At 33.0% G+C, this 144,179-nt stretch overlaps 3 protein-coding genes across 9 annotated transcripts in view; 1 reads left to right on the top strand and 2 right to left on the bottom strand.

Annotated features, from left to right (window-relative positions):
* Nucleotides 1–7,820: 7,820 nt before the first annotated feature.
* On the bottom strand, nucleotides 7,821–79,353 carry LOC114333625 (leucine-rich repeat-containing protein 71-like). Its single transcript, XM_050654349.1, has 8 exons — nucleotides 79,171–79,353; nucleotides 78,116–78,309; nucleotides 58,709–58,893; nucleotides 47,961–48,232; nucleotides 45,555–45,645; nucleotides 43,627–43,818; nucleotides 36,391–36,602; nucleotides 7,821–7,984 (listed from the first exon to the last, which is right to left on the bottom strand). Exons 1-8 carry the CDS (start codon nucleotides 79,348–79,350, stop codon nucleotides 7,964–7,966), a joined length of 1,347 nt encoding a protein of 448 aa, XP_050510306.1. The 5' UTR covers nucleotides 79,351–79,353; the 3' UTR covers nucleotides 7,821–7,963.
* On the top strand, nucleotides 8,156–111,670 carry LOC126887039 (LHFPL tetraspan subfamily member 2 protein). Of its 2 annotated transcripts, none has more exons than XM_050654350.1 (5): nucleotides 8,156–8,509; nucleotides 84,772–85,111; nucleotides 89,570–89,680; nucleotides 96,114–96,374; nucleotides 104,035–111,670. In XM_050654350.1, exons 2-4 carry the CDS (start codon nucleotides 84,814–84,816, stop codon nucleotides 96,368–96,370), a joined length of 666 nt encoding a protein of 221 aa, XP_050510307.1. In that variant the 5' UTR covers nucleotides 8,156–8,509; nucleotides 84,772–84,813; the 3' UTR covers nucleotides 96,371–96,374; nucleotides 104,035–111,670. The 2 variants fall into 2 exon arrangements, with proteins under 2 accessions (XP_050510307.1, XP_050510308.1); XM_050654351.1 differs by lacking the exon at nucleotides 8,156–8,509 and adding an exon at nucleotides 65,556–65,706.
* Nucleotides 111,671–115,665: 3,995 nt separating this feature from the next.
* LOC114333628 (methyltransferase-like 26) overlaps nucleotides 115,666–144,179 on the bottom strand; it is a 32,539-nt gene continuing 4,025 nt past the window's right edge. For 3 of the 6 annotated variants that reach the window (XM_050654353.1, XM_028283554.2, XM_028283555.2), the window contains exons 2-3: nucleotides 118,916–118,962; nucleotides 115,666–116,333 (exon numbers count right to left, since the gene is read on the bottom strand). In XM_050654353.1, the coding sequence (XP_050510310.1) occupies nucleotides 115,718–116,333; nucleotides 118,916–118,962 (663 nt within the window). In that variant the 3' untranslated portion in view covers nucleotides 115,666–115,717. Of the gene's footprint in view, nucleotides 116,334–118,915; nucleotides 118,963–130,034; nucleotides 132,371–132,422; nucleotides 132,695–138,946; nucleotides 139,007–144,179 lie in introns of those variants that run through there. The other 3 variants (XM_028283556.2, XM_028283557.2, XM_050654352.1) reach the window with 2 other exon arrangements.

A 144,179-nucleotide genomic window follows, 5' to 3' on the forward strand; every position in this document is an offset into this window, starting at 1 on the left:
TGCACATCCCTGCCCGGAAGGAGTGTACATAGCTATGCATGTATAGTTGTATATTTTATACTCGTTAATAGTATGTACAGATTCAGATGAAATCTTGTGAAGTTCAGATGCATCCCCTGAAAATAATCCTGGGACGCCCATGCAAGTATCTTGCAGAGTTAAAATCGCCCTCAAATCGCCTGGTCTGTTTATTTTCTTTATATTTGAATATTTAAATTTACTTTAAAGTCACGTCAATGGTATTTTTTGTAATATCAATTTTTGCCCTTTTTTTAACTTTGGGGGGGATTTTTGGGGAAAATAACCGCTACCCTCCAGCCAGACCGGCATTTTTGTATTAGGCTATCATAGAAAAGTCACCTGAAAAATTTTCAGGTTGCCTAAAATACCTACTCAAAAATGTCTCACAGCTCTTATACTATATAAATAATAATTATATGAACTTAAAAATAGTTCTTAGGTAAGTTTTTTTATTATCTATACTGAAAGAATAAGGACATCAAAATATATAGTTACTATGTGCTCATAAAAACGAACGTAATAATAAAGTCTGTAAATACCCTTGGATCTGTGCGCATATCCGAATTCCAATCTCAAATTCACCGGCTACCAGTGAATAAAGATCAACACCAAATCTACCTGAATACGGTTCAGGTAAATTCAATCTCGTACCTAATACACTGGTAGCGCCATCTATTTTTAAAACCAGTGATGGCCAGTGATTTCTGAACCAGTATATTCATCAATCAACGCTTGTAGCTTGAAAAAAATTATATATTCAAATGAAAATACGATTAATTTTTTTCTAATTTCATCAGTTTCTATCAATTAATAATACAAAGGACCGCACACATCTTATGGAAAATATAATGTCACTCAAATGAAATAAAATTTACATGAATAGATGCGTCCTGAAATTTCAATAATTTGATACCATTGCGCCAACTCTGTATTTTGATTAACAAGAGCGAAAATTGATAAAAATAAATTTAAAATCAAATAGGAATGTACGTGTGTCAAAGAGAGAAAAAAGATCTTGTAATTCGCTTACTCCATAAGACTTTCTCGAGGAATTAAAGCAGAGGCTTACTCTTATCTTTTCCTACACATAGTTTCAAAAGTTATGCATCACCCCTTGTATTCACGATGTTTACGCTTTTATAAATCTGTATCTTTATCACATATTTAATGGGCCTTTTTTATAAAAAATATACCATTTTTGGTTTTGTATTTTATTTAATTACTGTAATTATTTAATTACATTTAATTGACCTGGTTTTGACAAGGTGTAAACATTTGAAAAATTTATTCTGGTGAAATTTTTGAAAACGTGATTAAAAATGAATTGTACTTTAATTTCTGAGTTGGACCGTATAAGAATTATCGATTTAGTTGAAGAAGGCCATTTACAGCGGTTCGTGGCGGAAAGAGTGGGTGTTTCTCAGAGTATGTCTCACGGATATGGAATAGGTTCCTGGAGACAAACTCGATACGAACCGAGTTACCAATAATAATGATCGACAGAATAGATATATCAGAATTTCCATCTGTAGAAATTCTTCTATGTCTGTACCAGCCCTCCAAAGAGAATTCAGGCATGCTACAAGAGTCAGAGTATCGTTGGCTACAATAAGAAGAAGAATTTTAGACTCAGGTTTGAGGAGTCGTCGACCAATAAGAGTTCCTCAGCTACAACCTAGACATGTTTCGGACCGCCTCCAGTGGGCTCAAGAACACATACAGCTCCCCCAACAATTTTGGAATTTTGCGCTTTTTTCAGACGAGACCAGAATCTGTTTAAATAGTGATAACCGGCGAATTCGTGTGTGGCTAGTTGTGCAGCTCTTGTTGGCTCTCGTCATACACAAATTCGCCGGTTATCACTAACAGATTCTGGTCACGTCTGAAAAAAGCACCAAATTCCAAAACAGTTGGGGGAGCTCTATGTGTTCTTGAGCCCACTGGAGGCGGTCCAAAACATGTCTAGGTTGTAGATGAGGAACTCTTATTGGTCGACGACTCCTCAAACCTAACTCTAAAATTCTTCTTCTTATTGTAGATAACGATAATCTGACTCCTGTAGCATGCCTGAATTCTCTTTGGAGGGCTGGTACAGACATAGAAGAATTTCTACGGATTGAAATTCTGATATATCTATTCTGTCGATCATTGGTAACTCGGGGTCAACCAGACCGAGCTCTATTTAGTATCAAGTTTGTCTCCATGAACCTATTTCATATCCATGAGACATCACTCTGAGAAACACCCACTCTTTCCGCCACGAACCGCTGTGAATGGCCTTCTTCAACTAAATCGATAATTCTTATACGGTCCAACTCAGAAATTAAAGTACGATTCATTTTTAAACACGTTTTCAAAAATTTCACCAGAATAAATTTTTCAAATGTTTACCCCTTGAAATAAAATAAAAAACCAAAAATGGTATATTTTTTATAAAAAAAGGCTCATTAAATATGTGATAAAGATACGGATTTATAAAAGCGTAAACATCGTGAATACGAGGGGTGATGCATAACTTTTGAAACTATGTGTATTAATATTGATAATAAAGTAGGTATAATTTGGTTAGTTGTACCGAATAGTGGTGAATAGACTGTATTCAATAGCCGCTAGACTAATATTATTTATGAATGCCAGTTTTATGGACTTCAAAATGCGATTTCGAAAAACTTTAATACAATTAAGGCACTAATTAAGCAAAATTCAGAGTTGGCGCAATGGTATCAAATTATTGAAATTTCAGGACGCATCTATTCATGTAAATTTTATTTCATTTGAGTGACATTATATTTTCCATAAGATGTGTGCGGTGTCCTTTCGAGAACAAGTATAATAATTTGCTAAAATTAATTATTTGCATAAATCAATGTTATAAAAAAATATTTGAAAAATACTTATAAGAGAATTTAATTTTTCTCTACATTTTTTATAAAAATATTGTGACCCCATTTTTAAGAAAAATGACCCCACCTAGCTGTCCGCCCTTTTGGATTTTGATTATACACATCTCAATGAATCATTGTGCAAGTTGCGGACATATTCTCGATGACGAGCATCACCCAAAAATTTTGCGTATTCACCCTTGTTCGTCCCTGAAGATTTTACTTAGTTACGTCACAGTATATGCCTCATATACTGTGGTTACGTCATGACCTACTTCTTCCCAAATTTTGGTACACTATATCGATCACGAGCGTCACAAAAACCCCTTATAATTTTTATATTTGCCCCTGCCCGCCGCCCCTTTGTCCTCCTTTGGAATAAAAATTTCAAAAGCGTTAAAAAATTTTAATTTTGCGCCAAAAATTTTGTAAAAAATAACTGTAGACAATAAAATAACCTACAAATTAAAAGAAAAAGACGTTTCTACGACAATTACCTAGAACCGAAGATATCGTTAAAAAATGAAAAAATGCGTTTCGATTTTTTTTGACTTTATGTTCAGGTCCAGAGGTCTAAAAAAATAAATAATTTTTCATTATTATCACTCTATAAAAATCTGAAAAAAAAATGGATGGTATCAAAATTCTAGATTTCTGCCAAGCAAATGAGCTACTAATAGGAAACACATTTACAAACCAAAACATGGAAGACAAATATACGTTCGTGGCGGAGGAGAGAAGAGTGAAAAGTTTGATAGATTACATAGTTTATACGAGAAACCTAGAAGATAAAATACATAACGTCTTAACTGAAAAAGATCCGGAACTAGCTACACAGCACATGATGGTTACTGCAAAATTCGAGGATGAAAAAATAAAGGAGGTGGAAAGCAAATATTACCAAAGAGTAAAAGTAAATAAGCTCAAATTAGAACAGGTGCGAGGACATTACAAAAAATAAACAAATATAAGATTAAGACAACTAGAAAACCAAAAAGAGGCATTGACACTAGAGGAAAGATGGAACGCCTTTAAAGTAGTCATAAAGTCTACAGCAATAGAAATATGTGGAATCAGAAAACACCATAAAAGGACGAGATGGTGGAACAATGAAGTTAAAAAAGCAGCGAAGAAAAAGAAAATAGCATGGAAAAAATACATTGAAACCGAGCTGGAAGAAGATAAAGAAGAATACAAAAGGCTGAGACGATTAGCGAAAAACACCATAAGACAAGCAAAAACAAAGACGTGGGAAGAGTTTGGACGAAAACTATGTAACAAATAATAGAAGCTTTTGGACAACAATCAGACATATGAAGAAAGGAAAACATAAATAAATAACAGCCGTAAGGGATACAACAAACCAAATCCAGACAAATCCAGAACAGATAGCTAAAGTATGGAAAGAATACTATGAAAACAAATTTAGAAATGAAACAATAGACGATAGAAATGAACAAGATAACGAGAACAAAGAATTAGAGCAAGTTAGTAGAGAAGAAGTAATACAGAAAGTATCAAACGTAAAAATATGTAAAGCTGGAGGGGATGATGACATAGACCCGGAAATGATCAAGTAAATGGGAGAAGAAGGGATAAACTGGTTGTTGAAAATATACAAATCCCAAAAGACTGGCAAAGTAACCTTATAGTGCCAAGATGTAAAAAGGGAGAACACGTCAACTGCGAAAATTATAGAGCAATATGTTTATCATCGGTATGTTTTAAAATTAATAATGTGTTTTTTAAGGGTGTTTCATTAATAATTGTCCATATAGTAACTGGAGAAACCTTAGCACAAAATACGAAGATTTAACCTAAAACACCTAAATAAAATGTGGTTCCTTACTGAGTTACAGGGTGTTTTATCTAAAAATTTAAAAACTATTTTTGCTCAGCATTTTAAAACTATTCGATGCATCCTTTTCATACTTGGCAAAAAGTGCGACTACTAGACACCCTACTAAATTACGATAAACAAACGTTTCTAGCTACTACCAGAGGCGTACGACAAGGGATGGTGAATGGTTGACCCTTCTCAAATTCTACTCCACTGGAGGAATTACTATTTTAGTGCCATTTTTAGATTCACCAATACTTTCTACGTAAATAATATAGTCTTCATTGGTAACGATAAAGTAATTAGTTTTCGAGATATTTGAAGTTAAATATGAAACGGCACGGTTATTTTGATTAATTTATGATATGATTCATATAATTAAAATTTAAAAATTATTTGTACCCAGTACTTTAAAACTATTTGGCGTATCCTTATCATACTTGGTAGAAAATGTAGGTACTGTAAAACCTACTAAATTAAGATAAATAAACTTTTCTAGCTACTACCAGAGGCGTACGACAGGGGATAGTGGCTGGTTGACCCTTCCCAAATTCTACGCCACTGACGAAATTGCTATTTTAGTGTACATTTTTGATTTTGCAATACTTTTTATGTAAATAATATACTCTTCATTCGTAACGATAAAATAATTAGTTTTCGAGATATTTGAAATTAAAAATGAAGCGACACAATACATTAATCAAAATAACCGTGTCGTTTCATTTTTAACTTCAAAGATCTCGAAAACTAATGACTTTATCGTTACGAATGAAGAGTATATTATTTTCATAGAAAGTATTGGAGAATCCAGAAATTGTACTAAAATGGCAATTTCGCCAGTGGCGTAGAATTTGAGAAGGGTCAACCATTCATTTTCCCCCGTCGTACGCCTCTGGTAATAGCCAGAAACGTTTGTTTAACATAATTTAGTAGTGTGTACAGTACCTATACTTCCTGCCAAGTATGAAAAAGATACGTCGAACAGTTTTAAAATGCTGAGCAAAAATAGTTTTTAAATTTTTAGATAAAACACCCTGTAACTCAGTAAGGAACCACATTTTATTTAGATGTTTTAGGTTAAATCTTCGTATTTTGTGCTAAGGTTTCTCCAGTTACTATATGGACAATTATTAATGAAACACCCTGTATACACGAAAATAGTAGAGAAGAGGCTAAGACAAGAGGTAAAAAAAAACTGGGAGAAGAACAAGCAGCGTTTAGACCAGAAAGACAGACAAATGATAACATTTACATCATTAGAAATATAATAGAAAGAAGTATTTACTCGGGGGGAAAGCTCATTCTGGCATTCATAGATCTAAGGGCAGCATTCGACTCTATAGAAAGAAAAATTATATGGAAATGCTTGCAGAACATGAAAGTACCAATCACACTGATAAAAATAATCGATAGTATGTACAGAGTAGTAAAAGGACGTGTACAGATAGCAGGAGAAAGATCTGAAGAATTCAATTGGGAAAGAGGTATCAAACAAGGAGACAGTCTTAGTCCGCTACTATTCATAATAGTCATGACAGAATTGACTAGAAATACTGGAGAAAGAACGAACCAAATACAGACAATAATAGGATACCAAAGATTACAGCCTATAAAACTAAAAGCCTTATATGCGGATAACATAGTCCTTACTTATAGCAGATTCCGTGACAAAAATGCAAAAACTTATAAACATATGGACAGACGATATAGAGAATTTAAAAATGGAAATAAATATCGAGAAAAGTAAAATAATGGTCATCGGCGAAAAGGAAGAAAATGAAATAAATATAAAATGCAAAAATACTCAACTGGAAATAGTTACTGCATATGATTATCTTGGAAGTATAATTACCAATGATGGGAAAATAGACCTCGAAATCGATAAAATCCTTTATAAAAGGTATATTTGTTAAAATCCCTAAAAAAGGGATTGTAATTTTTAGGGATTTTAACAAATATACATTTTATAAAGGATTTTATCGTTTTTGTAATATATGGTATACAGCCAACTACAGGAAAACTTTTTCCTCGGAGACCTCGAAATAACTAACAGAACTAAAAAATCAAACAAACTGTACTACGCACTAGCGCCAGTTCTGAGGAAAAAAGAATTGTCCCACGAAACAAAAATTAAAATATATAATATGATTGTGACACCGACGCGCGACGATACTTTATAGGTACGAGCGAAAATTGGACTTTACAGAAAAAGCATAATACCTAGTAGGATAAATGCAATTGAGATGAGACATCTACGAGCTACAGCCGGAAAGACCAAATGGGATAGAATAAGAAATGAGGCAATAAGAGGGATAACTAAACAGGAACCAATAATGAATAAAATAATACAGAGACAATTAAACTGGTATGGACATCTAATGAGAATGAAACCTAGTAGACTAACAAGTAAAATTCACGAAACAAGGAATATTACAAAAAAGAAAAAGGCAGACCGGGGAAAAATGGATACAGCAAATAGTAGATGCTGGAAAAATTAAACAGAAAACGCTTGAAGAAATGAAACTAATAGCACAAGATAGAAAATAATGGAAGAGATGGTTGAATATATGTAACTAAATTAACCCAAATCCGACACCTGAAAGGGTATAAGGAAGGGGAGAAAGAAAGAAGAATGTTTTCGGCATTTTGTTTGGCCTAGTTTTTGTAAACAAAGTTTAATAATTTCAAAAGCAAAAAAATTGAATTTCGCTCCAAAAATTTTGGAAAAAATACTAGATACACTGTAAGCAATAAAAATCCTACAAAATTAAAACAAAAAGGAAGTTTCTACGATGATTAGAAACGAATATCATAAAAAAAAAGAAAAAAGTTTTAATTTTTTGGGGGGTTATGGGTGGGGCTAGGGGCCTAAAATTTTTTCTGGTCGGATACCTACTATTTCATGTAGAACAACATGGTATTTTTATTTTTGGAATATCATTTTCAATATCTTCACTATCTTTACCTGCAAACTTGTGTACCTACTTAAGTATTATATTTACATAAATCTAAACAATGAAAATTAGTGGAGTAGGTAAATACTGACCTGGGCTTTTTAAAATAAATGGCACGTTATATTTTGTAGCTATAATTAACGGCAATTTTTCAACTGTCTTAGCATCACCAATGTATTTGTAATATCCCTCAGCATTTTTGGCAAACCAAGAATGATTGGGTTCATTTCTTTTTAAAGTTCCATATACAAACACTTTGTGCAAGTTCATCTCCTTCGTTGTAACACCTAAAATAACAGTTAAAGAAAACGTAACAAATAAACGGAAGTAATTATGAAACATTTTTATTAAAATTAGTTGCAGAGAAGTTGTTAACTTAGAATTAGAAATAATTGTAATCCGATCCTGTTGAAAATACCTCCCCCATTGTAAAAAAATTACCACCACTTACGATCTGAAGTTAGCCTTTCGAGCTTAATAACCAATAAAAATTTTTAGATTATAATTACTGGGTTACACATAGAATAAAAGAAATAAAAACGATAAACACATAACACTGAAGGTCAAGTGATTAATTTAAATAAACCGGATATTCTATTAAACGCAGTTAAATGCATTAAATTATTCCTGTGTTTGTATCTAACTTCAAGTCATTGAACTTAAAGGCACTCCTGGCACTTTGATGATGGGTCTCATCATGGTAATCAGCTGATGAGGTGTCAAGGGGTGTGGTTGTAGAGTGCCCTGTTGGTTTCATATTTTTTCTGTGTACCGAACTTTCAATAAAGAAAAAAATACATAGATACTTACAGGTAAGTTACTCTTTTGTAATTCAGCTAAAATAAAATTTGTTGCAATAGTTTCAACAGGTTGGCTACTTCTCTAAAAGCAAAGTTGTTTATATTATTATAATTTTTTTGAACAGTTACTGTTCTATATTATGCTATGCTATGTATTAAATACAATAATAATTCTATTAAAGCTCTGGTGAGCTCTTTAGTATTGTTAATTTGTTAATAAGTATTTATATCCCTGGTCATGTCTTTTTAAAATCTAATGTTTGCATTATTAAAAACAAATTAGCTTTTATTTATGTTATCTGTATCGAATGTACTTAAATGTATATAATGATAATTTTGTTAATAAATTAAATACAGCAATTGTGTTAAGTGTTAAACAATGGATAAGATGCATAAGACAAGATTACTATTCTGTTATGGGTACTTGAACTTGTCTCTGTTAACAGCGGGTCATCAGATAATTTTCTATCATGTTCACAACTGCAGGAGTATGATTGACTTGTTAAACCACACACCTCATTTTTAAATCATGAAATTCTTTCCACCACCTATACCTACTAAAATCACAATAAAGATGCACTAGAAATAAACAAACCAAGACACATTGTATGTTACGAGGAGTACTCCCGAATCATAATTTCATCATCATCAATGATGCTACAGCCCTATAAAAGAGACTCAACCTTTCCAAGGTCTATTGGGCTATTATGCGTCAGTTCTGTCCATTGCCAACTGTTGCCAGTTTGCTGTGCCTATTTTTCCACCATCCTCATCTACACCATTTTGCCATCTGAGTTTAGTCAGTTCTATCGATTGCCAACTGTTCCCAGTTTGCTGTGCCTATTTTTCTACCCTGCTTTTCTACACCATCCTTCCATCTGAGTTTTGGCCTAACCCTATTTCTACTTCCCACAGGTTGTGACGTAAGGATTCTTCTAGGAGGGTTGTTTTACTGTGATCTTGCTAGATGTCCTGCCCATCTTAGTCTTCCTATTTTTCTAAGAGATAATACGTCTTTACCACCAAATATAATATGTTTATATCTATGGTACCTATATCTCGTAGTTGTACCTCCTCCTTTAAACAACATTTTCACAGATGTCACAGAATATTCTTCTCAATCCTTCATTCAGATATAAGCAGAAGGTTTTCATCTACCTTGGAGATGATCCATGTCTCTGATCCATATGTCAACATTGGTTGTATAAGGGTTTTGTATACAGTGCATCCATAAAGTAATGCATAAATTCATTATTTCGTAAACCGGCGATTTTAAGAAAAAATCCCAAAACAGGTCGATTTTTATTTTTAATTTCCGACTTTTTGTCATATATACCATACTAGTGACGGCATCCATCTGGGCGTGATGACGTAATCAATTATTTTTTTAAATGAGAATAGGGGTCATGTGATAGCTCATTTGAAAGGGTATTCAATTCTCTATTCACTAATGTAAACGTTAACATAATTATTTATACAGGGTGTTCAAAAAATCATTTTTTTTAATTAAAATAATTGAGACAAAAAGAAGAATGTATGTAATTTATTTAATTCAAAATGCGTTTTACTACTGTCAGAAAACAGAAAAAAAAATTATTTGACAAATAAACATTGATTTTCGCTTGAACGAAATGTTCAAACTGGCAAGATGCAGGTGGGTGGCAGTTTTAACTTTGAATTTAAGCAAAAACAATATTTATTTGTCAAATAAACATTTTTTCCTGTTTTCTGACAACATTAAAACGTATTTTGAATTAGATCAATTACATACATTCTTCTTTTTGTCTCAATTATTTTAATAAAAAAAAATGTTTTTTTGAACACCTTGTATAAATAATTATGTTAATGTTTATGTTAGGGAATAGAGAATTGAATACCCTTCCAAATGAGCTATCAGATGACTCCTATTCTTATTTAAAAAAATCTTCGCTTACGTCATCAAGCCCAGATGGATGACGTCACTAGTATGATATATATGCTAAAAAATCGTAAATTAAAAATAAAAATCGACCTGTTTCGGGATTTTTCTTTAAAGTCGCCGGTTTACGAAATAAAGAATTTATGCGTTGCACTGTATGGTTAATGGTTATTTTTGTTTTTTGGCTTAAGGTACTAGTACACTTTAGAAGACCAGAAATAATCATTTTTTTCAAGAATTTTTTCTCATAACCTTTATTAAAAATGAACATAAAACTTTTTACATATTAATATATAACTCTTAGAAAGTACAAGAAATATATCTTTTTTTCATTTATGCACGTGCACTAATATTGTAAAGGGCGCAAAAGTCGATGCCTCGAAAAATGATGGCGGACAGTTAATCTCAGGATTGGGATATCTGAAACAAAAAAATCGTACTGCATTTGAAAAAGGAAGGTTTCTTACGTGACAATTTACCACAATTTGACCAAAAAATAAAAAATAAATATTCTTTAACCATGAAAAACTGAAGAAAACGGCCGATTTTTCACAACATTTTTTCAAATTTCCCTAAAATCTTTTTTTTGCGGAATTTTTCGCTAACGGTGGTAAATTGTCACGTAAGAGACCTTCCTTTTTCAAATGCCGTACTATTTTTTTTTTGTTTCAGAGATCCCAATCCTGAGATTAACTATCCGCCATCGGAAATACTTTTTTTCGAGGCCTAGACTTTGGCGTCCTCTACAATATAAGTGTACTTGCATAAATGAAAAAAGATATGTTTTTTGTATTCTCTAAGAGTTAATATTAATATGTATGTAAAAAGTTTTTTGTTAATTTTTAATAAGAGTTCTGAGAAAAAAATCTTGAAAAAATGCTTATTTTTGGTCTTTTAAAGTGTACTAGTACCTTAAGTTTCTGCTTCTCATGTTTACTCAGTGCAAAATAGCTTTTGTTTGCTAGTATTATCCCTCAAATCATGATTTACAATGTATAAACTTTGTAAATCATGATTTGGGATTTACAATGTATATACATTGTAAATAATGATTTGGGAGTGCCTCTTGTAACATTCAACATGTTTTGGTTTGTTTATTTCTATTACATCTTTATTGTAATTTTAGTGTAATAGTCCAGAGAAATAAGGTTTTTGTCGGGACACTTGAGCAGCCAGGTTGAAAATGGATTACAATAATTGTTAGTTGCAATATAATATAAATAGTTGCAAATGGATTAATACATTATAAATACAAAAATGCCCGTCACAGTTCGGACGAGAAACTTAGTTATTAACAAATAAGGGTCAAAAATGACAGTTTTTTCGTTTAAATCGCTAGAGGTAAAAATAGGGTAATTAAATATCTTATTTCTAATATTCTTCTTTTTGCAGATGAGTCAAGGTTTCAAATGGCACTTTTTGAATTTTGGTCCGATCCTTTTTTGTTTCGGAAAGTACAAAATAAGACTAAAATTTCAAAAATAAAAAATGTGCTATAAATTTTGCGAAAATGGCCTTAAGACTTTCATATTGCATGAAAAGTTGAGTCAAACATTCCATATTATGCACAAAAAATTTTAAGACGATTCGTCAATTAGTTTAAATTTTATTCAATTTGTTTATCGCAAATAGCTTTTTTTTTCGCAATGTTATTGTTCAGAAAATAATAATGACATAGCAATTCTGTGGAAACCGCATGCAAGAATAATAGTTATGTTTTTAAATTATTGAAAAAATCATTAAAGTCGTTTTTATCACTCCGAAAAAAGTTTAGTAAAATAGAGTCATTTTTGGCTTCTAAACAATTTGAATACCTTTGTTAATATTGACTATAGAATAAATCTACTTTAGGATTTCAAAAGCTGGTATTTTTATACAAATTTTCAGAAAAAAACTTTTTGCCTAGGTTAATTAGGTTCAAAGTTAGCCACTTTTATTATCTAATTCGCAGTTACTTCTATATACATCAAATTCGCCTGTAACAGTGTTAGTTACCATACTACTCCGAAACGACTTGGTCGATTTTTATAAAATGATACACCTTTATCCTGTAGGACGTTGAAGAGGTTTTAATCTATTTTTTATACCCATAAGTTATACCCCCTGACATTTTTTTTTATTTTTTTGGACAAAATTATCTACCTTAATTTTATATGATGTAGAATTAAAAAATACATACAACCCTTAATTTTCACTCTTCTATCACCAACCCCTATTTGTTAATAGCCATCTATATATTTACATCTATAAAATTCTCCTGTCATAGTGGTAGTTTCCATACTCCTCCGAGACCGCTTGACCGATTTTTATGAAATTATATATGTATATTCGGTAGGTCGTAGAATCGGCCGTAATCTATTTTTCATATCCCTGAGTGATAAGGGGAGTTCCCCCTAACATTTTGTAATGTTAGGTGGGGTTGTGTGTACATAACGTACTCTATAAGACTACGAGCACATAAAAATTCAAAAAATTATGATCAAAATCCATCAACAAGTTCCAGCGATATTAATCGCAGCATATGTTTGCAGAATCAGTTTCATTTTTTGAGTGCACGTATTTTATTAATTCCCCTCCACCGACCACGAATTAATTCCGTTCGAACGACATTTTTAAAGCTTTATTAACCACTCTGTTGAGGTTCAAAGTTTACTCAAACTTTTACACATAACCTATATATCTTCAACTTCAAAATGGCTCTAGTTAGGTTGCTTAATTGTTATAAACAAAGTAGCCGTCAATTAAATAAAAAAGTGGCTAACTTTGACCGTAATTAACCTAGACGAAAAGTTTTTCTTTGAAAATTCGTATAAAAATACCAGTTTTTCAAATTCCATTGTAGTTTTAGCCTAAAGTCAATATTAACAAAGTTATTCAAAATGTTTTTAAGCCAAAAATGACTCTATTTTAGTAAAATGTTTTCTGAGTGATAAAAATGACTTTTTAATGATTTTTTTTAAATGCGTTAAAAACATGACTATTCTTTTTTCATGTTGTTTTCACAGAATTGCTGTATCATTATTATTTTCTGAACAATAATATTGCGAAAAAAAAAGCTCTTTGGGATAAACAAATTGAATAAAATTTAAACTAATTGACACATCGTCTTAAAATTTTTTGTGCATTGTATGGACTATTTGACTCAACTTTTCGTGCAATATGAAAGTCCTAAATTCATTTTCGCAAAAGTTATAGCAAATTTTTTATTTTCGAAATTTTAGTTTTATTTTGCAATATCCGAAGCAACAAATAATCGGACCAAAATTCAAAAAACCCTATTTTAAACCTTGGCTCATCTACTAAAAGAAAAATATTATAAATAAGACATTTAATTACCCTATTTTTACCTGCAGCGATTTAAACGAAAAAACTCTCATTTTTGACCCTTATTTGTTAAAAACTAAATTTCTCGTGAAAACTGTGACGGGCATTTTTGTATTTATAATGTATTAGGTATATAGTACTCAAAAAACCCATTTGCAACCTGGCTGCCCAAGTGTCCCGAACATGGTATATTTTTGCCTTATTTCCCTGGTGTATAAGTACCTTTCCTTGTAATATTGAAGCAGAGCATATTCCTAATTCTTGTTAATTTTGATTCGTTTCTTGATGTATTCACAATATTTCAGAATGCTTCAATTATCTTGAAAATACCACTGCTGTGCTGTATGTCTTTATACTAATAAGACTTTAACATTCATAATATGGTATCTTAAATATCTACAGTTTGGTTTTTATTGTTGGATGTTATCAAATATTTCAGGCAAGACTCTTTGGTCTCCGGCAATTGATCATAAGGCCTCTGTCTCTGTACAATACCTTGTTTTTTCCTTAAACTCTAATGCTAATGAGTTATGTTGTCTCAACAAAGGTTAACAGTTTTCTTATACATAGGTAGCTTTAGGATCTCTTTTGGTTCAAACTGCAGTTGACCAGTGAATTCCTGACTCACATCATTTAGCACATTACAATGACATAGTATTTATATGGCAATCTCTTCTTCCACTTCGCACTTTCTGTACCATGTTTCATTCATCTTATCTAGTTTGTATAGGTGGTTTCTTAAATGTCAATGTCCAGACACCATTTCAGTGACCATTTGGATCTCTCATTTATTAAGGTTCATCAAATTGTTCGAGTTTTTTTTTATCAATATAAGCTTCACTTAGCTTCATTTCTTGGCCAATAATCCTGCCTTTTCTCTCGGAGCCTATCTTAGGCTGTACTACTAAAACATACCATAATATGAATGAAGACAATAGTTGTTACGTTGTGTATTTACTATCCACAAACAAACAAATATAAGGAATAGACGAAGCAACGAAGCACTAAAAGGCCCAAAACCTAGGAATTGTGTGCAGTAAGATGAATCGTCATGCAACTTTTTACATTCAATTCGAGAGCGTGTCAGGCAATTTTGTGAACTTAATTGATCTCCGGCAAAAAATTTTGTGCATGGGAAAATGCATTTTCTAAATGCATCTCGAAGAGATGGAAAATGAAAAATTTAGAACTCAGGAAATATTGTCGGACATGCGTTCAATTTTTATATTTGGGGGTTGTGGAGGTCAGTGAACACAAATTTCATGACGGCGATGATCTCCGAGGTACCAGGTGACCAAGGTGGAGCTCGCCGCCTGGGACGATCGAATAATTTGCGAAATGAAGATTGGATCGAAAAACTGAAAAATACGCGTTTAATATTTTTCAAAAATCTATCGAATGGCACTAACGATGACCCCCCACTCCATCCCCTGAGGTGGGGTAGGGGTAACTTTAATATCTTAAACGGAAACGCCCATTTGTTATTACAGATTTGGATTGCTTACTTAAAAATAAGCAACTTTTATTCGAGAAATTTTTTCGAATTGGGGATAGATGGCGCTATAATCGGAAAAAACGATTTATCGTGATACCATAGGTAAATTTTAGAAACAGTCTATCTCGAGAAATACACTTCCAAATAAAAGACCAAAAAATACGTATTTAAAATTTTTCAAGAAATTATCGAATAACATCAAACACGACTCTCCACTTCACCCCCTGGAGGTGGGGTGGGGGTTAACTTTAAAATCTTAAATGGGAATCCCCATGTTTTATTGCAGATTTGGATTCCTCATGAAAAAATAAGTAATATTTATTCGAAACATTTTTTAGAATTGTTAATAGATGGCGCTAATAAATAGTGTTTTTCCGATTATAGCGCCATCTATCCATAATTCGAAAAAATGTCTCGAATAAAAGTTACTTATTTTTAAGTAAGGAATCCAAATCTGCAATAAAAAATGTGGGCTCCTATTTAAGATTTTAGAGTTACACCCCACCCCACCTCTAAGGGGTGGAGTGGAGGGTCGTGTTTTATGTTAGTCGATAGGTTCTTAAAAAATATAAAAGACGTATTTTTTGGTTTTTTATTTGGAAGTGTATTTCTCGAGATATTAGACCGCTTCTATAATTTACCTATGTTATCACCAAAAATCGTTTTTTCCGATTATAGCGCCATCTATCCACAATTCTAAAAAATGTCTCGAATAAGAGTTGCTTACCTTTACGTAAGCAATTCAAATCTGCAATAACAAATGGGGTTTCTATGTAAGATTTTAAAGTTACTCCCACCCCACCTCCAGGGGGTGGAGTGGGGTGGTTTGATATGAACTTTATCACTTTTTGTATAAATTACTATTAACAAAGGTTGTAGAATATGTCCTAAAAACAATATAATAAGTACTCACCTTGTTAAAGGATTGACTAATTCAAAGATGAAACAGGCTATCATCAAATATATCCAATCATGTATTTGTGAACTTTTCGTGGTATTTAGTTTCTTATAATCAGGTGCAATAATAGAAAACAGTTTTACGAAAACGAAAAAGTTTTAAATACGAAAAAAATATTTTTTTTATTCGACCTACTTCTGGCTATAATTACACACCGTTTATCTGCCTAGCTTACGGCTATATAAATATTAGAAAGTCGTTTAGACGATTTTAGACTTAACACTTTATTATACTTTTTTATATACAGGGTATTTCGTTAACTTAGATAAGTAAACAATTGAACTGAACAATATTTAAGTAAAAATACGATAAAATGTGTCTTATTCCTTACGTACAGAGAGATTATAGATGCCTCGGTATATTCTTCAATTTTTTCAAACCTGATCGACCCAAAAATTGCAAAAACAATTTACAAGGTTAATTTAACATTAAATGTATTTAAAACCCCAGGTTTCCGCCCTGGGTATGGTACAAATGACCATCTAACTTGTCTAAAGGTCCTAATCGAAAAAACTGTGGAGTACCACCGGCCGCTAGTTCTAGTATTTGTTGACGCATCTTTGAGAGATTGTAGAATCGACTACCGATATTCCAACTGTGACATTATTTATAGGCCGCTCACAACCTGGCCTATTTCGTTCCGGAAGCTTCTGTCGTCAAACTGTCTGACCCTCTCTGCAGGCGAGACAAATAGAAACTTGTTTTTGTTACAATCGGCGCTTCTAGAAGGCCGTCGATAAACCTTTTTTTTTTTATTGTTCTTTAAATAATATTTACCTTTCGATTTTTCTGAAAATCAGTAGACTACTCGTACATAACTATATAAATAGACATTTTTGGAATTAGAAGTTTAGTTGTGAAATTGAAACCGTCGGTGTACTTTGATATGTAACAGGCGCGGTATATTTTTTGAATTTGTAATTAGATAAATTAGTAGATTTGATGTAATAAATAAATTAGATATCGTAGTTTGTAAAATACAGGATATAAATTAAGTGTTTTTCATTTGTTTAGAAGTAAGTTATTAAAAATAAATAAAGTCAACTAAAACTAAACATTAGTGCCTAAAACATCATAGAAAAGTCAGTTTTGTAACACAACATTATTCAACATATATATGCAAATACCACAACAGCAATAAACCTCCATACCCAAACTCAAAAAACAAAAGTAAAAAGGGGAGTTAGACAAGGTGACAACATGTCACCAAAACTATTCAATGCCGTAATGCAGCTTGGATTTCAGATGTTAGCATGGGTAAACAGAGGTTTGAATATCGATGGCGAAAGGCTGAACCACCTACGATTTTCAGATGACATAGTTCTAATAACCGACGACTTAAAGGAAGCCCACGAAATTCTGCAAGAACTACGAGTTTCCCAAAAAGCAGGGTTGTAAATAAAGTTCGGGAAAACTAAAATAATTACCAATTTAGTATATATCAGACAATTGAAACTAAAGAACTGCCATATCGAAACAGTTGACAAATACATCTATCTGGGCCACGAAATACAAATAAGTACAGGGTCAATTCAAGCCAAGTGGTCCAAAGGTGGTTGCTTAACTATTTTTAATATTTTTTATTTTTCTACCTTTTAAACTTCAGTCTATAGAGAGTACAAAAATGTATTCATTTTATTTTTAAAAAATTAATTTTGCCGATGACGGCCATTTTTGTTAAAGAGTATCGATCATTTTCACGGAAAACATGGCTTTGCTCTTTAGCCCATATTTTCACTGAGGTTTGTCCTAGAACAATAAATCAAAAACCAAACTTTTTAGAAAAGTATGCTCTAAAACAGCGGTTCTCAATCTTTTTGAGTCATGTACCACCAAATACTTTTTATTATTTTTGGTACCACCTAACTGAAATACCTATGTAGCTAGGTGATCTAATTAACTATAATAGTGGTGCTAATTTTGGCTGTTTCTGCGTTTTGTGTACCACCTCAAATAATGATATGTACCACCAGTGGTACATGTACCACAGATTGAGAACCGCTGCTCTAAAAAACGGCCTATAGCATTATTTAATTTCAAACTACCTTTAAAGCCTTAAATGAACCTCAAAGTTTGAAAAGGTAAACTGATAAAATGCCATTTTCAGCATTTTTTTAACATAAGGCAAGCCGATAATAGTTGGTAATTTTTTTCTGGAAAAGACATACGTACATTCTCTAAATAAAAAAGTTTGAGCTTTGAGACTTAAGTCAATTGTTTCAAAAAAATCTCAAAAATGTAATTTTTTGAAAAATCTCAAAGTTTGACCCTTATATCTCTGATGGGCACTCATGAAGTGCTCCTTGCAAGTAGAGTAAGGAGTAAAAATTTGGAGTTGTAGACTTCGTCATATAGGAGTTACATGCCTGAGAAAATGGTCAAATATCATTAATTTGAGAGTTTGCAGGCAGGGTCATTAAAATTCAAATAAACTGTCTAATGAAATAAAAATTAATGAATTTTCACCAGATTTCACAATGAATACAAATTTATACAGGGTGAGCCAAAGAAAAGAGTCCACCTCGATATTTGGAAATAGTTACCTATTAGATTTTAAGGAAATGCCGAAATAGGTCCATTTTTATATATTGCAATTTTTTGGCATATATTTCATACTACGCGACGTCATCTATCAGAGCGTGATGACGTAATCAATGTTTTTTTAATGGGAATTATTTATGCGTGTTTAATGCAAAAGCGTGTTTAATTCTCTATTCAGTAATATAAACATTATTATCTTTATTTATACAGGGTGGCCAAAAAAATATTTTTTGAATTAAATTAATTGGCGCAAAAAGAAGAATGTATGTAATTTATTTAACTCAAAATACATTGTACTGCTGTCAGAAAATAGAAAAACTGTTTATTTCACAAATAAACATTTCTTTTCGCTTAAATTGAATCACAAACAGCCTCCCACCTACCTCTTGACAGTTTGAACATTTAATTTAAGCGAAAAGCAATGTTTATTTGCCAAATAATATTCTTTTTCTATTTTATGACAGCAATAAAATGTATTTTGAGTTAAATAATTCTTTGAATTACATTCTTCTTTTTGTGTCAATTAATTTGATTCGAAAATAATTTTTTTGGCCACCCTGTATAAATAATGATATTATTGTTTATATTACTGAACAGAGAATTGAACACTATTTCAAATGATATAACGACATACGACCCCTTTTACCATTTAAAAAAATCATCGATTACGTCATCACGCCCAGATAGATGACGTCACTAGTATGAAATATATATAAAAAAATTGTAATTTAAAATAAAAATCGACCTATTTCGGCATTCCCTTAAAATCTAATAACTGCCAAATATCAAGCGTGAACTCTTTTATTTGGTCCACCCTGTATAAATTTGTATTCATTGTGAAATCTGGTGAAAAAGATTAATTTTTATTTCATTAGACAGTTTATTTGAATTTTAATTACCCTGCCCGCAGACGCTCAAATTTTGACCATTTTGAATTTTGACCATTTTTTCAGGCCTGTAACTCCTATACGACGTAAGTCTACAACTCCAAATTTTTACTTCTTGTTCTACTTGCTAGGGGCTAACATTTACCCAAAATTTCAAATTTTTTCATGCGTGCCCATCAGAGATATAAGGGGTCAAACTTTGAGATTTTTCAAAAAATTATATTTTTGAGATTTTTTTAAAAAATTTACTCAAGTCTCAAAGCTCAAACTTTTTTTATTCAAAGTATGTACGTATGTCTTTTCCAGGAAAAACTTACAAACCATTATCGGCTTGCTGTTAAAAAAATGCTAAAAATGGAATTTTATCAGTTTACCTTTTCAAACTTTGAGGTTCATTTAAGGCCTTAAGGGTAGTTTGAAATTAAATAATGCTATAGGCCGTTTTTTAGAGCATACTTTTCTAAAAAGTTTGGCTTTTGATTTATTGTTGTAGGACAAACCTCAGTGAAAATATTGGCTAAAGAGCGAAGCCATGTTTTCCGTGAAAAGGATCGATACGCTTTAACAAAAATGGCCGTCATCGGCAAAATAAATTTTTTAAAAATAAAATGAATACAATTTTGTACTCTCTATAGACTGAAGTTTAAAAGGTAGAAAAATAAAAAATATTAAAAATAGTCAAGCAACAACTTAATTTATATTGGACCACTTGGTATGGATTGCTACATAGAGACAACCAAACATGCGAATTATCTAGAAGAATAGCTTTAGCATGGGCAGCGTATGGCAAACTAAGAGATGTGTTCAAGGAAAACATCCCAATAAAGCTAAAAAGAAAATCATTCAACCAGTGCCTACTTCCGGTTCCGGTGCTCACTTATGGAGCTGAAACCCTGACATTGACTAAAGCATCAATAAGAAAATTACAAATAGCACAACGAAAAAAGGAAAGCTCCATGCCGGCGAAGAACTGGAGTGGAAGACATCATAAATCGCATTAAGAAGTTGAAGTGGAAATAGTCAGGACACGTTGCAAAACAGAGACAACAGATGGACAAAGAAGATTTTGGAGTGGCGGCCAAGGGCAGACCGGCGAAGTCGTGGAAGACCACCTACCAGATGGACCGACGCGCGACGATATTAAGAGAATAGCGACAAACTGGATTGCAGCTGCCCAGGACAGAGAAGGGTGGAGACATCTTGAGGAGGAGTATGTCCGACAGTGGACAAATTTGGCTGTGTGATGATGAATGATGATGTATTTAAAAAACGGCATATTCATAATGTACGCAAAGAGTACAAATTATAAAAAATTATACAAATTGTAAAAAGAATCGTCAAAATCCATCAACAAGAATCGGAGATATTTTATAGCTCGGGTTTGAAATTCATATTTAATTTTTTGTTATCGCCGAGTTAAATAAAGAGACGAACTTCGTTCGGAATAATCGTAGGATAACTTGCCTTATATAATCAAGCTAAGTGGATAAAAGCTAGCAAGATTATAAGAAATTTTTGATTTTTTACTCTTCTCGCTGAAATTACACCTAGACCAGGGTAGAAAAATAAATATGAGCGATTTCAGGGTAAAAATCAATACAGGTATTTGAAGGTGCTAAATGGTAGGATGGATATAGTTAATTAAAAATACATACAGAGGTACTCGTAAATCGACCTAATTTTTTTTATAAAGGAAGGCCAAAGTAAAAAATATGGTTTTTTGCCTATAGCAGTTTTAGTATCATATTTACAGCAAAAGTTGTTTTACAAAAGTTCTGTATCATAAAAAACGATTAATTTGAATTTTTATAAGTTAAAATCCATAAAAAATTAACCGAGATAATTGCAAAAAACCACGTTTTTTGCACTAATTTGTAACTGTTAATAACTTTTACCAAAAAGGCCGTAAGGAACTTATTGTACCTTGATCTCGAGGCAATTAAGTGCTTTATTAGTGTACAAAATTTTAAGAAGATCTATTTGTTAGTTTACGAGTTATGTTAAATGTTTATCCCAGACATCGAATGTTTAAACAATCATTGTTGCCCTAGGAGTATTTTCAGAGCTTTTTGGCAATATCCAATGGGTTCTTAAAGACTCAAAGTACTAAGAAAGTTAAAAAAGGGATATATTTGTTTTTTAAATGTTCTTTAACAAGTCTCTAAAAAATGGTGAGTTTTTTCCTTATAAACAATTAGAATATCTTCGTTATTTTTTTTTGATAAATAATTATAATTGACTGTATCAAAAAGCTGGTAAAAACACACATTAAAAAAGAAAAACTAACTTTCTAGGACCAATGATAGTCAAGTTATACTTTTTTTTTTTGAAAAATCACATCTCTATTGTTTATAAATATTAAGAGTTGAACTTTTTACAGAATGATAATAAATATCTATATTTTATATTTAAATTGATAAGTACGGAATATCTTCTATTTAAAATGAGTAATAACCGTTTAAAGTGAAGTTACACACGCTGACTGAGCTGGGACCGTGTGATGGGGAAGATTGTCGGAGTCGTTTCGCGCGTCGAGATTTTGCTATAGAAAGTTCAATTTGGAGCGCTTGAAAATTTTTACAATATCTCAGCTTCCAGAGAACGTAGAGCCTTCATTTTTTTTAATTGGAGTAACTCGACGAACGAATAGCAACTAGCTAATTTTCATTTACCGGAAAAATCGGAAAATTCTGGAAAATGCACTTTTTTATTCAACATGCATTTACAACGTTAACACATATAATTTCATAAATATTGTCATGAAATATTATAAATTTGTGAATAAATATTAAAATAAAATTATGGTATATACCTATTTATATACAGGGTGGTTCATTTTATTCGCCTCGGTGTCTGTACGGAAAACGACTTGATTTAAAAAAAATTTCTTCATAAAAAATATACCGGGGCATTAACACTGCAATCTAAAAATAATGTGAATTATACAGGGTGCTTCAAAAAAGAGTGGTATATCAAAGATATATTTTTTATGGAACACCCTACACCTGATGAAATTTTTAAATTGCCCTTAAAAAAGAAGCTAGACTATACCTAAGTACAGGGTGTTTTGATTTATTTCAATTTTTAGAAAAATGTAAAGATTTAGAAAAAAAAATAAATATTTACAAATCTAAGAATCAGTGACAATTTTTTCCTTGGATCTTCATAATGGGGCTTTTCATTCACAGTCATTTGTTTCGAGCTTATGTCATGTGTCACACAATATTAATATATCTACGTCATACGTTATTGGTATATTCCAATGATACAAACCAAAGACGTATGACGTAGATATATTAATTTTACGTGACACATGACAGAAGCTCGAAACAAATGACAATCGATGAAAAGCCCTATAGACTATTCAGCATATTTAAACAGATGTTTATTGTAACAAAATTTATAATTACTTAATCGTACATTTTTAGATTTAAAAATTAAGTAAAAACAAAAACGTTCTGAAATTAAAAAAACATTATGTATAGATTATAATTATTCATCTTCATTAATTCTACACAGTTTTTGTACAGGTTCATTAATTTTCCCGTTTTTTATTATTTTTTTTGTGACGCTCATGATCGATATAGTGCACCAAAATTTGGGAATAAATAGGTCATGACATAACTAAGTAAAATCTCCAGGAGAGGAACGCTGCGTGGCCGACAAAGTGGTGGGGCAGGGGTGAATATAAAAAAATGTAAGGGGTTTTTTGCGACGTGATTGAGATAGTGCACCAAAATTTGGGAATAAGTAGACCATGACATAACTAAGTAATATCCCCAGAGGTGGAAACCAAAGTGGCGGACGAGGGTAGTTATAAGGGGCAAAAATTGCGGTTTTTATTATTTTTTTTGTGGCGCTCATGATGGAGATAGTGCACCAAAATTTGGGAGTAAGTAGGTCATGAGGTAACTAAGTAAAATCTCCAGGGGCGGAACGCTCCTTGGGGTACAAAGGGGTGGTAGGCAGGGGTGACTATAAAAATATATGGGTTTTTTTTTGCCGTTCGTGATCGAGATCTGGTTTCCGACTCTGGGGATTTTACTTAGCTAAGTCGTGGTCTACTTATTCCCAAATTTTGGTGCCCTCAATCTAATACGTCGCAAAAAACCCCTTATATTTTTTATATTCACACCTACCCCCACCCCCTTATCGGCCACGCAGCGTTCCACCCCTGGAGATTGTACTTAGTTACCTCATGACCTACTTATTCCCAAATTTTGGTGCACTATCTCGATCATGAGCGTCACAAAAAAAATAATAAAAACGGCAACTTTGACCCCTTATAACTATCCTCGGCCCCCACTCTGGTTTCCGGCCGTTGGTGAAAGTCATGTACACAACTAATTCAACATATCCCCGTATAGTTTTTCCATATTACTTATCACGCACAAAATCCGCTTCTATCTCTCCGACTATAGTAGATTTACGAAGGAACGAATCTCTTTGTTTTTTTACAAGCTACAAAAATGTTTTATGTAGTTTTTTATTTAGATGCATAGTTTTTAAGGTATTCGCAAGAAACCGTCCGAAAAGGTGTCTTTTTTCAATGAAAACATCCAATTTTCAACCACGAATAACTGAAAAAGTATTGAGTTTTCAAAAAAAATATATACAACAGTTTTTGCTTATAATTAGGCTCTCTAGACACTTCCGTGGTTATTTTGACCAAAAAAATTTCCAAAATTTCCACCCCCGAGAAGGGTAGGGCCCACCCCCAAGATAAAAGCGCACATTGGCATAGGGTAGACTTTGAATTAGGAGATAAGTAGAGGCTCTTCCTAAAATTTAATTCAAGTCCATGCAGTAGGATGGAATTCGGAGCCAAATAACCTCATTGACCTATGTGTACTTATTTTGGATTTTTATTTTCTATGAACCGTTTTTCAAAACTAGAGGTGGTTTGCTGTTAAATTTTAAAACCCAGAACAGGGTTCATTGTGCTCTAGAAATAGAGCTTTCAGTAACCAAAATAGGTTCATACTTGATCTGAAGACTTGTGCAATTCCAGATATTTATATTAAAAACTAACTATTTAGTTATACACGAAATAAAAGGTAACTACGGTGCTCTGTTTTTAAATCTTTATTAGTTAAAGTATCCACAAAGTCTAAAAGTACAGTTTTTGTACAGTTTTTGTGTACACTCCGACCGGAATAGGAATAGACGTAAGCTTACTTTCTCTGCCTCCTTTATAGTCAAATTCTTCAACAAATATCTTACGTATTTTATGTTTAGTTGGCACTTGTTTTTCAGTTATATTTTAATGGATAAACAAGTGCCCACTATACATAAAATTCGTAAGAGATTTTTGTTGAAGAATATCGTCATATCCCGGCGAAAAGTCACTAACTGACATTTTGTGAAAAAACTCATTAACTTCGCCGATCGAATGAAATTCATTATATCTTTCTATTATAAAAGTCACTACTTGCTGAATGTGTTTCTAAATGACTATTTCTGTGTGTTTAAAAATCACTAACCCGTTAATACAGAAAATATTAAGCAGCCAAAAATACCTAAGGGACTTAGTAACTTTTTTACTTACGAATAAATTGTACAGATATGCGTTAAAACTCATTAATGGCACTTAGTGAATTTTTCCATAATAATAAACCACTGCTGTGTTTGATTCTACTTTTCTATTTCTCAGTTATTTATATGCAGTTAGTGAGTGAACACGTATTATTTTGCTAAAAAAATATTCCTTGGTGACGTTACTTGTTAGTATTGTTATAACAACTTATTGTTGAAGTTTAATAGTTAAAAATATATCATTCTGTTGGGAATAATGATGAGAATACACCTCTAAAGAAAGGTTTTTCTCGATGTAGAAAAGCTGATCACTCTAAATGGTCAAAAAATATTGAGAATAATAATAAGTTTAACTGTTTGCCCTATGAAACAACGAAAGGTATAAGGGTATAAAGGTCCACAACGAGTATACTGTCGATCCTGTAAATTTAAATGCTGTCAAAATTTTTCGGAAATGGATAGGATCATCATTTGTAAAAAGTACTGGTCTCTTTCTAATTATAAAAGACAGAAAGATTTCATTTTAAAAATGGTTCAAACAAAAGAACCGGCAAGACCTTTGGCAAATGTTTCAAATAATAAAAAGAGAAAGTGCAGCAGAGCATACTTTCTTATAAGCAATGAATATGGAGTCTGTCTGAATTTCTTTTTTCATTTTTCTTTTTACAATTTTCCATTTTTCGTGTCGAAAAAGGATCAAGGTACTCTCTGTAGTAAATTTAGGGAAGCAAAACGAATAGATTCTGTAACACCTGAAGTAGAACAAAAATACAATTACCACTTAGAAAGAAAAAGGCAGGCCACAATTGCTAAAGAAGAAGATGAGATCCGATCTGAAAATGACCTCTCATTTATGTCTGCAACGCTTGACGTCCAGAGTGTTCTTTAAGGCAAGCGTCCACAGACCCGCATTGTACGCATCGGACGCATCGTACGCAACGGATTTTAGTTTGCCTTGTACAGAAACTTATGTAACCGCGTCCACTGATCCGCATCGTATGGATCGCATTATCGGCAATCATTGTAATGGCAAACTAAAATCCGTTGCGTACGATGCGGGTCTGTGGACGCTTGGCTTTAAATACTCGTAAACTCTGTCTTTATAATTTCACTGTTTATGAGTCACGGTTTACAAATGAAGCATATTGCATGCTGTGGTCTGAGGTGAATGGTAGAAGAGGCAGGAATGAAATTGATACAGCTTTAATGCAGTGGATTAATGGACTTCCAAAGAATATTACAGAGCTTTCATTGTTTTCAGACACTTGTGGGGGTCAAAATCGCAATCAGCACATCTCTGCGCTTCTGCTGTATTTGACCCAAACTACTCATATTGAAATTATAGAGCAGAAATACCTAGAATCCGGCCATTCTTTCATGAAAGTTGACAGCATGCATAGTGCCATTGAAAGGGAAAAAAGGCATGTGTCTGTTAGTTCTGTTATGGAGTGGATGAACATAATAAAAAAGGGCCAGATCAAACAGAAACAAAAGCTCCAACAATCCCCACCATGTCAAACAGCTGCATTTTTCTGATATCTTGGATCTTAAAGATCTCTCAAAACGCACAATTAAAAATCGTCTGAAAGATGAGAATGGTAACATAGTCAGATGACTTGAAATTAAGTCTTTGTGATATGAAAATGCCAATCCAGACATAATAAAATTTCGCTACAGTCACACAGAGTCCTACATTGTACTAAATGTACACGAAAGAGGTCGGCAAAATTGTGTGAATGAAATTAAAGCTTACAATCAACTGCTGCCTATTAGTAACCACAAAAAGGTGAACTTAATGAAATTATATAAAAAAGAAATTATACCAGAGAAACTGCATGGATAGTATTCTTCTCTACCAACAGCCAATAATATACCAGATACAATAACTGAGCCAGCCGTTGAGGATGACGAAGAAAAGGAACTTTTTTGATATTTTTTTTATTATAACTTATTACGATGTTTTATGTAATAAATATAATAATATGTAATAATTATGTTATTATGTAATAAATAGTTATTACCAAAATTCATTATTGTTGTTTTTATGCAAAAAATCACTAACTGATATTATTGCACAAAATACATATCAGAGTAGCTTCAAAGTATTAGTAACTTCAGATTAGTAAATATAACAGCAGTAAATACACCTTAAACCAGTTTGTGATAGAAAATTTTAAAAACCTGATTTATAGTGAAGATTTTATATTTAACTTCAAATATCTCCATAACAATAAAATGTTAGTTAGTGACTTCTCGATCGGATATGACGATATGACTATAAGGCGGCGGTTACATTGGATGCCAGTTCGTACTAAACTCTATTCGTACTAATTCGTACTAATTTAAGTTGTAAGACAGATTGGTTACATTAGGCGGCGCGGCGGTTACATTGGATGTGAGTTCGTACGAAATTTTATTCGTACGAATTCGTACTAATTTAAGCCGTAAGACAGATTGGTTACGCAATCTGTCTTACGGCTGTAGATATATCAGAGTTTTCACATTGTGGTTTGTGGTTATTAACAATGAATAACGCTGCGAAGTATTACTTTTTTGAAACACCGTTTTTATTAAAGTAGCTTATTAGAAAACTCCAGAGTTTGGTTTGATGATTTTTTATTCACATCTCGGTTGTTGTATTGTTTACTTTTTTGGTCCCTTAAAGAGTGCCTTTCTTGAACTAGTATTATTAATTTTTCAACATCCATTTTGTAACTATAATCAGCCGAACACCACAAAACTATTAAATACAATCGACTTCGTACGAATAGTCGCAGAAAAAAGAAATTATTTTGGTCGCATTAGAAAATCGCATGAGTTCCTAGGAATTCGTGAGTTACATTGGATGCGAGTTCGTACGAAAAACCGATCGTACGAATTCGTAATGTTGTATGCGTACAAATGCGTACAATGTTATATGCACGGTTACATTACTTACAAATATTTCTCACGAATTCCTACGAACTCTTACGATTTTCTGATGCGACCAATATAATATCTTTTTTCTGCGACTAGTTTTCCGAAAAATTGATTAGTGGTGTTCGGCTGATTATAGTTACAAAGTGGATGTTGAAAAATTAATAATACTAGTCCAGGAAAGGCAATCTTTATAGGACCAAGAAAGGTAAACAATACAAAAGCCGAGATTTGTTGAACAAAAGACTGCGGAAATAAATAGGGGCGAAATGAATGTAGCAGGTAATTTTTTAACTCTGGAGTTTTCTAATAAAAGCAACTTCTTTTTATAACGGTGTTTCAACAAAGTAATACTTCGCTGCATCATTCATTGTTAATAACCACAAATCACAACGTGAAAACTCTCGATATATCTACTGCGTTTTTTCGTCTGATGTCACATCTAATGTAACCAATCTGTCTTGTCTTACGACTTAAATGAGTACGAACTCGTACGAATTCGTAAGAATACGTACGAAATCATCAGAACGAAACAAATCCGTACAATGTTATATGCACGGTTACATTACTTACAAATATTTCTCACGAATTCCTACGAACTCTTACGATTTTCTGATGCGGCCAACATATGTTTTTTCTGCGACTATTCGTACTAGTAGTCGATTGTATTTAATAGTTTTGTGGTGTTCTGAATAGTTACAAAATATGGATGTTGAAAATTAATAATACTAGTCCAAGAAAGGCAATCTTTATGGGACCAAAAAAGTAAACAATACAACAACCGAAATTTGAATAAAAAACTGGAAGGAAATAGGGGCGAGGATGAATGTAGCAGGTAATTTTGTTAATTTTATTATTATTAATTAGTACTGTTATGGAACGAACGGAGAGACGGCTATTGAAATACTTGGGAAAACGTCAGGAAAGAAGTTTGAGGATAAAGAGACTTGGTGGTGGTCAAATGAAGTACAAGGAAAAATAAAAGAGAAGGGAAAATTATATAAAAAGTTGCAAGAAACCAGATCGGATATAGATCTTCAAAACTATATGGTCGCGAAAAAGGAAGCGAAAGTAGCAGTAGCAAAAGCTAAAGCAGAAGCATATTCAAACCTATACGATCAACTTGATACCAGGGAAGGCGAAGCAAAGATATATAAAATAGCCAAACACAGAGCAAAGAAAGCAAGAGATTTTAATCAGATTAGATGTATCCGAGATAAAAATAATAAAATACTAATTCACGAAAAGGATGTCAAAAAGAGATGGAGAAAGTATTTTGACAGTTTATTAAATGAAGAATTTGACAGACAACCTGTCGAGTTAACGGAGACAGTAACAGCATTGGTTACCAGAATAACAAACGAGGAAGTGGCTCAAGCGCTTCAAAAAATAAAGAAAGGAAAAGCAGTAGGACCAGATGATATGACTGGGGAAGTATGGAGAGCATTGGGAGAGACAGGAATAAGTTGGCAGCAGGTCTATTTAACAGAATTATGGAAGTTGGACAAATGCCAGACGAATGGAGAAGCAGTATATTAGTACCTGTCTACAAAAACAAGGGAGACATACAACAATGCACAAACTACAGGGCTATAAAACTACTTAGCCACACCATGAAAATATGGGAGAGAGTAATTGATAGACGGATACGTGAAGAAACCGAAATATCCGATAATCAATTTGGCTTTATGCAGGGCAGATCAACAACAGATGCAATTTTCATTGTAAGACAACTGATGGAAAAATACAGGAATAAAGAGACCAACGCTCATATGGTATTCATTGATCTTGAGAAAGCATATGATAGAGTTCCTCGAGAGATTCTGTGGTGGGCTCTCAATAAGAAAGGAGTCCCTGGCGAATATATAAAGATTGTGAGAGATATGTATGAGGGAGTAACGACTAGTGTTAGGACAGGTGTGGGAAAGACTGATAAATTTCAGGTGAAAGTAGGATTGCACCAAGGCTCGGTGCTTAGTCCTTATTTATTTTCATTAGTTTTGGACCAGATAACAGCGAAACTACAGGGTAGTATTCCATGGTGCCTAATGTATGCTGATGATGTAGTGTTAATAGGAAATAGTGAAAGAGACTTAAAACAAAAACTGGAACAGTGGAGACAAGCTCTGGAGGAAAAAGGTTTAAAACTTAGTAGGACAAAAACAGAGTATTTGGAATGTTTATTTAAAGATGGAGTTACTACAAATAAAATGGTATCTTTGGATGGTGAAATGATTGTGAAAAGCAATAGTTTTAAGTACCTAGGATCGGTATTACAGAGTAATGGAGAAATAGATGGAGATGCATGCAGTAGAATTAGGGCTGGATGGACGAAGTGGAAAGAAGCGAGTGGTGTGTTGTGTGACAGAAAGATTCCAATGAAGCTGAAGGGAAAATTCTATAAAATAGCCATAAGACCGGCTATGATGCACGGAACTGAATGTTGGGCAGTGAAAAAGAAAGAGGAACAACGAATGCATGTGGCGGAAATTAGAATGCTTAGATAGATGAGTGGAGTGACAAAGAAGGATAAAATTAGAAATGAGTATATTAGGGGAAGTCTAGGTGTGGCACCAATTGATGCCAAAATGAGAGAGTATAGGTTAGGATGGTTTGGTCATGTTCAACGTCGCGACGTTAATCACCCAATACGAAGAATAGCTGAAGTGCAGATTCCTAGAAGGAGTAGGAGAGGAAGATCAAAGAAGACCTGGGGAGAGACGATAAGGCAGGACATGTTGGTAAAGGGGATTAACATTGATATGACCCAAGATAGAATTGTGTGGAGAAATGCAATTAAGGAAGCCGACCCCGCATAGGGATAAGGCAAAGAGAATGATTAGTACTGTTATGGAATGTGACCAACGAATGAGTAAATGCATAAATACAATGTGAAAACTCTGATATATCTACTGCGTTTTTTCGTCTGAGGTCACATCTAATTTAACCAATTTGTCTTACTTCTTAAATTAGTACGACTTCGTACGAATAAAGTTTCGTACGAACTCGCATACAATGTAACCGCCGCCTAAGGAGGCAAAGAAAGTATGCCGTCTTTTCCTATTCCGTTCGGAGTGTAGTACATCTTAAAATAGTGCGGATGAATACATTTTACCAGTTTTACTATGGCTTGTACTCTGAAATAAAAAATATAGTTAACATCAATTAATAACAAGGAGTATTGGTGACAGAAAAACATAACAAGAAATACAGTGATGAACTATTCTAAATAAATTAAACAAAAGTGTTTTTGCTTAGTAAAAAATTCTTCTACTAATTTAATTTAATCTGACTCATTTATATCGGCAATTAAGACATGTGTTATACATTTTAAAGTAGAAGACTTTAAAATGATATTGCCAATATTTATGAGTTGCGTTCCTGGGACGACTTTATTGAAAGGTAGTTCATTCGATTACATGAAATCAACTTTAACTCAAGAATATCCATCACAAAAACATCATAGAATGTGATCTGTCTTTAAAAAGACAACCACATGTAACGGTGACAGTAAAATTCCCGTGTTAGTGATTCCATAGTACTTAAATCACGATGAAAACCCAGGAAAAACCTCGTAATACTATCCCGACATTGTAAGTATTTGATCTTACATTTAGTTTACTCTCAAAACTAACACCAAATTCTGACTTTATATGTATGTTAAATTAAATTATAAATAATATTAATAATACATAGATATATAAATAATACTAAAATATAAAACCCTCGACACCGTAAGGTACAAGAGGACGGCTTCAGTAAGTAAGTAAAATATAAAATATGTACTGTCCTCGATATGTTATTGACTTAATAATCGTGGCATTTTCTTTCTATTGACTTCCTCTTTTAGTATGGGTAACCCAGTTCTACTGCAGGACAACGACGTCCGATGTGGAGATCGAAACGTTAATAAAATTATTTTTTCAAGTTAAATTGTGGCTTATTTCCCAATTAGAATATTTCATTACAAAAACGCCACAAAGAAATAGCTTCAGAACAATATGAATACAGTGATTAGCACGCTAATAACCGGCAAAATAACGCAAAAGATGGAAAACATAACACATAGTGAAATAAAAAGAAATAAAACTAGTAGATGTGGGAAATTTAGCGGTAGAAACTTATAAATTTACAGTATATTGATTGATTGATTTAACACTGCGACAGTGTCAGTTTTAGTTGTCATACTCCTCTGATATGTCTAAAGGTGGGAAACAATCAATATAATTTAAATTTAAAAGTTTCTATCGCTGAATTTCCCACCTCTACTAGTTTCATCTCTTGTTATCTCACAACTTAAGAGGCAACAGTAGCGATCAACAGGTAGCAACAAACGCGGTCCAAGATTGCGGCTGTAATTTTTGAATATTATGTCGAGATATTTGGCACACATATTCGTAATATAATAAAGAATGGCGGTACAGAGCCCAATTTCAGAAATATGTTAGTACGTGGAAATTACTCTATAACTAAATAAAATATTGCAAAATGGAACCTGTACCGCCATTAAGAAGAACAAAAAAATAAACTTTCTTCAAATAAACTAATTTGTACCATGCCTAGATTTTGTGTCGTATTGGACCTAGTAAAATTTTTTATCTCTAACAAGAAATCGAACATAAATTATAACTAAATATCTGATTAGTCAAGATAGAGAAAGTGTCACTGTCATTTTGACAAACGTGCGTCAGATTTCTGTTCTGTTATCTGCATAGGGATTACGAATACTCTACGGCGCTACGGTAAAACATGGCGAATACGATTCGTATCGAGTGTTCGTAATCCCCATGCAGATAACAGAACAGAAATCTGACGCAGGTTTGTCAAAATGACAGTGATACTTTCTCTATGTTGACTAATCAGTTATTTAGTTATAATATGTTCGATTTCTTGTTAGAGATAAAAATTTTTACTAGGTCCAATATGACACAAAATCTAGGCATGGGATAAAAAAGTTTATTTGAAGAAAGTTTATTTTTTTGTTCTTCTTAATGGCGGTACAGGCTTCTTTTTGCAATATTTTATTTAGTTATAGAGTAATTTCCACATACTAACATGATGAACTATTTAGATGGGAAATAAGTCACAATTAAATTGAAAAAATAATTTTATTAACGTTTCGACGCCCAAATGGGGTGTCGTTGTCAAAATACAAAATACTACTCACTAGTAATACGCAGTCAGCGTAATACCGATAGTTTTTATTATTATAATATAAATATGTTATGAGTCTTTTAAAGATATGAAAATTTGTGTGGAGAAAGAGGACCGAAATAAAAAGGTGATGGTTCGAAAATTACCATCTTATTATTCATATCTTCGCCGTACATGCCGGTTAACTTTGACCGGTTGTATCTCAGGAAAGACTTATCGCAATTAAAGGTTTTTTCTTTTAAAAGAAGCGACCTCCTGCGTTTTTTCCAATACCGTTTTCATAATTTAATATTTCCCGAGATATGCTATTTGTTTATAAGCCAAAAAATTGTTTATAATTTTAAAATATTCCTGAGGTCGCTTAAATAGTCCAATTTCAATTCTGTAAAGTACATTAGATAGGTATAGTGCCTTTTGATACAAAAATCATAGCTATTATTAAGCATCATAATTATTGTGGTTATTATAGCGACCCTAAATTTTTAATTACCAATTTACTTGTTGCTAAACTGTTAATTCAATTTCCATCGGCTTCTGGAAATATAATCTATACCAAAAGAGCTTTTATATCACCAGGTTATCTAATTATTGATAAATAATTACTAATCTAAAATTTGTGTTGAAAATTAAAGATTTTGTTGGAAAACCCTTTTCCGAGGAAAATTGGGGAAAAACATGTCTCTATGCAGAATTTAATTACGCTGAATTTTTATTTGGGTGTTTTTGGTGTAAAGTTAAAATTTTTGGAGTTATAGAGCAAAAATTGAAAAAAAAAAAAAACACGATTTTCGGGCGCCATTTTGTTTATAAAAAAAGTAGCACACTATCTGCGGACTTTGCATACTTATATTATTAATATATAGAATCATAAGATTCGATTCTGGTAAATAACTTTTTCTTGTATTTTGCTAATTAGCGCAGATTATTTCTTATAGATATTTACAGCGTGATTAACTTGTCAATTTATTAGAAGAGTAGTTATTTATTTGATAAACAAATAAAATAATTCTTATTTGACGTTAGTAAAATGGAGAAATGTCAGTTTATTGGTCGAATAACTTTATTCATAGAATAAACTAATATTAGACCTGGATCCCGCATACCTTATGTAATCCACAAGAAAATACCTATTTGTATAACAAGGGAGGAAAGTGCTACTTTTCCTCCCGAGAATGAAGTTTACTGCCCGATGCGTAGCGGAGGGCAGTAATCATTCAAGGGAGGAAAAGGCACTTTACTCCCATGTTATACATATGGTTTTTCCACCTTCCTCAAATAAAAAGTCATTTTTTAATTTTTACTTAATTTATTTATGTAACTAACAAACAAAACTTATTAGAACTAAAATTGACAAGTAGGTACAATATAACTGTCAACTGTCAAATATAAGTCAAATTATTAATGTAAACATTGTTAAATCAGAATAACAATTTACTGTTTTTTACCATTCTGCAAAATACAGAGTCTTTTTAAATAAACGTTAAAATGTATAAATACTTACGTAATAGAAAATAGATATTGTACAGGGCGTCAATAAGTTATATTTCATGATTGAAATACCATGACGTCACTTTTACTTTTCCTCCCTAGGGAGGAAAAATATTTTTCTCTCTAGGGAGGAAAAGTACAACTTTGCTCCCTACAGTCAGGTCCGGAAAAGTATACTTTCGGTAGAGGTAGGTGGAAAAATAATTTTCCACCTACCTCTACCGAAAGTATACTTTTCCGGACCTGATTGTAGGGAGCAAAGTTGTACTTTTCCTCCCTAGGGAGGAAAAGTAAAAGTGACGTCATGGTATTTCATTCATGAAATGTAACTTATTGACGCCCTGTACAATATCTATTTTCTATTATGTAAGTTTCTATACATTTTAACGTTTATTTATAAAACACTCTGTATTTTGCAAAATAGTAAAAAACAGTAAATTGTTATTTTGATTTAACAATGTTTACATTATTAATTTGACTTATATTTGACTGTTGACAGTTATATTGTACGTACTTGTTAGTTTTAGTTCTAATAAATTTTGTTGGTTAGTTATATAAATAAATTAAGTAAAAATGAAAAAATGACTTGTTATTTGAGGAAGGTGGAAAAACCATATGTATAACATGGGAGTAAAGTGCCTTTTCCTCCCTTGAATGATTACTGCCCTCCGCTACGCGTCGGGCAGTAAACTTCATTCTCGGGAGGAAAAGTAGCACTTTCCTCCCTTGTTATACAAATAGCTATTCCCTTATGGTCGGTTTCACCAACGATAAATATAGACCTGGATCCCGCGTACCAAAAAAAAGTTGTTTAATGGCAAGCTGAAAATTTGTTAATAGCTTAAGCCTGGATTTCCTCGAAAGCGGCACCGACAAACTGCGACCGTAACACTGCGATGAATGACGTCAGATTACGGTGAAAAATTCAAGGTTCTTCACTGCGGCAATGAAATGTGTAAACTCAGCAAACGGTGGCTTCCAACGCATCCTTGGAAACCACTGCTATTATTTTGCGTACTACAGTTTTTTATGACGTCATTCATCGCAGTGTTACGGTCGCAGTTTGTCGGTGCCGCTTTCGAGGAAACCAAGGCTTTAAGGGTGTCTAGTCGGACAAACTTTGATGTATGGGAATACTGGAACAGGGGAAGTTTTAATTGTGGAACAGGTTAAAAATCTGGAACGTCAGACTACGAAAACGTTCCATGTATTTTGTCGGACAGAACTTCCAATTGATTTGTTACCATTTCATTAAACTCTCATGCAAAAATCGGTCTGGTTTTTATCACCAACTGGGCATTTTAATGAGTGGAACACGAAGGACATGTCAAATGACAGGAATCATGTTGGTTAGTAATAGCAGTCTGATTTTTGCATGAGAGTTTAATGAAAGGGTAACAAATCAATTGGCTGTTCTGTCCGACAAAATACGTGGGACGTTTTCGTAATCTGACGTTCCAATTTTTTAAACTGTTCCACAATTAAAACTTCCCCTGTTCCAGTGTTCCTGTACATGAAAGCTTGTCCGACTAGACACCGTTAAGCTATTAACAAATTTTCAGCTTGCTATTAATCAACTTTTTTTTGGTACGCGGGATCCAGGTCTATATTTATCGTTGGTGAAACCGACCATAAGGGAAATTATTTTTTCTTGTGGATTACATAAGTTGGACTTACCGTCATGGTATCTATACTTCCAGTTGTAAGTTGGTACTTTCTCGATAACGCAGTTTCTACTTCAATAATGTCTGTTTCACTCAAACGATTCCCTTGAAGAGAAAGACGTGTAATACCTATGTGCGCAGGTTCAGGTTTGCCACTGTATAAGTCGTTCTGATAACTTATCATCTGAAGAATTAATGGTAGAGCTTCTTGTCTTATTTTGTTGTCTAAAATAAATAGTAATAAACTCTTCCTATGTATATACTTGTATAATAATAAAAGTATACAGGGTGCGCCAAACCTCTGGTTTTCTTTGATTACGGCTAAACTATGGGATATACAAAAAAAGTTTTATAACAAAACTAATGTGTATCAGATACGTCTATAATTTAGAATTATTTTCGGGTGTTAATTAAGGTTAGTTGGTTAAAATACAGGGTGAATCGGAGCGACGGTTTGAACCAAAGTTGTGTTTTTTTTAATGGAACACCCTATATATTAAATCATTTTTGAATATATTTTTCAAAAATAGAATGGCTTTGTATAAGGTTTTATAGGTCTCTTTATAGGTTTTATAAGTCGAATTTTCGAAATATTTTATACTTTTATTGAGAAAAGTCGTAATATTTAAAGGGCTATGGATTAGATATCCAAGGTAATAAAAATTTAAATGATGTGTCAAAGTTTTTCTAATATAGTTTAATTTTTAAATAATTTGATATCTTTGACATATATGCATACGATATACAGTCGGAAAAATGAAAGAATACCCATGAACGAACATATAAAACACGCTGTATTTTCCTGTCACCGTGTCACAAAGAAAATTGCCCAGCGCAAGTACATGTAATAATTATTATTACATGTACTTGCGCTGGCCAATTTTTTGTGTGACACGGTAAAAGGAAAATACAGCGTGTTTTATATGTTCGTTCATGGGTATTCTTTCATTTTTCCGACTGTACAATGTGATCACTATTTGCAAATACAAAAATTTTCTCATTTTTTTAATGGAACACCCTGTATATTAGTATTGAATATTATAGTAAATATTACAAGCTTTCTTTTGGTATTCGGTTGTATGTACCTTTTAGCATGTTTCGTTTTGTAGATATTTAAGAAAAAACTATGGATTTTACGTTTTGCGGATTTTTTATTAAAAAATTGTTTTGCAACAATTTTTTAAAAACATCATTAAAATATCAAGGATAAAAACAAAAACGTAATTAAAGATTAAAATAAAACGTATGCAAGTACAATTTAATTGAAAAATATATTAAATATTAATATTAAATATATTAAAAATTAATAAAAAATATTTTACCATATTAATAAATCTAATTAATATACATAAACTCATCATTAAAAATCCACTCTAGTAATTATTTTTCTAGCAACTTTCTTGTACCAAATTAATTGTTAGTTAAATTGTATTTACGAGTAAGATAAGTTAATAACTTTTTAATCTACCTACATCTTAAGAACGTATAGTGTAGGTATATGAATGCCTTGAAACAAATGAACGTTAAATGTATGCCAAATTATTTATTAAAATAAATAATAATGTCTATGGTAGGGGAGCCCAAGCGGGGATTTTTGAAGGAACTCGAGCGCGTCAGATTATCACATGGGAGAAAAACCTTGTACCCTATAAATGTACCCCTACCATATTGGATCTTAATACAAAGGAGTTCGTTAAGGGAGGTTCGAAAAAAAATCTGTCCTTAGAAAAACTCTAAATCATCAGATTAAGATAAGGTAAGTTAAGTACATTGCAAACAGTGTATATTTCAAAAATCTGACGATTTGAGCGGGGCGCGTAAGGAAATGGGTGAGTCCCAAAGTTTCACAAGAAAAATGCGAATACTTCGCGAAATGAATGACAGATCGAAAAACTAAAAAATACGTGCTCAATATTTTTCAAAAATCTATCGAATGATACCAAACACGACTTCCCACGGAGAGGGGTGGGGGGTACATTTAATATTTTAAATACGAATCCCGCGATATTTCGCGAACTCATCAGATCGAAAAACTGAAATACAATTATTCAATATTTTTATACCACCCCACGGAAGTGGTGTGGGGGTTACTATAAAATCTTAAATGGGAGCCCCCATTTTTTATTGCAGATTTGGATTCCTTAGGTAAAAATAAGTAAGTTTATTCGAGACATTTTTTCGAATTATGGATAGATGGTGCTATAATCTAAAAAACGATTGTTGGAAATGGAAAATTAAATTAAAAATGGAAAGTCCCCACTAAAATGGAAAACTTTACTTAACTTTTTTTGGTTTTAGGAACTACTCTTCACAACCTAATAGGTCCCCATAACGCTCGAGTGACTACACATTTAGCATACTTTACTCCCCTACCACTACAGGGTGGGGCATTAGTGTGACAAAGTCCAATTACTTGTTTGTCGTAAGAGATACGAAAAAAAGTTATTTAGGTAAAAGTTGGGGCACACATAGTACCATGATCTAAAAATATTTTCAAATATACAGGGTCGTCCGTATTGACAGGGTGACATAAACTTATGTTTTTTTTAATGGAACACCATGTATATTTTTACATTTTTGGATTCTCCTCGATGTTTCCTTTCTTAAAATGTATAGTTTTGTAATATTATACGAGGTAGTTTAAAAGTTAATTACGTTTTTTTGTTAATTTCGTAGCAAAATCTACACCCTGTAGAATTTTAGTGATTTGACATCAAATTTTCTAGTTACGTTCAAACGATTTTTAATATAGTCTACTATTGTTAAACATTAACAGTATAGCGAAACGTTTAATTTTAGTATACAGGGTGGGTCGAAACTCGGAATGAGTATTTTTTGAGTTTTCTTAAATGGAACACCCTGTATTTAAGTGTTGTCATGAAATGATATTTTATGGTACTTCTTTATTTCTTGAGCATTCCATATACCTAAGTGCTTTAATTTGTAAGTTATTCGTGTTTCTTTAAGCCAAACATTAATTGTAAGAAAAATTACCTGAAATTTTATTAGGTGGCTGTATATTTAATCAAAAATAATTTTTGGAAAAGAAAATACATCATAATCTAGTCTGATCCTTAATTTATTACTATTGGATGAATCCAGATAAATTCGTAGTTAAGATTGTTAATGCGCAAAATAATAAAAACATACAATATTCTACCTAGTCGGCTATGATACCAAATTTCCTTAAAAATTTGACATTATACTATTTTAATAGATCCAGTTGCTTTGTTATCATTACTAATATGTATTTTTCTTATGAGAAACTGATTAATAAGATTTTGGTGCTAGTGTAATATAACAAAAATGTGGTACTAGCAATAAGAATTTTTCATCAGAAATTCCCTGATAGACGACAACTAACAAGAGAAACGTTTAAAAATATACTAGAACGGTTTCAACGGACTGATCACTTAGATTATGATAAATCTGCTCGAATAAAAACTATTGTAAGTGAAGAAAACAGCAATTAAATGTAATCCTTAGTGTCACTGAGGATCTGCATATTAGTACAATCATTCTTACAATCTAAGTATCTAGTCTGTTGAAACCGTTTTAGTATACTTTCAAAAGTTTCTCTTTTTGGTTGTCGTCTATCAGGGAATTGTTGATGATAAATTTTTATTGCAAGTAGATCATTTTTGTTATACTCTTCTAGCACAAAGCCATTTTAATCCGTTCCTCATTAGAAAAATTAATATTAGTAATGGTATCAAATCAACTGGAACTATATAAATAGTATAATGTCAAATGTTTAAGCAAATTTTGTGTCATAGCCAACTAGGCAGAATTTTGTATGTTTGATTAATATTTTAAGCACCAACAACCTTAACTACGAATGTATTTGGATATCTCATCCAATATTAATAAATTAAGCATCAAGCTAGATTATTATGTATTTTTTTTTTTCGAAAAATTACTTTTGATTGGATATTTTCACGGCTACCTAATGAAATTTTACGTAATTTTTGTTGCAATTAATGTTTGTTTAAAGAATGACGAATAACTTACAAATTAAAGCACTTAGGTATAGGGAATGCTGAAGAAATAAAAAAGTACCATAAAATATAATTTTATTACAATACTAAAATACAGGGTGTTCCATTTAAGAAAACTCAGAAAATACTCATTCCGAGTTTCGACCCACCCTGTATACTAAAATTAAACATTTCGCTATACTATTAATGATTAACAGTAGTAGACTATACTAAAAATCGTTTGAATGTAAATAGAAAATTTGATGTCAAATCACTACAATTCTACAGAGTGTAGATTTTGCTACGAAATTAACAAAAAAACGTAATTAACTTTTAAACTACCTCGTATAATATTACAAAAGCATATATTTTAAAAAAGGAAACATCGAGGAGAATCCAAATATGTAAAAATATACAGGGTGTTCCATTTAAAAAAACATAAGTTTGTGTCACCCTGTCAATACGGACGCCCCTGTATATTTGAATATATTTTTAAAATATGATACTATGTGTGCCTCAACTTTTACCTAAATAACTTTTTTTCGTATCTCTTACGACAAACGAGTAATTGGACTTTGTCACACTAATGCCCCACCCTGTATGTATGTACTCGTGTCACAAAAGCTAGTAATATTTTTGTATTATAAATTTTTCAACTGAGGAATTGGTGGATGACATTTATTTTGGGAGAAATCCTTAGAAATTATTACCAGATTTTGTGTCACGAGTAAGTACATAATACTATTTTTTTATTTTAATAAATAATTTAGCTGATACATTTAACGTTCATTTGTTTCAAAGCATACTATATAGGTTCTCAAGATTAAGATATTTTAAAAAGTTATTAATTACTGATGGAAAAATACAGGAATAAAGAAACAAACAGTCACATCGTATTCATTGATCTTGAGAAAGCATATAGAATTGTGACCATGACATGACTCACTGGACTAGATCCTTCTAACGCATGATAATCCAATAGTTCGTGAACTTGTTCAATTTTTATACCTGTTTGTATCAAAAATGGAATTATACTGTGTAGGGGAGAGTCGGCTATTGGTGCGCACCTAAGGCTAATTCAGGATATTTCACAAACTTAAAACATTTCAATTTCCAACTTTTTTGAAGATATACTTCAGCGGACTAGGATTGGTAGGGACCGTATTCAATGCAAGGTTAAACAGTATAATAGTGAGAGGCGAAATTTCCAATTAGTGTAACGTGCACAATTACCCGACCTATTCGGCTAATGGTGCGCATATGTCGGATAACTGTACGCAATAATAGAACTTAAAAATGACCTTCGAAAATGTAGTTTATTGAACATAAATAATAAAGGGACAAACAAATATACGGAAAAAGATAGGAAACCAAGTTACAGAAGTCACAAATATATCCTTCTGGATTATCCTCCCGTGTACACATGACATGAGGACATTGACAATATTTCCATCTGATACGAGATCGTCCAACTCATCATCATGGCGCAGTTCATTTTCTGAAATATCTTCGGAGCTGTTGTCTTAAAGAATCTTCCTTTTTGTACCTTTTTTCAGTTTCATGGATTTCTCTTTGCCCATTTGTCTATTTTGACGCTTGTTTACGTTTTATGACGTAGTCACAAAACGTAAAAAATGCCTTTATATACCTTGCAAGCAAATGGTGCGCAATGCGCACCATCAGACGACCTTACACTTTACCACATAACACAAAATTGGATAAAAACAAAAAAGAATCGAGCAAAACTAACCATACTAGTGTGTAAAATGGTAAATAAATAAAGTGTATATATGTTACCGGCCAAACCCGATTTCCGGACAAACTAGTTTGTCCTGAACGCGATAGGATAAACTAGTTTGGCCTAGTCCAAACGAGTTTATCCTAAATGCGATAGGATAAACTAGTTTAGCCTAGGCCAAACTAATTTATCCTGATATTAATACGGACACTGTAGGATAAACTAGTACGACCTAGGATAAACATTATATGTAGTAAGTCGAACCCGCTTATTAGAATACCGCTTATAGGAATATCCCCCTTTAAGGAATAGAAATTTGAGGTGCAGAAACGTTTCTATTGATCACCAATGATCGTTTATTAGAACATCCCTGTTATAGGAATACTTTGGCTTCCAGTAAGCGGGTTCGACTGTATACCTACAAAACGAACATAAATATGTAGATAAATTGAATAAAATACTATGTACCTAGTTGGAAAATAGTCATTTTTATTAAAACGATAATGGTTCGTTGTTCAAACTGATGGACAATTGGTAATACAAACAATCATATTATAAAAAATAATCCGTGTTTTTTTATAGAAACAATAAATATATCTCAATTAGAAAAATTATTTATTTTTCCATGGAGTGCTTTGGTTACACTTATAATCGCGGAGTATCATTACCTTCTTGCGCTTGCATTTTAAAGCATTACTTTTATACTATAATGTATCTAACGTTTTGGGATACTAAGGTCTCTAATACGTTTTTAATTTTTTTTCTAGATCAGAATTCGACATTTGCCATCAAACTTTTTTAGAGTTAGCAGATATAAGCTAGGCTTCAAAATGCAAGTGCAATAAGGTAATGATACTCAGCGATTCTAAGTGTCACCAATGCACTCCATGGGAAAATAAATAATAATAATTGTTATAATTGAGGTATATTTATTGGTTCTATAAAAAACACGGATTATTATTTATAATATGATTGTATTATTAATTGGCCATTAGTTTGAACAACGAATCATTATCGTTTTATTAAAAATGATTATTTTGCAAATACAGAGTATTTTATTCAAGTTTATCTATTTATTTTGGCTTTGTAGGTATAATATAATGTTTATCCTAGACTGTACTAGTTTATCCTGCAGTGTCCGTATTAATATCAGGATAAACTAGTTTGGCCTAGGCTAAACTAGTTTATCCTATCGCGTTCAGGACAAACTAGTTTGGCCTAGGAAAAACTAGTTTGTCCTGAAATCGCGTTTGGCCGGTACCATATATACTTTTTAAACTATATTTCTGCCAAGAAAAAAGTTATCTCTTATTTTCTGACACACAAACAATATCATAAGTGAAAACATGTAAACGATAACTGCAAACCGGTAATGTATCTCCTGACGTTCGTTTTTGTGGGATAGAACTGGCAGTTTCCAATAGATGGACCGACAAGATAGTGTTTGCAATTTTATTCAGTAGGCGAATAGAAACATTGATGCGCACAATTACCCGACGCGCACCATTAGCCGACTCTCCCCTAATCTACTTACATGATAGATTTAGATTGGTTAAAATGTTATTTCCATAGCAAAATATACTTGTCGATTCTTCTACACTGTCTTGTAAGGCTGGATGGTGCGGCAACTCAGGAATACTGGTTCTCGAAGTCAAGTTATTTTCTTGTTCATACGAAGGTACTGAAGGCCGATGTCCTACTTTGTGATGAATACGCCTCTCGAAAACTAATTCATATAATTCATATATTATATAGAGTTTTAAAAGAAAACTTTAAATGAAAATAATAATAACATTGATATGAACATTGATATCATATTATGTAAAACAGCAAGAGCAAAAATTGGCAACGAACTTACTGAAAATATGTTGATCAAAAGAGGTGTCCGGCAAGGGCGTATCTTATACCCACTCCTATTCAATATTTATTCCGAGGAAGTATTTAAAAAATGTATGGAAAATGCAAATGAGGGCATAAAAATAAACGGTGAGTTAACCAACAATATAAGATATGCCGATGACACGGTGATCCTTGCCAGTAGCATTGATGAATTACAACAGGTAATGGAAAGGGTTAATTTAATTAGTGATGAATACGGCCTGAGCCTCAACTCCACGTGGAAGACAAAATGGATGCTGATCAGCAAAAAGCAACAACCTGCTCGACAGTTACGGATTACATACTAATGGATCATGCAGAATCTTATGTATACCTTGGCGCCAACGTAAATTCAAAATGGGAACAGGGCACAGAACTTAAGGCGAGAATAGAGCAAGCTAAGGGGGGATTACAACTACTGGAGGGTTTATGGGGGTATCGAATATAGAATACCACCAAATTAAGCTCAAAGTACATTCCAATGGGAGGAGGAGGTTGTAACCCCCAAACCCCCTGGTTATGCCACTGCGAAAAAAATACTTCTTTTTTTTGTATATTTTGTATGTTTTCCTATCAAAATGGTTCAATACCCACTTTTAGTGCATTAATTGAGCCTAAAAGTCGTTAAAAATGAGGAATTTGGACAATATTATGTGGGCTTAGAATCAAAATCGGCTAAATTTAAACTAAGAGAACAAATTTCTGAAGCTGTAAGCGGTATGCAGAATAATGGCTCTATACCAAATTAGTGTGCCATTTTATGACATTTATTGGTGCTCCTTTGATTGAGAAATGCCGGATACTTTTTGGAAAATTTACATTTTTAATGATTTTTTAGTCTCCTGAAAAATTTCAAAACATGGATCTAGCAGGTTTTGATTCTATATGCCTCAATTGACCAATTGAATTAAACGTGAAAAATGAGTAATATTTATGATTATTTCATTCATAGGAGATTCTGACCAATAGAAAGCTACAGAAATCTGAATTAAATCGATAATTTTTGATAATCTCCCGTCGTTAAGTATATTACCTCAGGTGCCCTGCGTTGCTACGAAAAAATACATTCAGTGACATTAATGACAATTAATGTTTTAAAAATTATAAAAGTGATGACTTTCAATCGTCAAATATTTATAAAAACTGTGTGTTTAATGGTACTTACATAAATAAATTACAATAAAATTTTGGTTTTGAACAGTTTTATTCATGAAATAATCGCAACAAATTGCACTCGACCTCTGAAATTAATATAGAATTTTTGCTCTCGTGACACTGACATAATTTCACTCGCCTTCGGCTCGTGAAATTAAAACTGTCAAAGTGTCACTCGGGAAAAATTCAATAATTTCAGAGCTCTTGTGCAATTACTACTGATAATATTGTAATTCCCATATTAAACTTGCTATCATGCCCATTGATTTTTTTCTGAACATAATTATGTCAGTAAAATAAAAGTTAAAGCTGAGTTTACTTGTTTGTTTACTTACAAAAAGTTATAGATTAAAAATAATTAGCCGGGGAGCTCGACGTGTTTAAACTTTGGTTTTTTCGGAACACCCTATTGATTGCATTTATACTTACATTTATTTCTACGTCTTGATCTTATTTTTCTTGCCGAACAAGTAATGGATAGATCTGATTGGTCTGATTTGGTGGCACAATAGACGTCAATCTGAAACAGTTGAGAGATAGCAAATATTAACTGATCTGTATCATAAAAATAAAATAAAGCCACGTTAGACAAGAAGTGAGGCTCAATGTGTGTGTAGCGTATTAAACTACAACCCCAGTATATACAGTACGTAAATTGTTCGACTGGAAATGGGAAGTATACATTGAGACAATTATGGCAACTGCGCTCTATCGATGGCAATACGGTTGTTAGCATTAAGGGGCATTAACCTCAAAATTCTTCTTCTTCTTCTGCCTTTATTGGGTTATATCTAACCTCAAAATTGACAATTCATTTCGGGTGACACAAATGAACGTCAAAACATGACAATGTAGTACGTAATATTTTTGACCTAGGGGCATGGAAAAACTGTGTATGTTTAATTTTGAAATTATTTTTTAAATAAAAAATATGTTAAAAATCAAAGTAAAATTATTAACTCATCAATTATAACCTTTGTTTTTTATTTATTTATGGAAAGCGTTGCTTCCAAACTCACTCATTAGGTATATTTGTTCTTGTTCTACAGTTCTATTGCACCAAAACTCGTACTCGAACAGAAGCTTCAACTAACACAGGTTAGCGCAGTTGCCACAATTATCTCAATGTGTATTATCTATGTCTAGCTGTACGATTTACGTACTGTATAACAAACAGTAATGACACTCTGCGACCTTAATGATGTCACGCATTTTTTCCGCGCAGTCATATTGCGGCGGAAAGTCGTACTCACTGCGCTTTTGCATACTTTCAGTCCTGAAGGTTTGACTAGCAACTCGGGTGCGTAGTAGCACAGTTGCTGCTGGTTTAACTGTATACATTCATTTTAATATGTCTCTTGAATCGTTTGGAACTGCTGAGATCATTCAAAGATTTGATAATTTATTTGACCTATTTAATTCGTTTAATATTTCTAACCCTAAGTCCTCAAATAGGGCTTTTAGTAATTCTGATTACCAGAAAGATTTTTCATTGAGCTAGTCCGGTCGTAACTTTTTGCCTCAGATGACAGATAACATGATGACCGCGTCTACAAAACGAGACTTCAAAAGCTTAAAAGGTGCCGACGAGAGTGCCATTACAGTCAAACCTGCCATATCCGGATCAGTGTGGCGACAGATCGATCCGGATATGAAAAAATCCGGATATCAAGACCACTACTTCTTTTATAGTCTCTGAAATGTTTTTTCCTTCATACATTCCATTAATCAACGCCGTCAATAACTTTCGTCGATAGACACGTTTTATAGATTCTATAATACATTATTTCGCCATCTTTTAGTTCTTCTTTTAGTGCGTTGTCCAACAGCAGGACTGCCTTTCTCGGTAGATTTCGGTAGATCCAGACGGCGCAGAACCGTCCGGATATGACTGGTTGTACTGTACTGTTTGTTTTTAATACTGTGCTACAACTTTTGAATTTTATCCTAATGACAGGTGGTTGGGAGTTTCCAAGTATAAACTGCTTTAATGTATTTCATATGATGGAAGAAGAAAAGCTGTTATTGCTTCCCTTTGCTCGTTTCGGAAAAATACTTGGAAAGCGAGGTCCAGGAAGAAGAAGAACATCCTGGTTAAAGAACCTGGTTTAACACAACATCTGTACAACCATCCAAGTCCTTACAGGGTGCTGCCAGGCATTTACTGCAACTAAATACAAGGAACGGCATGATTCGATAGGAAAGATTTTTTATCAAGAGATAGCTATCAAGCTGAGACTTCTCCAAACTGACCATTTCCCATATTATCAATACGTCCCTGAGAAGCTGAGTGCTTGAGAATGACGACTGCAAGCTATAGTAGGACCGCACTTTACTCACAGATCAAACAGTGGCACGTAATAGACCAGGTCTCGTACTAGTTAATAAATTAACAAGACAAACAACACTAATTGAATTGGCGATACCTAACAACAGTAATAATCTACTTACTAAAACTGAAAAGATCGCCAAGTACAGAAATCTGGAAATTCAAATACGAAGACAATGAAGGATGTAAAGTACACAGACGATACCTATTATTATGTCTACTACTGGGGTCATTCCGAAGAGCTTCCTCGAAATCATAAAAAGCTGGGTCTAAATGAACATCTTTATATAAGATCATGCAGAAAGGGGTACTACTCTCGACGGCCAGATGTGGACGAAAATTTTTGGGAGATACTTCAGCATACCAAGTCACTTAGGGCTCGATAACACGGAAAAAGTCCCACCAGAGCTCAATCCTTTTGATACCATAGGTCGTATAGGTATCTGGGATGAGTCAATTTCTCAGAGGGAGTATGGCTAAATATGGATATGTTAGTAAAAATTTACCATTTTTTTGTGATACTCAAATCTAATTTTTCTTCGTTCTATTAGCTCATCTTCATTAAGTTCAAATTTCTGTAATGGTTCTAATAATAATCGAATACCCCTTTCAGTGATTTTATTGTCAGCCAAATTCAGCGATTTTAATTTTCTATTCATTCTTAGTATTCTCGCCACGTAATATAAACTTTCATCATAGAGGGCGTTGGTAGCCAAGTTTAAATGCAGTAGGGGATTTACATATGGTTTATATAATTCCTCTGAAATCTGTTTCATTCCTAAAAACAGGTCAATAGATATATTATGTTCAGAATGTAAATAAACTTTTTTTGTTATAGGTTTTTACAGTTGTAAAATAATGACAATAGAAGGACTTATAATATAGCATGTTTACAACTAGATATATAATTGATATAGAGCAGGTTTTTAGGCCTTTAAAGCTGGGTATTCACTTAAGGAATAATTGAACTGGCTAAGTCTGTTAAAAAAATACTGATGAAATATGTTCTGTAACTAAATAAGTTCTATAAATGAATCACCCTATGCATGGAAACGCAGAGTTATAGCTAGTCTTTCCTCAGGTGGAATCGCTTGTCTAAAACTGATATCCTTAATCCTTGTTTACTTATTATACTTCTTATAACATCCAAAATAAAATAAAAATCTTCTTGGGACATTCTCATGAAGTTATTAAACCTGCCAGTTTCTTTATCAGCAAATGAGTCGTTTAACAAATACGAACTATTAATACAGTCACCGGCACAAAATTCCGCCACCCAAAATCTTTCATTAAGTTTGCCATTTTAGAACTTTATTATTTGTACTCCGATTTTCAAGATTCTTGCATCAGTTTTTGGGTACATGTTTTGGTGTTGTTTCGGTAACAAAAAATGTTTGCTTAGATGGCATTATACGGGGGTGAATGGAAACAGACCTCTGCTGTTTACGTCTTTTACTTTTTAATAATTTATTAATAATTCTAAAATTAAACTAAGGCTACAACAAGCCACAGATAGTTGTTCGATCGACATGTAGCTGCATCAGGACGAATAAATAGATCGCTGATGCAGCAAGCCTCATGCGGTATAACATTTTTCTCGACTTGAGGCATTCAGTGCGGCCTCGGCATGCCTCATGCGTATTCGTTCTCAAGTGAGTAGAGTTCGGGATAGACCACAAAAATATATTAATCACAAAAAGTATCGCATAATTTTTGAAACAGAAAAAAGTTAAAAATAATTTTTAATTTTTAGCAGAATGTTATAATACTCCTCTCTCCTCTTCTTTATGTGTCTACAAACCCTTAACATTTCAAGTTGAAGCGTATTTTTGCAGAAAAAAAAACAGTAAATAAAACGTTGCTAAAAGAGAATATTTATTTTGGACATTTGTGTTCGGGAATTTGATCTGTGCGTTATGTCTGCTTGAGTTTTCAATGAAAATGTGCGTTCATACAAAAAATGAGTAATATAACGTCAGAACAAGCAGCCCAAATGTAGCTTTAATTGAAGATGGACAATCGCAGTAATATGTTGCTGATGTTATGGGAATCCTTCAATCCAGCGCTTTAAGTGTTTTAAGAAGGAATAGAGAAGAAGACCAGTTCCAGGACTTCCCAGGTGCACGAACCCCGTAGATGAACGTTATTTACATCTACAGACTTTGCGTACACATCATGTTACAGCTAGTTCATCATGTTACAGCTAGACAACTGCGAAATGATGTTTCCACAGCCCGTGACCCGTAATGTTCGGTTCGAAAAGTGCCAATTCGGTTACAAACAGATTAAGGGAATTTGGAATCAGAGCCAGAATGCCTGCTACTGCTCCATTGTGATCGAGTGCACACCGTATAGCACGTTTAAGTTTTGCACCAGAACATGTCGATTGGAATATTGTAGCACGACAAATTTAAACATAAAAATATACTTAAGACATTATTGTTAGGTCATAGGCTTGATAAACTTTGTGCTACATAACTTTTCGTAATACCCCGGTAAGCTACAGTCTCAGAGAATTAAGGGAGTGAGTTTTTGAAATAATTTTAATATTAAGAAAAAAGTATTAATTATTGAGCGCCATCAACAAATCAAAATATACTGCCATATGCCTATACAAAAATTACAAAAAAAACTACTTGCAATGGCATTCCATTGAATAGAAATCGATACTTACTATTGCGGTCTGAGGTAGTCTGTATGTTCTCCGACAATATGGATCAGAGATAGATTGTGCAAAATAAAAAGACATATTAGTTTAAAACATATTCATTGTTTATTTATAGAAAAAAAAAGGTTAAAAAGCAAAACTGAATTGGCAAGAAGTGAATAAACATATTAAGTCCTTCCCGTTTTCAAAAGTTCGAAGAAAAAGAATTAAAACAGTTCGTTACAAATACCTGATGATCTGCGTTTGTACTGTTGGCTGGAGCTGGCCTTGTGTAGCTCGGCTGGAACTCTGGTAGAGCGACACTTCACTAACACTTTACAGTTTCTGATCGAAAGTACTATTACACAAATTGTTTTTATACGAAAGATAAAATTCCATAGTCTTGTTTTATTTTTAAAAAAGTTACTGCTTAATTTGATTATTAATGAATTATTTCATCATTTTAATGATTAAAAAAAAATTGTTTAAACAATTGATCTGTAGTTAAAAGGTCGGGAACCACATCCCGCGAAGCTTGAATTAAGTTATTCTTGAAAAAGGCATACTCTACGCCACTACTAGATACACTGTTCCATTTATTTGACCGGAACAACAATACAAGAATACACCGGTATGGTATTTACGACAAACACATCGCTCTTGCTACTTTCACTGCAGAATCTACTCAAGATTCCATCTGAGCCTAACTTTGGCACAGACCAAAAAACTGGACTCCACTGCATGTCTGATCAAACTTAACTGCCTTTCCTCAGAACTTTGACTTTCTGTCCTAAACTCTAGTCCCTCTCCTTTCTATCACCTAATTCTCTTTTTTGACCAATAAAAAAATATCTAAGCTTCCTACACTTATTATTAACCAATAGGGAAAATCAAAACACATTCTAAATCCAACCTCTTTGGTAGGGAATTATACTCTTTAACCAATGGGGTCATTTAGCCATGTCAGCGAACCTCACATAGTTCTAAAATTTTCAAGAAAGGTATTATTTCTGAGTCCACAATTAACACCAGCGCTCTCTGATACCCAAAACAGCACGTATTGTGTATATAACTGCCTAAATTCGTGACGCCAAAGACCATTATAATACAATGTAACTCTTTTTTACATTACAAACTGAACGGGCGAGAAATTAAACACAGGAAATCGAATGTAGATACCTATGACTGTAAAATATAAATGTCTTTTTTAACAAGACGGATAAACTACAATTGAATTATTCTCACGTTTTTCGGGACAGAAATAAATTCCTTGAATTTATTCTTATGTCTACAGGGTGAGACAAAAATATGTAACAATGACATTTACGATTTTTGGTTTCTGGATAAGGCAAAATGATTGCGTTCTTTCACACCCTTTCAATATTAACGACTGGACTAATATTCTTCTTACTGATGAGTCAAGATTTGCACTTTGTGGATCCGACAGACACTTACATAAAAAAGAATATTAGCCCAGTCGTTAATATCCTAATCGACATGTTCTGGTGCAAAACTTAAACGTGCCATAGTAGCAGTAATTCTGGCTCTGATTTCAAATTCCCTTAATCTGTTTCTAACCGAATTTGCACTTATTCGAACATTACGGAAACACGGAAAGATCATTTCGCAGTTGTCTAGCTGTAACATGATATGTCCGCAAAGTCTGCAGATGTAAATAAAGTTCATCTGCGTGGTTCGTGCACCTGGGACGTCCTGAAACTGGTCTTCTTGCGTATCCTTCATTTCTCTAAACCTTCTTAAAGCACTTGAAACGCTGGATTGGTAGATTCCCATAACATCAGCAAGGTATTGCTGCAATCGTCCATCTCCAATTAAACCTACTAATTAGGCTGCTTGTTCTGACGTTATATTACTCATTTTTTGTAAGAACGCGCCTCCTCATTGAAAACTCAAGCATACATAGTGCACAGATCAAATTCTCGAACACAAAAATGTCCAGAATAAAAATATTCTCAAAATGTCGAAACCCAAAAGACTCCATTTTCAAACAAATAAATGTTTAAAAATAATAAAATCTTTGGATTTCTTAATTCGGAAACAGATTTTCTCTTATACCTATTCCCATCCTTCTAAAAATTGCAAGGAATAAAGGGTGATGAATTTATAGACATGGGGAGTCTACATAGTTGCACTCCACAACATATCAATTCACAGAGGCAAAGATCAACAAACCTGCTTCCTAGTACTCGATACGTGAGTAAAAACGGTGGGTAGATAAAAGGCATTATATTTAATTTCGATTCAGAGATCATTACCATCTTTCTATGGACCATTTCGAACTCTTTTGTTCTCATCAGGAAAGCAACTGTATTAATGCTCTATTTCTATTATCATTACAGTTGCTTTCCTGATGAGAACAAAAGAGTTCGAAATGGTCCATAGAAATGGTAATGATCTCTGAATCGAAATTAAATATAATGCCTTTTTTTTGAGTGAATTTGATGGCCTTGGCCGAGCCAATTAGCCAGAGATTTTGTTATTTTAAAAACAAACAAATTTGATTAATTTTTTCTGTATTTCTAACTCTAAATACATAATAAACATATAATGCCTTTTATCTACCAAAAATATTCTCCTTTAACAACTTTTTGTTTACTGTTTTTTTTTTCGACAAAAACACGCCTCAACTTGAAATGTTATGGGTTTGTAGACACCTAAAGGAGACGATAAACGAGTATTATAGTGTAGGCGCCAGACGGGTCACCGTGTCCTTTTCAATTCTGATGGGCAAACTAAACGGTTTCTTATGAATTTTTGACTGCTGATTACGAATTTCGAGGGTGGATTTCGATCCGAGTGGTCAAAAAATTGTAATAAACAATTTAATTGCTTTTAAGGCTCTGGCTCATGAACTAAAAAAAATGTTTCAAATAAAATTTGTTCCTTATAGTCCTGTCGCCAGGGGGGGTACAACGGCCTCCTTAATTCAGATGGACTTACCCAAGTTTTTTTATGTATTTTGACCCGTAGAACACGAATTTTTTGGGTAACAGTTGATCCGAATGTCGATAAGATTGTTATAAACAAAGAACTTGAGGAATTACATAAGAGCGATTTCTCGCAAAACAAAACATTTTTTTGTATTTTTTGGGCCATTCTAAGCAAATAATGTTCTTACAAGTTTTTTCGTAGGATGCATAGTTTTCGAGATAAACGCGGTTGAATTTTCAAAAAATCAAAAAATTGCAATTTTTGAACCCAAATAACTTTTGATTAAAAAATAAAATAGACATTCTGCTTATCGCATTTGAAAGTTCAAGTCAAATTATATCGGTTTTGATTATTTGCTTTGCTAAAAATTTATTTTTTTATTGTTAAACAAAGCTGTAAACACATAGTGCTTGAGTGATGTTTTCAATGATCTCCCATTTAAAATCGAACGACTAGGTAGAGTAGGTACAGTGTAAGCGAGGCTATTTCTACGTAGCATGCATTAAAACGCATGTATTTCACTATGTGTTTATAGCTTTGTTTAACAATAAAAAATACATTTTTAGCAATGCAAATAATCAAAACCGATAGAATTTGACTTGAACTTTCAAATGCGGTAAACAGAATTGCTATTTTATTTTTTAATCAAAAATTATTCGGGTTCAAAAATTGCAATTTTGAAAGTTTAACCGCGTTTATGTCGAAAACTATGCATCCTACGAAAAAACTTGTAAAAACATTTTTTTGGTTAAAATGACCCCAAAAATACAAAAAAAAAGTTTTGTTTTGCGAAAAATCGCTGTTATGTGATTCCTCAAGTTCTTTGTTTATAACAGTCTTATAGACATCCGGATCAACTGTTACCCAAAAAATTCGTGTTCTATGGGTCAAAATACATAAAAAAAAACTTGGGTAAGTCCATCTGAATTAAGGAGGCCGTTGTACCCCCCCCTGACGACAGGACTATTAATAAAAAATGAAGAAAAAAACGTTTACTAAATTTAAATCCAACAATTAGAACTCAAGATATTGTAAAATTAGTGCGCAATGCAAATTGCAAAATTAGTATTTTTCGAAGCTTTATCGATCGTAACTCGGCTTCTACGTACGCAAACGAGCCTTAGAAGATTTCATTTTAAAGCTTAATTAATAGGCTTCCAAACGAAGTTTGTTAAATTACTTTATCTTCATTTGTTTTAAAGTTATACCCGTTTGAAGTTATAATTTTCTTAAAAAAATTGTACATTAATTTGTTTATAAGGGTTTCAAGCAAATTTGAGCTATAAACATTTATACTTTAATTAACAATAATGATAGAAGAACTCAAAAGAAACAATTTGAGCTTGTAAAAATGTTCCTAAGTTTATTTGTAGCCAAGATATCGATATTTTAATGCCGTCAAGATCAGATTTAGTACCACCATGTATCTGTAAAAATTGCTCTAAAGCCGGGTCCAGATTACATAACAAAACATGTTAATAACAAAGTTATACAACAAATTTATTGTACAACTTTGTTATGTAACTTTGTTATAATATAGCAAAGCATCCAGACTCTATAACATAAAACAAAACAAAAAAATGCACATAACTTTACTGTCCACCAGGAACTGTTGATTCAGAGGACTGGCTCACGGGAGAACTAATACCTGGTACATGGAGAGTCGAAGGTGAGCCAAATGGTACTTGGCTAAGACTGAAAAGGATTCCTAGGAAACCTACTGTGCTGGGCAAACAAATATGAGAGGAATTTTCTTTGTTCTTCACCAGTGAAGATGGGAAAGTGCCGTGGCAGAATAATTTTTAATTTCAAATTTAATAAATAAATAAATAAATAATGCTTTTATTTCATAAGACCATAACAAAAAAGGGCATGGAAAACGTCAAAAGCAAAGAGAAAGAGGGGGAAAAGAAATATTTGCAATAAGGCACTAAAAACATAAAACAAAAAAATAAAAATTGGTAAAACTGCTATCTGGGCTGTTTAATATTTACAAAATGTAAATTGGTTAGTAATTTAAAGTGTGCTTACCTCAGCCGCATTGATATTCCTAGAGTCCTGCGGCTCAGTATCTTGCTTGGGAGAGAGACCTCCTTCAGTAGAATGACGTGCCTCATTTTTATCTTTTAAAAATAAAAGCATATTAAAAAAAATCCACTTTGTTTTATAATGAGCATCGGCTTCATCGCCACTTTTCCCTTTCTTCCATTCTCGCTGAAATTGCCTAATCAGTATACGCATTTTTTTTTCAACTTCACTTGTATTTGTTTTCTCTTCTGCGGCTATTTCAGTTCATGCGTCGTGTTTTTTATTTCGATTTTTAAAGTCCATAAATGTAGGGTCCCATAATACTCGTTGCTCACGAACTAGCTCAATTAAATGAGTAGTCAGTTCTCTCGACCATTCCATCGCGTAAAGAACCCCACGTGAATAGAGCAATGGAAAATTTAGAAAAATCACTCAAGAACGAACAAGGCGATATGACTCCAATGGTTGCTGCTCGTGTACTATGCCATCCAGAGAAGAGAGAAATGTTTCAATAACATGTTTTAAAATGTTTTATAACTTTCTTTGAAGTTTACCGACAAGTGTTGGATAACATAAAACATGCTATATAACCAGAAAAATGTTATACAACACTATGTTTTAAAACATTTTTATTTAAAATTCTGTAACAAGTTATGAAACTTTGTTATTTAACATGTTTTGTTACATAGTATGGACCCCGCTTAAGAACTTATGCAGATGAAAAAGCTGAGATTCCCTGTATATCTCGATGCAGATGCATGAAATAAATGTTTGTAAAAATAGTATTAATAAATAATATCAACTTACTTTTTAGTTATATTTCTAAAATATTAGTTTTTAATGTTTTTTTTCTCATTTAGTACAAAAAAATAGAAAAAAAAACTAAATAGAATGAAAGGTGATACGGGGTACAATATGATAATTTAATTATATGATAAAATTTTATTAGGATCTTCAAAAATGAAAAATGAAGATAACGTATATATATTATATACATAAAAATTATAATTTGCATCGAGAAGTTAGCCCGTGAACCTTTACGCTGTGAGCCGATCTTGCGCCTCAGAATGCGCTATTAAAATATCGATATCTTGGCCAAAAATAAACTTACGAACATTTTTACAATCTCAAATTGTTTCTTTTGAGTTCTTCTATCATTATTGTTAAATATATATAGCTCAAATTTGCTTGAAACCCTTATAAACAAATAAATGTAGGTACAATTTTTTTAAGAATATTATATCTTCAAACGGGTATAACTTTAAAACAAATGATAATAAAGTAATTTAACTCACTTTGTGTGGAAGCCTATTAATTAAGCTTTAAAATGAAATCTTCTAAGGCTCATTTGCGTGCGTAGAAGCCGAGTTACGATCGATAAAGCTTCGAAAAATACTTATTTTGCAATTTCCATTTTGCACTAATTTTACAATATCTTGAGTTTTAATTGTTGGATTTAAGTTTAGCAAACGTTTTTTTCTTCGTTTTCATTAAGGAACAAATTTTATTTGAAACATTTTTTTATCTCTTTTAGTTTATGAGCCAGAGCCTTATAAACAATTTAATTGTTTATAACAATTTTTTGACCGCTCGGATCGAAATCCACCCTCGAAATTCGTAATCAGCAGCCAAAAATCCATAAGAAACCGTTGAGTTTGTCCATCAGAATTGAAAAGGACACGGTGACCTCTATTTGGCGCCTAGACTATTATAACATTCTGCTAAAAATTAAAAATTATGCGATACTTTTTGTGATTAGTATATTTGGGCAAGACCTTCGGCTTGTTTTTTTTGATAATCAATTTCGAGAGACATTCCAGAATACGGATCAAAATGTGTCTTGTTATAAAACTGACTTGACTTTTCTGATTTAGTTTATGTTCTTTTAGCACTAAGTTTAATTTAAATAAAGGAAGACTTACTTTATATTAGTTTATATTACATCACTTATTTAATTTATTTAAATAGTTACAAATAACTCATACTAACACAGCTAATTTATTTACAAACTCGATTCGAACACAATAATATTGTCCGTCAATCACTGACTGGCCTGCTGATGGAATTTCTCCTCTTATAATATACTTCGGTAGCGTTCGTCCCGAAAGACGTGGTAAGGACTCGTATTCTCTCGTAATGACTAGAAACTTCGATCAGAAATAGGCCAGGTTGTGAGCGGCATATTATAAATAATGTCACAGTCTCATGCAAAAAGTGGTCATAATTTGTTTAAAACAAACTTTTTAGGTATAACATTCTTCTTCTTGATGTGCCTATCCATGACGAATATTTGCGATCATCATGGCAATCTTCACTTTATCTGCAGCAACGCGGAAAAGCTGCACAGATGTTGTGTTGAACCAGGTTCTGAGTTTCTTTAACCAGAATGTTCTTCTTCTTCCTGGACCTCGCTTTCCAAATATTTTTCCTTGCAGGATGGCTTGTAGGAGGGCATATCTGGATTCATTTCGCATAATGTGTCCAAAGTATTCCATCTTTCGAGATTTGATGGTGGTTAGTACTTCTCGGTTCTTCCTCATTCTTCTAAGGACCTCCTCATTCGTGACCGGATCAGTTCATGGGATTTTAAGAATTCTTCGATACAGCCACATCTCAAATAGTTCCAGTTTTTGGCACATATCCTCGTTCAAGGTCCATGATTCAACACCATAAAAAAGAACAGAGAAGACGTAGCATCTCAGCATTCTTACTTTTATACCAAGAGAAAGGTTGTGGCTCTTAAAAAAGGCCCACATACGGTTGAAGATTGATCTAGCTTTTCCGATGCGCGCTCTTATCTCTTGGTTGTTGGTCCATTCTTCATTTATTATGGTGCCGAGGTAGTTGTAGTGCCTCACTCTTTCTACAGAGGTTTGGTTCATGTAGAGTTGACCTTCTGTTATCTTGTTCTTGTTTACGATCATAAGCTTTGTCTTATTTACGTTTATATTGAGTCCATATTGTTGACTGTAATACGTGATTTTGTTCATGAGGACTTGTAGGTCTTCAAGGTTGTCCGCAAATACTATGGTGTCATCTGCATACCTGATGTTATTTAGCCGGTATCCGTTTAGTAGAATATCTTTTTCAGTTTCGTGCAAAACTTCGATAAATATTCTTTCAGAGTAAAGATTGAAAATTAGCGGGGACAAAATGCAGCCTTGCCTCACTCCACGCATGATTTTCACATATTCGGTGTGCTCACCGTCAACTCTGAGGTTTGCAGTCTGCTTCCAGTAAAGATTTCTAATTATTTTCAGATCTTGGTTGTTAATTCCTGCTTCTTTTAGTATTTGCATCATCTTGGCGTGTTGTACTCTATCAAACGCTTTCTCGTAATCAACCATAAGGTATAACATTACAGATTAAATGAATTATTAGAAGAAATTTTGACTAAGCAACAACATTTTTGTTTAATTTTGTAATATTTTGTATTTTCACAACGGCATCCGATTTGGACGTCAAAACGTTAATAAAATCATTTTTTTAGTTAAATTGTGGCTTATAGAATAGTTGATTATAACATTTCAAAATCGGGCTTTGAAACAAGGTAGTGAGAAGAAGTTCATAGCTTAACTATACGCATTATATTAATTTTAAATGCATTTTTCAGTAATAAGTACATACCGTCGATATTTATACTGCAATATTTCAGAGATAAGGAGGTCAGTTCCTGCTTCAATAGTAAATAAAAATTTTGTTCGGGAATCGGATTTCCGTTGACACTTACTTCCTTCACATTAATAAAAAATACTGTCAGTAGCTCTGCAATTTGTTCTATATGTTTCGCTTGCAAATTGCAAAATTCAAATCTACAAAATATATTTAAAACATGTATAGTATTTATAAAAAAGTTCAATATAATAAAATCAACTTTTATACATGGTGCGGCATTAGTGCGAGAAAGTGCAATTACTCTTTTCTCGTAAGAGATACGAAAAAAAATTATTTAATTAAAAATCAGGGCATAGATAGGGCCTTAATTTAAAAATATTGTCAGATATACACGCCCACCAGCATTGACAGGGTGACACAAACTTATCTTTTTCTTAATGGAACACACTATATATTTTACATTTTTGGATTATTCTCGATTTTTTCTTTCTGAAAATATAAGGTGTTTTTTCAAATTTCGTTGCAACGCGAAACCACAGCCGCATCATTATTCCAGTTCAATCAGAGAGTGCACCAAGCACCTCTACCGGTTTCGAAACTTATTAGACTCTCATCAGGAGGCACATATGCTGCTCTCTCTGACCCAACTAGGACAAACCCCGGCGTGCAGTCACGGATTGCAACGAACGAAATGGCAGGGATGCCATAGCGGCAACTGCTAGCAAAAGACTAAGTTTTCAATCTAATAGCACATAAAACAACACCAAAAAAATGTTGTTCCACATCCTACCAGACTGAAAACTTATCTTATTGTGTTCATGTATTAATGAAATTAACGCGACAATTCGACGAAACAAAATTATTTTGACATAATATCCGAAAGTCAAATCATTAGACAATAACAGTAGATTTGAATCGTCGTCATGGCAACCAAGATCGTCGTCATGCTAACCAATTATATTGAAAGTTTGGTTTTGACAACTTTGTCAAAGAATTAATTTGTGTATTTTCATATTAATTCAATTAATTGATTAAAACTTGGTCATTTTTTAAACGCTCGTAGAAAAATATTGTTCCTAACTCTTGCGGAAAGTCTCTTTTCCGCACTCGACTGCTTGCCGAACTCCGCTTCTTGTCGTTCGGCAAACAGCAATCGCGTACGGAGATGTATGACTTTCCGCACTTGTTAGGAAAATTACTAATAACTGAGATTTACTTTTTTGTACTGTTTTTTGGCACACTTTCATATAATCAGATATCCTTAACTTTCGCGTTGTCATGGTGGTGACATGTGAGCAATAAATTACAACAAAAGTTTTGACAGTTTTGTGGTTTGAAAAAAGTTTGAATTTTTAAATGTCAAAGTTCTAAAAATTGTAGAATAGAAATGTATTCCAGTGATGAAGAGTTGTAGTTTTTTTATTTGTTTATCGTAGATAAAATATTGTACGAATCTGTGCGTGAAATACTTTTTGCGCACTTACGCGATGTATAGCACTCGTGCCGCTCGTTCTCTAAAAATCGCGTGCGTGCGCAAAAAAGCGTACTTCACGAACTGTTTCATAAATAACTATTCTTTCCCATTCTTTCACTTGTCACTTAGTCAGAAGATACAAAACATATCAGTCTGTTCAATTTTCAAATAAAGTATTTCTCATTGTCTACTTGTGACCTGACTGCCCTACATGGGCACACTATAGAAATTCCATATCTTAATTGTGCAACGACCTATGCTCCCTTATTTGTTAACCGACTCATAATAATTATAATTCGTTGTTAAACGATTTGCAAATATTTTTATGTTGACGCATTTACAGTATTTACAGTGGAGTAATAAAAAGTAACTTGTTGCTAACATAGTTTCAAAAGTTATGCATCAGCATCACCTAAAACTATGCTCATTTTCACAGTTGATTTTTTCGTGAACAGATTAACGGCTTCCGCTATTTTTTTTATTATTTTAGATTTTTCTTTACCTATACCGGGTGAAAGAAAAGAAATGTTTTCTGATGTTAAGTTTGAGACACGCTGTAGGGAGGATAAGGTACAAGTGTGAGTATACATCGAAATCGTATTGTAGTCTTATGTTTTGTGAACATTTTGTTTTTTGAATGTCCGTGATATCTTTAGAAGCAAAGAAAATAAACGGTTTTATTCCTTGTGTTTTAAGGGGATCGGTACACAGTTTCGGCTCCAATGCTATTTAAATGGGATTCATTTTTTTCGAATCCTGAGAAAACTAATAAATATTTTTGAAAAATTTAAACGCAGAATGAAATATTACATTATTACCGAGGGCCGAAAGTCCCTGAAAACTTCTATGATGTTTATTTTAATAAGTTACAGGGGTGACAAAAAAAAAAGAGAAAATTTAGTGTGATTTTTAATTTAAAATATCTGATTCAAAAGAAACTTTTTATTTATTCTAAGGGACTTTCGGCCCTCGATAATAATTTAGTCTTTCATTCTGCGTTTAAATTTTTTAAAAATATTTATTAGTTTTTTCAGGATTCGAAAAAAATGGACACCATGTCCGTGGTGATATTTTTCAAATCGAATATTTGCTATCTTTGTCATACAACGCTCTGATTTGAATAGAATATGGTGACAAGACAGTGACAATTTTAAATATTTGACATGGCATCGAGAATATTTTGAGTTGTTGATTAAATAATATTGATAGTGAATTTGATAAACAATTGATTTAAGACGTGAACTTAATAAAAAGTAATTTATTGTTCATTATTTATGGAAGATCCATGCAGAGAATACACCAGGATATTCTGTGATCCAAGTATTTTGTTGTAACCAGGCTTTAATGGAACGACTGCCAAAATTATAACTGGATTGAAGCAGGGTTGTTGTATTTCGCTTACCCTTTTCAAAATTTATCTGGAACAGGCACTTAAGCTGGGAAAAGGAAATGTAATGGCATAGGAATCCCTCCCAATGACGAGACAACACTATACACTTTATGTTTTGCTGATGACCAAATTCTGATTGCTCAGGATCATGACGACTTGAGTTACATGACGAGGAAGCTAATAGAAGAATATAACAAATGGGGTCTCGAAGCAGGGTTGGACAAAAATTGGTTTAAAAAAAAACAAAAAACATGTTTTTTTTTTTGTTTAAAAACAATGTTTTTTGTTTTAAAACAGTTTTTTTTTCATCTAAAAAAAAACACGGTTTTAAAACAAAAAAACACTGTTTTAAAACAAAAAAAAAGTTTTAAAATAATTACGTACTGCACTGGATTTCTAACGGGGATTCCCATAAACCTCAACTGGCACACCTATGGGATTCCTGCGAAGACGCGACCTGCGCGCACATGCAACGAGTGTTTAACTGTTTCGTTTCCTTATACCACGTGATATTATGTAAATCACATTCGCTATTCAGTTTTTCAGGATAAGTCGGAAGCTTTAAGTTCTGCTTTATTATAATATAATTGATATTGGCTTCGGTTCTATTTTAATTTCTAGTGGATAGTTACAGTGTATACAGTGTAAATTATATTAAGTTTATAAATATGTCAAGTCAAGGAAGGCGGAGAGATCCAATTTGGATAACTTTTAATTTTATTAAAGTGAATATAAATTTTGAGGATGGGAGAGAAAGTAACAGAGGCGGCTTTACCTATTGTGCAGGGTGTGCGGTGCACACGGGCGCCTGGATGTTGGGGGCGCCGATCGCCAAAGAGCGGGCCCTTTACTTGGTTTTACATTAAAATAACGGATCTTTTGATCCGTTTGAAGACATACCGACAATGTTTCCGAAATCAGTTGTGGAACCTATAAAGGTCAAATTGCTTGGGACTTGTCGGGCATTTTCAAAGGCGTTTGTACAGGTGTCGCGGGATAATTTTGCGAAATAAGCTTTGACGGAATGGATTAAGTATTTTATTTAAGTTAACATGTAAATATAAAGTAAAGCGGCATTTCATTTGATTAAAATTATTTAAAAGGAAGATTTTCTTTTATTACTCCCGCAATTTACCGAAAATGCCAAGAACAAATTGCGCCCAATCAGTTTGGATTTGTGAACGCTGTTGGCACGAGGGAGGCTTTATTTAGCGTGTAGGTGTTGTTTCAGAAATGTAGAGATGTCAGCTGTGATGTTTTTGCATGCCTGATTGATGGACTACAAGAAGGCTTCCGATAGAGTCAGGCATAAACAAATAATGATGGAAGTGCTGAAGAGGAGAGAGATTGGCGGAAGAGACCTGAAAATAATAGCTAACCTGTATTGATCTAACCTGAATCAATCAGCAGTGCTCCAAATAGATGGAGAATATACAGATCAGGTTAAAATCTTAAGGGGAGTGAGACAGGGATTCATAATTTTACCGCTGATGTTCAATCTGTACTCAAAGCACATTTTTGAGGAGGCTCTAAACTCTAAAAGATATTGATGAAGGCATCTCAATAAAAATAAAATCAAGCTCAGTAATCTGCGGTATGCAGATGATACAATAGTGTTTTCCAATACCATAGAAGGGCTGCAAAACTCAATGAACAAAATAACGGAAACAAGTAGAAGATATGGATTAGATATAAACACCAGGAAATCCAAGCTAATGATCATCAGCAAGCAAAATATACCTAACTGGAGCAAATATGTATGTGAACCAAATGAGAATTGAACGTGTCTCACAATACAACTACTTGGGAACTATAATCAATGAGTCATGGGACAATACTCAAGAGATTAGATGTCGCAATGGAAAGGAAAAAGTGCATTCTTGACTATGAGCTCTGTGTTCAAGAGCCATGAGCTCACCCTCAAAACAAAAATAAGGCTCCTTAAGTGTTACGTGTACTCAGTGCGTCTATACAGAATAGAAACGTGGACATTGAACATTGAAATCAGAAACTATATCGAAACTTCAGGCTTGCAAGCTATGGTTGTACAGAAGCATCCTGAAGATACCATGGACAGACAAAGTCACCAATAAAGAAGTACTACGGAGGATGAACACAACCGCAGCTTTAGTCAACATCGTGAAGGCCCGTAAGCTGCAGCACTTGGGGCATATAATGAGAAATCAAGGCAGATACGAGCTACTCCAATGCATTTTATAAGATAAAATTAAAGGAAAAAGGGCCCCAGGACGAAAAAGAATATCCTGGCTTGCTAACCTGAGAGCATGGTATAGAAAGACCTCAACACAACTATTCCGTATAGCAACCAACAAAGTCATCATAGCCAGAATGATCGCCAACGTTCGGAACGGACAGGCACCCTAAGAAGAAGACTACCACAATTATTGAGACTTTCAGCGGAGTGAGAGCACCTCAAAAATTATCCATATTAACAATTTGTTGTTGATTTTTTAAGTAATACTGAAAATACGTAGTATGTAGTTCATCATTTTATCAACCTCAACCAATTTTCAACCTTACCTCATAGATAAAAAGTTCGTTTTTAATTAAATATTTTTGACAGATTTGGGTAGGTTGTTCTGACGCAGTGAATATTTATTGGCTCCCAACATCATTTAATATTGCACTATTTGCATCTGGATTTTTGTTTACATTATAAGAGTACCTAATACCCGAGGTACAAGAAGTATACTTGGTAGGTACCTATTCAACTATTCCATTTTGACTGCGCGCCTACCAAAGGGTGCCAGGGCATCGACTGCACACGGGCACTACATGGGCTAGAGCCGCCTCTGAGTAAAAAACAGTGTCTAAAGCTGAGTGTAAAAAATGCAAGAAGCAATTGTCCATATTAGTTACAAGAATGAAAAAGCATCATGAAACATGTGTTTTAACTTTAACGAATGTTGATTTTGAGGAGCCAGAGGTAGCTAATAGTAGGACTGTTAAGAGATGCTGTTGTAATTCAATAATTATTTACTTAATTTTTTAATTTTCTTTTTCTTTCAACTTTATTAGGAGTATTGGTTTAGTTAAGGTTACTACAGCACTCAGCACTATCTACCAGTACTAGTATTCTTGCTACCTGAACATAAATAAAGTTTAGTCACTTACTTTTTTTCAGTTTTACTTTTTACTTCGCATTAATATTGTTATTGCATCTACTTACTCTATAATCTATGTTTGCAATTTTGCAAATTAGCAAACACAAATGTCTTATAACAATGTTGTTTAAATAAACAATAACGAAAAAAAACTATGTTTTAAAACAGTGTTTTAAAACACATCTGTTTTTTCCAGTGTTTTTAAACATGTTTTAAAACGTTGTTTTAAAAAGCTTGTTTTAAAACAGCACAACCCTGTCTCGAGGTCAACATTAAGAAAACCGAAGCCATGTATATTGGAGAGACAAAGCAGTCGATTACATTAGACGATGGGGTATAAATTAAACTCTTTGATGAATACAAGTACCTGAGCATGAAGATAACTCAAGATGGAACACTCGATGCTGCTATAAAAGACAGAAACATACAGAGTAGGAAAACCATATCCATGATGAACGGCATTCTATGGGACCAAACAATATCTAAAGCGTACAAACAGCTCATATACAATACCATACTTAAAAGTGTAATCACATATGGCAGTAAAGTTTGGCCACTGAAACAAAGAACAGAGAAAATGTTACTAGTAACAGAAATGAACTTCTGGAGAAGAGCAGCAGGCAATTCAAACGGATACCAAATAAGAGAATACGAGAAATGATGGGTATAACACATACAATAATTGATGAAATAAAAAAGAAAAATCTAAAATAATAAAAAAAATAGCGGAATCCGTTAACCTGTTCACGAAAAAATCAACTGAGTATGAAAATGAGCATAATTTTATGTGGTGCATAACTTTTGAAACTATGTGTAAAAAGGAACTTGTTGCTAAAATCGACTAGCCGATGAGAACCACAAGTAACTATAAGCATTTCCGTTACGTGTCGAGAATAATATGTAATACTCATTTCAGTTCAGTATGATAAGTGACTAGGTGTGGGCTATTTAGAAGCATTTCTTTATAAACGCCGTGAACCCTATTGACAGTGCTTACTTTTGGATTGTTTAACATTAACAGGTAATCTTAGTATGTTTAGTATCTTATAATAGCCAATCAAATAAAAATTATAATACATGTAAATCAAAATGTAATTCCATTAAGGTTGAAACAAATTTTATATCAAAGTTTAGATGATAACAAAAGATATTTTCAAGAAATTATGATTCATACGAGGGGATCATTGTCTAAACAATGAAAAATGGGTAATTTTTGCACTAAATTTACTTTTTTAACTGCTACCGTAATTATTGTTTTTATGAAGGTTTTACGATTTTTTTCTGCAAAGTTAAACAAACATTCTTTCTTGTAAGACTAACTAAATTAAATTTGATCCTTAAATTTATTTAAATAATTGTAAATCAAGATTGAAAAACATATTTGCAAAAAAATATTATTTGCATTATAAATAAGCACTATGAAAGATTTTATTTTTCTAGAGAAGTTACGTGTTACCAGTAAAAACTAAAAAAAAATTTGGTTGAAAAATATTCAATAGTTTATAGTCCATGTGGTGAGGCCGCTCCCGTCTGAAAAAAATTTCTGATACGGTTTCTTTGTGGATTCCTATTCAAAAATGTCCCCTTTAAACAAATCTGAAGGGTGCCAGGCGGAGTTTTTGGGCAGAAATTGTTTAAACAATTTTTTTAAACAAATAGAATACAGGTCATAAATTTAATCGCATATTCTGAGACCAAAAATAGTTCGATTGAACCTAACTTACCTTAGTATAAATATGCACATAAAGAAAGTTACACCCCTTTGAATTTACAAAATGAAAATCGATTTTTTCCAATATATCGAAAATTCCTAGAGATTTTTTATTGAAACTAGACATGTGGTACTTTTATGGCAGGAGCATCTTACAAAAAATTTATAGTAAAATTTTGACACCCCATAAAAATTTTATGGGGGTTTTGTTCCTTTAAACCCCCCAAACTTTTGTGTACGTTCCAATTAAATTATTATTGTGGTACCATTAGTTAAACACAATGTTTTTGAAACTTTTTTGCCTCTTAGTACTTTTTCGAAAAGTCAGTTTTTATTGAGATATTTTGAATATTAGTCAAATCCACCACATATTTTTAAATGGTTAAGTACGATTATGGAGACTTGGTAATCGTATGAAAATTTATTTATAATTTACATTTTTAGGCATATTTTGAAAGATATTAAAAAAGAAGCCACATCTTGATAAAAGGTGCCTTATCTAAAAAATACTAAGAGACAAAAAAGGTTTTAGAAACATTGTGTTTAACTAATGGTACCGCAGTAATAGTTTAATTGGAACGTACACAAACATTTGGGGGGTGTAAAGGAACAAAACCCCCATAAAATTTTTATGTAAACATATTAAAAAAGAAGCCGCAACTCGATAAAAACTACCTTATCGAAAAAATACTAAGAGGCAAAAAAGTTTTAGAAATAGTGAGTTTAACTAATGGTACCACAATAATAATTTACTTGGAACGTACACAAAAGTTTGGGGGGTTTAAGGGAACAAAACCCTCATAAAATTTTTATGGGGTGCACAAATTTCACTATAATTTTTCTTTAAGATGTTCTTGCAATAAGAATGCCACACGTCCATTTTCAATAAAAAATCTCGAATAGTTTTCGATATATTGGAAAAAATCGATTTTCATTTTATAACTTCAAAGGACTACAACTTTTTTTATGTGCACATTTGTATTAAGGTAAGTTAGGTCCAATCGATCTATTTTTGGTCCCAGAATATGTGATTTAATTTATGACCTGTATTTTTGTTACACCCTGTATATTTTAAGGTTTTTTGGGTCATTCTAAACAATAAAGGTATCTTGTAATTTTTCTCAAAAATTAATAGTTTTCGAGTTATAAGCGATTTAAAATCTGAAAAATGCGAAAATACGCATTTTCGAGGCTTAAAAACTCATATTTAAATTAGTATTTTTGAGGTTGCCAGATACTTAATTTGAAGGATAAACATTCAGTTTCAAAATTCTGAAGAGTGATCGCGTCTAACTTTAATTTTTACCGTTGTTTTTTAATTGTTAAATATGCATGTTTATCCGAATTTTTTGCCGGTGCGGCGCGCTCTATTTCATAAATCTCCTATTTTCCTCCGAAAAATATTTTTTCTAGATTCTTTGGGATATTCTAAATAAAATAAGTTTCTTGACATTTTTCTAAAAAGTTAATAATTTTATAGTTATAAGCGATTTAAAATCCTAGAAATTACAAAAAACGTATTTTCGGTTTTTAAATCGCTTATTACTTTAAAACTATTAACTTTGGAGAAAAATGTCAAGAACTTTTTTTTATTTAGAATGTCCCAAAGAATCTAAAAAAAATATTTTTCGGATGAAAATAGGAGATTTTTGGAATAGAGCGCACCGCACCGGCAAAAAAATCGGATGGACATGCATATTTAACAATTAAAAAACAACGATTTAAATTCAGGTAAGACGCGACCACTCATCAGAATCTTGAAGCTGAAGGTTTAATCTTTAATTTAAGTATATGGCAACCTCAAAAATACTAATTTAAATATGAGTTTTTAAGCCTCGAAAATGCGTATTTTCGCATTTTTCAGATTTTAAATCGCTTATAACTCGAAAACTATCAATTTTTGAGAAAATTTACAAGATACCTTTCTTATTTAGAATGACCCAAAAAACCTAAAAATATATATTTCAGAGCAAAAAAACGTGATCTTTTGTATTTGTTTAAAAAAATTGTTTAAACAATTTCTGCCCAAAAATTCCGCCCAGCACCCTTTATATTTGTTTAAAGGGGACATTTTTGAATAGGAAGCCATAAAGAAGCCGAATCAGAAATTTTTTCAGACGGGATCAGTCTCACCACATGGACTATTATGAGATATTTAATTTGTTTATTAAACATTACCATTTTTTTAATTGCAAAAACCCGGTTGTTGGCCATAGAGGATTCAGTTTTGTAAGTTTTCATTTTTTTTTTGCTTTTATGTATATCTTCTATAAATGCATTGAGAAATCAAAATTTAAAACTCTCCTCCAAAGTGGCCTTTGAAAATTGTTGTAATTTGTTTAAAACTTGTTTTTTTTTAAACTTGAGTCTTCTACAAAGCTTCAAAATAAGGATCTTTAATTGGTTCAGCTTGGAGTAGTGGAGTGAGGTATGTATTATAAAATTCGCGTACGTATCTCCGGTTCTTGTTAATGCATTTTGACGGTTTCTTTTTTAATTTGTATTAATGTATGTAATTATGGCATAAGAGAATAGGCGTTTGCTTGACTTTGCGAATGGACTGATCCTGAAAACGACGTTTTGCGTGTTGCTATTAATTTGCTGTCCCACATGCAGCGACAAGTTTAGACTTGCAAAAAGTACTCGGAAAATGTACTCGTATAATAAACGCGGGTACCGGGTATTTTGCCCGTACGCTACGACTACGAGTACCGAGTACTTTCTTGAAAATGTACTCGGGTACGGGGTACTGAGTACCCAAAATGTACTTAGAGTACAAAATCCGGGTACTTGTACCCGAGTATTGCCCAGCTCTGCCCACAGGTTACGTTTTACCCTATTGCTTTGGATTATAAACATATTTTTCTACTCTCATACTTTAATATATAAATTACAATTTCAATATTTATATCATAATGGGTTTCATTATTACACAGGTTTTTATTAGGATACACATTTTTAACCAATAGAATCGATAGAGGACGCTCTGTATCGAAGGTGGCATATGGGCAATGAGCAAACTGACAAATTTCAAGATTAAATCTTTTTAAGAAAACGTCTGAATACGCGAGGGATATTGAAAATTTAACGACAAATTCACTTCTTCTTAAAGCGCCGTCTCTTCAATGGAGGTTGGCTACTACAATTGCAAACTCTTCTCTGTCTTCAGCTGTTCTTATTAGCTGTTCAAAATTTAGCCCTGTCCATTGTCGGATATTTCTGAGCCACGATAGTCTTTTCCTTCCTAGTCCTCTCCTTCCCTCGATCTTTCCTTCACTATAAGTTGAGCATATTGGTACTTATTATTTCTCAGTAATATGTGGCCCAGGTATGATGTTTTTCTAACTTTCACTGCGTTGAAAAGTTCTCTTGCCTTGCCTATTCTATGCAGCACTTTTTCGTCTGAGGTATGCGATGTCCACGAAATTTTGAAAATTCTCCGGTAGATCCACAAGGGTCCATGTCTCAACTGCATAGAGAAGAGTCGACCAGACGTAGCATTTGGATAAACATAGTCGAATTTCGAGATTTATTCGAGAATCACAAAGCAGTTTTTTGATTTTTTCGAAAGATTTTCTGGCCTGTTCTATTCTCGATCTTATTTCTAGATCAGGATTTAGGCTGCTATCGATCCAACATCCCAAGTACTTAAATCTATTGACTTGTTCTAAAATGTGCCCATTGATTGTGCAAGGTTGAGGTACGTTTTGGTTTTTTCGGATTGACATCACTTTGGTTTTTTTAATGTTTATTTTCATACCAAACTGCTCACAGGTCGAGTTGGTCTTGTCGATGAGTCGCTGTAGACCCAAGTCGGAATCCGCAATCAACACCGTATCATCGGCGTATCTGATGCTGTTGATATTTACGCCATTCACCTTGACTCCATCCTTGGAGTCCTCCAGTGCCTCTTTAAATAGAAACTCGGAGTAAACAGTAAACAGCAGAGGCGACAGAACACATCCCGGTCTAACTCCTAATTTCTACTTCTGCGGATGTGGAACCCTCGATCCTAACTCTGGCGTTTTGGTTCCAGTACAAGTTCTTTAGTAAATTGATGTCTTTTCTCTAAATCTAAACCGACTTCTTGCAAACGTTCTAATAGTAGGTCGTGTCTTACTCTATCAAATGCTTGTTCGAAGTCTATAAAGCATATAAATATATCTTTCTGTTGGTCGTAGCATTTTTGCGCGAGAACTAGTAAATTGAAGATGGCTTCTCTCGTTCCCATGCCGGCTCTGAATCCAAACTGATCGTCTCCGATGATTGTTTCGCACTTTCTATAGATACGATTATGTACGACTTTTAACAAGACTTTTACTGCATGACTCATAAGGCTTATCAGACGGAACTCATTGCAGTGTTGTGCAAATTCACTTTAATAATTATTGTAATATTTAATATATAAATGTATCAACCAAATAATTAATTTACTCAACTCTTTCATTTGTTTGTGCTATAAAATAAATAAATTTGAATATAATGTGTTTTTTGTCAATGATCATAGAAAAAATCATGTATACTACTCGCATGTAATTGTCATTATAATGCTCGTATTCTACACGTCATTCGCCACTACGCGGCTCATGTCGTATCCCTCCTACTCGCATCGTAATGACCATCACGTTCGTTGCATAACAGGCTTTTCATCGATTGTCATTTGTATATTAATCCGTGTATATTAATATTATACACAGATTATACAACATATGACAGAAGCTCGAAACAAATGACTGTGAATGAAAAGCCCAATATTCGCGGTGTGCAAGTACTTGGAGAGGATACCAGAAACGATCGAGCGCAAATATCGGAGAAATCTTGATACTTTCTGAAATAATTCATATTGTCAATTGAAATTGTCAAATTGACGTATATTTCATACCTACTGTCATTGAAGAAGAAAAATTATATGTTGCTCCACAATCTTGATAGGATGTGCAAATTTTATATAAAATTTAATTTAATTAATTGTATTTTGCTTGCAGTACTGCATTAATAATTAATTTTATTTACTACATACAATTGTTTACCTTTTAATAACAAAACCTCAGTCTTCATTTTTCTTCTTATAACTTTTTTGGGCTGTGGCATTGACAATTATCCAGCAACCAGGACTAATGCAATTGGCCAATACAATTAAAAGTGCGAAAAAAAGTTGCTGAGCTATGAAACCAGGTGTCGCTTTTCCGAACTTGCACGGTCCCAGTCCTATTTTCTACTCTCATATTTTATTAATATTATATCAATTACAATTTCAATACACAAACAAACATACAAACAAGCATACATTTTTGAAATGTACCGATAGAAAGGGTTGATAAATACAAATAAATAGGAACCTGTATTTCAGAGAAAAATGATCAAACAACAGAACTAAGGACCAGGATAGAAATAGCAAGAAATGCGTTTGTAAAAGTGAAAACAATTATCTGCAACAAAGACGTTAGATTAGAACTGACAGTAAGAGCTTTGAGATGCTAGGTGTTTTCGATATTGCAATATGGACTTAAAAGCTGGACATTCAAGCAAAAACACTTAAATAAGCTACAGTCATTTGACATGTGGTGTTGCAGAAGGATGCTTAGAATAGCATGTACTCAAAAGAAAACGAACACGGAAGTATTACGAGAAATGGGTAAAGAATGCGAAATAATGGAGAGTCCGGTCCTGAACATGGTAACACAAACTGTGTTTACATTTCAGTCCCAAAAAATCATCTTCTTTCAAGTAGTTTATATCCAAATAAACTTCAAAATAAGCAAAAAGTAATAGTATATAGTGCAGTTACCTTACGGAATAAACCAGTGAGTTTTTATTATTTATTTATTCAAAACATTACAAAGCATACCGTTTGTAAGGTTAAGTGACGGCCGAAAGGCCAGTTCTCGGAACTAGTTCTGGTTCTGAAACTGGTTTATAATTACTAATGAGTATACCAAATGATACCAGATCCGACCTAACTAATTTGTCAACAATCATGACTGAAGATCATCAACAACCTCAAAACAAAACCTCATATTCAACTGTGCTTAACAATGCTTCTTCAATTCAATTTCCTTCAAAGCTGCAAGCAATTTTATTTAATTCGCTACCTGATACTAAAATAGAAGAGTACTTAATAGCACTTGGTGAAGTTGTTCATCCACGGAATATTTTATTTTCATCAAGGCTATCAAATAACAGAATATGTATTTATCTCTCCAGCGAATCCCTGGTGGAAAAATTTATGTCCGGTCCAGCAGAAATAACAATTAAAGGCGAAAATCTAAAAGCACGAAAATTGATAACTCCAAACGAAAGACTGTTACTATCGGGTGTTTGCCCTTCTATTCCACATATTCTAATAGAGAATGAGTTAACCAAATTTGGTCTTAAATTAATGTCACCTTTAACCTTCCTTAGAATCGGTAGTCAACTTCCAGAATTTCAACACGTCCTCAGTTTTAGAAGACAAACTTATATTCAACCACTTGTAGATATAGACCTTCCCTCTTCTTTCTTAATGACATATGATCAAACTTCGTATCGCATATATTTAAGTTTAGATAAACCTTCATGTTTTATCTGTAAGAACACAGGTCACGTTGCAGCAAATTGTTCAAATCATAATCAACAAAATGATTCCTCTCATATCCAACACCAACCGCAACAACCAATACAACAACAACCAATGCAACAACAACCAATGCAACAACAACCAATACAACAACAACCAATACAACAACAACCAATACAACCACAACCAATACAACAACAACCAATACAACAACAACCACAAGAATCCCCCAAGTCTATTCCATCACCCCTAGAAATGGAACCAAATCATCCAGTCAGTAATTCTAGTGCCGAACCTTCACTTAACCAACAAACAGATACTAATTTAATGCCCCCCGTATTAATTATGGAAACTAATTGTATATCTAAGGATCAGTCAACGACCAATAAGAGAACAATTTCGGAAATTAATACTACTCCATCTCCCACTGAAGAATTAAATAAAGAATTTAAAGTACCAACACAAACCAAAAAGAAACAAAAAAAGCAAACTGAATCTACCAGATCAATTCAGGAAATAATGATGCCAACAAAAACAGTATTTCACGATACGTCAAATAATTTTAACTTAACATATGAACAAACACTTGACTTTTTTGAAAATTATACTAGCTCGACTGATCCCATTAGTTTATTACAAACATACACAACGGATATACCCAACTTTATTTACATGTTAACAACAATTAAGCCATATTTTACAGAAAAAAGCATGAAAACTAAATGCACTAAATTAATAAACAAAATCGAAAAAATGCTAGACGATCCCGCTTATCAAGATAGTGATTGTTCGACAAATTCAGCTCCAGAAATAAACTAAAATCTTCGAACCGATACTACAATGGAATGTTAACGGGTTTTATCCGCGTTTAGAAATGCTTAAACATTTATGTTCAATAATCTCACCATCAATAATATGTTTACAAGAAACAAACTTTAAAGGATATCATAGTTATGACATGAAGAATTATTCTTGTTTCCATAAAAACCGAGACAACTCAAATATCGCTAGTGGAGGAGTTGTTACGTATGTTAACAAAAAATATGAATCATAAGCATTAGTAATCAATAGTAATTTAGAAGTAGTAGGAGTATCAGTGTCCTTTCCACAAAAAATGAATATCTGTAATATTTATATTCCACCTGACTTACCTATCACAGAAGCAGATATTTCAGATGTATTAGATCAGATTCCCACTCCCAGAATAATCGTTGGTGATTTTAACAGCCATAATCCAATATGGGGATCTCTTGGAATAAATTCCAAGGGCAAAATTTTAGAAAACATAATTACCTCAAAAAACCTAAACGTACTGAATGATGGACAATCAACAAGATATAATATTCATACAGGTACTTCATCAGCTATCGACCTGTCATTATGTGATCCTGTACTGTCAGCAAAGTTTTCATGGGATGTAATTCCGTTTTTATTTGGAAGTGATCATTATCCTATTAAAGTCTCTTTTAACAGTAATTATGAAGATACTAATACAACCCCAATTCCAAAATGGAATCTAAAGAAAGCCGATTGGTATTTATTCAAAAAGTATATTCAACAGAACTGCCATAGCTTAAAAGAAGTCACCGAAAATCATCATATAGATGAACTTTTGAATTCGTTTATATCATTAATCCATCTTGCCGGTGAAAATCATATAGGTAAAACACAAACTCTACATAAAAGAAATTCATTACCATGGTGGAACGCAGAGTGTACTGATATAATAAAGAAATATAAAAAATCCTTTAACAAATTGAAACGTCACAAAACACTTGAAAATACTATAGAATATAAGAAGTTACGGGCTCAAGCTAGATATATAACTAAAAAGAACAGAAAAAAATCTTGGCAAGAATTTATGTCCTCTATTAATTCCACTATGCCTATAAGCACCGTATGGGAAAAAGTTAGAAAAATATCTGGAAGTAATACCTATAAAAAGATTCCATTTCTATGCAATAACAAACAGATAGTAACATCTAATAACGAAATAGCAGATTTATTAGCAAAACAATTTGAAATGAACTCCAGCAATAACAACTTTTCTAAAGAATTTATCAATACCAAGATGATTTCGGAAAATAAATTAATAGATTTTAATTGCATTGAAGATAATCCTCTTAATATAACATTTACCATGGAAGAGCTTAATCACTCTTTAAGTACCAGCAAAAAATCGGCGCCAGGACCAGACGATATTCCTGTTAGTTTCTTACAAAATCTACCAGATAATGGAAAACAATATCTTCTTAACCTATACAACAGAATTTGGACTAATAATGAGTTTCCCACAAAATGGACGCAGGCGATAATAGTTCCATTACTAAAACCAAATAAACCACGAACTGATCCCGAATCCTATAGGCCAATTTCGCTTACCAACACAATGTGTAAAATCTTGGAAAAAATGGTGAATAATAGACTAAGGTGGTTTTTGGAAAATAATAAATTAATAATCAATGAACAAAGCGGCTTTCGCAGGAACAGATCCACTATAGATAATTTAATTGACCTAGAATCCGAGATAAATGAATCGTTTGCAATTGGACAGGAATGTCTTGCGGTTTTTTTCGATATAACAAAAGCGTTTGACATGGCTTGGAGATACGACATTCTTAACACACTAAGTCAGTGGGGCGTCAAAGGTAACATGCTATATTTCATTCAAAATTTTCTTAGTAAGAGACAATTTAAGGTTAAGATAAATGGTACACTATCCAGCACTAAAGACCAAACAAATGGAACACCTCAAGGATCTGTTATTAGTTCAACACTATTCTTAGTAGCAATAAACAAAATCTTAGAAAACTTTCCACAACTTGTTAAAGCGAGATTATACGCTGACGATTTAGTTATATATTCAAGAGGAAAAAATATTCTTTCTATACAGAAAAATTTACAATGTGCATTAAATCACCTTGAAAACTGGTCGAAAGCTGTAGGATTGCAATTCTCTACAACCAAAACTAAATGTATTTTATTTTCAAAAAACGGCAGTCTACAACTCCAGATCTTCAGTTATATGGAAACAACTTAACTTTTGTGGAACACTTAAAATTTCTAGGAATGATCTTTGATAAAAAACTATCTTGGAAGTACCACATTATGCACATTAAACAATCCTGTCAATCTGGTCTCAATTTAATGCGTACACTGTGCAATCGTAATTGGGGTTCAGATTGTAAAAGTTTGATTCTTATTTACAAATCTCTAGTACGATCCAAACTCGATTATGGATCAATTGTATACTCATCTGCAAAGAAGACACTTCTTGCTCAACTAGAAGTCATACAAAATACAGCATTAAGAATAGCCACAGGAGCATTCTGTACTAGCCCCATTAATAGTTTACAATGTTTAACCGGAGAACCACCTTTAAATTTCCGAAGAATGTACTTGTCATTAGCCTACGCATCATCCATATATGCAATAGAATCGCATCCCACTTTCCACCACACTATTGCAGAACGTTTCAAAGAAACTTATGTAAATAAAAAAAGAACTAACCCCCCCTTTTACGAGAGAATCAGAAAATATCTCTCTCTCAATAATATTCAATTCCCAAAATTTTTTAATCAGACAAATACAGTTACTCCTCCGCCCTGGACCTTTCCTCCTGCAATATGTGATCTAACTCTTTCTAAATACAATAAGCTTGATACCCCCCATGCAACAATTAATCAATCTTTTCTCAACATACTTGCTTCTTTCCCAGATCATTGTTATATTTATACAGATTCATCTAAGACTGCTGATGGTGTGGGATCGGCAGTTGTAGATTCAAACACTATATTACAATTTAAATTATCTTCCACTTGCAGTATTTACTCTGGAGAACTATATTCAATTCTGCAAGCCCTCATTCACATTTGTACTCAAAAAATTCCAAAATCTGTCATAATTACCGACTCACTCAGTGCATTACATACGATAGAACAGTTATATACAAGTAATCCTATAAGTATTTTAATAAAAGAACAATTACATTTACTGAAGAACATGATGCAGCAAGTAAGCTTTATATGGGTTCCATCACACATTGGACTTCAAGGAAACGAAAAAGCAGATTTCCATGCCAGAGAAGCAATACACAGTGCGTCTTCAGTGTTAGTGAACTTAGTGCCTGTTTCCGATTACAAACCATTCCTTAAAGAAAAAGTGTTAAACAAATGGGAAAACGAATGGAATCTTTCACAATCATCTCTACACACAATAAAGCCCTCAATTGAACCTTGGTGTGAGATAGACCTAAATCGCCAGCTGTTTGTGAAGCTAAATCGTTTACGCATAGGGCATAGCAGACTTACTCACAGCTACCTAATCTCTAAGTCAAATCGCCCTATTTGTGACCTGTGTAATTGCGACATCAATGTAACACATATATTAATAGAGTGTCCTAAATATCTTAATGAAAGACAAAAACACTCCATACCTCTCAATATAAAAGCAGTCTTAGGATCACACTGTAAGCTTACACATTTGTTTAATTATTTGAAAGACATTAATGTTTTAAGCAAACTATAACCACTGTTAACATTTTATAATTCTTAATTTGTAAATTATATTGTTACCTAAATGTGAACTTATGTAATAGTCAAAATGTTATTAGATTTAAGTAACCATGTATTAATGACAGTACAGCTAATAACCCAAAGTGGTTGATGCTGATAATAAAATAAAAAAAAAAAAATGCGAAATAATAAACATAATAAAAATAAGAAAGTTACAATATCTGGGACACGTAATGAGGGAACAGCGATATGAAATGCTAAGACTGATAATACTGGGAAAGATAAGAGGCGGAAGGAGTATAGGAAGAAGGAGAGTGTCATGGTTGAAGAATTTAAGGGACTGGTTTAAATGCAGTTCTATAGAACTCTTCAGAGCAGCGGTAGTAGAGTAAAGATAGTGATGATGATATCCAACCTCCGATTAAAGACGGTAATTAAAGAAGAAGAAGAATCAATTTTATACAGATTTTAACCAATAAAATCGCGGGATGACGTTCTGTAATTGTAGGTTTCACATGATCAATGAGCAATGTCAAGTCAAATGCTCTACTCGCATTTAATTGCCATTATGATGCTAGTATTCTATACGACATGAGCTGTTTAGCAGCATAATTTTTAAAAACAAGCTATTCTATTAATTATTTCTTACTTAATGACTGTGAGCAATGGATGTCCATCTTGTAAACAATCTTTTAATAAAAGCAGTAAATTACTTTCCAAAGAATCGTTTTTAAATACTATTGATATTAAATTTTCATCAACAACGGGAAGATCCTTACGTAGATTTTTAAATTCAAAATATACACTAGTTTCTGATTCACGTAGTTCACATTTTGGATAACTCTAAAAAAGAATAAGTTATAGTATGCAATTTATAGTTGCGAACACCAAGTTCGTGATTATCGTTAAGATGGGTTTCATAAAATACTTAAAAACTGTAAATTTTTTAATAATTTATCGTTATCAAAATGGAAGCTAATAAATAATCAAATTTTTTGCTCCAATTTTATTAACTACTTCTGGAGCTCATTTGATAAGTATTTCGTATTTCTGAGTACTTTGACAAGTGTTAGGTAACTATGTATATGAGTTATAAAATGCATCGTTTTCCAGTTATTTAAGCTTGAATGAGTTGAGTAGGTACCTGCCGAAAAAAAATATACATTCAATTACCTATAAAGCACTTTGAATTAATATTAAAAGGTTTATCGGGAAATAATTTATTCGATTTTTTATTAGGTTCAATTTTGCTCATTACAACTTTTTTGTAAAAACTTCTATAACATAACATAACATAACATGTGAAAAACTGCTATAACATGCATTTTTCACGAAAAGTTAAAATATTTTATCTTTAGTAACTCAAAAAGTATTGAATTGCTTAAAATTTGCTTGTAAATTTTGCTTAGAATTTGTCTATCAATCGATTTATGTGGTTATTTTTAATAAAATAATTTTCACCCCCGAGACGAGTGGCAACCACCCACATAGTAAAAGCGCAAGTTGGCACTATGTCATTTTTTTTCTTGTGGTGTCCTCTAACTACTCATTAATTTTCATGCAAATCGATGGAGGTTCAACGAAATCGGGGGTAATCGCTCATATCCACCTTCAGTGACTGCACTCTTAAGAAATCATATATGATATGAGATGAATGAAAAAATGCACATAATATACCTAATATCTGTATCCTTTTTTTCATACCTTTCCTTCAGCGTAAGCACAAGCTAGCGGTTTCTTTTTAAATTCGTATTTCGCTCTGTTTTTGTTAAGTTTTGTTATGATGGTTTCACCACCGTCTCCATAAATATTTTTTAAAGATGATCTGCTTTTCCCCCCTACATTTGATAACTTTCGGGCCAAATTCCCAGTGACAGCAGCCATTTTTCTTAAATTCAATTCTGTCAATTTAATCTTCTTTTTTCGTTTATATACACTTTAAGTGCCAGGGCAATCTTTGAAATCCAGCCCTACAGACCAGTTTGTAAAATTGGTTTTTGTTTTCTTGGTGTCGGTTTTGTGTAATCAAATATGGTCGCAAAGAATATTTCTGCTTCGAATGTTAAACAAAATATTTTCTTTTTCTGGTTAATTAATATGATACAGAATTCACTTATTTTACATTTTGCTGCTGTATTTGACATGTTGTATTCCACATTAGCGATCAACAGGTTGCCAAAACGCGTTCCAAGATTGCGGCTATAATTTTGAATATTTTTTCGAGATATTTGGTACACGTATTCGTAATATAATATAGAATGGCGGTACAAAGCCCAATTTGAAAAATATATTAATATGTGGAAATTACTCTGTAATTAAATACAATATTAAAAAAAGGAGCCTGTACCGCCATTAACAAGAACAAAAAAATACACTTTCTTCAAATAAACTTTTTTATCCGATGCCTAAATTTTGTGTCATTTTGAAACTACTAATGAAATAAAAAATTTTAGTAGTTCCAAAATGACACAAAATCTAGGCATCGGATAAAAAAGTTTATTTGAAGAAAGTGTATTTTTTGTTCTTCTTAATGGCGGTACAGGCTCGTTTTTTTAATATTGTATTTAATTACAGAGTAATTTCCAGATATTAATATATTTTTCAAATTGGGCTCTGTACCGCCATTCTTTATTATATTACGAATACGTGTGCCAAATATCTCGAAAAAATATTCAAAATTACAGCCGCAATCTTGGAACGCGTTTTTGCTACCTGTTGATCGCTACTGTTGCCTCTTAAGGTTTTAGGTTCTTAAATCATCTCATTTTTGAGTGTCCTATAAATATGTCACCAAATTTGGACCTATACAGGGTGTTTGATTAATAATTGTCCATATAATAACTGGAGAAACCGTGAGAAAATACGAAGATTTAACCTAAAACACAAAATAAAATGTGGTTCCTTACTGAGTTACAGGGTGTTTTATCTAAAAATTTAAAAACTATTTTTGCTCAGCATTTTAAAAATATTCGACGTATCCTTTTCATACTTGTCAGAAAGTGCGACTACTATACACCCTACTGAATTATGATAAACAAACGTTTCTAGCTACTATCGTAGGGGTGCGACAGGGGATAGTGAATGGTTGACCCTTCTCAAATTCTACGCCACTGGAGGAATTACTATTTTAGTGCCATTTTTAGATTCTTCAATACTCTCTACGTAAATAATATACTCTTTTTTGGTAACGATAAAGTCATTAGATTTCGAGATATTTGAAGTTAAATATGAAACAGCACAGTTATTTTGATTAATTTATGATAAATATGATTCATATGATTAAAATTTAAAAATTATTTGTACCCAGTACTTTAAAACTATTTGGCGTATCCTTATCATACTTGGTAGAAAATGTAAGTACTGTACACCCTACTAAATTAAGATAAATAAACGTTTCTATCTACTACCAGAGGCGTACGACAGGGGACAGTGTCTGGTTGACCCTTCTCAAAATCTACGCCACTGACGAAATTGCTATTTTAGGCTAATTTTTTGATTTTCCAATACTTTTTATGTAAATAATATACTCTTCATTCGTAACCATAAAATGATTAGTTTTCGAGAAATTAAAAATGAAGCGACACAATACATTAATCACAATAACCGTGTCGTTTCATTTTTAACTTCAAAGATCTCGAAAACTAATGACTTAATCGTTACGAATGAAGAGTATATTATTTTCATAGAAAGCATTGGAGGATCCAAAAATTGGGAGGGGTCAACCATTCACTTTCCCACGTCGTACGCCTCTGGTAATAACCTGAAACGTTTGTTTACCATAATTTAGTAGTTTGTACACTACCTATACTTCCTGCCAAGTATGAAAAGGATACGTCGAATAGTTTTAAAATACTGAGCAAAAATAGTTTTTAAATTTTTAGATAAAACACCCTGTAACTCAGTAAGGAACCACATTTTATTTAAGTGTTTTAGGTTAAATCTTCGTATTTTGTGCTAAGGTTTCTCCAGTTACTATATGGACAATTATTAATGAAACACCCTGTATAAAGAATTAGCTAAAACAAATATCCCTACCCCCATTGAAATTTGCCTACTTATGTCCAACCTTAATCCCCGTAGGATTAACCTGATCCTTAAATCCCTTAACTTAGCCAAACTTAACTTATACCAATTTCCAACTTTAAATTAACAAAATTAAATTTTCGACATAAATTTGAACATCCTAAAAAACTCCTGTTTATTACACCTTGGCGCTTTGATTATCCTCCGTAAGTACAGGTAGCATTTCTGAATGTGTTTAGCTTGACATGTGTTTAGCTTCTGAATGTGTTCTGAATATGTTTAGTTTGGAGGTAGCTGTCAAACGATAAAAGTTTTAACCCCTATGTTATAATATTGTCTTACCTGTAGGGACTGTCTGGCCATATAAGAAGATGTTCCTGTTAATAAATATTTAAAAAAATTGAGGTTTTAGCATATAGAGTTGGGATAAAGTATGGAACCAAGCAAATATCTTTGAAACAAACAACAATATTTATGAAACTTTGCATGCAAATACAGTGACGGAAAAAGCATCTGATGCCATATTTTTTGTTACTACTCCACTTCCGGTTTCACCGGAAATACCCTTAACTTATTTACTTTAAATGAGACACCCTGTATATTTTTCAGATTAAAAAACTAGTTATTTTTAATTCATGCATACCAAGTTTGGAAGAAAAAAACTATTAAAACAAGAAAAATACATCTCTTTACAGTTAAAAAATATGTTAATTTATTTACGTTAGACCAATGATAATAAAAATAAAAAAAAAATCATTTCAACTGTTGAAAATGTCCGCCGTTCACCTCCTGACAACGTGCAAGCCTATAAATTAATTCGTGAGTCACTATTTGCAAGATTTATCCAAGTATTAGTTCACATTCATCAATTATTCTTTGTCGCAAATCCTGCAAGCATGTTGGTCGCCTAACGTAAACACGTGATTTAGATAACCCCCAAGAAAAAATCTAACGGGTTGAGATCCGGAAAACGAGAAGGCCACTCTATGAATCATCTACTTCCAATCCATTGACTTGAAAAATTCACCTCCAAAAAATGAAAATTTACCATAACCGATTATCATCAATATTTCAATACGATATTTTGCACTTAAATGAACCATTTTAATACAACTTATTTCTGTCAATTAGTTCAGTAACACTTACCTACTATACTAAATTCAAAATAAGTCATGCAGTGCATGTAAACAACATAGACCTGGATCCCGCGTACCAAAGAAAAGTTGATTAATAGCAAGCTGAAAATTTTGTTAATAGCTTAAGGGTGTCTTATCGGACAAACTTTGATGTATGGGAACACTGGAACAGGGGAAGTTTTAATTGTGGAACAGTTTAAAAATTTGGAACGTCAGATTACAAAAACGTTCCATGTATTTTGTCGGACAGAACATCCAATTGATTTGTTACCCTTTCATTATACACTCATGCAAAAATCAGACTGCTATTACTAACCAACATGATTCTTGTCATTTGATATGATCTTCGTGTTCTACTCATTAAAATGCTCAGTTGGCGATAAACACCAGTCTAATTTTTGCACGAGAGTTTAATGAAATGGTAACAGATCAATTGGAAGTTCTGTCCGACAAAATACATGGAACGTTTTCGTAATCTGACGTTCCAAATTTTTAAACTGTTCCACAATTAAAACTTCCCCTGTTCCAGTGTTCCTGTACATTAAAGTTTGTCCGACTAGACACCGGTAAGCTATTATCAAATTTTCAGCTTGCTATTAATCAACTTTTTTTTTGGTACGCGGGATCCAGGTCTAACAACTTTAGTCTACAGTATAGATGGTAGTCGTTTATTTCTCACAACGTTGTATTAATACAAAAAACTATCTTCAGACACTTTTTAACAAATTTTGTTCTTCTAAATTTGGCATGTATAAATTAAAAATTACAAGTTCTTTTAAAATCCGCAAATATATACAGGGTGTCCCATTTAAAGTAAATAAGTTAAGGGTATTTCCGGTGAAACCGGAAGTGGAGTAGTAACAAAAAATATGGCGTTGTTCTGAAGCTATTTCCTTGTGGCATTTTTATAATCAATTATTTTCAATGGGAAATATTGGCGAAATTGAAATTCAACGCAACTCATAAATATTGGCGATATCATTTTAAAGTCTTCTACTTTAAAATGTATAATATACATCTGAATTGCCAATATAAATGAGTCAGATTAAATAAATTATTAGAAGAAATTTTTTACTTAGCAACAACAATTTTGTTTATTTTAGTAGTATTTTGTATTTTGACAACGAAACCCGATTTGGGCTTATAAAATCATTTTTTTGGTAAAATTGTGGCTTATTTCCCATTGAAAATAGTTGATTATAAAAAATATGGCTTCAGATGCCTTTTGCGTCACTGGACTTTCATGCAAAGTTTCAAAAATATTGTTCTTTTCGTTTCAAAGATAGTTGCTTGGTTCCATACTTTATCCCAACCCAGTATATTTGGAAATATTCGATTGCCCAGAGCAACACAAGAGTATTTCCGTGGTGTAAGCTGGGCGAATTATCCCGAGGGATATAACCCAATAAAGGAAGAAGAGGAAGAAAAGGTTTTAGGTTACATAAGACCCTTTATAACATGTGATATAGTTGTCAGTCAACGTCACTAATCCAACTTTAAGATCCTATAAGAACAGGCGTAAGACCTAATATAAGAAGAAGAATAAGGAGCAAAAGACAAGTTTTTAGAGACTGCTGATGGGCGTCTTTTGGATGAGAGATCGAGTCTTTACTTGAACTTCTTCTTCATTTTGGCTATAATTATTATTTTATTGACTGATGCTTCATATTGATTAGTTGATGTTGTGGAGAACTATTTCCTCAGATTTTTTATCCATGGTATTCTTTCTCTAATTTCTCGCTTTTCGAATACTTTTCATTGAAGAATTATTTTTAGTAATCTGTATTTAGTGTCTTATCACTTCTCTTTTTTCTCCATTCTTCGTAGTAAGGTCTGCGTTGATTCTCGTCCGTCCATGATATCCTTAGGATCGAGAATATATATCTACTCCATAGTATAGTAGAATGTATTTTAAACTTATATAAAACGCTAGAAAAAACAAATTAGAAAATTGTCCTGCAACCAGGATTGAAAATAGCCATATACTGCGACTCACGAGCGTGTTACAAATCGTATTTAAAACGCGCGCTCTTTATTAAGTCACGCGCACACACACACACAAACACGCGCGCATTTGACAATCCAACGACTTTCGATGACGTCAGTGATTGAAAAATGATTAACGATTTATCTTTATTTGTTTCAGATGATTTTCCAACACTTCTGACGCATCAAGACGTGAACTGCCATGTTATATATAATAGTAACGGCTCGCAGTTTGCTATGGATGCTCACGAGTCTTTTTTCAACACTGCTGATGTTAAGTGCCTTCCTCAGTCCATCCTGGCTTATTGCCGCACCTGAAACAGTTCAATTCGGAAACGAAACAGTAACTTATCGACCTAGCGTTGGAGTATATGCCAAATGTAGCAAACCGATTGGATTTGAATATCCAATTTGTACACTCTTGGCCTTGAGAGGTCTAGCAACTGAATCGCATATCTATCCGGTACCATGGAAAGCGGCAACTGTGTTCTTAGCTTTAGGTAAGTTTCTGATTTTAACTCTTTAATAATCTCTAGGAATTATAATACATATAACTTAATATACTAATACAAAGGTGCCTGGACCTCAATCAAGATATATAAGCGTGTTTTATTGACTATAATAAAGCATTCGACAAAGTACGACATCTGAAATCAAAGAAGATAAACTACAATGATCTCAGGATTATATCGAATTTATACAGCAAAAGTACGGGTTGACGGGCAGCTGTCAGATGAAATTGAAATCAGACGTGGGTGAGACAGGACTATTTTTTTTAAAACGTACTGGGAAGAGATCCTGGAAAAAGAGATTACACTCTTGCGGGTGAACCAGCTGCAATAAAGGTAAATGGAGTTTCCATTAAAATATTCGATATGCGGATGACAGTGTCATCTTAGCTGAAAATATTGAGGATCTTAAGGTACTAGTACACTTTAGAATTTAGAAGACCGAAAATAATCATTTTTTTTTTCAAGAATTGTTTTCTCAGAAACTTTATTAAAAATGAACATAAAACTTTTTACATATTAATATCTAACTCTTAGAGATTACAAAAAATATATCTTTTTTCATTTATGCACGTACACTAATATTGCAGAGGGTGCAAAAGTCGAGGCCTCGAAAAATGATGGCGGACAGTTAATCTCAGGATTGGGATATCTGAAACAAAAAAATCGTACTGGATTTGAAAAAGGAAGGTTTCTTACGTGACAATTTACCACAATTTGACCAAAAAATAAAAATATATATTTTTTATCCATGAAAAACTGAAGAAAATCCGGCGAATTTTTCACAAAAATTTTTCAAATTTCCGTAAAATCTTTTTTTTGTGAAATTATTCACTAACGGTGGTAAATTGTCACGTAAGAAAGAAACCTTCCTTTTTCAAATGCCGTACAATTTTTTTGTTTCAGAGATCCCAATCCTGAGATTAACTGTCCGCCATCATTTTTCGAGGCCTCGACTTTGGAGCCCTTTACAATATTATTGTACGTGCATAAATAAAAAAAGATATATTTTTGTATTCTCTTAGAGTTAGATATTAATATGTAAAACGTTTTTTGGTCATTTTTAATAAAGGTTCTGAGAAAATTTTTTTTGAAAAAATGCTTATTTTTGGCCTTCTAAAGTGTACTAGTACCTTAAGAGGCTGGTGACCAGTAGTGGAAGCACGCCAAATAGAATTCTGTTTTAGTGACGTCACGTTGCCTAGCAACCGTCGATTCTCCCATTATGAAATTCTATTTTGTGACGTCAGCAAAATAGAATGCTATTTGGCGTGCTTTGGGCCCTGAATAGCGAAGTTTATACGGTCTAACAATGAACACAGACGTATCCTAGACAACCTATCAATTCTGGAAGAGAAGGGCCCAGAGCACGCCAAATAGAATTCTATTTTGCTGACGTCACAAAATAGAATTTCATAATGGGAGAATCGACGGTTGCTACGCAACGTGACATCACTAAAATATAATTCTATTGGGCGTGCTCCCACTACTGGGCTTAGAGCACGCAAAATAGAATTCTATTTTTCTGACGTCACAAAATAGAATTTCATAATGAGAGAATCGACGGTTGCTAGGCAACGTGACGTCACTTAAATAGAATTCTATTTTGCGTGCTCCCACTGCTGGATATAAAAGACATGGCATTAAAAAATAAACTGAACATATAGTAACGTGTGATCCAAAATTATTGTCACCATAGGTGGCTCTGAACGACAGAGATAGCTATACAGTGCATATCTACTATTAATTCAGATATACTTTCCAGTTTACGTCAACTTTGACAAATACTTGTCAATGTACGTACGTCAACTTAAAAAACAATATAATTGCACATAAAAAGTAGCAGAGGAAGCAAAATTTTAACTTTGTACGAATTAAAAGGTCTTGAGATTAGGAATCTATTGAACGTGTTTTCAATCTTTATTCTTTGTTTGGAAAAGTGATCATAACAACATTGAATATAGCCGAAGTTGGTCGTGACGTCACACTTCGGCGGTCTTTCAGATTAAAACAAGACATACGTAACTTTTGGCACGGATAGCTTTGATCCCAATAATTGTGGATCGCTCGTTATTTTTACTACAAAAGCGATATTACGTAGGTCAAAATTTTTGACGTAAGAGAACTGTCAAAACATTAGAATGTGTTTTGACAGTTCTCTTACGTCAAAAATTTTGACCTACGTAATATCGCTTTTGTAGTAAAAATACTATACCTAAATTACTTCGACCATATAGCCAGAAGAGTGAGGACTATGAAACTATTGATAGTAGAAGGAAAAGTAGAAGGCCGAAGACCAAGAGGAAGATCTTTAACAATATGGGCAGATCAAATAAAGACTAGTATGAAAATACCTACATGAAGCCGTCAGTGGCACAGGATCGCAGCCAATTGAGAGAGCAAGTTAACAATATTTAACACCTGTTGAGCGGGCGGGGGGGGCTCACTTATTTTTCTTAAAGTTCCATCACCTAGCGGAGGTTGGATATCATAATGGCTATGGTCACTTTGTTGGCTGCTGCTCTGAACAGTTGTAATGAACTACAGTTAAACCATTCTCTAAGGTTCCTCAGCCAGGAGATGCGTCTTCTTCCTATGCTTCTTTTTCCTTGGATCCTTCCTTGCATAATAACTCTCAGCAGCTCATATTTCTCTCCTCTGGTAATGTGACCCAAATATTCCAGTTTTCTTGTTTTTATACTGTTCATAATTACTAACTCCTTATTTAAACGTCGTAGCACTTCAACATTGGTAATCCTTTGAACCCACTGCCCACTGAATTTTCAACATTCTTCTGTAACACCACATTTCGAACGCTTCTATTTTTCTTATGTGTTGCCTTTTCAATGTCCAAGCTTCCATTCCGTATAGTAATATAGAAAATATGTAGCATCTTAGAGCCCTCAATCTGAGAGGCAACTAAAGGTCTTTGTTTGTAAGCAGTGTCTTCATTTTTATAAATGCTTGCCTTGCAGTTTTAATTCGGACTTTAATTTCTTTGCTTTGGTCATTTTTGTCATCAACCCAGGTTCCCAGATATTTGTATGTCTTTACTTTTTCTATTTGGGTTTGCTCTAGTATTAACCTTTCATTTCCATGTTGTGTTTTTGAGACAATCATAAATTTAGTTTTTTTCTTGTTTATTTTGAGTCCATATCGAATGCAATAATCGTTAATTCTATTTAACAATTCTTGTAGCGACTCCAGGGTGTCTGCCATTATAACGGTGTCATCAGCGAATCTTATGTTATTTACTATTCTTCCGTTTATAGAGATTCCATCACTTAGTTCCGCTATCGCTTCCTGAAATATGGCTTCACTGTACACGTTAAACAGTAGCGGCGACAGTACACAACCCTGTCTTACCCCTCTCTTTATATCAATATTCTCGGACTCTTGTTCGTCTATCTTTATATTGGCCTTTTGATTCCAATACAGATTGATGATAATTCGTAAGTCTCGTCTGTCTATATCTCTGTTTTTCAATAATTCTATTAGTTTTTCATGTCGGACTCTGTCGAACGCTTTTTCGAAGTCGATGAAACAGGAATAAATATAGAGGTTCATATCTAAGCATCTTTGAGAGAGGACATTAAATGCAAACAATGTCTCTCTTGTTCCAAGTCCTTTGCGGAACCCAAATTGGGTATCATCCATATCATTTTCTAGCTTTCTGTATAATCTTCCATGAATCACCTTTAGAAATAGTTTGAGGGTTTAGCTTATTAGTGATATTGTCCTATAGGGGCTCACTTGCCCACTTGCAAAAATTAAAAAACAAATAGCGCTGATTTATGAGCTTTCATATTCCGCAAATCAAAAATTTTGAGCTCGTTACACTGGGCAGGAATTTAATATTTTAGTAAGAGGGGGGGCTGAGTCAGTAATCAATAAACATTGAAATGTTGAATCAATTAAAGGGTTGTTTGGGGGTGAAGGGGATGAGCTCAAAAATCGAAACTATATCACTTCGAAAGCTCATAAATAGCTCGTAATTCTGCCGTAAAAATCGATTCAATATCCCGATTTTTAAGTAGTGGGTGGGGGCTGACCCCACTAAAATATTATGGGCCATTCCACGAACATACGCCTGTTTTGGATTACTTCGACAACGAATATTTTACTGTGCAAAATAATAAGAAGGAAGTTCGTGGAATGGCCCATAAATTCCTGTCCAATGTGACGGGTTCAAATTTTTTAATTTACGGAATATGAAAGCTCATAACTAGCTCATACATCAGCGCTATTTGTTTTTTAATTTTTAGAAGTGGGGGGGGGCAGCTCAACAGGGGTCAATATTTAGAATGTTAGAAAGCCCTGACAATGGCTCAAAGGAAGAGGAAGAATGTCCGTGTCAATGACCCCAAATATAAGAGTCACGTGAATTGCAAATCAAGACAAAAATTAATGTTATTTGGCATATGATTTTTTTTTTATATTTGGTTTTAGGTTTAGCAATTATGACACTTACAGTATGTACGGGTCTATTAAGCTGTTGCTTTCAAAGCATCTTCAAGAAGAGCATATTTAATTTATCTGGTGTAGCTCAGGCTATTGCAGGTACGATTTATATTAATTCTTATAATATCGAAATCTTTATTCACTTACTTACTTGAATATTTTCTGTCAGTATTTTTATCGCCTATTATCTTTTTTTTATTTATCCTCATCAACCACTCGGGTTATTAGCGGTAGATTTATAATACAAAATAGAAAAAAAAATAGTTTAGAAAAGACAGTTTACAAAAAATGAATCATAATTTGTTATACAGTTTACAATTATTTATAAAAGACAGACCTTCGTTGAATTTTGTAACCAGTGCTTCTTTCAGGCTGTTGAGTATCTTGAATATCGCCTCCGCTGAAGTGTATTCTGGACATTCTATTATTATAATAATATGGTTAACTGTGAGAGGTGTTTGGCATCTTTGGCACATTGGTGGTGGTTTGCATTTGCGTGTACCATTTGCAATTCAGCGCTAAGTCCTTCTAGGTCATTTGTATAATCCTTTGCTACGTTTTCAGGCAATGTTGAGGCTATAGCATTTGTAATATAGTCACAAAGTTCTATGTATTTTAGTGGGTAAGGAGTACCTAGTAGATGACAATAAAAAGGCTTCTATAGGTTTCATTGAGGCTTCGATGTTCAGTACTTTTTTTTTCTTTTAGGTGCAGATTTCTTTGGAGCAGGAAGTATTATTTTTTGATTTTCTGACTCTATTATTTCAGGAGATGTTGAAATCTGTCTTTTGACAGAAGATAGTGACTTATTGGATAATTTTCTGTTTCAGAAATATTATCATTCATAGATTGAGATACCTGGTCAAGATTTTGTATATTAATTGATTCAGTAGTACAGTTTTCTTCTTTATGCCCTTAGGCCAGGGTAATAAGACAAAAATATACTACAGTATTTCTCATGATCATTTTTCAGTGCGTAACAAATGATAGGAAAAAGGGTAAGTCCGTGATAATACACATTTATGACATTTATTCTAACCTGACATTTTAGTTAAATCTGACAGTTGTCACATTTTATTTTCAATTTGGAATAAAAACAAATCAAAAGTGTTTCTTGCATTTATAAAATGATATTTTCTTTGATTTGTATAGTCTTATAAATTATACAGATTATATTTGTAATATTATTATCTAATTAAAAAAAAATTATTTTTTATTATGGCGCCATCTATTGACAACTAGAATAACTAGAATAAATGTTATAAAAATGTCACCGACGAAATGTAATCACCGACGTGCCTTTTTTTCTGTCGCATACAATTTAATGCGTTAGAAAGAAATCGAAAAACTGTGACGCACTGAAAGATGATCATGAGAAATACTGTATGTTCGTGACACTTCAGCGGCCAGGGTACCATAAGCGTAACCAGGATGATCCTAAGGGGGGGGGTTACAACTACCTGAAAGGGGGGGGTTACAACTACTGGAAGGTCTCTGAGGGCTATGGTGTTAAGCGTATAGAGCTCAAAGTACATCCCAATGGGGGGGGGGTTACAACCCCCAAAACCCCCCCTGGTTACGCCTATGCAGGGTACTGAAGCGTTTTTTCGACAAGCAATACCTATTCGCGGTGTGCAAGTACTTGGAAGGGAAACGAGAAACGACCGTGCGCGAGTCGCGGAGAAATATTGCAACTATCTTAAATAATTCATATTGTCAATTGAAATTGTAAAATTGACGTATATTTCATACCTTCTGTCATTGAAGCAGAAAAATTATATATTGCTCCACAATACTGATATGATATGCAATTATTATATAAAGGTAAATTTAATTAATTGTATTTTGCTTGCAGTACTGCATTTTAATAACTAATTTTATTTATAGTCTAAGAGCTGGGAGCGGATTTTGTGCGTGATAAGTAATATGGAAAAACTATACGGGGATATGTTGAATTAGTTGTGTACATGACTTTCACCAACGGCCGGAAACCAGAGTTGGGGCCGAGGGTAGTTATAAGGGGTCAAAGTCGCGGATTTTATTATTTTTTTTATGACGCTCATGATCGAGATAGTGCACAAAAATTTGGGAATAAGTAGGTCATGACGTACCTAAGTAAAATCTCTAGGGGCTCAACGCTGCGTGGCCGACAAAGGGGTGGGGGTAGGGGTGAATATAAAAAATATAAGGGGTTTTTTGCGACGTTCGCGATTGACATAGTGCACCAAAATTTGGGTATAAGTAGACCATGACATAAATAATTGAAATCCCCAGAGCCGGAAACCAGAGTGGGGAAGGAAGGTAGTTATAAGGGTCAAATTTCCGTTTTTTATTATTTTTTTTTTGTCACGCTCATGATCGAGATAGCGCGCCAAAATTTGGGAATAAGTAGGTCAGGACGTAACTAAGTAAAATCTCCAGGAGTGGAACGCTACGTGGTCGACAAAGGGGTGGGGCAGGGGTGAATATAAAAAAATGTATGGGATTTTTTGCGACGTTCGTGATTGAGATAGTGCACCAAAATTTGGGAATAAGTAGACCATGTCATAACTAAGTAATATCCCCAAAAGCGGAAACCAGAGTGGCGGACGAGGGTAGTTATAAGGGGTAAAATTCGCGGTTTTTATTATTTTTTTTTGTGGCGCTGATGATGGAGATAGTGCACCAAAATTTGGAAGTAAGTAGGTTATGACCTAGCTAAGTAAAATCTTCAGGGGCGGAACGCTGCTTGGGGTACAAAGGGGTGGTAGGCAGGGGTGAGTATAAAAATATATGGGGGTTTTTTGCCGTTCGTGATAGGGATAGCGCACCAAAATTTGGGAATAAGTAGATCATGACATTACTAAGTAAAATCTACAGGGGCGGAACGGTGCGTGGATGATAAATGTTGTACCGGGTCACAAAAAAATAATACACACTGCGACTTTGACCCCTTATAACTACCCTCATCCCCAACTCTGGTTTCCGGCTCTGGGGATTTTACTTAGCTAGGTCATGGTCTACTTATTCCCAAATTTTGGTGAACTATCTCAATCTAACACGTCGCAAAAAACACCTTATATTTTTTATATTCACACCTACCCCCACCTTTTTATCGGCCACGCAGCGTTCCACCCCTGGAGATTGTACTTAGTTACCTCATGACCTACTTATTCCCAAATTTTGGTGCACTATCTCGATCATGAGCGTCACAAAAAAAATAATAAAACGACGATTTTGACCCCTTATAACTACCCTCATGCCCAACTCTGGTTTCCGGCTCTGATGATTTTACTTAGTTATGTCATGGTCTACTTATTCCCAAATTTTGGTGCACTCTCTCAATCACGAACGTCGCAAAAAAACCCCTTATATTTTTTGTATTCAGCCCTGCCCCACCCCTTTGTCGGCCACGCAGCGAGCCACCACTGGAGATTTTACTTAGTTACGTCATGACCTACTTATTCCCAAATTTTGGTGCACCCTCTCGATCATGAGCGTCACAAAAAAAATAATAAAAACGGCGACTTTGACCCCTTATAACTACTCTCATCTCCAACTCTGGTTTCCGGCTCTGAGGATTTTACTTAGTTATGTCATGGTCTACTTATTCCCAAATTTTGGTTCCCTATCTCAATCACGAACAGCGCAAAAAACCCTTTATATTTTTTATATTCACCCCTACCCCCACCCCTTTATCGGCCACGCAGCGTTCCGCCCCTAGAGATTTTACTTAGTTACGTCATGACCTACTTATTCCCAAATTTTGGTGCACTATCTCGATCATAAGCGTCATAAAAAAAATAATCAAATCCGCGACTTTGACCCCTTATAACTACCCTCGGCCCCAACTCTGGTTTCCGGCCGTTGGTGAAAGTCATGTACACAACTAATTCAACGTATCCCCGTATAGTTTTTCCATATTACTTATCACGCACAAAATCCGCTTCTATCTCTCCGACTATTACTACATACAATTGTTTATGTTTGCATAACATAACCTGCATCTTATTTTTTCTTCTTATTATTTTTTTGGACTATGGCCTTGACAATTATCCAGCAACCAGGACTAATATAATTGGCCAATATAATTAAAAGTGCGAATAAAAGTACAGAGCGTAGAAATAGAGGTCGCTTTGCCGGACTTGCACGGTCCCAATAGAAACAAATTGTAACTATTTCCTGCGTAGGATCTGGCGGTCATTTTTATTTATAAACAATTAACTGTCAAAAAATGGCATTTTTTCCTTTTTTTTCAAATCAATGGAAAACAGTGAAACTTATGATTTTTTTAGTACAAATATCTTTGAGATTATGGAAAAAGCTTTTAAATGACATATTACAAAGTTTGATATACTCATTTATTGTTAATATAATTGCGAAAAAAGGTCGGAATTGCAAAAAAATTATTTTCGCAATAACTTTTGTAAAAATTAGTGTACAGGTTTCAAATTTTTGTCAAATGAGAGTTCTTTGGTGCTTAATAGTGATAAAAATTTCAAAGCGATTCATTGAATTGTTTAAATTTTATTCGAATTGTTTATCTCAGAGAGCATTTTTTTAACATAAGACAGAAAAAAATGACGTTAGAACCATTCCACAGGTGTCAAATAGAAGAGCATGAGCTATATTTTCAACTTCGTTTAAAAAAAAGCGAATATAAAATGTATTTATTAGTAATAAATAATTATGCAAAAGTATCATAAATCTTTCCTTATAAACTATTTGGATAACTTTTTCCAAAAAAATTAACTTTTTTACACTGTTTTAAGTGCACAACTACCAAGTAATGTTATTTATATCATAATTGATAAAAAATTGTAATAAATAGATATAATTTCTTATATAACAAAATAAAAAGTTTATAAGGAAAGATTTACGATACTTTTGCATAATTATTTATTACTAATAAATGCATTTTTTATTCGCTTTTTTTAAACCAAATTGAAAATATAGCTCATGCTCTTTCATTTGATATCTGTGGAATGGTTCTAACGTCATTTTTTTCTGACTTAATGTTATTGCAAAAAAATGCTCTCTGGGATAAACAATTTGAATAAAATTTAAACAATTGCTTTTAAATTTTTATCACATATTAAGCACCAAACAACCCTTATATGACAAAAATTTCAAAGCTGTACACTAATTTTTACAATAGATATTGCGAAATTAATTTTTTTTGCAATTCCGACCTTTTTTCGCAATTATATGAACAATAAATGAGTATATCAAACTTTGTAATATGTCATTTTAAAGGGTTTTCCATAATCTCAAAGATATTTGTACTAAAAAAACCATAAGTTTCACTGTTTTCCATTGATTTGAAAAAAGGGAAAAATGCCATTTTTTGACACTTAATTGTTTATAAATAAAAATGGCCGCCAGATCCTACGCAGGAAATAGTTACAATTTGCTCTTATAGGTATTACCTGTCGAAAAAACGCTTCAGTACCCTGGCTGCTCGAGTGTCATGGGAATAGCTATTTGTATAACAAGGGAGGAAAAGGTACTTTACTCCCATGTTATAAATATGGGTTTTCCACCTTCCTCAAATAAGTAATTTTTTCATTTTTACTTAATTTATTTATGTAACTAACCAACAAAATTTATTAGAACTAAAACTAACAAGTAGGTACAATATAACTGTCAACTGTCAAATATAAGTCAAATTATTAATGTAAACATTGTTAAATCAGAATAACAATTTACTGTTTTTTATCATTCTGCAAAATACAGTGTTTTTAAATAAACGTTAAAATGTATAGATACTTACGTAATAGAAAATATATATTGTACAGGGTGTCAATAAGTTATATTTCATGAATGAAATACCATGACGTCACTTTTACTTTTCCTCCCTAGGGAGGAAAAATATTTTCCTCCCTAGGAAGAAAAAGTACAACTTTGCTCCCTACAATCAGGTCCGGAAAAGTATACTTTCGGTAGAGGTAGGTGGAAAAAACCTTATTACCCTGGACCACCTGTGGTATTACATTTAGAGCAATTTAGACCATCTAATGAAAGATAGATTGTGTAAGGGGTATTGTCATGAGATATTAGAAGTTAATTTGGAATAAGATTATTAATTGCTGGAGCAACAAATACTTGACGCCTAAAGCTTAATATATGACTGTATTCAGAATCAGGCATGCCAACTGTTAAAATTGTTATTTTAGACACTGCAGGAAGCTCCAATTTTTTAAGCTCTTCTTTGATTATAGTATTTGGAATACTGGGACAGACATTTGATATCACTAGTCGCCTCGCAGGAGTAATTAATCTTCTGATCTCGATGTCGTTTCCTTATATTGAAACGGATTTGTGATTGTGTAGTAAATTTTCTACTATTGTGATGTTAAATACTAAGATAGATGCATACTCGGTTGTTTGAGATTTTTGACGCGAAGATGATATTAATTTTTCTTTTTAACTCAATCTTATCAACATTTACAGCTAAAACCGATAAATGCACGCTAACCAAAAACATTCTCATGCGTCATTCTTTTATAGGTCGGTAACTGAAAGTTTATTCAGTTAAACATACATGTTTTAGGTATCTCCTATATAATAGGCGTCATGTTACACCCAATGGCATGGGGTAGTCAAAGAGTTCAAAAACTGTGTGGAAGAGATGCATCTGCCTTTTATCCAAACGACTGCAGTCTAGCTATAGGACTTTGGTTAGCCATTACAGCGACACTACTTACTTTTGTATGTTCGTGTTTATCTATGTCTGCAGAAAAGTCAACCAGTAGCGATAAAGTTCAAGATAAAATTTATGAAGGACAGACACTTATTTGTTTAACTTAAAATAGTAAGTATACATTTTATAGACTAATAACCGGGATAGGTGAAATTTGCTTATCATTTTAGGCACCGTAAAAGTCTATAACTTATACAGGGTGAGGCAGATAAAGGGCCTATTAGAAATATCTCGAGAACTAAAGGCAACAGGATCATGAAAATTGGAATGAAGGGGTTTGGAAGAGTGATCTATTTAATAAAAATAGTTTCATCTATTTGCTACTTCCGGTTATACCGGAAGTTGCTTATAACTTCGTTTTTTAATGGGACACCCTGTATATTTTCATATTTTTTAATTCTCCTCGATTTTTTCTTTCCTAAAATATGAGGTTTTGTAATATTATACAGGGTAGTGTAAAAGATAATTACGTTTTCTTATTAATTTCGTAGCCAAATTCACACCCTGTAGAATTGTAGTAGTTTGACAACATAAACTCTATTTATGTTCAATTGCTTTTTAATATGGTATACTATTGTTAAGAATTATTGTTAAATATTTCATTTTAGTATACATGGTGGCCGAAACTCGAAATGAGTATTTTCTAAGTTTTCTTAAATAGAACACCCTGCATTTTAGTATTGTAATGAAATGCTATTTTATAGTACTTTTTAATTTCTTAAGCATACCCTATACCTAACTGCTTTAATTTGTGAGTAATTGGTGATTCAAGTCAAACATTAATTGCAGTGCACAATATGTGAAATTTTTTTTAGGTTGGCCGTGAAAATATTCAATCACAAATAATTTTTCGGAAATAAATACTAACCTAGACTGATACTTAAAATTACCAATAATAGTTGAGCTATCAAAATACCTACGTAGTTAAGATTGTTGGTGCAATTAACAATTAAGCACAAATTAGAGCAGTTAGGTATAGGGAATGCTTAAGAGATTAAAAAGTACCATAAAATATCATTTCATTACAATATATATACTAAAATATAAGTTGTTTCATTTAAGAAAACTCAGAAAATACTCATTCCGAGTTTCGACCAACCCTGGAACCCTGTATATTAAAATTATAAATTTAGCTATCCTAATAATTCTTAACAATAGTAGACTATACTAAAAATCATTTGAACATAAATAGAGTTTTTGATGTCAAACTACTACAATTCTACAGGGTGTGAAAGTTGCTACGAAATTAATAAAAAAAATAATTATCTTTTAAACTGCCCTGTATAATATTACAAAACCTCATATTTTAGGAAAGAATAAATCGAAGAGAATCCAAAAATATGAAAATATATAGGGTGTTCCATTAAAAAAAAACGAAGTTATAAGCAACTTCCGGTATAACCGGAAGATGAAAATATTTTCATTAAATAGACCAGTCTTCAAAACCCCTATATTCCAATTTTCATGATTCAGTTTTATTTCGTTCTCGAGATATTTCTAATAGGCCCTTTATCTGCCTCACCCTATATAGTAGAACGTAAAAGAAAACGTATGAGCACTTTCATGTGCCGACAGTGGCGCATCAAACTTTCCACTTATAACCGATGTAAATGAATTAAAGGGTACCTACCCCCTTACTCCCAGAATTCAATTTGTTTTTATTTTTTCAAGTTCTACATATGTTTATTTTAAAAAAATAAGAATCAGCGCAATCTGCACTGATATTTGCAATTTACGTTGTATCGTAATTTTCGATTCTTTAAGATGCAATCCATTGTGGCAAGCTGAAAATTTATCTAAAACTCAATGGTGCAGCGTATGTTTCGTAAGCTGAGCTACATCTTAAGCTTAAGATCTGTTGGTGCAACCAGGCATTAAAGATCCAAAATCACCTATTACCTACCTAATTTAATTATGGAATTTTCATTTCACTTAAGAAATTCACCCGCGCATCAAGTTATAACATAACTACGCACTACACACGTGGCGTACTTTATACGCCACAAGAAAATATACTTAAAAACAGCGGATTTGTTTTTTTTTTAACAAATACTCGTACACTTAGTTGTTTATTATAAACCTTATTCGGCATCAGCGAATACTTGGAGTTCCTTCTCAGTAAGCCAATTGGGATTTATAACTGGAATCTGATTCCATGATAAATAAAATTACCAATAAAAATGAGAAAAAGTATTGTTTATAAAGGAAAATATATTTTGTGCCATAATGACTAAAAAAATTAAAAGATGTAGGTACTTATATTACTATAATCGTGGCGTATATTGTCCAGCACCGGAAACAACAAATAATAAACTGTAAATTATGATCTTTCCAAAACGCCGATTGTAACGAAACTAAAGCCAATTGTAAAGCACATTCCAGTGATAATAATAATATCGTATGGCATTTTTGCCGGGGAGATCCTTTCGGACAGTTCGGGCGCCATTTACATCTTTAACCCTGTTTCAAGTAACTAGTGCCGATGTACACTAGCCCAGGGGAACCGACGGATTTACGTGCTCTCCGAATCACGGTGAGACGGCTCGTGTCATTATTGGAAATGAAAATGGTTTGTCTTTGGTAGGGCTCGAACCCACGTGCACTGGCGTATGAGGCCAGCGAATATGCCGTTACTCCACGGCCTCTCACATTCCAGTGATAGGTTAGATAGATAAACAATGTCAAAAATTAATTTTTTAAATATATTTGCAGTAGAATTCTTATATGTGGCGTACAAAATACGCCAGCGCGTGTAGTTGAAGGTTAAAAAACACTCCACAATTTTGTAATTTGAATTATTGTTTTTGGGGATATCTTTTCAATTAACCTTCTTATGCCTTTTTGCACCAACAGATCTTAAGCTTAAGACGTGCATTAAGTTCAACTTACGAAATTGAGTCTTAAATCAGTTTTCAGTTTTCCACAATGAATTGCCACGTGGAGTGCTTATACAGGGTGTCCAGAAACTCTCCCGACAAACGAAGACCGGAGATTCTTCAGATAATTTTAAGACAATTTAACCCAATTCACCTCGTCAGAAAATGCCTCCTGAGGGAGCTAGAGCTCTTTGAAGATGGCGTCTTGGAATTAGTTTTTCTTAAATATCTCCAGAACACTGTTATTTAAAAAAACGAAAACTGGTACGCTTATTTATCTTTTAGAGATAAATCGGTTCCATTAACCCTCCGTTAGGCGCGTGGTCTACAATCGTAGACCACTCTCCTGTAAGTGGTCGCCAATTGCATAAAACTGCACATACGCCCCCATCCCGCTTAGTAGCTGTCACTAATACTTCCAACTGACTCTTCAGTTTGCTAAACGCCGCCGATCTGTTTGCATTATTTTTTTACCATTATTCAAAGAGCACTGAGCGATTAAGCGCGTTCCAGTTTTTAGTTGTATATATAAAGCTAATATGTAGCCTGGTGTGTATATAAAGCTAATAACATAAATGAAAATGTTTCAAGAAGCGACTTCATTGAAAACTTAGCATGGTAACTAATCAAACAGCAAATTGAATATGGATCAACTATGCCTTCCCTGTTAAGAGAACTTAGACGACGAGCTCGCGTACTGCTCGGAGTTCAAGAAGTCGTACCCCCTTCCCCTAATATTCCAACAAATTACGTGGGACGATGTTGTATTTGTGCATGAATTTGCAATATGTCAACAAGAAGGGCATGCCAAAGATGTGACACATTTGCATTCAAGGATCATTTTGGGGATATTTGCACTGAATGTTTGACGGAATAAAATTGTGCCAATTTGACCATTTAATAGTTTTCTTCTTTTTTTACTTTTTAGTTCTATTCTTTATTATTTATCCCCATTTGTCATTCTATAAGTTCAAAGATAAAAAATATTTGTGTTTTTTACTAAATTGAGCTTATTTTTGTGACCATTTTCATTTACTTGCGAATAAAGACCCAAAAAATCATGACCTCGTTTTTAATTTTACCACTGTCAAAATGAGAAAAGCCAAGGAACAAAACATATCTAATATCAAAGTGCGAACATAAATAAACATGTTATTAACCACTAATTTGTTAATTTTGTCAAAATCCGGTATTATACGACAAAAAACTATTGGTCTACAATCGTAGACCACGCGCCTAAGCTTGTCAGCAATAGAGACGAGCCTAACGTAGGGTTAAGTACGAATTTCTAGTATCGGTCATAGGCGTCTGTTTTGGGTAGGGCAACCGGTATTTTATCGCATAACGTTTTTTTCTTTAACTTCTAAGAATTCTTGACAGTGAATGATTAAATTGTGAGGTGTTCTAGTACTAAAAGGTACTCTTGCTTTAAGGCGGTTGGATGCACCGTTTTCTAGAAAAATCGATTTGAAAATTTTTAAATTATTGAAATTGAAAAAAATTTAAAAATTTTTTTCAAAAAAATGCGGTGTATTTTACCGACTTAAAGCAAGAGTAACTTTTAGTACTTGAATACCTAATAATTTAATCATCAAGTGTCAAAAATGCTTAAAAATAGAATGTGTGTGTACTTTGTACGCACGTAAGAAGTTATACTTCTATTATATAATTTCAACGAAATAAATAATATACTTAACAGGTTATTTGTATTTTATTTAAATTTTAAACTAACTTTCTTACCTACCACTTTCAAAAAATTTTTATTAAAACAACCAAAAATTAAAAAAAATGAATCCTCCGGGATTGGAACCCGGGACCTCTCGATCCCTGGTCCAATGCTCTACTAACCAAGCTATCGAGCCCCTTTCAAGTGACAGCTCGGATATAATTACACAACACGGTGACAAATAGATCAAGTGAAGTATAAAAATGTTATACCTATAATAGATATTTTATTATCTTACTACCGAGGAAGACAAATCCAAAGACACAAAAATTATAATAAATAATACATTTACTAAAACACTAATATATTCTTTTAATGACTTATTTGCGCTGATATATACATACCTATCTTGAAAGATTTTCAAAGAACTACATACTGTCTGTGTGCGCATGCGCCAGGGAATTGTAAAATTTCACTCTCGATCGTAAAGAAGTATAACTTCAAAAATTAAAGACAAAAAAGTTATGTGATAAAATATCCGTTGTGACCTACCCAAAACGGACGCATATGACTGGAACTAGAATTTCGCAACTAAGTAAATCGATTTATCGCTGGAAGATTAATAAACGTACCAATTTTCATTTTCCTAAATATGTAGTTTTTTTTTTTAATTTTTTTTCAAATTCAACAAATCGATTTTTTTAGAAAACGGTGCATCCTGCCGACTTAAAGCAAGAGTACCTTTTAGTACTAGAATACCTTACAATTTAATAATCCAGTACAAAAAAATGCTTAGAAGTTAAAGATAAAAAAGTTATACGATAAAATAACCGTTGCCCTACCCAGAACGGGCGCAAGTGTACCAGTTTTCGTTTTTCTAAATAGAAGCGTTTTGGAGATATAATAATAGTCTCCCGGTATAATGTCTATTTAGTTGTTCTTGCCGGCGTTAAGATTTGAGCTCCGGCCTACCAGCACTCGAACCAAGCATACTACCGCCTGAGCTACGCCGGCCCTTTTAAATTTTGGAGATATTTAAGAAAAACTAATTCCAAGACGCCATCTTCAAAGAGCTCTGTCTCCCTTAGGAAGCATTTTCGGACTAGATGAATTGAGTTAAATTGTCTTAAAAGTATCTTAGTGGAGTCACTGAAGGTTTTCACCTCCGATTTCGTTGAACCTCCATCGATTTTCATGAAAATTGGTAAGTAATTAGAGGATACCTCAAGGAACAAAGGTGACATGATGCCAACTTGCGCTTTTACCCTGGGGGTGGATGCCACCCCTTCTCGGGGGTGAAAATTATTTTATTAAAAATAATACCATAAATAGATAGAGGGACAAATTATAAGCAAAATTTGCTATATCAAGTTATTAATATGTATCAACAATTTTTGAGTTATTAAAGGCCAAAGATTTTATTTTTTCGTAAAAGAATGCATGTTTTAAATCGGATTTTCACGTATAACTCAAATACTATAAGCTTTTACAAAAAAGTTAATATTACTGAAATTGATGGTAATAAAAACCTGAATATATTCCTCACTTAAAGAACTAAAATAATGTTAGTTCAAAGTGAGTTATTGGCAATTGAATGTGTATTTTTTTCGACGAGTACTCAAATCTAAGTATTCAAGCTTAAATAACGGGAAAACGATGCAATGTATAAAATATACCTGCTAATCATTTGTCAACGTACTTCGGAATACCTATTAAATGAGCTTCAGAACAAGTTAATGGCGTCAAAAGTAAGCAAGTTATGATGAAAATAAAAGAACCCTTTCGAATTTTTTAGGAAAAAGTGAAAAATAAAACATACGCTATTTCCACAAAAATTAAAATTTATAGTAATCCTTTCACTAACTTCTTTATATTAGCATAAGTAATGATTTCAATAATTTTGACCGGTTTAGAATGCATATTTTTGAAAAAAAATCATAATTTTTAAAATTATTGAAATTTTCATATTCTTTTGATAATAATTCCAAAAATACTCAATATACGTAAAAAATGATATATACCCAAATTTTAGTTTTTTCTGTGCAAAATATTTTACCTGTTTTACTATTTCCATGGGGTAAAAAATAACCGAGATAGAAACGTTTAAATCTTAAATTTTGCTATGAAAACCATGTAACCGGGGCCATTTAACCTTTTATTTTTAAAATAGTAAGGGGTCTAAAAGATTAAATTTAACATGGTTAAATAGCCCTTGAATGATCTTCCAACGGGTTTTTAGATAAACCTGATATCTTAAAAATAAACGGAGTAATTAAAAAAAAACAATAACATTTTTTGGAAAAATTAAAAAAAATAAATTTTGAAAAATTTTGGTGCATAAATTTTAATGCTATCAACATGTGGGGAGCTCATTTGATAGATATTTTTAAGTACTTTGACAAATGTTTTATAAGTTTATGTTATAAAATGCACCATTTTCCCGTTATTTCAGCATAAATACTTAGATTTTTTACTCGCCAAAAAAAATATATATTCAATTACCTATAACTCACTTTTAGTTAACATTAAAAGGTTTTTATAGTAAAGGGTTTATTTCGTTTTTTATTAGCTTTAATTTTGGTAATAACTTTTTTTGTAAAAACTTATAGTTTTTGAAAAAACGGTTAAAAACATGCATTTTTCTCAGAAAAATTAAAATCTTTGATCTTCAATAACTCAAATAGTTTTGATTTATTTTAATAACTATAGCTAACAAATTTTGCTTATAATTTGTCCCTCTATCGAATTATGGGGTTATTTTCAATAAAATAATTTTCACCCCCGAGAAGGGGTGGCATCCACCCCCAGGGCAAAAGCGCAAGTTGGCACCATGTCACCTTTGTTCCTTGAGATATCCTCTAACCATTCACCAATTTTCATGCAAATCTATGGAGGTTCAACGAAATCGGAGGTAATAGCTCATATCCACCTTCAGTGACTGCACTATCTGAAGAATCTCCAGTCTTCGTTTGTCGGGAAAGTTTCTGGACACCCTATATAAAAATCGAAAATTATGGTGCAACATAAGTGAGACTTAAAGCGGCCTTATGTATAAGCTGAGCTGGGCTAAACTGAAGCTTAAATTTATTGGTGCAACCAGGCATAAATCTTCAGTCAATTTCAACATATACATACTTAAGAGTTATGTAAATTAATTTAGGAATTAAATGCTTTACACTCTTTTAATGTATTTTTCTGTTCTATTCATTCATAATATTCATATTTTTAGATATCTGCTGATTAATAATTCCTTCATATTCCGTACCAGAAGAGATTATAATTAACTGCATAAAAAGTATATAATAGTAGTATCAAGGTTTTGACCTACTGACGGGTAAATATTTGACTGAATTCGTGCCTTCTCAGTAGTCATATCATAGACACACACCGTTTTGAGAAAAGTATTTTCAAGCAGCTGTAGTATGTATATTTGATTTATATAATTGGTTTATAATCTTTAATTAATACGGGCACAGTATAATGCTAACGAATCGTAGGGTTATTCTTTTTGTAAGGATTTGACAGTTCCAATTTTGCAATCCACTCCTGAGGCAAAATTTTGAATGTTCAACGATAACGACCAATCACGGCAAATGCGCGACGGTACAATGCAGTTACCATACATCTGCGCAAACGACTATGCGCCATCACCAAAATGGAACATAGAGAACAAAGGATTTTTTCTATGAATGCTATACAATGTGCAGCTTCTGTCACTACTTACATACACATTCGACACGAACAATTTCTCACAGTGAGAAAAGTCGGCCATTGCATTTTTTCTCACGGGTTCTCCATACATATAGTCCGTTCGCTAAACTCATGACACAACTGGCTAGTGATTTTAGTAAATAATTTTGCTAATTTTGGTAAAATTGTCAAAAAAATAATTACTAAATAGTTAGTAATTGTCAATTTTTGCAAAATTCGCAAAAAAACAAAAAAAAAATTACCGACTAAAAGTATTTGAAATTAGAAATGGAAGTCGATATTTGAACTCTTCGTGTAACTGCGTCGATACGCATACACATACGATTTTACCAGTTTTGAGTTATCTTTACTAAACTTTGGGTCATAATTGTTTAAACAGAATTGACTTCAAAACTAAAACTAAAGATTCAAACTCGACTTTTCAATGGGCTTCGATTGATGTGTTACATATATTTCTGCGACTATAATATGGCACTTCCGGTTACAACCTTTTAACCGAAAATGATATAAAATCCAAAATTTTACATTGGTTCTCATCTTGCTAAGTCCCGTTGAATGATATACTCACTCATATACTACTTCGGGCACTTTAAAACAGTACTTACGGCAATTCTAAAACCTGAAGTCCGTTGTCAAATTTGTTGTTTAAAGTATCAACACAGTGGATATCTTACTGGGAAATTAGAAAATAAGTAAAACGCCATGTGCTCTTGTAGAGTTCAGTAATTAACCATGCTTTATTGTTCATAACCTCACATAATTCATGATACATGGCGTATGACATAAGTCAACTTCATAGAACATTATTTTTGAACTAAATATTACCAACACCCCCACTAGTTCAAAATACAATATAACCTTAAGAAACCAAACAAACAATATTCAAACAATTCATAAATTTATAATGTTTAGCACTATGCAAAGCTTTAGTTAATAAGTCTGCTGGCATATCAGCTGTTTTTAAATATCTCAGTTCAATTTCTTTTCTGGATATCGTATCCCTAACAAATGATGCCATTGCCATGAAAATGGCAAAGTTGTTCAAATGTCATGATTTGTCGATACCCATAAAAGTCAGATTACTACGATGTTATATATTTCCTATACTGTTGTACGGAGTTGAGTCGTGGACTCTCACAGACGCCACCTGCAAGAAAATTGAGGCTTTTGAGATGTGGCTTTATCGTCGAATCCTGAAGATATCTTATACCGACCACATTACTAATGAGGGTGTTTTGCTGAGAATGAAAAAAGAAAAAGAGCTGTTAATCAAAATAAAAACAGCCAAAATCGAATACCTCGGTCACATCATGAGGAACAGTGAGAGATATGGACTGCTGCAACTGGTCTTGCAGGGAAAAGTAGAGGGAAAGCGAGGACCAGGAAGGCGAAGGATTTCCTGGCTGAAAAATCTACGAACGTGGTTCAATACAACCACTACAAATCTTTTCAGAGCAGCAGTGTGCAAAGTGCAGATTGCCATGATGGTCGCCAACATCCGAAACGGATAGGCACTACAAGAAGAAGAACAAATGATAACGCACGTCTATGTGCTTCGACCTTTTATGGAATACACTATTCAGAGAAAGCTTTTGAGCCCCTTGATTATCATTGTACAATATAACAGTAAAAGATTTACCCAAGAGTTCTATCAAAATATTTCTCAAATAAATAACCTCTTTTGAAGCTTCACTAATTGCCATATATTCCGATTCGGTACTAGAAAGTGCCACAGATCTCTGCTTCGTACTCTCCCAGGATATCATAGATCCAGCAAGTTTAAAACAAAAACCAGTGTAAGACTTTCTATCACTCACATTTTGTGCCCAGTCAGCATCAACAAAACCTTCCAAATTTTTGTCATTTTTAGTAAATTTCAGACAAAATGACTTGGTAGCTTTTAAATACTTTAAAACCCTTTTTGCTGCATGCCAATGAGATTCATTAAAACAATTGTTGAACTGACTTAGGTAACTTACGCAATAAGAAATATCAGGTCTAGTCATAACACAAAGATACATTAAACTTCCAATTAAATGTTGATATGGCACATCTAAATTACAATTGCCTTTTTCAAAAATTGGATGAACTTCCATTGGTGTGGTCACAGTTTTAGAACCTGTCATCTTAAACTTTGCCAATAAGTTGTCAATATATTTTTCTTGATCAAGTGTTATAATATTTTTATCTTTGTTAATATTAATTCTAACACCTAAACAGTTTTTAGCCTGTCCCAAATCTTTGATTTTAAATTTAAACTCAATTCCTTCTTAATAAACTCAGTTTCGTAAGCATTATTCGAAAAAAGGAAAAAATCGTCTACATGCAAAGCAATTATTGTCATAAGACCATTTTCTCGTTTAATAAAAACACAAGATTCATAATTTGACTTTTTATAACCTAATTCTGTCAAAACTACTTCAACCCTCTTATACCAAACCCGAGATGATTGCTTTAAAAACCATAAATGGCACGTTTGAGCTTTAAAACTTTATTTTCCTGACCCTGAATGATAAAACCTGGTTGCCGCATAAATACATTTTCTTCCATTCAAAAAAGCTGTGGCCACATCCAAATGAGTTATATCTAAGCCTAAATTAACCGATAGTGCTATCAATAACCTAAAAGTGGAATGCCTCACTACTGGAGAAAAAGTTTCCCGAAAATCAATACCATATTGTTGTGTAAAACCCTTGGCCACTAGTCTAGCTCTGTATCTAGTCTTTCTTACCTTCACTGTCAGTCTTTCTTTTGAAAACTCATTTACAGTCTACCACACTGCCTATTTCTGGAATGTCAGTCATTTCCCAAGCATCATTTTCATTGAAGGATTGCATCTCTTCTAACATTGCTTGCTTTCCAGAGCTTGTTGGACAGTAATCGGATCATTTTCTAGATTATTTTCTGTACATAGATATGTCACATAATCAGAAAAATTTTAGGTTCGGATACGCTGAGGTCTGTCTCTATCCTCCACTGGTATATTCTGCCCCTGCACATCTTCAGGTTCATATTCGCTAACATCACTCGATTCATTTACAGAAAAACTATCAGGTGTAGCAAAGGTTTCCACATCTTCTGCAGAATTTTCACTTATAGGATTACCAATTTTATCCTCAAATATAATTACATCTCTGCTAGTAGTGATTACGTTTGTTTCTGGGTCAAACAGCCTAAAACCCTTAACGTTTTCTGAGTACCCAATAAAAATCTGTTTCTTAGACTTCTTGTCCCATTTCAGTCGCTTTTCTTTAGCAACATGGACCATTGCATGACTTCCAAAAACTCTAAAATGGCTAATATCAGGTATTTTATTATATGGGCCATTCCACGAACATACGCCTGTTTTGGATTACTTCGACAACGAATATTGTACTGTGCAACATAAGAAGTACGAAAGTAAATGGCTCTAATAATTATTCCAATAAACAACAATGTAATTTGCAATTTACTTTCGTTCTTCTTATTTTGCACAGTAAAATATTCGTTGTCGAAGTAATCCAAAACAGGCGTATGTTCGTGGAATAGGGTATACCACATTTCATAAGGAGTTTTGCTGTCTAATCCTGAAACAGTAGAACGATTTCTAATGTATACAGCTGTATTAACGGCTTCTGCCCAAAATTTCTTTTCCAATTGAGCATCAAATATCATACACTTTGCCTTTTCTACAATAGAACGGTTTAATCGTTCAGGCATACCGTTTTGTTCTGGGGTATAAGGGTTTGTTTTCTGATGTACAATACCATGACTTTCTAAAAAACTGTCAAATTGTTTGTTCACAAACTCACCCCCGTTATCTGATCTAAATGTTTTAATCTTTAGGTTAAGTTGTGTTTCAACTAACACTTTGAATTTTTTAAACGCTTCGAAAACTTGATCTTTTGTTTTTCAAAAATAAACAAATGACATTCGTGTATAGTCATCAATTAAAATAAAAAAATACTTAGAGCCTCCAATTGATCTAGTTTCCATAGGTCCACATAAGTCTCCATGAATAACTTCAAGTGGCTTTTCTGCTCTTGTACCTGTGTTTTTAAAAGACATACGAGTCTGTTTACCTTCACAAGTAATGCAATTAGATTTACTTAGCTTTGTAACATCTGAGCAACTGAGTCCTAAAACAGAACCATTTTTCATTTTATCCATGTCCAAACTAATAATATAACCAAGTCTACGGTGCCATAATTCAGAAGAGACATTAAAATTACATTGTTCAGAATACTGTACATTAGCTACATTAAGTTTATACACACCATTACAAATTTCAGCAACAGCAATTAGACTATTATCAGCATTAAAAATTTTACACAACATAGGTTCAAATATTCCTTATTTCCATTTTTAAGCAACTGACTAACTGACAAAAGATTTGTCGACAATTGTGGTACACAGAGAACATTTTTTACAGTAACATCAAAAACATCTTTATTTACAATAGTTTTTAAAAGTACGTTACCTGTAGCTACTACTGGAACCATCGTTTTATTAGCTACCATAATTTCTTGACAAAAAGAGTCTGTACTTACCTTGTTTAACAAATTTCTATCAGCTACTAAATGCGAACTAGCTCCTGCATCTATATACCAATCTGTTTTCTGAAAGTTCGTACTCAAAAATACAACATTTAAATACAACAAATAAGCGTTTTCCTTTTTGTTTTGAGATTTTTCTTTTGCTAACAAAGGACATTTGTTTTTGAAATGGCCTAACTGTTTACATCCGAAGCACCTCACTTCACGAGTTCGTTCTTCTTTTTCAACTCGATCACTTTCACCAAAATTGTTGCGCACTGTCGAATTTGACTGATTCGATTTGGCTTATTTCTGTGACGGGTAAAAAATGCACCACTTTTATTACCACTATCACTTTCCATATCAAGGAGTTTTGTTTTAATACTATCAGTGGTAATTTTAAGAGAAGAATTTTCGATTGTATGTACCATGGGTGTAAATTTCTCAGATAAGCCTGCAAGCATTAAGGAACCCACCAGCTCATCATCGATCCCAAATCCGGTACCTCGTAACCTCTGGCTTGTTGCTACAATCTGATTAACATAAGAAACCATTGTATCACAATTTTCTAAACGAATAGAAATCAAATTGCGTAACAAACTTATGCGTCGTGTAATGCCAGAATCGTCAAACATTGACTTCAATTTATCCCATAACGATTTTGCAGTCTTCGCCTCCTTTATATGTATATAAAGAGATGGATCTATGGTTAAGATAAGTTTTGCTTTAGTTTTCTGATCTTCACTCTTCGTGGCTTCGTCAGTTCCTGGTTCACTTTCGACACGTTCAGCAAGTCCTTCTAAGATGAGAAAATTCTGAGCAGCGAATGCCCAATCGTCATAATTAATACGACCTTTTAACTTCGGCACGTTCATCAAATAATTAGACGCCATTATCTCTACAGCAAAATCTGCACTTACTTGTATTACGCCATGTGCTCTTGTAGAGTTCAGTAATTAACCATGCTTTATTGTTCATAACCTCACATAATTCATGATACATGGCATATGACATAAGTCATCTTCATAGAACATTATTTTTGAACTAAATATTACCAACAAAATTGTTGTCCGTCCTGTTGTCAAACCTGTCCGTCGAGGTTATATTCGGGGTCGGACGGACAGACAGTCTAGGTCAAATTCCTCACCTTTAGTACCATCCTTGGATTATAAGCTTTCATTAGATACCTCATTTGTCAATCTACCTGGTATAGTGACGGAGGAGTTATATTCTCAGTCGGACGGACGTACAGACAGCCTAGGTAAAATTCCTCACCTTTAGTACCATCCTTGGATTATAAGCTTTCATTTGACACCTCATTTGTCATTCTACCTGGTATAGTGACGGAGGAGTTATATTCGCAGACGAACGGACAGACAACCTATGTCAAATTTCTCACCTTTAGTACCATCCTTAGATCATAAGCTTTCATTTGACACCTCATTTGTCATTCTGCCTGGTATAATGACGGAGAAGTTGTGATCACAGACAGACAGACGGACGGACGTGGATAATTCAACATTTTCACATTTTTTCAAAATTGGTGAAAACAATATCTAGCCAGTTGTGTCTGAGTTTAGCGAACCGATTATATGATCGCCGTTTCCATGGTAACATGCACAATACAAACGCAATTATGTATTGTTGTTAAACAAAATGTGTTGAAGCAAAACTTACCAAGAATTTTAAATAAATAATGTATATAAATATTAAGAATATTAAATACCTATAGTATTTTTACTACAAAAGCGATATTACGTAGGTCAAAATTTTTGACGTAAGAGAACTGTCAAAACATTAGAATGTGAATTTTCATTATTGCCATGTTTATTACAAACATGGCAATAATGAAAAGTCACATTCTAATGTTTTGACAGTTCTCTTACGTCAAAAATTTGACCTACGTAATATCGCTTTTGTAGTAAAAATACTATAAATATGTGTATATGTATTTTATTTCAATTTAGGCAAATAATATAACTAAAGCACCTAAATTATTTAATTTTGAACTCTTGACAAAAACGCATCCATAGAAAAAGTACAGTGTACAACACGTGAGAAAATTACATATTTCTTCCTCGCTTGATTTGTGGCACTCGCCTCGTTCCTCGGCACGTGCCAACAAACTTCTGCGCTCGTGAGAAATATGTCTTTTTTCTCACTTGTTGTACAATATACTATTTCGCGGAGTGACCCTACTTATTCGTTAGCATTATACTGTGATATGGGTACAGACAAATGTTTTAACTAAAGTGAATGAATTTAAAATTATAGTAAACGTAAAAATCATCTAGTCCCGTTGGGCAGTGTTAGGTTTATAATTTTTTGATAACAAAAAAAAAACGCTAATTTTGTAAGAATTTCTAAATATAGGGATTTTCAATCGTGCCGTAATGGACAGATATACATATTTTATCGACATTTTCAAAAATAATTAAAAACTCATAAATGTTTCATAATTTTATTAAGCATTAATGAAAATACTTTTCATATATTTTATTATTTTTCCTTTGATGTGATATTTTCTAACTTTTAAAATGTAGCTTTTTGAAGACTTTTGTCAGGAATTATTGTTTTAAAAAAACACCTGAATGTTTTTTACTTTGTTTATTATATAATATATACACCAAATATTTGATATGTACTTATTTTATTATGATTAAAAAAGCTTTAAATACTATACATGTAGCTTTTATACCTTATTAAATATTTTATATTGTATCTCGAATTTTATATCTATAAATTTCAATAAAAAATAAGATACCAAAGTTTGTTTTTATTTTTTGATACAGAAGTATAAAATGGTAGATTTATTTGCAATGATTCACAAAAGCTTTTTAAAAATACCATCATCTAGCCTTCGGCGTCCAAAGTTGTAGATAGATCTAGGCCCTGATTCTAATTCAAATTTCGACTCAAGTCGCAATCAATAGGCGACGTTGAAATGCGACTGTGCGAGCCTTGTGGATTTTTGTTGAACTAACGAAATAATGTCATTAAATAGCGACTTATTGAAATTAATTTCGACTCCAAAAAAGTGGTTGATATTATAATTTCGAGTCGAAATTATTGTGACACGGGCATGAATGAATGGCCGAAAGCGAGGTTAGGTTTAGTTTAGGAGATGTGTTTTGTTTGTTTCTTGCAAGGAAAACTAAAGCAAAAAGTATTAATATGACTGGGTTTTATGGAAATTTACTGGTTTTGGAGGAATTAGATAGAATAGTATTAAATTAGAAATATAATAATTGAGAATGTTCACAACGTGAATAATTATCAACTCAATGAAAGATGTAAGGCAATAATCTGGGAAAACCAGTATAAAACAAGGAAAATTATGTACCAGCTATTTTATTGCTGGACATGCTGGAATCAAATCTTAAGATTTCATATATTATTAATATTCCGATGGGTGAGTTGCCGGAATTTAATTAAAAAATGAATATAATAAAACAAACGGTAATTTTATTGTTATAACGAAAATGTGTTTCGTTAGGTCTCTCGGAGAGGGTCGAGTCGGTGTGTGTGTGAACCATTCACGTGTTGTGTAGTGACTAAAGAAAACAACGACCAACGATGATGTTTGTGTTCCTTTCCCTTTGAACTGTCTGATAAAGTACTCAATTAATGAGGGTGCAGCCTGTTGCACCGCACAGACGAAAAACAGATGTGACAGGGCAAAGCCATGTCTCTTAACATTTTGTATTTGAATGACTAACGCTGTTTCGTTTTTGAGAAAAAATATTAAAATTAGCAAAAATAGTAATTAAAGCGTATCGCTATAGTAATATAGCTATGCAAAGTCCGCAGAAAGTTTGCTATTTGGTTTATAAACAAATTAGTGCTCCGAAATCTTTGTTTCAATTGTTGCTCTGTAATTCGGAAGATTTTAACGTTAAACCAAAAACACTCCATAAAAATTCAATGTAATTTAATTCTGCACATAGATATTTTTTTTTCGATTTCCTTCGGCGGAAATTTTGGGTTTTCCAAAAATCTTTAATTTTCAACTAAAATTTTAGGGAAGTAATTATTTATCAATAATTAAATAACTTGGTGACAAATCTTTTTTGTTATGAGTGTCTTGAAGAAATTTGACCGGTTATACCTGGAACCACTCAATTCGATTTTTTTTTCTTCGAAGAAGAAGCCGTGCTCTTTTCAACAGCGTTAACTTAATTTAATTTAATCTGATATTTTCTGAAGGGTTCCATTTGTTTATAAGCCAAAAAATTGTTTCTTTATAACATTCCTGAGACCGCTCAAATAGTCCAATTTCATTTCTGTAAAGTACGTTGAATAGGTATAGAGCTTTTTTATACGAAAATCATAGTTATTCTAGTGTATCATAATCTTTCTGGTTATTATTTCGACCGAAATTTTTTAATTAACCTTTTAATTATTGCTAAACTATTGGTTAGATTGTCGCCGGCCTCCTGATATAATAATCTACTAGGTATAAAAAATCTTTCATGTCACCAATTTATTTAATTTTTCCTAAAATTTTAATTGAAAATTGCAGATTTTTTTTGGAAAACTCGAATTTTCCGAGTAAAATTTTTGTTGAAGGAAATCGGAAAAAAATAATTTTGTGCAGAACTAAATTGCGGGGAATTTTTATTTGAGTGTTTTTGGTTTAAAGGAAAAATCCTAGGAGTTATAGAGCACTAATTGAAAAAAAAAAAAGATTTGGGAGTGCTAATTTGTTTATAAATAAAATAACACACTTTCTACGGACTTGTCATTGCCCCATATTACTAATATATGCAATCTAAGATTCGATTTTAGCAATAAAATAGCTGGTTTTTAGCAATAAAATAACTTTTCCCAAAATGACATTTTTTCGATAATTTGCCCAGACTATTAACAAACGTTGCGGTGGTTGCATAGCCAATAAATCTAATAAACAGGAGGACCAACCCAAATTCTGAGCAGTGTCAAAATGATAACGTTAATATCCCCAGTTGGAACTAATATCGAAATGAATAAGAATCGCTATAAATTGCATCTGTCATGGCGGTGTCGAAATTAAATTGCGACATCGAAATGAATTAGAATCAGGCCCCTGAACGTGTCTCAACTATGATTTCACTCATGGGACAAAATCTGTGAAATGAGCAATAGTAAGATCCACAGCATCTTACGACCAAGGTATACAATCAATGCGTACTCCCTGTTCTCACTTATGGTTCCCAAACGTGGACTTTTACAAAAGCAAACATGGACATAATCATAAAAACGCAAAGAGCAATGGAAAGACGAATATTGCACAGAAAGACTAATGGATAAAAAGAGAAACAAGTGAATGAGAAAACCAAAGTGAGGGATGTTAGACAAGAAGTTGCAAAATTGAAATGGAGATTTGCCGGACAAAATATAAGACAAGAAGACCGATGGAACAAAATTCATATAAATTGGAGAATATAGACGACGCAGAGGAAGGCTTCAAATGAGATGGGCAGATGATATCAAGAAGCACGTGGGCTCTATGTGGATGATTGTAGCGACAGACAGAGAAGAATGGAAAAGGATTGGGGAGGCCTATGTCCAAAGATGGACCGAAGAAGGCTAATTATAATAGATAGAGTGGTCCCCACATATACAGGGTGTCCCGGAAAATAGTGCGTTTCTTCAAGGTACGGGCTAAGTGTACCATTTAGAGCAAAAAGTCTGATAATTTTTTTTTGTAAAGTCAACCATTTTCAAAACAATAATTTATTAATTTTAATGCATTTGATTAATGTCCACAGAAACGCAAATACAGCCGGCAACTCTGCGTTCCTTCGTCTGTGTAAAAATAATTTTACTGTAACTCAACTATTATGAATCATCGACCATTAGGCATAATATGTATCGATAAAATACTGATAACAGTGATAGAAAAACAGCATATTTGTGTTTATTAAATATCTAATAAATAAGGTTTGTAAAGTTTGTTCACTTACATGAAAATTTTTTATTACAATCAAGCTACGTCTTCAGGAAGTACCTATCGGTATAACATGTTTTAATCTTCTGGGAAATTTGAATGGTTCAATCAGATAATTACTAATAATCCCAGCCCATAAATTCATACTTTTGGCAATTATGAGAGTTAAACACACCATTTCTCGTAAAACAAGCTTTATCTGCACACAACACTTTACACAGAAATTCGGGTTCTCTGAAGATTTTGTTTTGAAACCATCTACAAATCCTTAAACTTCGAGGTAAATCGCCTTGGTGTACCTAAATTTTGCACTAATTATACACTATAAGTACGTAATTAACATGATACTTGCGATCGAAATCATGACAATACCACAACAATACGATGTATTCTCGGGTTACAGGAAATAATGATATGAGTGTTAGTGTTTACAATTTTAGATAGCTTCGCCATGTCACAATAAATAAAACTGCCGGGTTGCCAAATATAAATTTTAGTAGAAGACATTATTTTATTTTTTTGAGGCAACAGAGACTCTATTTTATTTTTTTGAGGCAACAGATGACTATAGAAAAAAATATAAGAAAGTTTTCTTTTAAATGGTGCATTCTACCCACACCTTTAAGGAACGCACTATTTTCCGGGATACCCTGTATATATGACCCTAGTTCGGCTTACATAATATGACCAAAAATTAAAAATAGTCCTTTTTCTAATACTTTATTCTTTTTTTACAATTATACATTCTATAAAAATATTCATTCATTGTTTTTTTGCCAGATTAAACATTTATTATTGGCTGGCATTTCGATTATCTCCTTAAGTTTAATTCCATACGATTCTGACACTTTAACGATATCTTGAATATCCCTTACTCCACAATTTGGATCCCTCTGCCTTATACTCTTGTCAAACTGTCTATTAGACTCAGGTTCCAAAACGCCATTATTTGCATACGCTCCATAAGTGACAAGCAATCCTCCTGGCTTTAAAACTGAGCTGATATTCTTGAAAAGGCCTATCGTGCATGAAAACGGTGTAACGTGTATCATGTTTACATTTATTGCGTAATCAAAATCATTCGATACGTTCCATTTCGTCCAATCATCCACCACGTTTACCAGAAGTGGTTCTTTGACATTTTTTGTGGGTGTATCTGCGGCATAAGCTGAAATACTTTCTAATAAGGAGGGCTCGTTTTCTGTTGGTTGGAAAGTTAGTTTTGGAAAATGTGGAGCAAAATGTGCTGCATGCTGGCCAGTTCCAGATGAAATTTCTATAACTTTCCCTTCAATGGTGTTATCAAAATATTGTTTGAGCACTTCTAGGATAGGTTCTTTGTTTCTGTCTGCTGAAGGAAAGTTTACTTTTTTCCTGGAAACACAAAAGAAAACAATTAACAAATTAGTTTGGGGGTAAAAAGGTAAAGAGACGATTACTTAATTAAGATTTTCTCATTTAACAGAGTAATATTAAGTATTTTGAAAAATTTCAACGCAAAATAAAAGATTACATCACACCGAGGGTAGAAAGTCCTTTATAATTTGAAAATATCTATAACTTTTATTTTAATAAAATACAGAGGTGAAAAGAAGTGCAAATTGGGTGTGATTTTTAATTTAAAATATCTCACTCAGAAGAAACTTGTTGTTTATTCTAATCAAATGGACTTTATACCCTAGGTATTTAGCTTCTGCATTTAAATTTTTCAAAAATAATTATTACCTTTTTCCAGGATTCGAAAAAATGAACTAATAATCGTATTAGTCAACTGAATTAATAATTTAAGCGATTATACAAGTAACGGTTGTCCAAGAGCATACAACAACTGAACGAAATAGCCATCTCTATGTTAATGATGATAATGTCATTGGAAACTAATGTGTACATCTCCATGCCAATGAGAATTTTACTACGCGTAATTTGCTGTGCAAAGAAAAAAAAGTAGGGATAGCCATAAAATATTTGCACCTACGCTCTTAAGACATGAATGTAAAAAAATCTCCTCTCAATATTATAGTAATTATTTAAATAATATTGATAATGGGATTCTATCTAATCCTCAACATTTTTCAAAACATATAAATAATAAACAAAAATGATACAATCTGCCATCTAATAGTACTTATGTTATATGATGATAGTACAGGGATAAAGTATAATGCTCCAGGCATAGTTAATTTATTTGGTAATTTTTTCTCAGCCAAATACAGTGGAACCCCGATAAGTCGGCCTCCGATAATCCGGAAGTCCGGCTAACCCGGACCGATTTTCATCAGACAAACATTTCAACAATAAAAATGTATGTAATATAATATTTGAGAGATAATGTGTATTTGTGTAATTTGAACCATACGGTAGTAAAAATGACTCATGGCACACGGCGGCAGAGCGCGTTCATTGTCTCGGATTATCAGAAACAACAGGCACCTGTATTTCTTTATTTATTTCAAACTGTCTTAGCATTGTTCAAAAAAGACTAAAAGAGTATTTAAAAAAATTCTTTTTTAAACAATGGTCTCCATTGTTCTTAAATAACATAACATTGTTTCGATTGTGACCGTATTGTGTGTAGTACAGTCGTATTTTTCGCTTCCGTTCTGTAATTGTGCTTCAGTTAGGTTTGTGTTTGCGTGTTTTTTTGTCTACGCATGAGTTTTTTACCAAGAAATGAACAAATTCTCTATACAACTATACGTAATTTAGATGGGTACTGTGCATATATATTTCATGTTATTTCAATTATAATGGAGTTTATCTGTAAGTATACCGTATTTTATTAATTTTTACCATATTCTCCGGCTAACCCGGATTTTCGATAACCCGGATCGGTCGCGGTCCCGATTAATCCGAGTTATCGAGGTTCCACTGTACTCTAATTCTAAAACTAATCAGATGCCAATTTTTAACTACCAGCAGTCAATATGAATGATTAATATAGAATTCAGCTCTCTGACATAATCGATACTGTTTTGAAGATGCCTTGAAAATTATCACTTGGATCAGATTATTTGCCAGCTTTGTACTCAAGCATTGCATTTTTAATCTTGTAAAACCTATCCATTACTTATTTAATTCATTACTGAGTACTGGCATCTTTCCTAATTTCTGATTCCTGATTTCAAAACAATGTGTATGAATACCAAAAACTTAGTGATGTAATTTGGAGGAGTCAATCCATTTTGACTATTTTTTCAGGCGAGTTATGCCTCTTGTAACACGTTACTGGCAATATTTCGTGTGACTAACACAGTGCTGTCTGGAGAGAGAAGAAGTCAGATGGCGGGACTATTACTCTTTGAGTCACTGAGATTCTTCTATATTATGATCAAAAATACCAGATATAAAGTATTTTCCTAATCAAATCATATGCTTCGGTTGGTTGGTAGAAAGAAGACCAAAAGGAAAATCTCTAATACAATGGGCAGAAAAAATTAAAACGGGAATGTCACCATACCCTGGACATGGAATCAAGGAAAGAGGAGGGGGGAGGGGAGGTAAAAATTCTATTTCTCGGAACATTTAGGTGCATCTCTTTGAGAAGTAGCTCTATGTGGTCCTTGTCATAGTCTTTTGTTTATTCTAGTCTACCAAAAATATTGCAACACTGCAGATTGTTATCTGATGAACAATCAAAAACCAAGTTGGTTTTTTGCTAAGATGTAAACTTACGAAGGACTTGGATCTACCAAGTAATTATTTATATGTAAGGCAATGGTGTAGGGGTTGGTCTAACCTTCCTTTGTTGTATCCAAACAATGTCTGGGTCTAAACTCATTTTACATAATATTTTCAGGATATCTTGATGATTCGGCGAGTTTGACGATTTATGACATATTTTTCTTGTTCCAAGATATTTCATACCAAATATGCCATTGTACTTTCAACCTACCAATATAATAAATTAACGAGCTTTTCAAGAGTTGCAAAATTATTATTTTATAATAGTTTCATACCTTTGTTTACTCACTGTATCAGGAGCATATTGCTTTAAAAATTCCATCTGAAAAATAAAAATTATTTTACTTGGATTATACTGAATATCATAAAATAAACGGAGCTCAAAGTAAACACCAGGTTTAAAAGTTTATTGTTATACCAGGGGATACTAATTATGATTAAATATAAAATATAGTCAATTACACTTGAGTCCACGAGTCTTTACCCGTGCGTCATTAATACCTGGCGAGATAAAACACATATTTTTATCTAGCATCATTCTCTTCCACGCATGAAACTACAATGTAATGACAAACCAGCTACCGCCTGTTATTAAGTAAAAACACATGTTATTTTTATGAGCGATCTAGACTCAGTACATTGAAAAGAGATAGGTATAAAAAAGACGATTGGGGATGTTTTCACATATTTTAAGAACAATTTCTGACGTTTTGGTTTGTTTACTATTGTGGCTGTTTTGCCGTTATTTTGTCGAATTTTTGCATTTTGAAGTTTTTTATAGTATACAAATTTTATATTGGAGTTCGAAATTTTTTCGTAAGTTTATGTTATTTTACGATTAATTTTGACAACGTACAAAGCCACACAAAGCTAACCTCATTGACACAATTAAGAATGCTTGTGTATAATGTTCCGCCAAAGTGAATAAAATAACAAAAAGAAAATATGTTATTGAATTTTTTTATAAATTGTTTATTTATTTATTAATCAATGATAATAAAATAATTTATTAAGATACTTCAAATGTAGCTGTAATTATGCACCAAAATTTTAAAGCAAAACTTAAATTTGACATTCTATTTATTTGATAACGTCAAATTTTATACTATAACCCGTGATCGGAGTAATACCCACTTTCTGTCACTTGCCGTTGCGTTTAGTAAATTTCCGACTTATTTCGTATACTTTAATTAAATGATGACGCACGGTGACGTATACAGGGTGTCCCAAAAGTAGTGGGACGGTCGAATATCTCGCGAAATGTACATCGGATCAAAAAACTGAAAAATACGTTTTCAATATTTTTCAGAAATCTATCGAATGACACCAAATACCACACTCCCTCCACACCCTGGAGGTGGGGTGGGGGTAACTTTAAAACCTTAAATAGGAACCCACATTTTTTATTGCAGATTTGGATTGCTTACGGAAAAATAAGTAACTTTTATTCGAGACTCTTTTCGAATTGTGGCTAGATGGCGCTATAATCGAAAATAAACTATTTATAATGATACCCTAGCTAGGCCTAGGTAAATTAAAGAAACGGTCTAATATCTCGAGAAATACACTTCCAAATGAAAAATCAAAAAACACATGTTAAATATTTTTCAAAAACCTATCGAATATCACTAAATTCCCCACTCGATCCCATGGAGGTGGAGAGGGGGTAACTTTAAAATCTTAAATAGGAACCCCCACTTTTTATTGCAGATTTGAATACCTCATAAAAAAGTAAGTAACATTTATTCCAGACAATTTTTAGATTTGTTGATAAATGGCGCTAATAAATCGTATTTTTCCAATTACAACGCCATCTATCAACAATTCTAAAAAATGTCTCGAATAAATATTCCTTATTTTTTCATGAGGAATCTAAATCTGCAATAAAACAACGGGGGTTCCCATTTAAGATTTTAAAGTTACCCCCACCCCACCTGGGGGGTCCTGTTTAGTCGTGTTATTCGATAGGTTTTTGAAAAATATTAAACAGTGTGTTTTGGCGTTTCATTTGGAAGTGCATTTCTCGAGATATTAGACCGTTTCTATAATTTACTTATGTATGTAGTGTATCAGGATAAATCGTTTTTTCTGATTATAGCGCCATCTATCCACAATTCGAAAAAATGTCTCGAATAAAAGTTACTTATTTTACTCAAAAAATCCAAATATGTAATAAAAATGAGGGCTCCTATTTAAGATTTTAAAGTAACCCCCACCCCACCTCTGTGAGGGGTCGTGTTTGGTGCCATTCGATAGATTTTTGAAAAATATTGAACACTTTTTTTACAATTTTTCGATCGGATGTTCATTTCGCGAAATATTCGACAGTCCCGCTACTTTTGGGACACTGTTCAATCTCAAAGTAATCCCTTAATTTGTAATCTCACATTTTTTCTTAACTTCCTAAACTTTTATAGTTTCACCATGTATGTATAATTGAAACATTGGGAAACATCGAGTAATATTTTAATAATTAGAGTCCATTCAACCTGCAAACTTAGTAAATTGCCAAATAATGTATTTTCCAATAATTGAACTTTAAGTTTTGCAATAGCTTCCTTTAAACTGTAGTTGCAACCTTTCAAAACGCAAGGTCCGTAGTTCGGTTGTCATGCAACTTATTGATGAATTGTATATTTTGACGAGATTATAAATTTACCAAGGGGACTATTTTGGGTTGCAGTCTAATTGAAATAGTTACCTCGTTAACAAGTGCGTAAGTCGTTGTTAGAAGTTACGCCGAGTGTAATTATTATCAGTAGCTGTCATTAAAGGCAGTCTATCATAGAAAGTTACCTGAACATCATCTATAGTGTAATTAAGTAGCTGTCAATAAAACCATATTTTTTCTCCACACTCAAACATTTATTTACCATCGTCGATCGAGAAGAAGCGGACAAAGGGGCATTACAAAACAATTCGATCCTGAGATCTACGTCGAATTGTCCAACACTCTGTATAATATATGGAATGGATTTAATTTACAGTCTAACTTTATAAGTTTGAAAATGGGAGGTTCAATAATAACATTCCTTTATCCAGTCTCTTTCAGAAACCTATCTTTATCGAGATATTGAAGTCTTAAATGATTTGTTTAATTAGGAAACCATTTTTTTTATTTTAAAACTAGCTGACCCGGCAGACTTCGTACTGCCTCAAGAGATATAAAGTTTGTAGTGCAACAGCTACAATCTTAAATTTGTTTATCTTATAATGAATATAACAGCTTTATTTTATTTACATTCAAAGCAACCCTGTATTTATAATTGGGTTCGGGGTTCTCCAACTATATAGGTGTTAAGTAAATAAAATGAAATAAAAGTAAATAAAAATAAATAAAACTGAATAAACTTAAATAAAAATAATAAATAAATTAAAAAAAATAATAAAATTAAATATAAGTACATAGAATCTAATAAAAATAATTAAAATTTAATAAAATGAAATAAAATAAAGAAATAAATGGAATTAAAAAATGAAATAAAATAAAATAAACGAAAATAAATAAAATACTTAAATAAAATTGAAAAAAAAAATGAAACAAAATTAATTAAAATTAACTAAAATTTTATAATTTGCTGCTTGTTCTTTTCGTATGCTCAGAACTTTTCTCCTGCTTGCCGTTCGTCAGAAAAGTTCGTTTTAGAGATATTTTTTGAAAGTTGCGAAAAATTAAAAAATTCATATTTTGCCCAATTTAAGTCCAAATGTTAAACAGTTGCACTTTTGTTCGATGACATTTGTTGCTCGTTCTTCTTCTGTTCTCAGAATATTTCTACGGCTTAAGATATTGTATTTCGGACACCGATTGCGCTAGAGAAAAAATTTTAGTACGGTTCTGTTCGAAATTCTACAAGGAGTCTACCTACCTAATTTCGTATTTTTCACGTCATTATTGTGTGAGTTATGGTGTCATGGGTAATCCCCTTATGAGGTACGGGTATAAAATATAGATAACAACCTACTCCCAGTCCGGTCGAATATACCTGCCAAATTTCATAAAAATCGGTAAAGTCGTTTCGGAGGAGTATGGCAACAAACACTGTAAAAAGATTATTTTATACATATACATAGATGTAAAAATTTTGGTGGCTACTAAAATGACTATATAAAACCGTATAAACATTCCCTGAACTTCTACAAATAATTCAACATCAAAATTAGCCAAATCGGTCCAGCCATTCTCGAGTTTTAGCGAGACACACGAACAGCAATTGATTTTTATATATAATATGCAAAAATTTAGATGGCTATTAAAAAATAACGGTTGAAGATAGAAAACTGAAAATTTAGGGTTGCATTTACCTTTCCCTTCCACATCACACAAAATTAAGAAAAGACAGTTTGACCAAAAAAATAAAAAAATATATTAGGGGGACGTTATGACGTACGGATATGAAAAATAAATAACAACCTATTCTAAGTCTGGTCGAATATACGTGGAAAATTTCGTAAAAATCTATTCAGTCGTTCTCGAGTTATGTGTTGGTAACTAACACGACTTTCTTTTGTTTATATAGATGTAAAATATTTAAATGGCTATTAAAAAATAACGGTTAGTGATAAAAAAGTGAAAATTTAGGGTTTTATGTATCTTTACGTTCCACATCATAATATAAAATTAAAAAAAAGGGTGTCAGAAAAAATAGAAAAAAATATCAGGGCGCAACCCCCCTTATGCCGTACGGGTATGAAATATTAGGATAACAACCTACAACCAGTCCAGTCGAATATACCTGCCAAATTTGATAAAAATCAAACACTGTAAAAAGAGCATTTTATACATATATAGATGTAAAAAATTTTGGTGGCTACTAGTACTAAAATGACTATATAAAACCGTATAAACCTTCCCTGAACTTCTACAAATAATTCAACATCAAAATTAGCCAAATCGGTCCGGCCATTCTTGAGTTTTAGCGAGACACACGAACAGCAATTGATTTTTATATGTAAGATTAGTATCTCATGAGCACTAGATTGGAAGAAATCCATCTGCCATTATTAAATCTCACTGCATGATTAATGGAATTTGATAAAAAACACATTAAAAAACCTGACTAAAAATTATTATTTTCAGGAATAAACTAAGTAGTGCGATTGTTTAAAAAAGTCCTTTCTTAAACAATGGTAGTACTCAATTATAATCTTGAATAGTTGTTTCAGTACTAATGGAGCAAGAGGGTACTACTTTGCTACACTTACTGATTATTCTATCCTGATTTTTATTGGGTGGTCTGATTGGGTGGCCTGATATTAATTATGTTTATTACGTTTAAGAATATTACATATTTTTCAAGTATTTTTTTATTTCTTGATATTCTCGATTTTTGTGCACTTTTGCTTGTTTGCACCAAAGAAATTCTTTACTTTTCGGCAAAGTCCCCAAAAAATGGGCATTTTTTAGGCTTACCCACTTGGTAATCATGGTTTCTTATTGTGATAAAAAATAAAACAATGACAAAAACACACTACCCCAGACGTATAACTATAAATGGCAATGAGATAGAACAAATCCATGAACATATCTACCTAGGCTAAATTATGTGTGTGTGTGTTTTATTGATTACTGGCTCTGGTTTTAGCAACCATCTGGCCAGTGCATTAGGCTAAATTCTGAAACTTGACAAAAGGTTTGTTCCAACACGATGAAGAACCGTCATGTAACGATCACGTTACTAGATAATTAACGTTTCATGGGTTCCATGGGAACGAAATAATACGTTCCATGGTACTGCGCAGGACGGTTACATGAACGGTTTCTAGTTGCGTTGGAACAAACCTAAAGAGAACCAAAGTGCAGAAATCACTAGAAGAGCAAGACTGATATGGGCAGGATTTGGTAAGCTTAGTTGGATACTTAAGAACAGCAAAATACCTCAATATTTGAGGAACAAAGTGTTCACCAGTGTATCCTTCCTTTCCTATCATGACATATGAAGGGTACAGGGGAAGAACGGCATTAGTCCATTTGGATTTTTTTTCGAGCAAGCTGAAAGTTAAGATTTATTAACTTATTATAAAGTTTTGGCGTTTGACAGAGTTCGCCTGGGAGACATTCTAAATATATTAATAGAAAATAAAACACCGACCAGCATAACAAAGATAGTCCATAACCTAAATAACAACAACGTAACCAAAGTTAGAGCAGAAGACCAGTTCACTGAAAATATTGCAACATCGGGAGGAATTAGACAAGGAGACAGTTTAAGTCTCTTCTTATTTAACCTACTCATGGGCAAAATTATAAACAAAGTAACATCTCTTAATCTCGGATAAAGAATGGGCAACAAAAGAATTGGTATGGTGCGTTACGCAGATGATGCAGCAATTATTGCCGAATCAGAAGACGATCTTCAGAGACAGCTCTTTCAGTTCTTTCAAGTAAGCCTCCAACTAAATATAGCAAAAGATCCGCTCAGATGTAAGTTAGTGGTTGAGAAGAACCACATAGAACAGGTGATGCAATTCAGATATCTGGGCATAGACATTAGGCCGGGCCGAAAAATTTTTTTTTACATTTTTCTACACGACTTGTTGCCAAAAGTTGGGACTGGTATTTATATAATCCTATACCAAATTTGGGCCGGTTTAAAAAATATTTTGCCCTTAAAATTGTTTTTTGGGTCGAAATTTTTTTTAAAATTCTTGTACAAGGCTAGTTGCTAAAAGTTGGAACTAGTATTTATATAATCCTATACCAAATTTGGGACGATTTAGAAAGTAATTAACCGGGCCCCGGGCCCTTAAAGAATTTTTATTTTGTTAAAAAAATGTTTGGGGCTGTTAAAAACGCTTCTGTTGTCATATTCTATTATTAAGTAAAAGAAAGATAATACAGTAGACAGGAAAAAATACTTAAGCTTTTAAATGCCGTTTAGAAGATTTAAACTAAATCTTCAAAGATAATAAATACAGTGCTGGTTATCGACAAAAATAAAATTCGGATAGGAGTTAAGGGAAACAGATGGCAACTCCAGCATGGGAATAAAAATTTAAACAAGTCAATATTGAAGGGCTACATTTTGATGAAAGGAAAGATCAAACCATGGTCTTCGGAAAGGCGAGACGAATTATGAAAACTAAAGACCATATATAGCTTTAATCGAAGGACCCGGTAGTTTATATTTTGGGTACTTGGCTCTTAGCCAGGCTCGTGTTATAGATATTGTCGAAGGAATATTAGACTACTTACAAAGTCATAATATAGATCTAAGCAAATTAGGTGTTATGGGATGTGATGGTTCAAATATAAATACAAGCTGGAAGGTGGAATCATACGAATTATAGAAAGGCGAGTAAATAAACCATTAAAGTGGAGTGTATGCCTGTTGCACGCTAATGAACTTCCCTTGCGATATTTGCTGCAAAAACTAGATGACCACACAAAAGGTCTTTATTATCTACAACTAATCCTTGTGAAAGTTTAAAAGATTTTAGCTGAGTTTGTAATACAAGTATAATATTCACGTATGAGGTTTGAGATAAAAACACAGCCAAGATTGGAATATGGTGCCAGGCATCTATGGAAATTAATGCAGCCCTCAGAGATTTTCCGAATAATGTCTCATCAATTTATCAATAAAGTTATTTAAGACAATGCTTAATTTGCACACCCGGAAATCATTCAAATTTGTATGTTAACAGATTACCGTCAACGTATTAGAGAGGATGCTCTCAGAAGGATTTTAAAATGTAGGAAGGCCGGTATAAAAATTGTGTTTTCATAGTATCCCAAATCCCTAAATTAATTTCGATGCAGAAGATTACATAGATCTCATAGACTGGATGAATAGTACTGTAACAAATCCTCCTCTAATACAGCATTTGGCCGACGAAGAATAATTGTGGGACATGGTGAAACAAGTTCCAAAGAACTTGCGAAGATAATTACTGATGCATCAGTAAAAGTGTGTGGTGAAGAATCTAGAGATGGTTATATCCGAGCTAAACTTGATGACAGAAAGAATTAGCCGATATTTGAAAGTAAATGTCGACACTATGCTTCAAGAAATGAGTAAATACAAATGTTCAGCAAAGGAGGGTGGGCGGGTGGAACTCACCGTGCAGCAACCTCATCGTGGCGAGTTCTGGGTTAAATGAATATACGAAGTAATGTTAAATATGTTCATAATAGTTCAATATAAAAACCTTTTGTGCCGAATATTGATTCAAGCAAAGAGCTGCACAGTTCACAGCGCAAAAATAGTAAATAAATATGCGTTGGTTACCCCTCTCTTATATTTTTAGTCTTGGGGGCCGGTTAAATCTTTTTAGATTATGATGAAAATTTTTTAACAAGATAGTAGCATTGATATTAATATCTTAGACACTAGCCCGCCCCAAAAATTAAGCAAAAAAAAAAAATAATTTTTTTAGGCTCCCGGGGACCCGGTCAAAAATAATTTAATTCGGCCTTTGTTTGGTACACAGTATTAATACTACCATACACAACTTTTTTTTACCAGCCCGTTTAAAATTTACCAAAAAAATTTTTTTTGCCCGTTTTCGGCCCGGCCTAATAGATATATCCAAGCACTCACGACCCAGTAAAGGACCTGAGGAGTCAGATCAACAAAGCATCTGCATTGTCAGAATGTCTGCGGGAGATAGTCTGGTCAAATCCGTATATGTGCACAGATAGTAAAATTAAAATCTACAAGACTTGCATACGACCGATCATGATATATGGCATAAAAGTGCGCGAAAACACCAACAAAACGAAACAGATGCTAAGAGTTGCCGAAATGAAAACCCTAAGAACAATAGTGGGGAAAACAAGATGAGACAAAGTAAGAAATACAGACATTAGAGAGCAATGCAAAATTTAAGATATTGTAAGATGGGGAAGGCAGCGCAAGAGGATGTGGTACAACCATGTAAGACGAATGGATGAGAACAGACTTCCAAAAATTGCCCTAGAAAACAACCCTCCCAGTTCAAGACCCCCCGGAAGACCATCTAAAAGATGGAGGGATAGTTGGCAATCTACCTCCCAGGAAATTAACCAGAGGCAGCTTCAGAATTAAACAGATCAAAAGATCTCCAAGAAGTAAAGAAGAAGAAGATAATAAAGTCAATATAATATAATGTCTAAGTAATTATTCTTGTATTATTATTCTTTAAATTTGACTGACTATTTTTCTTTAAATTTGACTTTATAATAAGTTAATAAATATTAACTTTTAGCTTGCTCGATAAAAATCAAAATGGACTATTGCCGTTCTTCCCCTGTACCCTTCATATGTATGTCAAACATGGACCCCACACAAGACCAATATGAATAAACTAGCCACAACAGAAAGGACGATGGAAAGATCAATGGTTGCGTTCGGACGACCACAGCAGCTGACTGTCAGCAGAAATCGGTTGAGTGGTTGTATCTAGCGCTGATAGGGAAAGCTTAGTAAACCTCTCAGCGGCTGACTTCCAGCGGTGTCGTCTAACTAAACGATATGTCCAGCCACTGTGATCATCCGAACGCACCCAATGCTATATAGGTATACAACTGTCAGAAAACAAGAGGAACAACTGGATAAGATCAGAAATAAAAGTCGAAGATATAACAACAAAAATTGCCAAACTCAAATGGAGCTTTGCAGCAGTATTAGTATACATAATAATAATAATAATATCGTATGGCATTTTTGCCGGGGAGATCCTTTCGGATAGTTCCGGCGCCATTTACATCTTTAACCCTGTTTTAAGTAACTAGTGCCGATGTACACTAGCCCAGGGGACCGACGGCTTTACGTGCTCTCCGAGGCACGGTGAGACGGCTCGTGTCATTATTGGAAATGAAAATGGTTTGTCTTAGGCAGGGCTCGAACCCACGTCTACTGGCGTATGAGGCCAGCGTTTATGCCGTTACTCCAAGGCCGCTCATTAGTATACAGCTACACTGCTACACAAAAAAGACCAATGTTGAAATGCCACAATACAACATTGGATACCTTACGTAAGTAGATGAGAAAGAGGAAGACCACAGATGAGATGGGTAGATGACATAAAAACAATAGCCGGGAAACAAGTGTGTTGCTCAATAGAGATTGACGGAAAACGTTGGGAGAGACCCACGGTTCTTAGACATTTACTACGGTTGCCTACTCCGACTAACCAATGAACATTAAGCCGGCGATTACGTCACGAGAGTACAGTAATTTGAATCGTAATATGATTAATCGGTCTTTTTATGTCTTTGATGTATGGAAAATAGTAAAGACAGTTATGAAATAATGATGTTTAGTGGATTATAATACCTAATTATGGAAAACTGTTGATATTTCGGTGGTTTAATACTTAAAATTAATCAGGACCGGTTGTTCACGGTTATCCAACATTAATGCAAGATTTACGGTATTCTAGGACTTCAATCTCCATTCTACTACTGAATTTCCATCAATACTGGATTAACTATTGAATACATACCGTCCTTAGAGGTCAGCTAGGATTATGTGAATTAGAATTACTTGTATAATTTATTGTAAGAATTTAAATAATAGGTAATAAATTTTCACTACTGAATAATCTCAGACATGCAGACGATACAATACTCCTTGCGGGCAGCAGAGAAGGGCTGCAAATTTGGTTGATTGCACTACACAGTACTGCGAGAAGTATGAAATGGCTCTGAACACAAAAAAACAAAAATCATGATTGTCAATAAGAAGATTGAAGGCGAAACAATCTACGTTAAAGAAAAAGCTTTAGAGAACGTACACAGATAAAATTACTTGGCAAATGAGCTAAATGAACAATGGGACCACAGCCTTGAAATAAAACGACACACTGAGATGGCCAGAAGCTCTTTCAATAAGATGAAAATAGTATTATGCAATGGACAACTGGGAATAAAAATTCGAACTAGAGTATGAAGATCTTAAGTATTCTCTGTTTTTATATGGAGTTGAATCCTGGACACTTACGGACGCAAGTGAAGAAAGACTTAGGTACCAGCTTTGAGATGTGGCGTTATAGAAGAATGTGGAAAATATCATGGACACAACACGTTACAAACACGGAAACATTAAGAAAGATGAAAAAAGAGAAAGAAATACTCAACACTTTTAAAGAAAGAAAAATGAGCTACTTTGGTCACATACTAAGAAATGAAAAATATGAATTGATACGATTGGTTATACAAGGGAAAGAGGACCGGGAGACGACGCCAATCCTGGTTGAAAATTTTAAACCAGTGGAGTGGAAAAACAGTAATAGAACTCTTCAGAACCGCTGCAGACAGAGTAAAATGGGACAAGATGATTCCAATGTCTTTAAAGGATGAGGTACAATCCGACAAGTGAGAACTGGCGGCTGACCTTCTCGTATTGTGTATTTTTGCTCAAGGTCATGCGCCAGCTCTGACTTGTCGGATTGTACATGAAGAAGAATAAATTTGTATTGGTAAAAGTTTATTTGATGTCCAATATATATAAATACACACTACTTAAGTGAAAGTACACTGCATTATATAAGTGGTAATGCCACTATCTTCAGCAGATCGTTGCACGTTTACTGAGATCCATATAAATTTCTTCCGTCGTCCAACATGCCCTCTTTTTCTTTTTCAAAATAATTTCAATTTCTTTTTTTTTTCTTCTTTTATCTTTCTTCTTTTTTGGGCTTGTCCCCCACTTTATTTAAAATATATCTCGAAAGTGCTTTAAAAAGATATAAACAAAAATGCAGAACAATGAACAATGGGAATACCACTCACCAACACTATGGTCTATACGCCCAACTTGGCAGAAGATCAAGTAATAATGGCTCAAGAATATGACGATTTAAGCTATATCCCAGGCAACCAAGTGACGTCAAGAACGTCGAGGAAACGTCAGTTTTTGGTTGAATATATACACGTGTTTGAAGATTACGTGGTATAAATGTCTTTTGTAGGTGATTTTAAATACGTAAGATTAATGACGTTAAAATACGCCTAAAAACACGTTTTCATTTCAGGCATCCTAAGTCTGACAGTCACAAAATTGGGAGGAGCTTAAAGGCTTAATGCTTATGACTTCAAGAAATGTCCATTAAGAAGTGTTTCATTTATTGTTTAGGGGCTTTGTGTAATAAAATAAGACTTTTCATTTAGATATTTAGTTGAAGAACCGTGTTAATTAAGAGCTTTTCATTAGTTTTTCTCAAGTGAGTAAGTTTAATACAATAATTCATCTTGAAAACTGTTTGAGGTTATGTTTTAATTTGTTTTGGATGTGTTATTGAGTTTAATTAAATTAACAATAAATTATTTATTAGTTTATATGTTGTTTCAATTTTGACACCGTAAGTATATATAAAAAGTGAAAATTCTATACCTGTAGGTATGTTGTATTGAGGGTATTCTAATTCTATATATTTAGAGAGTCTTTCAATTTAGTTTTGCTTTTAGCCTATGAGCTAAATGATTTAAAACGGTTAAATAAAAAATTGCAATACCAACAATGCCCATGCGAATAATTATTGTGTATCTTTAAAACCATAAAATGAAACATCTAAAAAACGACATAAAAACTACGTTTTTGATATCACGTATTTAAAAGTTGATAAAATTACGTCAATTATGGTAGGGCATATTCACGTGATTTTCGACGTCGAAAATACGTGATAAACTGGCGTGGTTTAATGATAATTATGACGTTTTTTCAACGTTTTGTAAACGTTATTTGGTTGCCTGGGATGGCACGAAAATTAATTGAAGAATATGATATATGGGGTCTAGAAGCAAATAAAAAGAAAACCGAATACTTGTGCATTGGATAAGAACAAAAAAACTCATATTAGACGATAACACCACGATAAAGCACTACTGTGACTACAAGTATCTAGGTATCACTATTTCGCACGATGGAACATTAGACAAAGCCATAAGAGAGAAAGAGATACGTCAGGGAGCCGTCACAATGTTCAACAGCATTTTATGGGACCAATCCATGAGCAAAGAAAATAAAAGGAGGATATATGAGACTCTAGTGAAAAGTATCACTATATACAGCTTTGAGGTACGGCCACTGAAAGAAAGAACACTGGCAACGCTGAGAGCAACGGAAATGGATTTTTGGAGAAGTCCCACAGGAAGATCTAGAAGAGAAAGGATTACCATGCAACGAACGCATTAGAGAAATAATGGGCATCAAACGAACAATCACGGATGAGCTAACAACAAAACAAATTATCTGGTTCGGACATATACAAAGAATGGATGAACGAATACCAAAGGAAATATTAAAATGGTAACCAGAAAGAAAGAGAAAACGAGGTAGACTGAGAAAAAGTTGGAGCGAAGGAATACACAAAGAGCTGAGGGGAAAGAAACATAGAAGAGGACCTATGGAACAACCGGACGAAGTGGAGATTGGAAGACAGAAAAGGAGAACGTTATAAACCGACATGTAGTATTATCTTTCTTCTTTTGTTCACTATCAATATCTTTTTATTTGATATTTTATTTAATTCTAGAATCTTTGTTCTGGTAGTACACAATTCTTGTTCATTTTCTTCTAATTTCTGCTTTAGCCTTTTGTTTTCTTTAAGCAAGTCCTCATATTTTCGTTGTAAAATATCTTCGTCCGATTCTATACTTGTACTGGATACATCAGACACAGGTGAGTGTACCTCTAATGGGTCTTCAACGATAGCTTTTTGTGTTTTCATTGCTACCCTTTTACCACTTCTTGCTGTTGTCTGTTTTGAAACATCTCCCAGATATTTCAAGTTTTCACTTGGAATTGCTACAAAATAGCGATGATAAGAAACAGAATAACATTAGACAACAACACTTACCTCCATCCTTTAATTTCAACTTAGGCCTAGTTCCCATTACTCTAGCATACAAATCATCCACAAAATCATCCTTCTTGAAATGATTACTACATACTCTAGCAGTTTTTGTTTTTATTTCATCTTTTCTGCGGCAGCGCATAATCCATATTTTTTCTAGTTTTTTATTTTTGGGAAACGTGAAAAATGCTATTTGTTGATCTGCATCAGCAGACTTCTTCTTTTTATAAAAATTATTTTTACAAATGGCCACACTACAGCTTACACCTGGCATTCTAAAATTTCATCATTATTTATTACGTTGATACATAATGAAATATAAACCTTTTAACCAGCGGCGGCTCGTGGGTCAATCTTCAGGGGGGTCATTTTGGTTTGAAAACTTCAAACTGTTGATTTTTTAAAGTATTTAAAAGATCTTTTAGCATTTATATTTTAGATAAAAAATACAGACTTAGATAAAACTCAATACTATTTACCCTAGTTTTCCGAAAATTAAATTTGTCTTTTTTTAGAGTAAATCTTTTAAAAAATATAGGAAAAATGGTATGAACAGGTTATTGACTGATATATAGATAGGAATATTTATAGTATAATAAATTGTAAATTTATTAAAACGAAACTTACTTTAAATATTTTTATATTTTAAGTCAATTCTTCTATCCTTTAGTTCTGCAAAATAGTCTATGACCTTCTCATTGAAATTTGGAATGCTCTTGACAAGCGTTTTCTCGATGCTCAGCATAGACAAGGCACTAAGTCTAGGTTGTCCCATCGTATTACGCAGGAATGTTTTTACTCTTTTTAAAGTAGAAAAACATCTCTCACTTTCCACGGTTGTCATAGGGAGTGTGCACAAAATATTTAATAACTTCACTGCTTCAGAAAATGTTTCAGACAAATTCATGTTAATAAAAAGCTGAAGTATGGCTACTGCACCAGCACTATTGCGAAAATCCTCACGACAATATAAGACTTCAAGTTCCGATTTTAGTTTGGAAATATTCACTGTGGGATAATTAGCCGTCACCATTTTTAAAATATTTTGCGGAAAGTTGGTAGTGTATGCTTCAAATTTCTCTATGTAGAATAACTGTGAAATCATGAGATGATCATTGAAACTAAACCTGTGATTTATTTCAGATATAATAATATCACAAATTTCAAGTGCAGTTCGTCGCTTTGGATCCTCTGCAGTAGTTTTTCTTTTTTTTGCTGTTGATGTGCTTGGTACTTCTGATTCCAAAATAGTATTTCTAATTATTTGGATATTGTTGTTAAAAGACAGGATACAATTTTTGACAGATATAACATCAATGTCTCGCATTTGCAATTGTTTAAACAATATATCAACATGGGGCATTATTTTATGGAAAAAATTTAACCAAAATAAAAAATGCTCATCTTCCAAATGTCTTTTTAAACCAGTTGCTTGATTTATATTGTTACCATCTTGCTCCTCATCAATAATTTCCTCTAAGCAAGATTTTAAATCATCTTTATAAGTGTATACAATTTCAACACATTTTGTATTGAAAGCCCATCGAGTAGGCGCAGCTTTAGGTAGCCTTACTTTAACCACTCTATCCAGAACCATCGTACGTTTTGGAGATCGGCCGAAAAAGGACGAAAATCCGTGTAAATTTGCAAAAAATATTTTTATCGGTTTGTGTTGACTCGCCGCTTTTTGGAGGATAAGATTAAATTGATGGGCATAGCAGTGAATGAAGTGTGCATTTGGGTATATTTCTTTAATTTTTGTTTGTACTCCTCCCAGTTTACCGCTCATGACTGATGCACCATCGTAACTTTGGGCAATCAATTTTTCAGGTGCTTCATTAATTTTTAATAATTGAAGTTCTTCCAATATTACATTAGTTAAATGTTGTGCTGTAGTACCTAGGGGGTTAACAAATTTCCAAAATCTTTCATGTACAATACCAGTTAATACATATCGCAATATGATAATCATCTGCGTTTTATTGGAGCTGTCTGTGGTCTCATCTACTTGAATGGCCACAAAATTTGTCTGGCCAATCTCCTTCATGATATGAGTATGCACAATGGCTAACATTGATTCTAAAATATCGTTCTGAATTGTTTTCGATGTTCCTTTAAATACTGTACTTTTTTCAATGTGTTCTTTAAACATTAAATCCAGTTCAGAAACAAAATCGATAAGGCCCAGAAAAATTCCACGATTATTGGAGCTGTCACTTTCGTCATGACCGCGCAATGCAATTTCGAAAACTCCACAAAATTTTACACAGTCGATTAGTTTGTTTAAAATATACCTATTTTTAGATACCAATTCATTAAAGTCATGCACAGATTTACGATATACACTATCAAGTTGCTGTCTTATGTTAACACGTCCTAAACTTGCGTAACTCATTGATGAATTTATATGAGTAGTTGAAGAGGCATGTTTTGTAATTTTCACTTTTAAATGCTTAATGTCAGTTACTCCATTTTTCGCCCATACAGCGTCATTCGAAAACAGTAAACACGGATAGCAAAAAAATGCATTTCTCACACTGCAGCCACAAATCCAATCACACAAATTGTACATTGATTCTTTAAAATATCTTTGAATGTCCTTACCCCTATCCTTTGTTGTTTGTTTTAAATTCATGTTTGGTTTTGGTCGACCACTTTCTTTTTTCTCAAGCCGCCGTTCATAATTTAGTGTTCCAGCAGATTTTAAGGCAATTATTTCGTCAACAACACTCATCTTGTTTTCTAACTAAACGTGAGGCCGTCGACTCTACTAGAGGTATACGACGGAAAGGTCACTCCCACTCTCGCCCACGAAATTGCTATCTGCCGTCTCTTTTCTATTTTACATGCATTTGTCCATAAGCCATAAGAACTGTATATAGACAATTTAAAATACGGCCCAGCCACGGGCTTGTGTATAGCGCGAGGCGCGACGTTATTATATCTATTATATTTGTTTTGCCAATGGAGACTGCTGAGAGAGAATTTTATATTTCAGAGTGAAGTTTTAGATAAAAGATATTTTTAATAAAATTGGTATTTTTATGAGATTATTTTAGGGGGGTCATTGACCAATTGACCCTAAGGAGGAGCCGCGCTTGCTTTTAACCTACCTTATAAATATACAGTATGGTGTAAATGAAAGGAATAAATTCGTTATTTCGTAAACCGGCGACTTTAAGGAAAAATCCCGAAACAGGTCGATTTTTGTTTTTAAATTATGATATTTTGGCATATATCTCATATTACTGACGTTATCCATTGGGCGTCATAACATAATCGATGATATTTTTGAATGGGAATAGGGGTCGTGTGCTAGCTCATTTGAAAGGATATTCAATTCTCTATTCAGTAATATAAACATTTAGATAATTATTTATACAGGGTGTCCAAAAAAATTTGAAAATTAAATTATTTGACAAAAAAGAAGAATGTATGTAATTTATTTAATTCAAAATACATTTTACTATTACCCGAAAACAGAAAAATGTTTACATATTTCAAAAATAAACATTGCTTTTCGATCAAATTCAATGTTTAAGCCAGCTCCCGCCAGCCACCTGCCTCTTGGAAGTTTGAACATTTAATTTAAGCAAAAAGCAATGTTCATTTGTCAAATAAACGTATTTTTCTAATTTATGACAGCAGTAAGATGTATTTTGAATTAAATAAATTACATACAATCTTTTTTTTTGTCAAATAATTTAATTTAATATTTTTTTTGGACATCCTGTATAAATAATTATTTAAATGTTTATATTACTGAATAGAGAATTGAATAATCTTTCAAATAAGCTAGCACACGCCCACTATTCCCATTCAAAAAAGTCATCGATTACGTCATCACAACCAGATGGATAACGTCACTAGTAAGACATATATGCCAAAATATCATAATTTAAAAACAAAAATCGATGCGTTTCGGGATTTTTCCTTAAAGTCGCCGGTTTACGAAATAACAAATTTATTCCTTTCATTTGCACCATACTGTATATTCTTATTTAAGCTCCTACAGTAGGTACGATGTACAACTATAATAAATAACTTTTCATGGACAGTCAAAATACCTAAGTTTTTACGGGAAACAAATAGATACAAAAATATAAAGTAAACTAGGATATACAGGGTGTTACATTGGAAAACGGAAATACTTGAATGGTGAATAGAGGTCACTGAGGCGGTTCTAGATATTGCGACCGTGCAAGTTCGGCAAAGCGACACCTATTTCTACGCTCTGCAACTTTATTCGCACTTTTAATAGGGAACTTGCATAAAATTTTAAATTCGAAAAAAATGTTATAAATCACAACAGAACATAATTTAGAACCTGTATCAAAGATAAAAAAGTTTTGTTTGTCTTTCGTTTTGCCCCTAAAAACGACTAAAAATTCAACTTATATCAGCCACTCCAAAACGCGTCGTGACGTCACACCGTTGTACGTTTACATTCTACACCAATTGTATATTTTTTTTTCTCTGATTCTGGCCTTGGTTTAGAACTAGAACCTTTAGCCACGTAATTGTATAACTTATCACTAACTCAGGTGTAATGTGTAGTGTGTGTGTTGAGTAAGTGTCTTGTTACTTTGCAAAGTCGACGTAATTGTCTTTGCAAAGAGACGCTAATTGTATCCGAACGTCTGCGGTCCCTCCGGTGAATACCGATCCCACAAGGACAGAAACTATTTTCATTTATTAATTTATAATAAATGAAAAAATTCCTGACCCTGGTGAGATTCGAACTCACTACCATTCGGAACTTTCGATCCAAAGGTTAGGCGCTCTTACCACTGAGCCACAGAGGGGGTACCAATTGTATATATAATTTTAAATTACACATTATAAACGTCAGTAAAAAATACAGTTATGTGACGTTAAAAGTGATTTTGATCGTTTGAACTATTCATAGAAAATTTGTACTTTTACAAAATGGTTTTATTTTCAATAGTAAACCTTCTTTACTTTCCTTCAAAAACTGTATCAAACTCCAATCTCAACAAACTGGTATATATTATTACAACGACATACGATAAATGTCATTAGAATATACATATTTTTCCTTTATTCCCCGACGACGAGCTGGCCAAATACCCAAGTAGGTGGAGGCCAATAAACTAAAGAAGGAGAAGAAGAATATACCTAAATATAACCATAAACATAACAGTTTCTAGGTACACGCTAACATGTACGCAAATAAAAAAGTTAGAGTGTCAAGAGTGTTGGAATTTGTTTAATCGCGTTGTGTTTACACTTTAATTTTAATATTGATTAGTAAAGAGATTTCTTATTTTTTATTTGTTTAGTGTTTGTTTTTAAATTAACTATGCAGTGTGGACAATTATTTAGTTGTTTTAATGAGTTTAACAACATTTTAAAACAGTATGAAAAAGTTAACGAGACTATAAATTAATATATATTTTTTTAGTTATAAGTGAAATAGTATTACCGTCCAAAATTAAAATAAAAGGAAGACCTAAAGCTTTCACAATAATATTTAACTTGTTCTGAAGCTATTTCCTTGTGGCATTTTTGTAATCAACTATTCTAAATGGGAACTAAGCCACAATTTAACTAAAAAAAATGATTTTATTAACGTCTCGACGTCTAAATCGGACGTCGTTGTCAAAATACAAAATATTATTAAATTAAACAAAAATGTTGTTGCTCAGTAAAAAAAAAATTTCTAATAATTTATTTAATCTGACTAATTTTTGTATTTTGACAATGACATCCGATTTGGACGTCCAAACGTTAATAAAATAATTTTTTTAGTTAAATTGTGGCTTATTTCCCATTTAGAATAGTTGATTATAATAATTAACTTACGTATAAAAATTATTTTAACAATATTTTGTACGTGTCATGTCAACTAAATACATATATTTATTTTGCTAACCTAAATATATACTTTTATATATACATTGATTTATTGCAATTAAGTTTGAAACATGTGAATAGTTCTGCTTCCCTTCCCTTAACAAATATTTTTCTATCAAACAAACACTAAACATATCAAAATGGCATGTACCAAAATATTATAATACAGTCACTGCGTACGCTAAATAATGACGTCACTGGCTTGATAAAGTTTAATTCGCGTGTACCTAACTTTTTCATTTGCGTACACGTTAGCGTGTACCTAGACACAGCGAAATATAACCATAATAATAACTAATGTAAAACTATGTGACGTCACGGGTCATTTGAACTATTTTATACCGCAGAAGACTTTAAATATGTATATCTAAGTTATTACGAGTTTTTGAAGCGTGAAATTTTGGAAATCTCATTTTTAAACAAAACTGAACATTATTATGTAATAAAAAAATGTGCAAGTTCCCTATTATATTGGCCAATTATATTAGTCCTGATTACTGGATAATTGTCAAGGCCATAGTCCAAAAAAATAATAAGAAGAAAAAATAAGATTCAGGTTATGTTATTAAAATGTAAACAATTGTATGTAGTAAATAAAATTAGTTATTAAAATGCAGTACTGCAAGCAAAATACAATTAATTAAATTTACCTTTATATAATAATTGCATATCCTATCAATATTGTGGAGCAACATATAATTTTTCTTCTTCAATGACAGTAGATATGAAATGTACGTCAATTTGACAAGTTCAATTGACAATATGAATTATTTAAGAAACTCATTTTTCTCCGCTATTCGCGCACGATCGTTTCTCAATTCCCTTCCAAGTACTTGCACACCGCGAATACTATATTTATTGCCCCACCGATTTTTATAACTTTAGAACCCAAACCATCCAACTACTAACCACAAAAAAAATCCTGGTCCGGACTAAAAAAATTATAAATTCATTGTGACCTTGAAACAACACAAGTTGGTAATAACCAAAATACAGGGTGTCAAAGTTAAACTTTTTATTTTATTTATTTTTGAATATTTCCTGACAGGCATGGGACAACAACACGAAATTTGGTAAGTGGTGCTGGGTGCTGGTAGTGTATACCCTACTAAATTATGTAAAACCAAATACTATTGACTGTAATACATCCAACTCCCACAGAAATCTGGAAGCACGTTGCCACTAGCGCTCTAGCGCCACTGTCGGCTTGAACTGAAACTACGTTTTGAAAATGTAAAATTTGACGTAAACATTCAAATTTAATTTTATAAATTTTTGAATAACCAGCTAATTTTGCTAAATTAAATTAAAATAAAAATAGTTCAAACACTTATACAAAAACAATAACAAAGCAATTTTATAAATGTAAGGTTAGATTGCTCTGGTTATCACCGCACACCACTAGATGGCGCTATATTGTTTGCTTCCTCAAATGTAATGGGAAATGTCAAGAGTTGTATGTATTACAGTCAATTGTATTTGGTTAAACAAACGTTTCTGGCTACAACCAGAGGCGTAAAACGGGGGAACGTGAATGGTTGACCCTTCCCAAATTCTACGCCACTGGCGGAATTTCTATTTTAGTGCAATTTTTTGATTGTCCAATACTTTCTATGTAAATAACATACTCTTCATTCGTAACGATGAAGCCATTATTTTTCGAGATATTTGAAGCTAAAAACGAAGGAGCATAATACATTAATCAAAATAAGTGCCTTTTCATTTTTAACTTCAAATATCTCGAAAACTAATGACTTTATCGTTACGAATGAAGAGTATATTATTTGCATAGAAAGTATTGGAGAATCTAAAAATTATGCTAAAATAGCAGTTTCATCAGTGGCGTAGAACTTGGGAAGGGTCAATCATTCACTTTCCCCTGTCGTACGCCTCTGGTATTAACCACAAACGATTATTTAGTATAATTTAGTAGGATGTACAGTACCTACACTGTCTGCCAAGTATCATAAGGATATGTCAAATAGTTTTATAGTACCGGGCACACATAGTTCTTAAAGTTTTAAATAAAGAATAAATTATTAAAAAAAAAGAATACTTTACAATAATTTCACATATCCGTGTGATATTTGGCAGAAAGTGTAGGCACTGTACACCCTACTAAATTATGTTAAATAATCGTTTCTGGCTACTACCAGAGGCGTACGACAGGGGAAAGTGAATAGTTGACCCATCCCAAATTCTACGCCACTGATGAAACTGATAGTTTAGCATAATTTTTAGATTCTCCAATACTTTCTATGCAACTAATATACCCTTTATTCGTAACGATTAAGTCATTAGTTTTCGAGATATTTGAAGTTAAAAATGAAAAGAGTATGTTTTTTACATAGAAAGTATTGTAAAATAAAAAAATTGCACTAAAATAGCAATTCCGCCAGTGGCGTAGAATTTGGGAAGAGTCAACCATTCATGTTCCCCCGTCGTACGCCTCTGGTAGTAGAAAGAAACGTTTGTTTAACATAATTTAGTAGGTTGTACAATACCAGCACCACTTACCAAATTTCGTGTTGTCCCATACCTGTCAGGAAATATTCAAAAATAAAAGTTTAACTTTGACACCCTGTATTGCGGTTATTATCAACTTTTGTACTAAGGTAAGTTAGCTTAAATCGCCCTATTTTTTTTAACCTCAAGAATCTAAGTTTAAGCTATGGCCCATTCTTTACCAAACACCCTGTATATTGAAATTTTCAAAATCTCATGGCTCCGTGACTTGAGGGTATGGTAAGGATGCACATCAATCGAACTATTCAGAGCAGCAGCATCTAAGATCAGAATAGCCGTGATGATTGCCAGCCTCCGTTGCGGAGATAACATGTAAAGAAAAAGAAGATTATGTAATAACTTTTAATAAAAAATTATTAACGTTAATGAACAAATACACATTTAAAAAAAGTCAATACTTATTTACTACATTAGAACGACTCATTTACTAATTACAAGAAAAATCCAGGTCCGGATTAACAAAAAAACATAAAGCAAGTGTGACCTTGAAATAACACCCTGTATATTGAAATTTTCAAAATCCATTTGCACATTTGAAAAGAGCACACAAAGCTGAGTTTACTGGTTCGCTTTAATTTTTGGGCAGAAAACTTAGAAAATAAAGAGCAGGTTTTTAAACCACTGTAATAAATTATTATTAAAAAATAAATACTCATTTTAAAAATTATCATTTACTACATTTGAACGACCCACTTACTAATCACAAGAAAAATCCAGATCCGGATTAAGTAATAGTGACCTTGAAGCAACACCCTGCATAATAAAATTTTAAAAATCCGTTCGAACATTTGAAAAGAGCACAAAAAACTAAGTTTAATGGCTCGCTTCAATTTTTTGCGAAGACAATTTAATGACAATATTTGAAATTATATAATATATCAAAATTTTGTTCTGAGTTCTAAAAATTTGAAGATAATTTCAAAATTAAAGTCATTACATTGTCTGCGCAAAAAATGGAAGCAAACCATTAAACTTAGTTATTTATGCTGTTTTAAAATGTGCATACGGATTTTGGAAATTTCAATATATAGGGCGTTGTTTCAAGGTCACAATTACTTTATATTTTTTTTTGTTAATCGGCACCTGGATTTTTTTTGTGATTAGTATGTTGATCGTTTCAATGTAGTAAATAAGTATTGATTATTTTTAAAATGAGTATTTAGTCATTTACTTTAGTAATTTATTATTAAAAGTTAATATAGATATTTATTTATTTATCATAATAGATAATACACAAAACAGAAACATTGCACTCCACACCTGTACAAATTACATAAGAATTGTCAAGGCAAGGAGCGCTGTATAATTATCATAAAGTATTACAAAAATTTTTACAAAAATTAAAAACATGAGACTGAACAAATAAAGAAATAAGCATTGTCAAATTAAATTAATCAGAAACATTCAATATATAAATAAAAAAAGAAAAAATAAAATAAAAATAAAAATAAAAACACTGGAAGTACAACAAACATTGCCAATTGGTTTTTAGGTCTTAGTTTTAATATAATGGACTAATAATCTCTTAAAGATAGTTGCATTATGGCTATTTTTAATGTGATAAGGTATATTATTGAACTGTACAATTCCTTTATGAAACAAACTTTTCATTGAACTGGACCTGTAATACATAATACCTGCTTTATAATCTCAAGACTTCTAACAAATTTCAATATACAGTAGACTCCCGTAAGTTCGGCTACCTCAGGACCGGACCCTAGGCCGAACTTAAAAGTGGCTGAACTAACCGATGCTTATCTAAAAAATACCCATTTATTGTTTGTATGGATCTAGCAAAAACAAATCACTTGCACATTAAGTAGAAGACAACACAGAGGAATACTCTGACATATATTTAACATATAATATATGAAAAGATAGACTGTTACAAAAATACTATAAAACAATACTTACAGAACTCTAGGCCTAATAAACTTTAAAAACATTATTGCACATTGGTGGTTTGGCTTCTTAAACATTTAACCTTTAACTACACGCGCTGGCATACTTTGTACGCCAGATATAAGAATTCTAGGTACTGGAAATATATTTAAAAATTTAATTTTTGACCTTGCTTATTTTTCTAACCTATCACTGGAATGTGCTTTACAATTTGGTTTTAGTTTCGTTATAATCGGCGTTCTGGAAAGATCGTAATTTACATTTTATTATTTGTTGTTTCCGGTGGTGGACAATATACCCCAGGATTATATTACTATAAGTCGTAATATAAGTACATATTTTAATTGTTTTTTAGTCATTATGGCAAAAAATATATTTTTCTTTGTAAACAATACTTTTTCTCGTGTAAAAAATCACATTTAAAAAAAATTTTTATTAGTAATTTTATTTATCATGGAATCCAGTTATTCCATGATTCCAGTTATAAATCCCAATTGGCTTACTGAAAAGGAACTCCAAGTATTCACTGATGCCGAATAAGGTTTATAACAAACAACTAAGTGTATTTTTTCAAAAAAAATTAAACAAATCCGCTGTTTTTAAGTGTATTTTCTTGTGGCGTACAAAGTACGCCATGCGTGTAGTTATGTTATAACTTGATGCGCGGGTAGTTAAAGGTTAAAAAAAGTCAGTAATTTTTTTCTGAGTTTTCTTTTCTAATGATTTTTGATGTGCAAAGTGTGTGACTAATTCAGATTCGTTTATTCATATCAATAACACAAGTGTTTAACACATGTCAAATAAAATTACACAAAGATTTGGACACAATACAAATTAAAAAGATGCACAATACTCAGGGAGCCTGCCGGACTAAGCAGAGACCGAACTAACTGAGGCCGAACTTATGGGAGTCTACTGTACATATTTAATTTCAAATTGAACCGCAAAAATATGTCACAAAATTATCTATTTATTTTATTACAGTAAAATAAACTGCGAACAAGGCTATTGTCACTAGATACATGAGAAGTCAGTCTGATGCTGAATATGTTAGGTTTTCTCGCCTTAGGGCTGAGTGTAAGCGTTTGTCTGATACATGCTTTAGTGGCTATATGGGTGGAGTAGACATTAGCTTAAAAAATAACCCTAAATCATTTTGGAAGTTCATTAATGACAAGCGATCTACTCATAGCTTACCGAGCTCTTTATTTTATTTAGACCAATCAGCATCTAACGGTCAAGATATAGCAAATTTATTTAAGAAGTTCTTTCAAACTGTTTACTTGCCTAATAATGGTCAGCTCCGGGTGCCCTGCTACCCTGAGGGTAGCAATGTAAGTACATGTATTAGACCTGCTGCGATATCCATAATTGAAATTTTTGACAGTATAAGTGATCTTCCCAATAAGCTGTCAGCTGGTCCTGATGGTGTGCCTAATTATCTTTTGAAAAAGT

The sequence above is a fragment of the Diabrotica virgifera genome, chromosome 6 (assembly GCF_917563875.1).
Source record: "Diabrotica virgifera virgifera chromosome 6, PGI_DIABVI_V3a".
NCBI classification, from domain to species: domain Eukaryota; kingdom Metazoa; phylum Arthropoda; class Insecta; order Coleoptera; family Chrysomelidae; genus Diabrotica; species Diabrotica virgifera.

What these genes read in the sequence shown, in the direction of transcription:
- LOC114333625 (XM_050654349.1), bottom strand. Translation starts at nt 79,350, where the DNA reads ATGGCTGCTGTCACTGGGAATTTGGCCCGAAAGTTATCAAATGTAGGG. An exon ending in ATCAAGACGTAGAAATAAAT is followed by an intron (nt 43,819 to 45,554) that starts GTAAGTATAAAT and finishes TATATGAATTAG; the next exon opens with TTTTCGAGAGGCGTATTCAT. An exon ending in GAAGTATAGATACCATGACG is followed by an intron (nt 7,985 to 36,390) that starts GTAAGTCCAACT and finishes CTGTTATTTTAG; the next exon opens with GTGTTACAACGAAGGAGATG.
- LOC126887039 (XM_050654350.1), top strand. Translation starts at nt 84,814, where the DNA reads ATGTTATATATAATAGTAACGGCTCGCAGTTTGCTATGGATGCTCACG. An exon ending in AACTGTGTTCTTAGCTTTAG is followed by an intron (nt 85,112 to 89,569) that starts GTAAGTTTCTGA and finishes ATTTGGTTTTAG; the next exon opens with GTTTAGCAATTATGACACTT. An exon ending in TGTAGCTCAGGCTATTGCAG is followed by an intron (nt 89,681 to 96,113) that starts GTACGATTTATA and finishes TACATGTTTTAG; the next exon opens with GTATCTCCTATATAATAGGC.